At 40.0% G+C, this 144,179-nt stretch overlaps 2 protein-coding genes and 1 pseudogene across 10 annotated transcripts; 2 read left to right on the top strand and 1 right to left on the bottom strand.

Moving 5' to 3' along the window:
* The first annotated feature begins 24,711 nt into the window (after positions 1 to 24,711).
* On the top strand, positions 24,712 to 140,251 carry LOC140364662 (sickle tail protein). Of its 9 annotated transcripts, none has more exons than XM_072450927.1 (22): positions 24,712 to 25,294; positions 85,778 to 86,070; positions 113,012 to 113,092; positions 115,198 to 115,393; positions 119,733 to 119,931; positions 121,120 to 121,213; positions 124,373 to 125,382; positions 126,462 to 126,566; positions 126,973 to 127,022; positions 128,792 to 128,925; positions 129,062 to 129,237; positions 130,470 to 130,600; positions 130,692 to 130,839; positions 131,837 to 132,311; positions 132,384 to 132,567; positions 133,641 to 133,930; positions 134,009 to 134,173; positions 134,375 to 134,497; positions 135,580 to 135,657; positions 135,745 to 137,394; positions 137,902 to 138,027; positions 139,197 to 140,251. In XM_072450927.1, exons 1-22 carry the CDS (start codon positions 25,003 to 25,005, stop codon positions 139,416 to 139,418), a joined length of 6,222 nt encoding a protein of 2,073 aa, XP_072307028.1. In that variant the 5' UTR covers positions 24,712 to 25,002; the 3' UTR covers positions 139,419 to 140,251. The 9 variants fall into 9 exon arrangements, with proteins under 9 accessions (XP_072307028.1, XP_072307023.1, XP_072307025.1 ...); XM_072450922.1 differs by having other exon boundaries at positions 24,717 to 25,294; positions 138,882 to 140,251; XM_072450930.1 differs by having other exon boundaries at positions 24,722 to 25,294; positions 135,745 to 135,840; positions 138,882 to 140,251.
* On the bottom strand, positions 41,932 to 43,413 carry LOC140364663 (P2X purinoceptor 5-like). The gene has a single exon (XM_072450931.1). It carries the CDS (start codon positions 43,360 to 43,362, stop codon positions 42,118 to 42,120), a length of 1,245 nt encoding a protein of 414 aa, XP_072307032.1. The 5' UTR covers positions 43,363 to 43,413; the 3' UTR covers positions 41,932 to 42,117.
* Positions 140,252 to 141,216: 965 nt separating the features above from the next.
* LOC140364335 (uracil nucleotide/cysteinyl leukotriene receptor-like) lies at positions 141,217 to 142,082 on the top strand (annotated as a pseudogene).
* The last annotated feature ends 2,097 nt before the right edge of the window (positions 142,083 to 144,179 follow it).

Raw genomic sequence — 144,179 nt, 5'->3', positions numbered from 1 at the left:
CAGACAAATGTGAAATACCTGTAAAAGGAGAAAGTGCAGGAAGATCACCTTATACTTTTATTTGGAAGTTCACATAACATACGTTAGTTTATTCACCTTTTAGTTTTAATCAGCTCTTTTTGTAGCATTAAAAAAATAAATATATATATATATATATAAACAATATACTCATATTTGAATATGTCTGTAAAACAACATTCCCAATATTATCTACATTTTTGATGGATTATATTAAGATAGCCAAAATCGTTTATTTTTATCTATCAAGTCTGTAATTTTTCGGCCCCAAAAATGTATTTAATATGGAAAGACCTTTAAGAAAGCAGATGAAACGGGGGTCAAACTGTAAAAACTGTATCTGGTATTTCTTATCTTTTTCTGGGTTTTTGATCTAGTGTTCTCAGAGTATTTGAAGTGTAACACAAAAAGTGGTGGGCATGAGTTGTAATGGCATTGACTTGCTTGTAGTCTGACACTGCACTGAGCTTGTGTTGTTCTCAAACACTTTGAACAATCTGTGTTGGACCTGTTTGACAAATGACGTAAAGAGAAGTGCTGTCTGCTGCGCTCTCTATGAACTCTTATTTACGGTCACCATCTCTCACACAGGAGAGCTGGTAAGGAGCCGTACAGTACACGAATGTTGCTAGACTTTTAATATTTAATTATTAGTTTTTAATCTGTGAATCCTGTAGGTCTCCTGTAATTTAAAGACAAACAAACAGATTTCCAAACTGTAGTAATTAATTCATGAAACTTGTTGAAAATGGCTTAGGACAAGTAACTCGATTAATTGCAACTGAACTATTATTGAGATAATAATAATTGTTAACTGGATTATAACACAGACTTCAAAAACACACATGTGCAGAGCAAAGAGGTTTTATGGCTCGGACTGAGCAGATGAAGATAAGATGATGAAACAACATCATTTTATCTTCATCCGGGGCAAATGTAGTAAAAATCTTATATTTCCTGTTTGCAACAACTAATAATATACAAAGTAAAAGCACAACACTAATCCATTAGCAAAATAATGGCAAAAAAGGCTGCACTGTGGAAGGTCGCCATCTGCTTTTTTCTGGAATGTTCTTCAGTATTGCAGTAAACTAGTATGACAAAACTCGCTCTGGCCTCTGAAAGGCCCTACACTATAAACTCTGATGCTCGGAATGCGAGAGAAAGAAAGTCTCGGACAGATGCAAATAGTTTAACATGTTTAGATTGTAAAAACCAGATACACCACCTTAAATATCAAAGTATATTGTGTCTTCAAAAGCAAAACACAACATTTTTAATCATATACAAATCAGACTTGGCTGAATAATCCGTTAACAAGGTGTTAATTATATGTTAATATTCCTGGAAACTAACAGACATAAAAAAAGAAACGCCCATCTTTCAGATTTGTTGAGTTGGACCCATTGTAGACTTACATTTGTGCACATTTGTGAAAATGAATAGGTTTGTTTTTGCAAATGACAAAACTGGATCAGATCATCAGATTGACAGCTCAAGTTTGATGTAATGGATCTAATGATAGACAATTATGAATAATGCAAGTTGTCAGAAAAAACTGTATCGTTGATAATAAGTTCTCGTTTCAACTCAAAGATAAAAAATGTTGACATACGTTTGTGTGCATATTTCATCCATGCCTTTCAGATTAGTGTGTGAATGTTCAAGCTAACATGATCTGAAAGTGTCTGAGCGGAGCAGCTGCAGGATTATGAAGAGCTGACCCTGGTGCTGCTTCAAAGCCACAGACTCAAGACAAGGTGAACCTGAAGGAGACAGAGGCGAGGGCTTTGTTTTGTTTTGCTTAGGAGTTTTATACCAAGATACCTTATTTTCAAAGTCAATTTTAGCAGTTAATAGTTAAAAGTTAATAACAATGAGATTTGGATTATTAAATATTGAGAATCCAACAGAAATGTGCTGCAATGTGTTGTCAAAAATGTTTTAGTTGAGGTTTAAGTGTCACACATATGAAAGTGCCCACAAAAGTGCAGGAATATCACTTTATACTGTAAGCGATGTACAGATGACCTCCCAGGTTTCCATGGTGACAGGAACGCTGGACATTAGGCTTTCCGTTGCTAGAAAGCCCAATATCCCCTTTTTGTAGGTGCACATACCTTCAGGGTTTTATGATTCTGCCATAATCTTGTGCTTTGAAAGTTGGAATAAACCTTTCTTAAAATGACTGCTTTTATTTTGAAAACTAGATTAAAATGAGCCATTTCCTCTCCCAAGATGAAAGCTAAATAAATAGTGAAGTCTTTGTCCAGATGATAAACCTACTGTGTAAAATATACATATTCAATGCAGTCAATGTTCCCTGCATTGTCATTAGAATGTCTTGTGAATGTTTTTTGTACAATTTGGTAATATAGCTCTACATAATGAACAATGAATTACCCGCTTCCTTCTCAGGACATCTGATCAGTTCTCCTGACTCATCATGACATCTGATCAGTCCTGACTCAGCACTAGGATGTTTGCTGATTGGCTGAACATTGGCATCGAAATCCAGGGTAAAACACAGGCCCAGTCAAAACATCCAGTTCCATCCAGGTCTTCAAGGACTGAAGAGCAAGGACAGAGGGAGAGGGAGAAACACTGAGTGACCATGTGTTCAAGCTAAGATAGCTAAGCTAAGCTAAACATTCCAAAGAGGACGACACCCAACACAGCTAACTTTACTCTCTCCCATGATGTAATTCTCTGCCTGTCTTTGGACACGATTTTTGCTTTAAACTGTAACACGCAAACTCAAGCTCTTTGTATTTTCCAGCAAACAACTTTTACTCAGCCTTAATCAGTGATAACCGTGCGCCTTTAAGACCATCTCAAGAGAATCCAGCGCTTCTTCAGCTTGACACTGTTAGAACCAGAGCTTCAGACCGAGAGGTGCATGTCCTTCACAGCGTGGAGGCCTCAGCTCCACCAGCGCAGACCTACAGCTCCATCTGGATCACACGACTCCTGCAGAGCAGATAAACCTTAGTCTCAACTCTAGATCGCAGTCTAGGATACTTCTTTGCATATTCAATAATCAAATGCCATCTGTTTAAATGTTTGGTCAGTAAATCTTCATAAACCACAGTTGGTACAGTGTTCATTCATTTCCATAAAAGGGGGCTTGGGGCGCTGCAGGGTGTCTGCAGGGTGTCTGCAGGGTGTCTGCAGGGTGTTTGCAGGGTGTCTGCAGGGTGTCTGCAGGGTGTCTGCAGGGTGTCTGCTGGGTGTCTGCAGGGTGTCTGCAGGGTGTCTGCTGGGTGTCTGCAGGGTGTCTGCAGGGTGTCTGCAGGGTGTCTGCAGGGTGTCTGCAGGGTGTCTGCAGGGTGTCTGCAGGGTGTTTGCAGGGTGTCTGCAGGGTGTCTGCAGGGTGTCTGCAGGGTGTCTGCAGGGTGTCTGCTGGGTGTCTGCAGGGTGTCTGCAGGGTGTCTGCAGGGTGTCTGCAGGGTGTTTGCAGGGTGTCTGCAGGGTGTCTGCAGGGTGTCTGCAGGGTGTCTGCAGGGTGTCTGCAGGGTGTCTGCAGGGTGTCTGCAGGGTGTCTGCAGGGTGTCTGCTGGGTGTCTGCAGGGTGTCTGCAGGGTGTCCGAACCATCGAGGCAATAAGATAATAATCAACGCTTTTTGGTCATTGAGTTACTCGATTTACTCAAACTGGTAAAGTTTTCTTATTTCCTGTTAATGTCGGTTAATCTGCGTGTCTCATTGTTTGATTTTCTAACTTTTCTTAGTATTTTTGTAAAGCACCGCTTGGCGACTGCAGCTGTGATTTGGGCTTTAATAGAATAAATTGGTTTAAGTAATTTTGAGCTATAGAAACAATCATATTGAATAAAAAATCCTTTACATTATACCATACTGTGGAACACTTCCAGCAAAGCATCAGTGTAATTTTATTCACTATATTTCACTGTGAGCTGAACATAACCACCTTTCTTTCCATAGTAGGTTGGTTAAAACTCAATTTTGAATTTAGATCTCTGACCCAAGAGCCCAAAGTTTTCCTGATCTGAACTGTGCAGACTAAAACTTCTGTAGCGCAGCGGTGTCCAATCCGAGAGGTGATGAGCACTTGGTTCCAGCCGCTCCGTCATCTCCCTCAGAACTGCGTCTCTATAGGGCCTCGGACTCAAATATCCCGGGACTGTGGGTGCTCCTGACTGATACAACCCTCGCGGCTCTTTGAAGTTCTTTATACGTACTAATGAGGATCAGACTCCAGGGTTTTTGGACCAAAGAGCTCACCGTCCACCCCCACTCCCCCCCACTCCAACACCACCTCTCCTGACACACTCATGTTGAACTTTTCCCACAGAGGAGCGCTGGACTTGTATATAGAATTGGAAGAGTGCTTTTCACTCCACAGTCTTTCATGCGTTCTATATGTTTGCTGAAAAACACCTGTCTGCTCTCTGATTAGTCTCCTTGGCCTGTAAAGTGGCTCTCCACCCGTCACTATTAATATGTTCCATTTAGAAGCAGAAGGGATTTAAGGGACAGGTTTTTGCACTGTATATTCTGCAAGTATATTAGCATTTTACACACTCTTCCTGCCCATTTTGCACCATTGCAGCTCTTTAATGAGTTGAGCTGCACATTTGTTTTGTCTTATAGGATTTATGGATGTCACAGTTTAAGACATGACCAGAGGAATGATGACTATGTATATATCAAGCTCCAGATGTAGTAAAGTCACCGTAAATGTACATGCTAGCACTGTTATTTAAAATAAAGTGAAATTGAGAGATATGAAGAGTGTGCTTTATTGGTCACATGTTTAGCAGAGATTGCTTGTAGACACAGTGAGAGGAGGGCTCACTCTGCAACCAACATTCCTAAATACTATCAGACGGGTTTGATGTAAATCGCAGCTTGTCTTTGGTCGTACGACGGTTTGAAGTTTAATCTTTGTCTCTGTCTCGCTGTGAGACCTACGACCCACAATTTTGAGACTCAAAGTTTTGCCCACAATCATAAATCGTGTATCACAGAAGGCTGAAATTGTGCAGTGGACCTCTGGTGTTACACATTCATATTCATAATTATGACTAATAATTATTTTAGTAGTAATAATCTAATCAGCAATATTTTTTGTTTCATTTGTCAAACCTGTAGCACTTTATAATATCTTAATAACCTTAATAAAGCATGAATAAAGACTTAATTCATAATGAGCAAATAGTTGATTAAGAACCTGAATTAAGCCTCTTGGTAAACTATTAGTTCATCATGTTTTATTAAGGCTATTCATAGTATAGTTATTATAAAGTGTTGATCTAATTGAAGACCTCTTAAGTTGATCACAAAATCTCCAATCTCAATTTGAAGTCCAGTCCATAATAATAACATAAATTCATCATGGTTAATCTGAACATTGCAGCCGTATAATTTATTTACACATATTTGTAGATGGTTTATTTTGCCAGGCTTGGTATTGACACATATTTATTATTTATTTCAATGTCTTTGAGTATATTCTTCTCATCATAATTACTTAAGGCAGATGGAGGTCCTGCTCTTCATAGACCTCTCCACAAATGTTGTTTCATTCAAAGGGTCAGGAGGATGGATGTGGGCTGTGGCCTGGATGACCTTTGACCTCACCCCTGAAACTGAAGTCCAATCAAAACCATGTGCTTTTACTGGCGTGATAAGAAGACATATTGGATGAATAAGTCGTTCAGAGGGGCAGTACATTTTGATGGACAGCTCTAAAGTGAGTTCTTACAGTGATGTCAGTCAGTGGTTATGGAATACTTCACTTTCAAAGACTCAATTCATTTTCACATAAGAAGATGAGACAGATACACAGTCTTCAGTTGTGGGAAAATGCAAAAAAGAAAAAGTACAAGTGTGTAAGCTAAAGCAGTGTAAGGGTCGCGAGATGACTTCAAGACATGTTTTTAAAATGATGTCACTGTATTGAATCTCTCTTCTGATTGAAAACAGTCAGCTTTAGTGAAATTGGGTCAGAAAACACATTTAACTCATAAAATAAATACAATTAAACCTCATTTTAAATGGTTTGAACTTGAAATTATTGCAAAAATGTATTTAATTGTGTTGTGGGGGTCCCAAGTCGGTTTCATGGCAATTTTTTGAAAAGTTTAGGAACCCCTTAATTTACAGAGACTCCAAAATGAAGTAGATGAAAGTCACTCGAAATAAATGGCACAATATAATAATTTATATGATTACAATTATAGTATCCTATTTGAATGACTTTGAAAGACATTTGATGATTTTCAAGCTTGAGAGTTTATGTCTGAGGGGTTCGTACTGTGGGCCATTTCCTCCAATGACTCTCCTGGTTCTATTCCTGTGGGAGCGCAGGCTGTTGACTGCTTTTAGCTCTGATGCTGCCATAAAGGCCACAGCTCATTTTTATGGAGGACCATTTGTGCCGACGCTGGAAGAGTGAAGCCCCCTCAGGGTTTACCTGCTTCACCCGGCCAACTTGAAATAGTCTCACACAGAACTTAGATGCATTATTACACTTTTAGGGCTTTTCATGGACAACAACAAGGATGGTCAAATAATACAAAATTAATTTGAACAAATATTAATACAAATAAAAAGGTCATAATGGGAACTTGGTTAATCTAGCTATTTTACTTTTGATTGATGTATTAGTTGTTTAGATTGCTATTCACAATATTTGACCCAAATGAAGCTGAAGTGATGCCAGTATATTTATATATATTTATATTTTCGGACCTCTTCTCAGCTTGTTTTGAAGTCTGTGTATAGTTCAGATATTATTTATCAATTATTTGACAAAGAAAACATTAGTCAACCTTTTTTGGTGATTAATCAATTAACTAATCAAAATGTGTATCGAGTGTCGAGCTTTTGCCTTAGAATTAAAGCTGAAATTCAGATTTTTGTATCGTTGTCTTGTTGCTAAAAAAATAAGAATGTTTAATCTCCAGTACACAGAAATGTAGAGATAATAATATGACCTTTTCTGTCTGTCTGTTCTTTCAGCAATTATAATGTTACAGAGTCAGTGTTGGACTAAAAAACAAAACAAAAGTATATTTGATGAAGTACTGTAGATGGATGAACGCAAACAAAAGTGAGTTGACACTGCAGAGCGCCTCATTCTGAACTTCTGAGTCTTGTTGTGGAACTTGTTACTTTATTATGCAAATCTGTATTTCCCTAAACACTTTAGAACATCATGATTGATCACAGCATGCTTTAATAGTCACTTGTAAACTATGACTTTTTAAGCTCACCCCAACTTCTTTAGCAAATTCCTGTGTAATTTCCCATCTGAGTGGGTTGCCACAGTCGTTTGCAATGTGCTGAGGCAGAGACGAGATGCTCATCAGTGGGAAAATTCTCCTTTAATGAAGATCAGTGGAGATATGTGCACGCCCGGCTTGGCTAATCTATCTTCCCTTTACACACCCAGGTTATAAAGATGACGCGATTAAACGTTTAGCTGTGAAATTCATTATTGGATTTAATGGTCTGTGGAGCGGTGATGAAGTCATAATCTGAATAAAACTGTGGCTTGGGAATTTCCCGCCCGCTGTCCCTCATATTTAAATGTGAAAAACAACATGAGATGCACTTGAGATTGTCGGTTTGCTTTGGATATTTTGAAGTACATTTGTGACTTGTCAAGTAAGATTGTACTTTATAAGCGTGAACACTGACTGATAAATCTTCGGAGTTAGTTTGTACAAATGTTCTGTTCTAAAATGTCACAGCGGAAGGAACGGTTGTGGCTAATTCTGGTCAACTATAGCGTGTGTAGCGGGACAGGATTTGCTTATGGCTTCCTTCAGGTTGAAAAGTACCTGATTAGCTGTGAAAAGATGAAAAGATTTATGATTAGACCTGGGCGTTCAGTGAGCAGAAAGGGCAAGATTAGAAAAATAAATCATGGCAAAATCAAAAGAAGGGGAAAAAGAGGGGAAGAAAGAAAGAAAGATGACATAAATATGGGAACACTTTATTTTAGGATACACTTATTACAAACTGCAATTTAATTTTAATGTAATTACATGTAAGTGGTTAATTCAATGTTAGCTGGTATTTCTTCTGCTCTTAGTAATGTTTTATTCTGCATCGTTAGACATTTTCATATGAATAAACTCTTTATTACTACTGCTAATTAAAATGATGTTAGAGATATTTTTGTAGAGGCTTTTTTAAACAGGAAGTGAATGGGTCAGACAAATGTAGTTTTCACTTATTAACGCTTATTCATGTACAAAATTATCCTAATTTCATACTAATAAGCGGTAATAAGGAGTTTATTAATAAGGAAGTGTTATTAAATGTTACAGAATTACATTATCCAGATCAAGATAGAGATTAAGATTAATAAGGGTCAAATAAATTCTAATGAACAGTGAATTAATCACTTAAATAATTGCAAATTCGCAGCTAGTTATATGTTGATAAGTGTGCCCTAAAATAAAGATTATATTTCAATGGTTTATGATTTATGGATACCAGAAATGCTTCATATTGTATTTAATTTGAAGTTGTACCACATTATGTTTCATATTACAACCATTCATTTCTTGATTGTTCAGATGTAGAGCATTTACCCCTGAAAAAAAAAGAAAAAAAGATTGTTCTGAAACCATGTGCGCGCCCATCCAGATCACATGTGCATAAAATACAAGAATAGAATTTAAATTATGGGATTTTGCAAATCGCAAAGACTGCAATTATTGAAGTACTTTGGAAAAAAATAAAATAGCAGATCATATTTATTTATTTTGGAAAAAGGTGGAACAGTGTAAATGTAAAAAAAGAAAAGAAAAACAAAGTAAATGCCAGATTTAAACTTACATCTGCAGACGCTGTGGCAGTTTATGTCACAGAAAAATAAAAATACATATACATTATGCACAGATAAGGATAAACATTCAACAAAATGTTAAATAAGCCGGCGAAACACAAATATAATTTAGAACCCAATTCATACCCTAATATGTTTAAGATGCAACATAAAACAATGAATACTAAAATAATAATCATAATCATAATGTCTATAAAATCAAATAAGACATGCATGAATTAAGAATTGACTAGTAAAATAAAGTAAAAATAAGCTTGGTCTCAGCATGTACACGTGGTATTTAAACTGACTTCTTACCCCAAATTGCTGCTTAAGAGCTATTTATTCCTCCGCGTTTTCTTCTGTCTTCCCCACAGCCGAGCATTGAACTGAAAATCAATACGCCATGAAGAGAATGGAGAAACCTCTTATTCACAGCACTTTCAATGGGCCGTGTGGTTTGTCTATGGCCTATTTAAGTCCCTGCAACGCTACAGGGCAAGATAAAGAATGTAAACTCAGCGCAGAGAACAAGCATGGATTTGAATGCTTGTTTTTGAATGCACTCAGTGATTCCTAAGGCCACAGGGGGGCCCCAGAGACAGGCCCCAGAGACAGGCCCCAGAGACAGGCCCCAGAGACAGGCCCCAGAGACAGGCCCCAGAGACAGGCCCCAGAGACAGGCCCCAGAGACAGGCCTCAGGAGTGGAGCTGGCAAAAACAAAAGCTGCTGTTAAGTCCACAACCTCTTGTTCTTCGTGTTAAGTTGAATAAGATAAATATAGTTTGAGTTTCATTTCATTGGACTTAAATTTTATGATAAAGTTAGTGTTAAATGAATGGGAAGAAGGGAAACAAATGACATACCGGTAGTACTTTTTAAGATGTTATATAATGTAACAAAACTGCAGCAAGTAGTACTAAATTGGTATTGGTAGTACCGGTAATCAGTTACATTTACTTAAAAATGTTAGTTTTAAGACATCACACTTTTCTTCCTACTTATAATTTAGTTATATATTATACAGTGTACACTACTTTTACGTCTTTTACGAAAGTTTTGGTTCTTCTTCCAACAATAAGTACCGGTAAATCTGACAAAGATTTTATGTTGACAATATTAAATTATTTGAATATTTGTGTTTCCTCCATCGCTTCTTCAGATATGATTTTTATTTCTACAGTTTGTGGTTTATCCTTTGAAAATAGCAGATTTTGTGCATTATTTAAAGGTCTGTCAGAAGTTACTCCAGACATGTATTCTTACAATTACTTTTACTCCCCAAATACTTTTGTACTTCTGGAGTCATTTCTTGTACTTGTATTTGAGTAATATTATAATGAAGTAATGTTAATCATGTTTGGCTGCTCTACCCACCTCGGTTAATACACCACTGATATGCAAATTGTGAACCAGCAGTTGCTAATTGTTCTGGATATTCGTTATATTTTGAATTTGGGACACATTTCAATAACAAGTGGGAGGAATATTTAATATACCTCGGGAATTTTGAACTTTTTAGTCTCGAGTTTTGACAAGTTTGTAAATAGTGTTCAAATGTTAAGTCGAAAGTAAAAAAACAAAACACTTGGTCTATGTTCTCTATAATGCTCAAAGACCGCAGTGTAACACATCCCGACATGCTCATTCTGTAATGACAGTGCTGACAGTGGTGATGTTTGTTTTGGAGATGTGTAAGAATAATGACAGACACCGCGCTCCAGAATGCCACGCTGGGACCTGCTGAAAGACTGGCACACAGAAGCACCACAACACAACAGGACATTTAGGCCAGGCTACGTCTTAACACAGGCTCAAAGGCTTCAATTTTTATTATATTATATTTATATTGTTAAAATCACCTGTGCACGATACTCCTTCCGATACTGCGATTGAGAATGACTCTTGGATGGCAGTGGAAAGAGTCCAGATGACTACAAATGAATCTTTTTCTACAATGGAACACTCCTGGACGAATGAGGCATTACACCGACATTAGGTTATGATCAGCATTGAGACACAAACACTAACACAGACGTATCCTGCGGTGATTTGGTTACATGGTACGACAGACCATAGCACAGGGGTGTCCAAACTTTTTTCACAGAGGGCCGCATTTTTAAACTTAAACGGAGCAGAAGGCCACAAACAACCCGACAATATCCAATGTGTCGAATTAAGTGAATCATTTGAAATTTTGCATTTGACATTGTTTGGATGAGCCTCCACACCTTTAATAAGACTTGGAACATCAAATTAGGTTGGTAAAACATCATAATTCTTGATTTTTTCCAATGTTACATTATAAACTACTTTTTTTGGTGTTTGGACCAATTTAGCAGGAAGCCGGATGGTCAAAAAAAAATTGTCTGAGGGCCGCATTTGGCCCCTGGGCCGTAGTTTAGACATGTCTGCCTTAGCATGCTGTCTGTGATTGCCCCACACTTCTCTCAGTCACTTCTCTCAGTCTGATGTTGAACTATGATTAAGAAACTAGTGCCTGGGATACTCACAACAACATCTCTGATTGCCTAAAACCTTCTGTCCTTTGCAGTTTCTGGCCTTTTATCCACATCCTCCTAAAATGTATGAGCTATATAATCCAGTCTCATGCAAGCACCTTTAATCTGAGGAGATGTATTATGGTAAAGCAGTATAACGTGCATTTTGTTGATCGAATCAAGTAAGAGAAAAAAAAAGTCAGATGTATTTTCACAACGCTCCTAAAGATTCTCAGATGAAATATTAATCATTTGCGGGGCCCAGAGATTGTTATGCTGCATTTGACTGAAGCTTGTTCACTAATCCACTTGTTGATTAAAGAGACACAGTTGTGCATTAAAGCCGCTGTACCTGATTTTTAAAGTTTAAAAACCTGAAAAGCTGAACTACTTCCTTTTTTCAAATCTTTGCAGCAGTTCAAATGTGACCTTGTTTTATTTATTCTATTACATAAGTAAATTCAAAGAGCTAAACAGCCTGTGATTCGTCTTTCTCTTCTTCTCTCGTCCTTGGACCTGAGTCAGGGTCTGATATTGAGTCAACGCTACAGTCAGTGTGAGTCATGGCGCAGCTAGAGGCCACGCTGTCTGCATTGCTATGTTGCAAGAAACAACCAAGCCCTGGGGGAAAGAAAACAAACTCTTCTTAATCCTGAGCGGAGGAGAGGTACACAGGACGCCCCTCCCCCTACAGGACGTCCCAAATCCTCTCAGCCCTGCGCCAACTTGGCCTTTGTGTGACGACCGTGAGTCAGTGGTAAAGTCAGTCATTATTTGTAAAAGGGTGTCTGTGTCCATGAGTAGTAATGAGTGGCGTTGAAAGTAATACTGTACATTTAGTTTCAGTAATAAGAGCCACATTTACAGAACAAAGATCTGGCATTTTTACTCCAGATGCCCTAACTGTCACATACTTTTACTTTAGTGGGCAATGCTGGAAGACGTCTTTGTACTTTTCACCTTTCAGGCTTTGCTTTGTGAACCAAATGGCTTTCATTATATGCGTGAAGGAGGAATAAACCTATTGTTGTAATCCTAATCCTCATAAATAGATTTAAGATATAACTATATATTTAACAAGCAACAGGAAATGTGCCAAAACATGATGGTAAATGTCTTGGTTGAGGTTCAAATATTGCATAAAAATGTGAAGCAAACGGGCAGAAATATACCTTAATACCATTGTTTGGGAGATTGCACTAGATTTGTTTCTGAGTTAATTTTTTTAGTTTTATTTATAGATTATAAACTCAATATTTTAATTTGGCAAATCTATAAAACGTTGCAATATAATCCATTGTGGGCTTTAAATCATCTATTGTCAAGATTGTGTTCTTACAAATGTTTGAAAGAAATCATTGTTTGTGAATAAAACAATATAGTTTTGGTATGGTTTAAGTTAATATGTTTCATCTGATTTTAAAATTTAAACACTGGTGAATTCCTTACTTTAAATCATTATAAAATGTTGTATTGTGCACTTTCATCGTGTTGCTAGTGTCTCGCGCTGCTAAATTCAATTTATGATTTTTTTCTTCTGAATTTATTTATGATTAAAATATATGCATGGAATATTTAAAAGGGGAATTTTTTGGTTCTAAACTGAGAAAAACACAAGGAACACACTACAAAATTCATCGACTGAAATTCAAAATAGAAAACATTCAAGCATGTTTTTTCAGGATTAAACGTTTTTCGCCAGCATTTAAAATCTGATTAAACCAATTATCTTTCATAGCGGTTCCTCTGTTAAGATTCTATATAAAAAAATATATTACTAGATAATTTGCAATGGCCGAAGCCATTGCTAGAGTGTCTGCGTCTCTCCCTCTCTCTCTCTCCCTCCCTCCCTCTCCCTCTCCCTCTCTCTCTCTCTCTCTCCCTCCCTCCCTCTCTCCCTCTCCCTCTCCCTCTCTCCCTCTCCCTCTCTCTCTCTCCCTCCCTCCCTCTCTCTCTCCCTCTCTCTCTCCCTCTCCCTCTCTCCCTCTCCCTCTCTCCCTCTCTCTCTCTCTCTCTCCCTCCCTCCCTCTCTCCCTCTCCCTCTCCCTCTCCCTCTCCCTCTCTCCCTCTCCCTCTCTCTCTCTCCCTCCCTCCCTCTCTCTCTCCCTCTCTCCCTCTCTCTCTCCCTCTCCCTCTCTCCCTCTCCCTCTCCCTCTCTCCCTCTCTCTCTCTCTCTCTCTCTCTCTCTCTCCCCCTCTCTCTCTTCCTCTACCCCCCTCTCTCTCTCCCTCTCCCTCCCTCTCTCCCTCTCTCCCCCTTTCCTTCACACAGCGAGGGTGGATCAGTCTCTCACTGAAGCTGCTCTCCAGAGCGGAGAGAGTGTCCTGCAGGGGGTGACACTCATGGTCCAGCATAGATGTGAATCTAGCCAGGACCCTCCTGTCCCCCACCTCCTGCACCGAGTCCAGAGCACAGCCCAGGACGGAGCTGGACTTCTTGATGACTCTGTCCAGCCTCTTCCTCTCCCTCTCTGTGATGCTGCTGCTCCAGCAAAAACTGATGCTGCTGCTCCAGCAGCATCAAAGTACTAATACTTCTGAAAATTCTGCCAAAAGTACAAGTTGTTCAAATGTCAAAAGTAATAGCACACGTACTACTGTGAAAGCGATCGTAATGAGGTATAACATGTTGAAATCGATTGAAGCGTTAAGGAGTTGAAACGGTCTAAATGGAAAATCATGGCGAATACTCAATAATACAAGAACATATGTGACTGACCATGGCTAATCCAGTTACATGTCTACCCGGAGACATTTTGAGTTATTCACAGATTCTGAAAGTGTGAATTCAAAGCTTTCCAATGATGTCTCACTCATGTAGATCTGATCATATTTGAGTAAGTTGTGGTCATTTGAATGTATACAACTCTCAAACCCATTCACTGAGAAAACGGCTTCCAAAGTTTCTCACTGGAGTGAGCCCAGAGTCACAGGGGGGCTCATTTGCATCTCATTGAGATAAGCCCTCCCCCCTGTCACACTGACACCACCTTCCCCCTACAGCTGTCACTGAAGACTCAAGAGGAGTGTTGTTATTGATGGTAACTGGACTTGAATCAGAATTAGAAGTTACTATATTAAAATGGAAATACTTGGATTACAAAAGGCCCTGAATAGAATCAAAGAATCAGAATGAGAATAGGGTTCATTGCATTTGTCGATAAACATAATTCACAGGTGATTCAGTGCAACACAAACAACAAAAGATAAGATAAGATAAGATAGCCTTTAATGTTACAACGCAGTAGATACAGGGGGAAAGGACAGTAACTTATAGGAAGTTTAAAAAACACTCTTAATAGAAGAACTCTTATAAACAGATTCCAGGTATACGAACTGCAACGGGTCCATGGCTTTGAATATATGAGATAATAGATATGATATGTTGTCATGGAATTAGACATACACCCGATGCTATTCCTTAACACATAGAGAACACAATTCAACTTAGAATATGAAACGACACAGAAAGATCAGACATTTGTGTGGCATGCATGGGAGAAAACGCGGGGACTGTGTCAGCCAAGCCGTTGTAAGGAGCCTGGCTGACCCTCCTGCGTCTCACCCCCGCGTCTCACCCCGTTTTTTCCCATGCTGGTTGGTTTTATTAGATATTCTGGAATAGGCGGGTCACATTTCTCATTGGTCAGCCTCACATCAAGGCACTTGGTATTTTTCCGTAGAGATCAAGCCTTGGGTAAACATTACCCAGACTCGTCTGGGTTATCACCCCCCCCTAGGGTAAACATCCTTTGGCCATCTTTACGACCCCTTCACAAATCCAGTTTGTCACACACCCGTTCTTCTCTTAGACTAATGATGCAGATAAAATATCACTATAATGCAGATAAAATACATCACAGAAATATAATCATATATTCACATTTTATCACATTTCCCTCCTGTTTATCAAAGCATTAGTCTACTGTCTCATATGCCAAACATATCATTCTTTTCAGTTTTCAACATGTCTTTCATATTGGTGTTAAAATGACACTTTTACACTCAAAAAGTTTATGCACGGTTCTCAACATTGAACACATTTCTTTTCTCTCGGCCCACAACATGTCTACTGCATTACTGTCCTATATTTTTAGTCAGATTGGTCAATCTCTGTAATTTGACAAACAGACAGTTTATCTTGTCTATAATTTGGTGCGGTGTGATGGGAAATATAGAAGTACAAGCGGAAAGCCCTTAAACCCGCTGCTCTCTGGTCAGTCACTTTGACTCATCAGGGACCTCTCTGGACACCCCAATAACATCAAATACGTTGTATCAGGTGCTACTGGAACCAGACTGTCCACTAACCTCTCGACCTTGACCCTGCGGTATGGTTCTGGGTGATGCTGGTCACAAAAGAGACATAGGCACAACGTCCTAGTCCCTTTGTTTCCAAGCCCTCAGCACTGTGTCTCCACACCACCATACGTCCTCGCTTGGTTTCTTAAGAGACCTCCTCCCGCTGCTCGCTTCGATCACACCTATGACACATATGAACTGGTACATTTCCCATCTCAATTCATAATCTCATGAACATTACATGTAGTGATGTTGTAGCAGATAAAAAACTCTCAGTTAGTGCAAACAACAGTGGCTGTATAATATGCCATTGTGTTTCTTCAGCTACTGTCATGTCAATTATACATTGTACATTAAACATTTCACATTACACATTTCATAACCTTTCATGTTGATCACTTATTTTCTTCCCTCTATATTCCATTTCTGTGTATGTTGATCGATTGTCCCTCTTGTCCCGATTGTCCCAATTGTATAATACAGGTGTTCAGCACCCATATTACCGTCATCACTTGATGATGATAACTCGTTGATTCTTTTTCACAGAGTATGGTACTCTGCGCACCGTAGCCTCTGTCTCTCGTTCATCGTAGCAGAGATAGTACTTTGCGTACTGTAGAATCAGTTTGTTGTCTCTGCATACAAAAACGAAGAATACAAACAAAGTCCTGCGTCTGCGATGTTATGGCTCTGCCGCTGTGTTGTTCAGACATTTCTCTCACTTTCCCATGAGAGCACCCATGTTCTCGTCCCTCCAATGGTCGATGTGAGGACGACACGGTGTGGCTCCGTCCACTTGGCTCCGTCTCTGTAAACACCACATCGCCAACACGTTCTGCTGTGGTGATAAACAAAGTCTTTTCGACAGTATAATGTATTTCAAACAGTTTTCTTGTTTACAATTTTTTTTTTTTTTTGAAATTATTGATTCGGAATGTTTGTTTACACGTACATATCCCTCCTTTTTGAGATATGGCTTTGCCCATTTCTCAAACTTCTACATTTAACCAAAATTCAATAATCCAGATAGTTTACAACTTTCACTAATCCAGGATGTAATCAAGGAAGAGATGGAATTGCGTCTGTCACTCCAACTCCGCAATGTCACCTCTTGACCTTTCTCAGTTCAGTGGTCACATCCTTGGCTGAGCCCCTCCTTCCACGGCGCTGGGCCCCCACCCTGTGTGTCAATCAGTCTGTGTGTAATCTTACACTTCCCAAATATGTAACTTGTAAATCTGTTTTACCACCATTTGTTTCAAACTCTAAATGTTTCAATCCACGTGTGCGTGCGTATGTATGTATGTATGTATGTATGTATGTATGTATGTATGTATGTATGTATGTGTGTGTGTGGGTGTGTGTGGGTGTGTATGTATGTATTCAAATACATCAAACTATACTAATTATCCCAATAATTCCCCGTTGAGCTGGCCTCAAGGGTCAACTCACAACTTAGAATTCTTCACATAATTAACAATTTCACATCTCCTCTGTTGGTGTGGCCTGAATAAAGTCACACATCTAATGTAATATGTGCTAATCTTCTATATGTGCTTCAGGTGAGTTTCAAACTCAATCTCTCACACCTGCTCATGTGGTGCTTTACAAACATTGTGTATTAGTTTGTTCTAGCAAGTCTATATGTGTATAACAATCAAAATGATCCTAAACCTTCCCCTTGTACATAAGGCACATCATTTTATCAGTCTAACCATCTCTTGTCTCCGTCCTGAGTCCTATAATGTTTAAGTCCTGTTATCATTGGTTTTCATAACTTCTATAGCGTCTAAATTTAGATGATATTGTCTTATTTAAATCTATTCAATTCTTGATGAATCTCCACAATCCTTCAGGTATTTACTTTAGAATGTCAAATTCTTTCGCTGTTAATTTTAACTTTTCCCTATTACTCATCAATCAACCCCCCCTGAGGTGTAACCTCTTGGTGTCCCTGTGATCCGTAAAGTTAACGGACATCTGCTCCATCCTGAGTCCTCCAGATCCTTTGCCAGTCAATAGTCCCTTATCTCTGACTATCTTTTATGACTTGGTGTCGTTTGCCTTTAGTTAATGACCCATTCATGTCTTTCCAAGGAGGACATCGGACGTCACTATTTAACTTATTCCCTCACTTACGTCTACATCGCAATACGAGGTTTCCTCATGATAAAACAAATAAATAAGTTACTGATATACCTTTTACTATCACTTTACTTACTGCCCGTTCTACTCCTATGTCCAAAAACATCAGTAGTCACTAATTTACCCATATTATCACTTCCAGGCCTGTGCCTGTATTTGATCCTAAATTTAAAAACACTTCTGTCTTTTCGTCCTGTACTTTCATCTAGTCATGCATTAAGTCCAAAAAGATAATTTTCCGTCAAGTCCAATAATAAAACAAAACAAAACAAAACAAAACGTAGCTTTGTTCTGTGCACTCAAAAAACACGATACCATAAAAACACAACTTTTGTCTTCTATGTCGGGGACAGGAAGTGTCCTGTCTGTGATCATCACATTCCCCCAAAATATTGGCCATCTATAAAAATCTGAATTCATCTTCATCTCTTATCAAATTTAATGAAATCTTTATAATTGATTGTTGTCAATCAAACAAAACCCTTAAATTTGTTCTACAGAGCTCTCATTAACTAAAATTTAAAACCAGCTGAGTTTAGCTTTACTTATTTCATCAGTTCAGAGCGTCCTCTGAGCTGCTTTCCCCTCTCCTGCCTTGTTGACCCCCCTTATCTCCCCCTCTCTGCCACGTCATCTGAGCACGCTGGAAGTCTCCCTCCAAAATCCTCTTATGACTTTTCCTTTGTCCTTTTACAGTTTGGGGTGATAATTCTGGCATTATGTGGTCTCGGTCGTCTGAGAGAAATGCTACTTGCTTTACAGTCACGGTCAATGTCAAGCTTCTAGAGAAAATTCCATATTAGATTCCTCCGGACATAAACGTGGTGTTTAAGATTCACCCGTGACTGCAAATTTTAGATCTCTCAGAATAACGCCTTGTGACCCTTGTATGATTAATTGTGATTCACACTTGTTAGTTAATCACTTATTAATCCTCATTCACACATTCACACTTCTCTCTTACTTACTTCGCTCGTGCACAGCGCTTACATTCACATATATTTCCTCAGTAATACCTAATTGGGCATTTCCTCAGTAATACCTAACTGGGCATAAAAGCCTACGATATTTTTCCAGTAAATATCAAACTAATGCATAAAAACGTTTTATGGCTAACTCTTTTTCACACACAATGTTTTGTCTGACCTTCTTTGTCGCCTGTGTTCTCCTGCTGCTTCGAAACGACGCGCTCTCCTCGCGGAGACTGAGGTGCGATGGGCGGCCACGGGAAAAGTGGACTTCCTTTTAGCTGTGCACAGACTTCACCGATTCACCCGTCAATCTCCGCGAAGGGGCTGCTTGTCATCCGGCTCGAAGGACCAGAAGATGTCATGGAATTAGACATACACCCGATGCTATTCCTTAACACATTGAGAACACAATTCAACTTAGAATATTAAACGACACAGAAACATCAGACATTTGTGTGGCATGCATGGGAGAAAACGCGGGGACTGTGTCAGCCAGGCCGTTGTAAGGAGCCTGGCTGACCCTCCTGCGTCTCACCCCCGCGTCTCACCCCGTTTTTTCCCATGCTGGTTGGTTTTATTAGATATTCTGGAATAGGCGGGTCACATTTCTCATTGGTCAGCCTCACATCAAGGCACTTGGTATTTTTCCGTAGAGATCAAGCCTTGGGTAAACATTACCCAGACTCGTCTGGGTTATCACCCCCCCCTAGGGTAAACATCCTTTGGCCATCTTTACGACCCCTTCACAAATCCAGTTTGTCACACACCCGTTCTTCTCTTAGACTAATGATGCAGATAAAATATCACTATAATGCAGATAAAATACATCACAGAAATATAATCATATATTCACATTTTATCACATATGTACACCACCAGAGTGTAGATCAGATCAGAGATCACATCCTCATCCTCTTCTTCGTCTGTGCACTCTTCTGTGCTGTGACTCTCGGCTCTTGGCATCAAAGCTGTACACAAATAACAGGACATTTAAGAAATGGCTAACTATTTCACATAAAACACTCATTAACTATTTTTTTTTTTTTTAACACAATGTGAGAGTTTCAATATAAATACCTGAAGTGCTGATAACTCTTGATCTTTGGAAGCCGTCTGAAGAAGGGACTCAGATGCTTCTGCCAGTCCAAGTTCTTGACAAACACTTTGCCATCCGCCGTTCCAACAAGCTGTGGGATACTGAGGTGAGACTCAGGAGAGCTGTTTTCCACTACCTGATGACAAGGGCGACAATGTAAAAAAATGAGAACAGAAGAAACATATCTTAAGCAGAGAGCAGCACTGAAGTTTTGCCAGGCTAATGTTTACACATTACAGTAGTCAAATAATATAAACTAACCTCAGCGATGTCTTCCAAAGTGTCAACCCTGGTCTTCATGTATGCTCGCTTGATAAGTCCAAAGCCGCAATCAGGGGAGAATTTGGTGTGGCCAGCAATGAGGAAGTGGATGTCCATTGTGTAGTGAAGCTTGGCCCCGGCTGCAGAGGGTTGGACGGAAAGTGTATCTGTAGTAGACAGAGAGAGAAAAGGAGATTAGATTAATACATATGACATTTGATTAAGACGTATATGTCTCTATAATTGCTATCCTGCATTTGCACTATTATTAGTACCTGCTGTGCAAAGTCAAAGCTGTAAAGCATCCTGATGTCTTTGCTTGCTGGCGGTGAGGGTCCGAAAGACAGCACATTAGATTCTGTTGTAGAGATCTGTGCGTGGCCTGCAGCTTCTGATGTGTGGGAGAAGCTGTTTCCACAGTGATCTGAAGCTTGATGTACAAACTGCAGGCTCACCTGAAAAACAGATGTTGCTTATGGTTAATTATACTCTAATCATTAAAACATGAAAATCACCAAAATAATGTTTTACACTTACCACGCTCCTTAGCAGACTTCACGTAGAGACAGGTCATGTCAGTCAGGGTGTCTTTGCCAATTCTGAAAAGGGGAAAAAAAGGATTAGGGTTAACAGTAATATGGGAATAACACGCTTCACAGATAACAGTTCACATTGTGACGTTAACGGTGTATTTAAGATGCAAAACGCGGAGATATTGGGACATCTGCCCTCGGCTAGCGGGGCTAGCTAGCTCACTTGAGATAACACGGCTCGTAAAAGCAAAACACTTGCAGAACAGCACACCAAAACATAAACATACACTCGAGTTTAAAACCGGCGCACATTAAAGTGATTAAAAGCGGGTGTTTTAGTCGCAAAGCTTACCTGGTTCAGCCGTCCTGTTGTCTCTTCCAACACCGTGCACAGAGAGACACACAGGAAGCTGATAATGGCCAGGCAAGCGTGTGATTGGTTAGAGTGACGCAGTGCGTGCGTGACGTGCAACGAACGTAAGCCACGTGACCAGAAGTGGTATCGGGAGTTGTAGTTTTTTTCTCTTCCCACGCCGAAAAATAACCCGATAACATAGCAAAGTTTAGCTTACAACTTAGCTCCGAATAGCTGCGTTTAGCTCCAGGCTGTGGGGGTAACAGCCGGTTTAGCACCACAAAACACACACAAAGCACGACCCACACAACCCACGGGCCAACCCACGCCGAAAAATAACCCGATAACATGGTGATAACAGCAAGTAGTCACATTAAGCCCGTATTGCAGAGTGCACTGAAGCAACATGTTAGCTTAGCATTAGCTCCACCGGAGCAGACAAGTAAGATTCTGAAGTGATCACGAGACCGCCTTAAAACACAGCGTTAAAGCAATAATTTAGTAGTAAAGTAAAAGTGTACCTGAGTAAACAGTTCCGTTGCAATGTAGTCCAGGAAATGTAAGCTCTGAAGACTGTGCTCTGCAGACGGTCTGAGTAATGAGAGGAAAACACAGAGAGCACGCAGCTGTAGCCATGCGGATCACAGCTGATTGGTGGAAAATGTAAACAACACGTTGGCTAGAAAAAGGTGACGCCCCCCAGGAGAGCAGGAAAAAGACCCGAAAACTCCACATTTTTAACAGCTTTATGTATACGTTTAAGACAACCAATAGTGTTATCTGAAGCACACAGGGGCTTATTCATAACTTCAACTAGCACATTCTGCAAAAAAACGAAAATCACAAATTTGGGGGAAAAAAAGTAAAATGCTGTTTTTCTCAGTTTCACTGAGGCCGACATGGTCCGACAATTGCTGTGGCGAGTCACATATAGTGTCTGCGTGACGTCATAGCATTTACATTCCATTCTAATTGAAAACAACTTCCCTTCACTCCACTCTTAATCACCCTTGGCTTCAACATAATGCATTCTAAGTGAGTTGTTTATAACCTGTGCCCCAAGTGTAGGAACAACCCTGAGCCCAAAACGTCACTTCATTAGTGGAATACCAGAGAAGCACTCAGACAACCCTGACTGCCTCAACCCCTCCTCCACTCTAACACACACACACACACACACACACACGCACACGCACACGCACACACACACACACACACACACACACACACACACACTATATCACTATAGCGTCACGTTAACCACCCTCGCCATCGCTACCGACAAAACGCCCGCCCCTAAATTCACGTTCATGCTATCTATTACTCCGCCCGCTTCTATTAACCTCGCCGGCGTCTCCTCTTTGACGTGTTGTGGTGTATTGTTTCACAACCACAAGTTTTGAAGTGCAAATTAATTCCATGCCTCGCTCCTCTGCTGACAAGGGCCTCGCTACTCGATATGTATCTTCCTTATGATGCATCACGCGGCGTAATTAGGAAACTCAAATTATATCCGTCCCCTAAACGCTATGTTATTTCATGGCTTTGAAGCCGGTCGTTTCTGCTGGTCCCGTACAGTCGGGCAGCTTGCGGGAGCCTGCGAGGCATCTATTCCACAAGGCTTTCATTTGCTTCCAATACACATAAGCTAAAACCATAGACGGAATTACACTTAACGCTATGTATTCCACTGAGCTTCTTTTTTTTCTTTTTTCTTCTTTCTCTCTAGTGGTCAGTCCCTATTTTAGGCGTTGACGTAGTCTGCCACTTGTACTAACGGGTAAACACAGTAAAAGGCGATCAAAGCCGTGACGTAAAACTGTAATCTTACAACATAACAGCATTTCATCAGATGCTTTCCAGATTTTTCAGTGAACGCTTCATTGGAAAAATATTTAGGTCAGTCGGATTTTTGAAATGTGGAGATACAGTATGATTACATTTTCATATACAGTTTAGGGGATTTTGCCATGTTAAAAAGGCTTAGTGGTTTGAGCTGTTTGGAGGGTTGATTGATAACATGTATTTATTTGTATCTACTTGAACAATACATAATGGGATGGCAGTAAATAACATCCTTGAACTTTTGATATCTTCTTTGTGCAGAAACGCCCCATGTCGGCGCTCTAACCCTGATGAATTGTTGCACTTTTATAACGCGTCGCCCGGACACCGTTGAGCCTTTGCTTTTGCTGTAATCCATTTTCTAGTGTGAAGTCGGAGTAGGCATGCCATGGCATTCAGTTTAGTCACATGTTGGGTTGCCCATCATATCGTGCACGTGATGCGGCTGACCTGATGTGGGCCAGCGTGTCAAATGATCTGTCTGCAAAGTAAATCAATCCAAACCAGTTGAGCAGATTGAGCCTTAGTGAGTTGGTTGGTGTAGTATCAGCAGGAATGTACAAGGATAAATGCATTTCAACCTATACTGTTGGGATATTTTGTATTGTATAGTATGAATTGTATTATACTATACGTTCAAGGAGGGTTTTTGGACTTTACTAAGAGATCTGGGGGGAATGCAGAGATGTAATGGGTGTATTAGATGCTCCATGTCATCCAATGGCAACTGCTTTAAATACAGAGGATGTACAAATCTTTATCTGCCCCACACTAACTAGCATTTGCCTTATTCACAGTACAATAATGTCAGGAAGTATCATCTCACAAACAATGTTAAAGGTGTAACTTTTTGGGTGGAGGAGTCGGCACCTGCTTTTCCCCATTAATTTTTATTAACAAAATAAAAAGGTGCTGACAAGTGAAAAGCACATATGCAATGCTCCCTGTGCAGCTGGTGTTTGAGTTTGATTCCAGCTCTGATGATTTGCTGCATGTCCTCCCCTCTCTTGTCCACATTTCATGCTACATCCTCAAAAAAAAAACATCTATACCAAAGCAAACCTTAACAAATATGTCAGCGTTATATTTTGAGACCTACTAGTGGATTTAGAGCAGTCTCGTGCTACAGTAATCGCTATCCTTGTCATGCTTTTTGCGAGTAACAATAGTCGATCTGTTACGAAGGCAAAACTGTCAAACATGAACCAGAGTGATCACTTGTTTTAAGCCTCTCTGTTCCAATCCACAGTTGACGGCTTTGGCACAGCACATCCCCACAGCCCCACTTGTTCTGGCTGGAGCGCTCCCTCCTCTCTGCTCTTTAATTCTCTGTAAATTCCACCACACACTCCGGCTCTGGTGTGTGTGTGTGCTCTTTTGCGCCTGAACATCTCCACATGTGACCAGCAGTAAGCAAGCGAGAAGTGGATGGAGGGAAAACCAGGGGGGGAAAAGATATAGAGTTGAAGCCAGCGATTGCACTAGAGGTTTTACTGATGACGTAAGGGAGAAGAGCGCGCACATCTGGATCGCTTTGCACATCTGCACCTGAGGAAGACAAGCTTTCTCATGCACTTTCGTTGTTTTTTCCTTTTTTTTTTTTTTTTGTCCTTTTCGCTTTTGCCTTGCAGCCTGTAAATCTTTTCCTTTCTGCTCTCTTTCTGCTGGAATGATTACCCGCTGAGCATCAAGCGCGGAACAGCAAGCCGAAAAGGAGCAGAGTGCATGCGAGTGCTGGCAGCAAGATGGAATTGTTCGATCAGAGAAGTTGACAAGACGATTGAGACAGCGAACATACAAACGGTTGCGAGGATTGGAAGGATTGGAGTTACATTGTTGGATTCTGACAAGCGATGTGTTGACTGGAGAAGTTTTTAAGTCACTCCACAGGTCTGTCCTACTTGCTTCGCCACTTTCAAAACACACCTACTATTTGCCTTGGAGGATGAGCTTAAGAACTCAACCCGGGGGAGAAGAACACCTTTGAAGCAGCTATTAACCCCCTTGACTTCCCAAAAGAGCCCTCCCTCCTTCCTCTTCCAAGTCTTCCAGTCTACCTGCGCTAGTCACAACACGCTGTTAGCGGAGAGCACCCACCGCAAGCAGGCTGGAGCACCTTTGGGAGGCACGCGTCGGGTGATAGAGGGGCTTTAAAGCGTGTGATCAGGAATGTCTAAAGCTTCCAGGCTGGCTAGACCCTCTTCCAAGCTGCCGTCGCCGCGGAAGGAATGCCCCGGTACGGCGAGTCGATCGCGGGTGGGGGAGAAGCTGATGAGGGCAGGTAGCGACGGGACTGTGAGCAGGCAGAAGTCGCTGACCGGAGCCGCGGCGCTGGACAAGGGGCAAAGCAAACATGAGAACCAACTGGCCTGTCAAGAAGAGAGGAGAGAGAACATGGCACATCCAAAGAGCAAGATCAGTCCTCCAAAAGTGTCCAGTCAGCATGGAGGCACTGCAAACAGTAAGTAAAAGACTTTTTAAAGGTTTTCGGGATGACAAACTTGAGCAATGTTCTGTCATTATCAAGTTATTATGTTAGGTTTTATTGCATGGTTTTCATTGAAATCAATCACCATTTTGCATTATTTATAGACTTAGTCCTTTCGCTACAGAATATACTTTTCATTCAAAATAGTATGAACTGTATGGATTGTACGTTGGATGCTGTGTTGTAGCATCAAAAGACAGTAGCACTGACTGATATGTTGTGGAGTAGTAGTAACTTTATAAACAGACTGTGTGGGAGCGCCAATAGTTAATTTATATAAAGTGCACCTTTTGTTAAGTTTCACTGTTCAAATAATCAAAATTGCTGAAAGATTCTGGTATAATTATATGTTACAAAGTTTAGCCATTACATTGCATAAAGAAATAACACAAAAATCACCTGCATTTCAGATTTGATGTTAAAAATAAAAAAGTCTCCAGGGATGCATTTGCAATTCGATGATTTTGAAAGTACAAATTCTGATTCAAAGTCATCGAACCCTATAACGTGTATTGTCAACTCAGAGTCGTAGCACCTCGTATTTATTGAAATCCATCTGTCAACAAGCATCTTTGGCAGTTTCACGGTGTTGGCTTCAATATTGTGCAACCCGCTGTATACTTAGGCACTTGCAATACTTTTCTCACCTTGTTGAAAGCTTACAATTGTTTGCTAAGCATCAGTTGGCAAGTCGTTGCAGCGACACAGGTATTTGTCTGAATAATTCATCAAATGAGATTGACGTTTCTTAGTAGGTTGAGCTGAAAATGAGGGACATCCCACAGCCTCTATCTTGGTCGGGTGCAACCTGATTAAGACGTTTGTGAACAAGAGGTGGGGAAAAGAGTCTTATCAACCTCTTTTGTTCTTGTCACCAAATTCCACACTCAGTAGGGTGCAAACTTTCAAGCGACAGCCCAACGTTCAAGAAGATTTGATCATTGAGATAGCATGAATTATTGCTGGACTCTATGATAGATCAAACATTCTAGCGCTTAATTCACTTTCAAATCGAGTTTATGCGGTTGCAGGGGGTGAGTTAAGTGAAAGAGTGACAGAAGGAGGTCAGGAATGTGAGCGTTGCATGCTGGGAAATCAACAGGTCTGGGGTTGTGTCTGTGTGTGTAGCCCCCCCCCCTTCAGTAAAGACAGGTTAGGGGTTATGAGAGGGCAGGCTCTTACTGCAAACCAGATGTTGTCGTCTGTACATTTTCCAGTGTCCTTTGTATCAAAATAATGGCTTTTTTCTTTTGGCTCCGCTTCCCTTTCCCGGGTTAGGGTCAGTTCAAAGATAATACAAGCGGTTTTCATTAATTTATAAATTGTTCCCATGGTGTTTTTTTACGAGAAACAGGAAGTTATTTCTTTTTGAGGCCATAGGAAGTGACTCAGTGATATTTTTGCATGCATTTCTTGTCCTACTTCATGGTCTTTTGTTTTGCTTACGCCCAAACTCACCACCACCCCTACCATGTCTTTGTCTCAGCGTCTTTCTGCTCTTCATTTTTCTCCCTGTCATATTTTGACAGCGCTTGCCTCCGTTGTTGGGAGATGCTCTAGCATGCTAAAACAAAAACTCAAAGTGCCATCAAAAGGAATAATCCAAATGTGTCTTGTCTCTGCAGTTTATGGAGGTCCTCTGTGGCCACTGCCAGTCGTACTTTTGTCTTTTAGGACACTCAGAACTTTGTAAATGTCTCGTTATGGACTTATAACTACACAGAGATTGTCTAATTTCAATTGGTCTATTACAGCAGTATTCAAACCAAGATCATGACTAAATTTGGACTGAACTACTTGTTATTCAACCAGGACAAAACACGACATAACTGTTTAAAATAAAAGCTAGCTAAAATTGAATTCATGACTGGAACTGCAAAAGCCACTGAAGCCGGTCTAACTCAAGTGGTACTATACAGTTTAAAAAAATAATTGTTTAGATGGCCCAAAATGGTCAAATGTAAATGTTAGAAACTATTCAAATCCATCAGTAGCTTTTGAGGCATTTTGTAATCATGCAGATCCACCCTGTGATTGGCAACATATTTAACCTTTGAACTTTTGAAATTGATATGTGATATTTTTTCAGATTGTTGGGTAGGAGATATGCAAAATAAGAGTATCAAGTGTATAATTTTCACCTTTGAAAAGTGACCTCAAAAAGAGACAGAAGCGTTTGGTGTAATCCTCCAAACAAGGGTAAAACTGTAATATTTCTGCCCTTTCGTGGTTAATTTTACAAACTATTCATGTTTTTTGTTCCAGAATTGAACCTCAACCAAGACATTCACCGACATATTTTTGCAAATTCTTTATGTGCTGTTAAAAAAAAGCAAGACAACAAGATATACATTCAACATTGCCCACTCCTAAATATCATTAATATACTTTGGAGTTCAAGTCTCTCCATTTATGTAGCCTCAAATACCCTGTACATTTCTTAAACTCTTTCTAAGGTGACAGACATTTTCTTTTCCGAGAACACTCTTGTTACAGAAGTGGCCCTAGACGCCCTGTCATGCTCCCTGTCCTTTTAACTAGCAAACTGGTAGGTGTTCCAATTTGCCCTGCCCGTCGCCTCTCAGGCCAATGCTGTGCGCGGGGCATGGCGGTATCTAAAGCGCCGGCTCTACATGGTCGGGCAGAGCAGAGGAGGAGACAATAAGTGTATATGACAGCTGACATTTCCAGTGTGTGAAGCCTTCAGAGCTCAGCGCTACAGTATTTGCCAGAGGGTCCAATTTCAGTCGTCAAGTGGCAGCTTCCGGGGCGAGGGGAATCCATTTGACATTTTTCTGTCCATGGAGGATACATTACAGGTTCAGAAACAGCTTTGGCGTGAGACGGTATCAAACCTGTGCTGCAACCTTCTTCCTTGGGTCAAGTTGGAGAAGAAAATCGTTGCTGGAAATTCTTGTGTGAAATTCTGCTTTAACCAATTTATGCTGAAAATACATCCTGACGTCAGAGTTGCAATAACCCCAATCGACCAGACACTTTCTGCTCTCAAACCAAACAAGACTCACATCAAGTAAAATAAAACTACATTTAAACTGCATTCTTGAACAAAAGATATGTATGATTTCCTTAAACCTACCGTATTTTCTGGACTATAAGTCGCACCGGAGTATAAGCCGAAAGAAAAAAACATATATAAGTTGCACTGGAGTATGAAATAAGGTTGCAAGTGTGAAAATAACAAATAATATCACATTTAAGTCGCTCCGGAGTATAAGTATATAAGTATAAATATAAATATAAGTAGCACCCGGCCAAAACTATGGAAAAAAGTGCAATTTATAGTCCGGAAAATACGGTATATGTGTCTCCAGATTTGAAGTGGATTTTTAAAAGAGAAAATCTGTCAACCACAATGAAGTTTATTTATTGTTAAAACATTGAACATGATTGCGATGTTTATGTTTCAGGTTTTCAAGCAGATTAATAACAAAAAAGCAGAAAGCCCCTACATTTTGTCATTCAGTCAAATACATAATTGATGCCCTGCAGCTTTTGTGCATTTATATCCTGCCATTTAAGATCTTTGCCTTTGTTTTGTTGAAGTTTTGGAAATGACTTGGTGTTAAGATAATTATCATTGTGAGTTGACTAATACAAAATTTGACAAGACACCTATTAAAGCGATTAAAACACAATTTCATAATAAAGTACATCCACAAAAGAGACAAAAATAGGCATAATTCACAACAACACTGGACACAAACCATTACACAACCTTTCATGAACTTATGTTATGTTTCCAACAACTTTAACACTCAAACACCAACAAAACAATACTAACCTCCCATTGCTTTCTGCACGGAACAGTTTCATTAAGAGTATTTGTATCTCTTGTTTTATCTTAATTCGATGCACAAGTCTTCATTACGCTTCTGAACGAAAGCGTTGGTCTGGAATGACTTAACTATATAATGACCTCAGTCCTTGCAATTGAACCCACCCTTTTTCTATTTGCCTTGTTGGGCTCGCATAACTTCCCCAGGCCTTTGATCCAGACTACCATGCATCTTCCTGTTCACAGATAGATAAAATCTGCTTTGGTGTTTTGGCCGACCCAAGCGCTTGGTGAGTGAGGGATGCATGCGTCAGTACGAATGAGCTGCTAATTATATGAGGGGCTTGACAGTGTTCTCTGATCTGTAGCTTCTTGAATGCATTGTCATTTCACCATTGTTGCTTTAGCTTGTTTGTTAGACATGATTAAGACATTCCTGCGTTGTCCCGAGAATTTCCTTTTGAATCATTATTTTTCGAGTGAAATAATGATACAAAATCACTGCAAGGGACTTGACAAGACGCTGCATGCTCGTCTGGACATGCACAAGTGGTCTGCCTTTCCTTTATGAGCCTTGAGTAATGGAGAAGACTTTGGGTACGAAGACGTAATCGTGTATTTCTTTGACACTAAAGCCCAAAGTAGGGATTATATTAATTGCAGTTCCAGGTGGTGGTTTTAACTGCTAGTCTAATTTATTTTTCTCTGACAACTTGCGACACTTCAAGGAAAGAAATGGCCTTTTTGAACCCAACACAGATCAGTCAGGCATGTTACTAGTACCAATTTCTCAAAGGGAGCATACCATTTAAAACAAACTTTAATGAGCTTTTAACCTTTTTACAACTGTGTTTCATCATCATCAGTTTATTCAAAGTTGTATTTCCATTGATCCATACGTGTTTGATTTAATGCAGTCCTGCAACTGAGGCTCATGTGCGCAGAAAATTCCTGTTTTCTCCTACCCCCTATCCCCGCTGACATTGTTTAGTTGTGATTATTTGAAAGACTAAGACTCAGAATAGCCACTTTAAAAAATGTCACCATAAAGAGGCGGGGCTTATCAGTATTGCAGTTTTATACATGAAGTCAAGGAAGCTGGTTCTAGCACCGAGACATTTTAGATCAATAACATGTTTTACAAAGAAAAAAGTGTAAAATGCGGATCTACTTATGTTATATCTCAATACTAAGTACATCAAAAATTCTAATATGTCTCCTTTAAGCAATAGGTCATTTTGATTGAACAAAAGTTAAAGGGTATATATTGTGATGAGAATTAAGATTTAGCTTACTAACCCCACCCACAATGTGATCAGTAAAATTAGCCTTTTGATGTCAACGTCACTACACAACTTGACTCCTAACAATAAGTAAACCCATCTATATATACTATTTTAAAACAGGTAATCAGAGCTGCACTTTTCTGGTGGGTGTAGGCTACCCTGCTGGTTTCCATGGATATGTTATTGCTTTACCTGAAATGTTTCACAGTATGGCCTTAAACATCTTGCATTTATTATATTACGGGTATGTTTGTAACCTGCAACTTGGCCAGGTAGCACATCTTCCTCCAGAAAAGTTGCACATTTAACATTTTAATCATTTATAACATATGTAAAAGTAATAATTCATTGTGATTCGATGTACATACCGTTTTATTTTGTCATCACGTTGGTAACCATAAACGTGTTACCTCAGGCTATATCTGCTCCTGCTTTGCTTCATATCATTCTTACAGAATTGCAATAAAAAGTTACACAATTATTGCAAGCGCTCAAAAGAATGCCCTCAATGATCGAGTATACACAAGTCTAAGTACGTCACACTTTGTAGTCAGCTCCTGTTCCTTTTTGAGTTTTTTTAATGTCAAGGTTTTTTAGACTGTCTCTAATCTCTGAAATGTGAGTCTCTTTTGACTGTGACACAAAAGCCTCGAGCTGTGTGCAACAACTCAGCTTTGGGCTTTGTCATGTCAATAAGCACCGGGTGAATAATCCAGTGACTCAGGAAGAAGTGCAGGTGAACTAATGGCACGTTCGAGGACCGGGGGATTTTTGTGTTTTAAAAGTGACTCATCCCTCAAAAAGCAACAGACAGGAATTGGGCCACTGAGCAAGAAGAAAGAGCTTTGGTTTTTGGGACTGTGTGGAACAAATCCCTCCTGTTGACTTTGGTGTTTTGTTGCTGGCTGTAGCTGGGGGCACTTTTCCCTTATACTGCTGATGAGTTCTACAAAAAGGACTAATCTAAAGGGAAATTCAGTTTAAGATTAAAAGACAAAGTGAATCTCTCTCTGGGCACTCCTGACTTTTGGGGATGTGTCAAATGCAAGGGACAGATTTCACTACTAAAGTCAATCTTAAAGGTTCACTATGTAACTTTTCTGATTGAGAATCTTGCTTGTCGCCAAGAAAATTATATATCTCTACCAAGAATGTTCCAAAGTACTAATCTATCTCCATGGGAACAAGTAAGAGTGTTCATGTTAGCAATAAAATACCTGAAAAAAATGCTAAATACAGTAGTTCTCTCCTTTAGAAAAGTTACCCAGTGCCTCTTTAACCTACCTTCATCTGGCTTGATCACACATGACTTTACCATTGGAAAATAGAAGAATTTCAAACTTGATTTTGATCGGAAAAATCTCAATCTGATATTTTTAGACAGTATAATTTTTGTTATTTTGGTGAATTTTTGTGCAGCATCTGTGGCAGATGTGGTTGTCTTTTCCAACTTCATCCCCATTTCAAGCTACACTGTTTTTTCCAATACAGCCTAAAGACCAATAAATATATATAAGGACATTTATTTTATATATAAATGCAATTATGTAGTTTTACTTAATTTAATTGTACACAACTTGTTTAAATTAGTAGTTTTGATACTGGACAGCCGAACAGATAGGACCAGTTCTGGCCAGTACTCACATTCCTTCTCATCAGACTCCTCACTTGTCGAACCGTACTTCATTATTAGTGTTTTGTTGTTTAAATGCAGTTAATTTAGCCGACAGTGGCGGTGGTATGTTTGTGTGTTGGTCGGGTATAAGCGGATGGCAGGACTCCCTCAGGGTTTTCCTCTCCACTAGAGTCGACACACAAATCAATATGTCTCCACCTCCTCTTTTCTCTCCCTCTGGCTCTCAGGCACATGTGGTGTGCAGTGCTGTATGGATCTGTGTTTGGATATCTGTTTGTCTGCCTGTAATTGCGGCTAACACACAAACTATTGTCTCTGCAGACCCCAGCAGTCAAATCCAATCACATCACAACGACTTGTGAACAAAAGAGTCCAGACCTGGTAATATTTTAACAACTGAATAACAATAAGGCTCAAAGACTAATCATAACTGCAACAATTACATTCCAAAGGCTGCAATAATTAGGAGAAGTAAATAACCTGTCTTCATGCTGTGAATAGAAATATTCATACAGTATAAAAAAAAAATAGTAGTTTAGCTCTCCATAAAAACAGACTCTGAAATGCTTATGTTAGGGCCTTTTATAATGTTAATCTTCTCTCATGGATAACGCTTAACATAATTATGTGCACACTGTAAACTGAATATTTTGCTTATCCAATTGGAATTGAAATGTTTTGAAAAATTAAATTAAAACCTAAACCACAATGAAAAAATGATTCCATCCATATAAACTCAATGCATTTTACCTGTAAAGTTAGTCAAACAGTGTAGTTCTGAATATGCCAGTTCATTACCTCATTCATTTGACTTGCTTCACCAAATGTGTAAAATGTAAATCATCTATGGAAGCAATATATCTAACTGGATAAATCCAGTGAAACTGGAAACAGATTGTTCCTTGTTATGTTTAAGGAGGAATTGCAAGCTGGTCTGTTAATACCTTAAGTTTACACTGACTTACCGTTTGTATAAAAGTAATGTCACTAATGTTATCCTCGTTGTATTTAACAGCATTTTACAGAAGTTACAGAAACACAGTGAAAGCATATGTCCCACCACTCGAGCTCCCTGTGGTCCACCTGATGTGTGAGCGTGTGATGTAGATGCAGATAACAGGCCCATGTTATTTAGTAAAACGTATATTAAGAATCACTGCAGACCAGGGACACACTGTTAGTTAAGCTTTAGGTCTAAAGTACTTAGTGACCTATCAGCTATTTCTCAGTTGACACATTCTTGAGTGTTTTCGTTTGACTAAGCCTTCTGTAGCCGCGTAATCTTGTGTTAGAGTTCATGACCTTAATCTGGCACTGTTATTGTCAGATTCAACATTAAAACCGCCTGCCTGACGCTGGGGGCCTTAATGTCTCCATAAGCAGTAGCAAAGTGTCTTGCCCAAAGACAACAATGTCATTCATTCATTCATTTTCAGCTGCTTATTCCCGTTAGGGGTCGCGGGTGACTGGAGACTATCCCAGTGACTTTGGGCCTTAAGCGGGGTACACCCTGGACAGGGGCCAGCTCGTCACAGGGACAACAATGTTATTATAGCAATATACAGTACAAACTATAAAAGATGATACTGAAGATCTCTGCATGCTGCTGACAAAACACTACAGCAAAACAATTCTAGCAAACATTTCAAAATTGTAATCATAAGGACGGCCTATGGTGAAGTAATAATTCACATGGCATTATAACATCCTTAAAGGTGGCATATTATGTAAATACAACTTTAGTAATATAGTATTTAGCTTAATTTGCCATAATAAAGAATGAATGAACAAATACTTTGTTATTTTATGTTTTTTTGTTTTGTTTTTTAATTAACCTTTATTAACCAGGTAAGAATCCATTGAGATTGAGACCTCTTTTTCAAAGATGACCTGGGGCAAAGTAAAGACATAACAGCACACACATTTTAAAACATTACACAAGACATTTAAGAAAAGAAAACAAAATATTTTTTTTTTTTTTTAGATTTACTCTCTTTGTCTTTTAAAATCAAAAGAAAATCCTTAAATGAGACTTTTTCACGCAATCTCAACTCTGTAAGGAGTTCCAAGAGGAAAAAACTTACAGATAATTCAGACATATCACGTGACCCTCCGCTCTCCGCACCAGGACTCACAAGTAGGAAGGGGCACAAACATATAACACTAAAAGGATCCGATGTGTGAACCTCCTGGCACCTAAAGAAGGCCATCCAGCCTTGGCATGGAGTTCACAGTGGTGGGTGAGCCTGCCACAACCTGCAAAGTGACACACAGTATGAAGCATTTCAGACATTTTCTGATACATCTATGTATACAGCATCGCCACACCAGTCATCTTAATTGAGCGCTCAGAAAGTTTTAGTTTTCAACCGCCCACTGCTCTGTACTTGCAATTACTTAAAAATAAAAATGCAGACTCTGTGTTGTAAAGGCAGGGTAAAAAAATATCAGATAGCATTTTTTTTTTAACAATAAACACACAAAAATGAAAAACTGAATACAGAATACACTCCAATTCTTTATTCAGAGTTTGGTCACCGGCCCCTCAGTCGTGTTTCAAGCCAAACTCAAACAAAACCGTGCAATCAGATTTGTGTATTTCCTGATGCATGTGAAACAGAAGAGCTCATTGGTCGTCTGTCATTTAGAACAAAAACAAACTTGTCGCTTATTAGTTCTGCATAAATCTTTAGTGTGTTTCAGTCCCTTTGTGTTTTTTCCTTGTGAGCAGCCCCTTTATTTTGATGAGGAAGGACCATGCGTACCCTTGATTGGTTAATGCACCTGTCAATCACGCCCATCTGAACTCAGGGAGATGAAAATGGTGACCCGACTATTATTGATCTGTAAAAATACCAAGAGATATCATTATGGACTTAACTTCCAGGCAAGTGAAATTGTTTTTTTGCAGTTTTGAACAGAAAGTGAATGGTACAATTTATATTTTTAAGCCGTTTGAATAGATATTTCTGTTTCCAATGTTAATGTTTTCCATGTAAAATAATAATAATAATAATCTATGCATGGTTATGTTATAGCATAATAATAAATACCTCCAGAAAAAAAATATAGTATTGCTTTTTTAAATAAACACCACTAAATACCATCAAACAAAACTGATTTATATAGTCAGAGGCCTATTTAAACCTGCTCTACATCCAAACGCATAAACAAGCGGAGAATTGTCTTTAACTGCACACTCCATCAGGCCTCATCCCCCTGTGTCTAAGTCCAGACAGCTCCTCATAAAGTTTATTGACGACGTACACCGCCTGATACGTGCCCAAACAGGAAGGTGCAGCCTTAAATCTGACTGAAAATAAAATCTTACAGCTTTCTGCAGCTCCTGGAGCACTGAGAGCACTTTTAAATGTTATAAATGGAGTTTAGCCAGGCAGAGTATAGGGCTGGTTGGTTGATTTTGGCATGACAGTTCAACGTACTATTGTTTTTAAGATACTTCATGCATCGGCCTGTTCGTAGGAATGTGAGGGAACACCTGTGTGGCTGCTGAGTTTATAAGATGGATGCTAGTCAGGTTGGCACCATATGCAAATCATCAGCATCAGTGAGAATTTAATGCTGTGGGATTTTGTGATTAGATTTGTGATAGATGTTTAAAAAATAAGAAAGTGCACATTGTTAACAACTCCAGGAGCTTAAACATTTGAGAGAAGGCAGCAATATGAAGAATCACAGGAATTACAGCCAGTTTTTGTAATGATTGTTTCTCAGATGTCGAGGCAAGTTATGTTGAGCTCATATTCCATGGTTTCCACAAGGAAGACTCAGACTTATAGTTATAACTCAGACAAAAGAGGGTGGTGTTTGTGAGGAGATGGAGAGGCTGAGGAGGCTGATGGTTCTGTTGTTGAGATGAAGAAGGTGTGGAGGAGGTTTGGATAGCATAGAAAATGTAGCGTGATGAGAGGAAGAATCAGAATCAGATAGATAGATAGATATTATATAGATTTAAAAACATAGTTCTCACTTCGTAGTTTGAAAATCAGGGACCACAGCTTGAATTAAACATAAAACTAAAGTGTGTACATTTTCAGGTGAAGGGTCTGCCACCTGCTTGTCTCAGTGGAGATGCAATTGCTTTGCTTCACAATGTTTCAAAGTATGGTATTCAATTTGTACATCTCTGCCATGTTTTGCAAGGTATTTTTTGCAATAGACAATGCAATAACATTTGAAGACAAGAAGAAGAAGATGCTTGACCCTCCACCAGAAAAGTTAGTACATAAGTTTATGAACACATTTGGATCTTATTAAACCCAAAAGCAACTTATTTACCTTGATTTGACCTGATAAAGTGCTTCATGTGCCCCTAATTAAAACCCTAATATATAAAAAATGAACTAGACGGACCATTTATCTGGCCTCATATCAGCAAATATGAAGAGAGTACCTTCAAATCATATAAAAGGCCACATTATTGGTCCGTACTGGTTGTCCAAGAGCCAGGGTTAACCAGAATTAATTGAATCTCTCAAATGCAGAGATGGCAGAATGCTTGTGCTGTAATTGCATGTAGTGGACTGGCTCAGGGCCAATCACAGTTCACATAATGTCTGTCAGATCGGCCTGCTCTGCTGCCATTAAGACTACTGTGACCCGCCTGCTTCGAATAACACTTAGGGCTACTGTGAGCCACTGTCGATTTACGCAAATGCAAGTAGACACACACACACACACACACACGCACGCACGCACGCACAGACGCACACACACACACACGCACGCACGCACGCACACACAGACGCACACACACACACACGCACACACATACACACACACGCACGCACGCACACACACACACACACACACACACAGACACGCACAGACACACACACACACGCACACACACACACGCACAGACGCACACACACACACACGCACGCACGCACACACAGACGCACACACACACACACACGCACACACATACACACACACGCACGCACACACACACACACACACAGACACACACACACACGCACACACACACACGCACAGACACACACACGCACGCACGCACACACACACACACACACAGACGTACACACACACACACAGACGTACACACACACACACACGCACACACACACACACACGCACACACACACACACACACACTCACGCTCACACACACACACACACAGACGTACACATGCTCACACACACACACACAAACACACGCTCACACACACACAGACGTACACACACACGCACGCACACACACACACTCACATACACACACACACACACACACACACGCTCACACACACACACACAGACATACACACGCTCACACACACACACGCACGCACACACACACACACACACGCTCACACACACACACACACAGACGTACACACACACACACACACGCTCACACACACACACACAGACATACACACGCTCACACACACACACGCACGCACACACACACACACACACGCTCACACACACACACACACAGACGTACATACACACACACAGACGTACACACACACACACACACACACACACATATACACACACACACACACAGGCAGGTTGTTAGAGCTGTAATGGCAAAGTTAATTGCTATGGTGTTACATAAGGTGTTTCAGTAAATTAAGTAAAGCATGTGAACTTGAAGTAACACTATTACTTTGAAATATAACTTTGTACTTTTTTTACCTTTCCTGGAAGCAAGATAGATTTAATAATGTTCCACCTTTCCTGGTGTGAAAGTCAGGAATCACAGCTTTATATATATAATCATGAGAAGGTTTATACTTATAATTCCTAGCCCTTCTCTCGTTTCCTCTGCCATTACTTCAAAATATTAAACATAAATGGAAATAACAGTTGTGTACTTAGTTTAACATTTTCTGCACTTGCACATACTATTATTGCTACTACACCAGTATTTCTCCTCTACTATGACTACTACTACTAGCATGCATTTTATATAGCACTTTTACTGGACGTAACATCTGATTTCTGATTTTAAGATACGTTTCAAATAACACTTTTATGTACTGTTACTTCAATAGAAATATTACTCAAGTAAAAATATAGTGTCAGGAAGTTACTCCAAGAAGTACAATTTCTTGAAAAAGTTACACAAGTAAATGTACAAACTGAGTACCAACTACTACTACTAACTCCAAAAAGTATGCCACTCTGTTAAAAAGCATGTTAGTCAGTAAAGGTAAAAACGTGGTCCAGAAAACCAAGCTTTCCTCCCATCATCTGCGCTGGCTTCACATCTTTTCTCTGCCCTGTCTGATCCTGAGAAGGTTCAGCAGCTGCACTTCACATAATTACAATGGAGAACACTTAGGCCTTTGACATGAGTGAAAGTGCGGTAAGCCTCCTCCACTTTATTTGAATAGCTCTTTGCTCACAGCGCCCCCAGCTGTACACTTAGTACAATTAGATCCACTTTCACACCGAGAAGAAAGTCAACTCCAGGAAGTATAGGATGTTGCTGCTCTTCTGGCAAAGTTTGAACCTATACGCTTTTCCTGTATTGGTCAAGTGTAAAACTTATACGGAGCAGAGGGCAAAAAAAAAAAACACCCAACAATGTCGAATTTGTCGAATGCCAAAGTGAATAATTTGAAATTTTGCATTTGACATAGTTTGGATGAGCCTCAACACCTTTAATAAGACTTGGAACACTAATATTAGGTTGGTATAACATAAAAATGCTTGAATTTTTTCCCAATTTTAAAGTAAAAAGTAAAATTTTTTGTTGTTTTTGTTGGCCGCATTTGGACCCCGGGCCGTAGTTTGGACATGCCTGGTGTAGAGTGATTGTGCATGTTTTTCCATACTTATACTACATTAAAGAAGCCTTGGCTCCTTTTTTGATACTCGTAGTGTTCAGCAGTGTCGCAAATACACAATTTTGGGCCATGAACTGCAGCGGTCTAAGTCATTTAAAATCAACATTGTGATTTAAAATGTCCAAAATATAACATAATGATCACGTGAGTCATACAGCAGGCAAAAGCATAATGTGTCTTCTTTAAAAAGTAGTTTCCGACATTGGTTCCGTTGGAGTGGCGCTCTGACTTTTTGGAGATATGTGAAAACTAATATTTAAAAAGTGCAGCAGCTCCCTCGGCGGCTTTCAAATGCAGGGGATTTTTCAAAAGAGTCATACACTTGGCTGATGAAGTCATTGCATGCGCAGACTGATGCAGCGTTCTGGCTAGAGAGAGCGAGCGGAGCGGATTTGAGATGTATTCATATTAACAGCAGGAGATGTGATGCTGGACGGGAAAATGCCATGTACAAATCTGACACATGATTTAAGCAACTATTTATCAGCAGCGTCATTATAGAAATTGCATAATACGTACGTGATAGGCACTTCACAGAGATTAAAAGACATAATTTAGAAGCAGTTACTCAAGCTACGTTTGATAAGGCAGAACAACTTAAACATGATTGGCAAATTTTGGAATAAAAAAGGGTAAGTTAAAGGGGCTGTATGCGATATTTATTTTTGTCATGTAATAAAGTAAAATCTGTTTTACTAGTACAGATATATTGTAAACACATCTATTTGTGTCAAAATCAGTCCATTGTGCACTGTCTGCGTCTAATACTAGAGTGTTGCAGGAAGCAGGAAATGCGCTGTTAGCATGCTAGTTGTTGTTAGCATTTCCGTGACGGCGAGAGTTGTGAAAAGCACGTATAAACTCAGTGTGGTAAATATTTAGAATGCTTAGAATGCATTAGGTAAGTACAAAATACGTGTGGACTGCTGCAAAGAGTTTAAAATAAACTTACAACTCTATTAAAGCTACATGAAGTTACTTCCTTAAAAACATTTGTCTATTTAAAACATAATCAGAGTAAAATAGAAGAGATCAGTCCAACAGCTTTCTTGTGCTTATAAAATATATATATATAAACTTGTGACAAAAAGAAAATATATGTATACTTTCTAAAACTTGCCTCATAGTACAAAATAAGGGAAAAACGCTGAGGGTACTAAAGGCGAACCCAAGTCCCATTCACATTATTGTTTTAACAGTCTTAATTTTTTTTTTTTTTTTTTTTTTCCTGAATCAAATTATTTCCCGTGAACCATGTTGTAACTGTTATATATAGAATTTCTTTCCAGCTGCCATTATTTGTCAACTTCAGCCTTCAACGGCCATTTGTGAGATTGTGTCTCATCATAAGCAGTGAGTACTTTTGTAAATGGACAGTGAAGGCCGTCCAAAGCCACTACTTGAACACGCCCGCTTATGTAATGCTGTATTTTACTGTGAGTGACTGGGAAGACCGGAGAGGAAAAAACAGACAAAATGGCCCTTATGTTACACAAGAGGGAGCCAAACCAGGACAAACAGGATTCTTAAAACAGATCTGAAATGTGATCACACCAATCCATCTATAATCAGCACAAGATATGATTTTTCATCTTTGTTTCACAGCCTTCACAAAGATTTAAAAATGTACTTGTAGCTATAAACTTGTCAATGTTTTCCTTCATAATTTGCCTGTGAAACTTTTGAAATTCTCTGACAAGCAATCAACGGATCTGTTCGGCTTAATCTCAGTGTGTATTGACGTTAACACATTTCATAAAGAGGAAGCTTTATCAAATGTGATTCAACGATTATTCATCTGCATTCATTTCCTTTCAAGAATTCTGATGATGCATAATGTATAATGAATTTGTGTAGAAGCAATAGATTTTTCAAAAGAGAAGTCATATTTGTTCATTTGTACTCTAACAACCCATAAAAGATCAGATAAATATTTAATTTTCCAGTGGTATTTGAACGCTCAATATGAATAATTCTTGTAAATGCTGCAGAATGAGCTGAAGTGCACTTAAGGACCAATGACAATCAAGTTCGATGTATTTGTTATTCTGCATTGTGACCATTTGTGTGACAAGGGAGAGTAATGCTATGGAGTGCAAAGTTAACTATATTTATTTACTCATTTAGCAGCAAAACTTGGAGTGAGAGGTCTAGAGATACATATGACGTGAGATCTACCAACGATTTGTCACAATTATCGAGATCATGACCAGACAACACTGAAATCCCATGTCTATTCCAGTTTTTGACCAGGTTTATGACATGTAACTACAAATAAGTTAATGACAAAAAAGTACTTTACATTTGGAAGCAATTAAGAAGACTTAATTTTGCATCTAAAATTATATTGTGACCTGAATAATCACAATTATTGATTAACCGAATAATTCATTTGACATTCCGAATAAATTCTTCAATCTCTCTCCAGTATGTGCAGGAATATAGGTGAAAGTACAGGCTCTTGCCCCACAGTGTAAATCAAAACAGATCATAAAAACATAGTAGATACCAAGATACAATACTGTAGATAAACATTACCATCCACCACCTGTAGAACGTGATCATATCGTGTAAATTTGATATTGTGATAATAATTAGCATTTGTTCTACAACAGGGGTGTCCAAAACTTTTTTCACTGAGGGCCGCATTTTGAAACTTATACGGGGCAAAGGGCCACAAACAACCTGACAATATCGAATTTGTTGAATGACAAAGTGATTCATTCAAAATTTTGCATTTGACATAGTTTGGATGAGCCACCACACCTTTAATAAGACTTGGAACATTAGGTTGGTATAACATCAAAATGCTTAATCTTTCCAATTTTACTGTAAAAGCTACTGCTTCTTGTTGTTTGGATCAACTTAGCAGGAAGCAGGATGGCTAACAAAAATGTGTCTAAGGGCCGCATTTGGCCCCCGGGCCGTAGTTTGGACATGCCTGTTCTACAATCTATCAGTTATTTCAGCCTCCAAAACTCCCTGTCAGACTAAGCTGTGCCAGTCCGGTGCTGCTAGCCCGAAGACTCTTGGGCAGAGTGGATTTCTTTCTTTTATAAAGTGTGGCCGATATTCTTTGAAGATCAATGACCCAGAAATCCTAATCTAATCTACATTTGACAGACCCAGGTATGTGCATTAACCTTTTTCAAAATGGAGCCACTACAAAAGTCAGAATTCTGGTGAGAATGTGACATCTGCTTCTTCTTCAGACGACAACAAGGTGGAGTGTGTCAGTCCTGTGTTTCGATAGTGGACCGCTCTCCTTCTTTAGCCATTGAATTAATAAGCTCTTTCTCTGAAGTAGGTCTTCGCTCATATTGTGTCGCTTTGGAATCGTCACCATCCTTTTGAAAATCTTTCTTGACCATTTCAAACTTCTTCTCTCTGTAAAAAGAGCCAGTGTTCGTCATGTAGAGCAGAATCATGTCACAGGCGAAGGCCCCAGTGCCCAGAAGAGCGAACCCTGTGCCCAGTGCGATCACTGTCGGGATAATACTGAACCTACCCGCCTGCCCATTGACCATGATATCGAAGCGGATCCCATACACCTTGTACAAAGTGCGAAACGTTTTACCATTCTGGTCCTTAAAATACTTGGCATATCTGAAATTGTATCCTGATGTTGATGAGTCGTTCGTATTTATTCCCAGGCTTGTGAAACTGTATTGTGGCTTGCATTGGGAATGGTCTTTATCCAGGTCGCACTGCCATTCAATCACAATCCCGACAGAACCACCTTTGGAAGCCATTTCCTGGAAGTCATGGCCCGTCCAACTGACCAGATGTCCCAGACAAAAGATTGGACAGTAGGGATGGCGTTTGCTGTCGTAAGTGCAGTTCTTTAGGTAATTTGCGTCATTGACTTCTAGCACGTTTGACTTGGAGAACTCAAACATTGGAAAACGAATGACATTTTTGATGTAGACGGTAAAGTTTTCAGCTGCAGCCAGTAAGGGCTTTTGTGGTTTGGTGCTATTTTCAACTGGGCACCACGCTTGGATCTCACATGTTCCAGTTTTCTTCACACAAACTCCAGTCTTGATTCCATGACCAACTATGACGGGCTCTCCCTTCTCGCAGTCGCTGTCGCTCACACACCTCCCACTCGGCACGTTGTAGCTCTTCGGACACAACCCCTGCCTCTGATTCGGAGTCTCGATTAAATTAGTCACCACAAAGAAGACTTGCTCACCATTCGGAGGTATTACGTAGTCTTCTTCTCCCCAAATGTGAAGGCCCGTTTCTGTGCTGTTGGTCAAAGCGACACCCTTTAGTTTTGTGAAGACAGAGCTCTGGATGGCTTCCTCTCTTTCCTGGTATCCTTTCTTGATCACAAACACCCATCCGATAATATATGCCAGTACAGCAAGCTGATAAAGTCTGTATAAAATGCCAATCTTTCTTTTTTTGGTGACGACATATTTCTCAGTCTGGTAGTTGAAGAGAGAAAGGAAAAAGCTCCCCTGAGATGTCATTTCATCAGCACAGTCCAGCGAGTAATATGACGTTTATGAGGCTGTCTCTTATCAAGCTGCAAACACTGAACGCAGACGACCTTTGCTCTGTAAGGCTGCATTGGTCACATGTCTGGGTAGAATTAACTTGGCTGAACTTTCATTTTCTATCCTACTAGATTTTTACTGTTCCTGATTTTATACTACTTTTACACTTTCTTTTTTACTTTGGCTTTATCTGTCACAGTGTGAATAACACTTGTACAAAGATTGAAACTTTGTGCTTTAATGTATGGAAGGTAATTTGTTGATTACAATTTTAAGCACCATATATACTATTCCATGCATTGATTTTCAAGTCCCCAAATTCATGTGAGTATAAAATTTGCAATGGAATAATTTACAGCAAAAGTCGAAGATTAGATTCACTCACGTGGATCAGTTGCTAATACCAAATTTCCAAATTCACAATAAATTTTACAAGTAATATATACTCTTGAAGTTGAGAGCTTGAAAATGAATTTAAAAGGTGAATTTTTCATTTAAAATGTCTTAACTGGGAAAAAAAAACTTCACAAATACATTCTGCGTGCCACACATGCGATCCATGTGAGCACCTGCAGCATTGTTGAGTTCAAATCCAGCTCTCAATAAATTGATTGATTCATGATATAATAACCAGCAGTATAGCATTTTTGGCTATACGGACCCAAAAAATCCTTATAAAAACAGAAAAAGAAAATACTAAATCCAGCGACTGAAATTCCAAACAGAAAATATTCAAGCATATTTTTATGATGTTAAGTTAGAAATTAATTTTGCATTTAGAATAAAAAAAAAAGATTAAACAAATGATCTTATCTTTATTTATATATTTCTCACTCATTCCTTGTTCCTGTTACTATTCTATCTAGCTTCACACCAAATTATGACTACTACTATGTGTTCTATACTCTATGTATGCTTTATTCTGCATTAGCTTTAGTGTTCAGACCACATGTGGACTCTTACCTGTCCAGTATCCATGAATGACCATTGTAAGGGGTCTACATCCCAGAGATACACTACGCTCCCTCTGTGGTCACGTACCCTTGTACTAATCGCTTGAATATGCATTTTAAAAAGAGAAATTACAAGAGAAATTAAAGCCGCAAGCGGCATCTAACGGCCCTCGCGGGCCGCCGGCCTTCCGACTCTGCTCTCTGCATTTTACAGAGATGGCGCTTACGCAATTGTCTAAGAACTACGGCAGTGACACATTGTACATGTACAATGCTGCGCACAAATGTCGGTCAAATGTGCAGCTCCAGCGCACAGAGACCGTGACACTTGGAATAAAAATATGGATAACTTTTGATGCTCCACTTGTGTAGATTATTTTCCCAAAATATGAGCTTGATCGAGCTATTGCCCACAGAGGAGTTCATTAAAGTGTGAAGCATAAATGTGAACATTTCAAGGATTTGGCGTTTTTCCCATTTGTGACATCTATTTGCGGCTCTACCGCACGGAGACCCTAGTACTTAAAATCAAAATATGGATAACTTTTGATGCTCCGCTTGTGTAGATGATTCTCCCCAAATATGAACTTGATCGGGTAATCGCCCTAGGAGGAGTTTGTTAAAGTGTGAAGTGTAAAAATGTGGTCATTTTAGAGATTTAGCGGTTTCCCCATAGGGATAACATGGGATGTTTCTGTCATCGCTACGGCTACGCTTTACCAAATATGACTTTGGCTCCCATATTTTTAATTTGGGGATGGCAAATGAGAATTGTGTGCAAAATGTCATGTCATTTGGAAAAACTCTTGTTTATAGGCTACTCTGAAGGCCAAATAGTCCAAATTCTGCGAAAAGTTTGCGGCTCAGCTGCACAGAGACCGTAAATGTTATCCATAAAATTTGAATAACTTTAGATGCCCCACTTGTCTAGAGGAGGTACACCGATTTTGAGATCGGTGGGCCAAACGCACTAGGAGGAGTTTGTTAAAGTGTGAAGCGTAAATGTGAACGTTTCAAGGATTTGGCGTTTTTCCCATTTGTGACAGTATATTTGCAGCTCCACGGCACAGAGACCGTAGCACTTAAAATCAAAATATGGATAACTTTTGATGCCCCATTTGTGTAGATGATTTCCCCAAATATGAGCTTGATTGGGCAATCGCCCTGGGAGGAGTTCGTTAAAGTGTGAAGTGTAAAAATGTGGTCATTTTAGAGATTTCGCTGTTTTCCCATTTGTGACATATATTTGCGGGTCCGCCAAACAGAGACCGTAGCACTTAAAATCAAAATATGGATAACTTTTGATGCCCCGCTTGTGTAGATGATTTTCCCCAAATATGAGTTTGATTGGACAATCGCCCTAGGAGGAGTTTGTTAAAGTGTGAAGCGTAAAAATGTGGTGGTTTGAGGGATTTTGCGGTTTTCCCATAGGGATAACATGGGAGGTTTCTGTCATCGCTACGACTACGCCGTAAAAGTTTAGGCATTTTTGTGATTGGCTTTTGTGATCATAGCAGGATGCCAGGAGGGTTTTTGGAGGAATGCAGCGCTTCGCGCTGCTGTTGTCAACAATGAGTGAATGGGCTACGCCCATTCACTCATTGTTGACTATTTCTGTCATAGCAGGAGTAAGTATGCATGATCCATGCCTTCGGCATGGGCTAGTTCACTGTACTTGCCAGGGGCGACGGGGTACCAAACATGCGGGCTGCGCCTTCGGCAGCGTTGCGGGAGCAATAGTGAGCAATAGGGAGCAATAATATTTTTAGCAAAAACAATATAGCCGTTTCCACTATAACAACAAATTATACATCGTTTGAAAGCTCTAAGCCTTCCCCATGCCGCCATGGGGAGGAATCATCATTACGAGCGCTTACGCGCTCGTCACTCCCTATTCCGTCGGGATGCCCCGCCCACTCCCCATAGACTTCCATTGATTTGAGCAGATACAAGCATGGCCCATGCCTGCGGCATGGACTCTCGCGTTCAGGACGGTGCCAGGAGGGTTTTTGGAGGAATGCAGCGCTTCGCGCTGCTGTTGTCAACAATGAGTGAATGGGCTACGCCCATTCACTCATTGTCGACTATTTCTGTCATAGCAGGAGTAAGTATGCATGATCCATGCCTTCGACATGGGCTAGTTCACTGTACTTGCCAGGGGCGACGGGGTACCAAACATGCGGGCGCAGACAGTTGCAACGCTGCCTTCGGCTGCGTTGCGGGAGCAATAGGCCCTCCGCCCTGCTGGGGCTCGGGCCTAATTATCAATAGTTATGAAATCTTTCGCCTGAGTGTCACTGTCACTGACCTCTGTAGTTCCTCCATACTCCACATGTAATACCTGTAATACCATCAAAACGAGTGCGTGCCTTGGTTCCAGTTTGAAGTTGCGTAGAGGGTCATGCACCAGCTGACATTTGAACACACTGGTAGTTATGGAAGCTCAGCGTAGAGTTTAGACTGAGACATCCACTTGCAAGGCCTGTGCTAATGAGTGTGTGTGTGTGTGTGTGTGTGTGTGTGTGTGTGCGCGCGCGCGCTCGGGGTCAGCGACAGTTCAACGCATTCAAAAACATCATTACAAGCTCCGACAGAGGGAATAGCAGAGGGCGCTGAGGGTTAGTCTGTTTATCACTAGTTCATGACCTGCGCTTCTTACACGACTATAAATCTACTTATTTGCTGTCATTTTGCCTAAAGCTGTTTGATTCCGTTGAATTATTTAAACGTGCGTCTGCTGCAATGTTTGGTTCAGAGTCAGATTGTTGATTTGTGGTCTTATTGCTCGAGCCAGTGTGACTAATTTGTGTTTTTTAAAGATAAAAGATAAAAACGTAAGTAGAAAACATTAGTCAGAAGAAATGATTAAAACTGCACTGGCCTTAACAGCTTTGGGAAATACTCAATTAAATGTCAAATCAAGAACATTATATATTATTATTATGAATATTATTATTATCATTATTATATTAAAAAGATTATATTATATTTTTTGTTGGTGTTAATTTAATGGGATAATGAGTTTTTAAGCTTTACCTGAGTGGAAATATTTAAATCTCTTTGACTCTCACAAACCCTTGTATTTGTATGTACATTTTCAGACGAGTGCACGGCTTAAAAACTGCTTTTTCCGATGGCAAAATTAATCTGGGCTGCAGCCAATCAGAGTGCTGCTTTGCTTACTTCACTTACTTCCAGGTTGACACTTTATTATTAGCTGCGGACAGCACGCAGTGGTCTCATTTTGTCACAAAGTCCTGTTTTACAGTATACATCAGTGTAATCCTATTCTACACTAGTCCTGATTTCATATTTGTTTAATACATTTGAGTTGATGTCTAATTGCTTTGCTAAAATAAGTCACACACACAGACATCCTTAACTCACTGTTTTTTTTGCTTTTACAATTTCTCCATCAAGCTCCTGTCAGATATTTCTGTCCCACATTTATAGGGAATCTCTTCTCTAATACGACATAAAAGAGAGCAGAGTTATGTCCTTGGCTGGAGTCCATCTCGCTGCCCGCAGACCCCAGCTCTCTTTGACATAAACGCAGCCTACAATGATCCAAAGCCCTCGTGAGCTTCTGCCATTTCAAAGCACTTTCCTAATCTTCACTCAGAGACCAGAATTCAGCCAGTGGCATCAGTGACTGCACCAACTCAGCAAGACTCCAACAAACGCAAAAAGAATTAACTTTGCATGTAGATTGGCTTTTTAGGACAGGTTCGGTAAATATGTTAAGCACAAATGGACATGCAGGTTTCTCATCATTTATTAGTTTGTGGCAGAGACCAAAACAAAATTGTGTGATTTCAATTTTAAATGATTCAATTACAAACATTTGGGGGAAATAATGTATAGATTTAATTTTAAAATGTTCTTTTTTGACCGATTTTGGACCAAATGGGACTTTTGGAATTTTGCCTTGGATGTCTTGTGTTTGTGTTTTTTGGTCTCCTTCTGTGTCTTGTGCTGTGTTTGATGTGTTTAAAATTGAAAAAAAGAAAATTACAATCGCATCAATCATTCTCATTTTGACTCTCAAAACCCGGAGCAAAACCACTCATCTAATCTACAGTAACTTTGAAAACAAGAAAACATTGCTTATAAAAAGTTAAGGTTATTTTTAGTCAGTAATCCATCCATCCATCCATCTTCTGCCGCTTTATCCGGGGCCGGGTCGCGGGGGCAGCAGTCTGAGGAGGGACTCCCAGACTTCCTTCTCCCCAGACACTTCCTCTAACTCCTCCGGGGGGATCCCGAGGCGTTCCCAGGCCAGCCGAGAGACATAGTCTCTCCAGCGTGTCCTGGGTCTTCCCCGGGGCCTCTTCCCGGTGGGACATGCCTGAAACACCTCCCGAGGGAGGCGCCCAGGAGGCATCCGGAACAGATGCCCGAGCCACCTCAGCTGGCTCCTCTCGACGTGGAGGAGCAGTGGCTCTACTCCGAGCTCCCCCCGTGTGGCCGAGCTCCTCACCTTATCTCTAAGGGAGCGCCCAGCCACACGGCGGAGGAAACTCATTTCGACCGCTTGTATCCGCGATCTTGTTCTTTCGGTCACTACCCAAAGCTCATGACCATAGGTGAGGGTAGGAACGTAGACCGACCGGTAAATAGAGAGCTTTGCCTTTCGGCTCAGCTCCCTCTTCACCACAACGGTCCGATGCAGCGACTGCATCACTGCAGCCGCTGCACCGATCCGCCTGTCAATCTCACGCTCCATCCTTCCCTCACTCGTGAACAAGACCCCGAGATACTTGAACTCCTCCACTTGGGGCAAGGACACCCCACCCACCTGGAGAGGGCAAGCCACCTTTTTCCGGTCGAGAACCATGGCCTCGGATTTGGAGGTGCTGATTCTCATCCCAGTCGCTTCACACTCGGCTGCAGTAATTCTTTTTCAATTGTAAGTCTTAGATTTTTAAATTTATCAGACATTTTGAATAATTTTGTTTTCCTCTGTACTTTTGTGAGTCTGTTGTCCTACTACTGTATATCCCAATAAACAATATTATTTCATGGACAAACAAGCAGGATCCTGGTGTAAAGATGTTGGTTGGTGAAGCGTGCCATCGTGACAGAGAAGAACAATAGGACATAGCTCCACCCACAGGTCAATAAGGGTCGTCAGAGGTCACTTTACCACTGTGTTTAGCCTTTCCACTCCACTGTTGCTCTGCGGATGAACACACAGGATGAACATGCACACGCTCAGGTCAGATCAAGAACAAGAAGAGGTTATGAACTCTAAAGAATGTGGCGATATGAAAAGTACACTCGCGACCACTGGACCAAGGCAACAAGAGTCTGAAGACAGAACCGCGGAGCCAGGAAGGATACTTTCTGTAAACAAAGAACTCCACAAAGAATCGTTTTTAAAACAAATATTATAACACTCTGGATATGTTCCCACCACCCACTCAGCAGTTATTGAACTTGGGAATCTGAATTTCTCCGGTAAAGGAATCTCAAAATAAACCTTTTTGGTATCTGTCATCAATATAACTGTTATATTTTTAAATTAAAAATACTTTGGGAAGTATCATGCATAACAAAGTCGAATCAACTAGGGACCATAAATCCATATGCCAAAACAACACAAAATGTGGCCTTTTCTATTTGGGAAGCACTGTAAGGAATTTACTATATTTTATGAGGTGATACTGATATCCGATATTTGGCTTGCAGACTCCAGGTCAAACATGTAGGGTTCAAAATATTAACACAGCCATTTTTTTTTTATAATAGTGAAATGCCACTCTGGAGGGATTGGCATTTCTACATTTTTAAAAGTAAGTCAATGGATATTTTCTATTACTAAACTGCTTTTGATCAATATTCCAGTTTACAATGAAAAAAACATAAAACATCTCGGTTAAATACCCAGAAAAATGAAATAAAAATATATTTTTTAATGAGTGAAGGTCTACTAAACGCTTATTGAATTTGATTGCCAATTAGTGCCACTTTGGATTAATACACATTAGTTGTTGCATTTCAGATTTGTCTCTTTGTATATTGATGTATTTTAATTCAACCATAATTCTTTTTAACTTAATTTCTGCACCTGGCTTTCAGTTTCAATTTTACATTCGTATTATCACCATCACATGACACACCACCACATTGTCCTGACTTTAAATCCTGATTCACTGTTTGTCTGATGACTCACCACACTTTCCCAACACCCATTCAGAACATTTCCCTCCAAATTTTTCTTATTTCACCCTTGAATTGATTTGAATTGCTCTCTGCTGGAGTCATTTTGGATCAGCTCTTCCAGACACACAGGTGGCTCATTGACGGCTCCGTGCGCCTGCTTCCTGTACAGTCAATGCCAGAGTGTGATATGAATAACTGCAGGTGTAATCCTCACCTGCTCTCACTGCTCTCACTGTTACATCCCAAATGGCTTGACTGTTGTTTATTGCCTCTTTCATTTTTCTCCCACAAGCTGATTTTCCTTTGAAGGATTAGTCAAAATATGTCAAGGAAGCACCGCACGTCCACACAAATATGAGGTTATTTTTAGAATCTCTTATCTTCTTGTTATTTCATGAATTTACTTCATGAATTGTTTTGCAAATGCACAATCTGCCAAGGCAAGGGCAATGTTAGAATAAATGAATAGCAAATAAGTATAATGTTCTCTATGAACCTAACTCATGCCATTTTTTGTGTCAAACCGGCCCAACCTTCAAACCATTTTTTGTTGGCCCTCAGGCTTTCTGGTGAAAAGGATCATACTTTTTACTTCAAGTTTCCAAAAGCTTCACATTTGCGGGTATTTTCGAGCCGATATGTTGGGCTGATTTTGAATGGATTAGGCAGCTGTGTGGGCCAGTTTTGTGCAGTTCCCTCTTCACACTAAAAAAGCTTATAAATATAATAAATACAATAAAATAAAAATATATAACTGACATATATTGGTCAAACTCTAGTTCCAAGTCTGAATAAAGGTGTAGTGGTTCTGTCTTGTATTGTCGATGGCCCTACATGTTTAAATATGACACCCTTAGTTTAGACTATTCTCTACAAAAATGTTCTGAAATGCATGTAACTCTTTTAGCAGTTCTTATTTCAGGCTTACCCCTAAATATTAATGAATGCACACTCTAAACAGAATCCTATTCAAAGGCATAAATTGCAATGCTTGTCAGAAAAACTGCAATAAGTTGTATTTCAAAAGCGCTCAGCCTTAGTAGAAAAGGTGTGTGTTGACTGCCGCAGAGGAAGAGTGAAAAAGACCCACTGTAACAACACATGGTGCCCAGACTAAACACCAAGATGAATGTTTCCCCAACTCAACCTGGCAAAGAACAGCCACAATCTGCCCATGACACGAGAGAAAGAGAGAAAGACTCATGTGGAATGTCATTTCTCTGGATAAATTGAGTTTCAAGTCACTTCAAATTAATGCTGCATGATTTGCTGTTGCGATTAAATTTAGCAATATATGTTTCCATAATACGATTTTGTTCAAAGATCTCATTGTAGAGAGAAAGTGACAAATATGTCTGCCAAACTAGTAAAGGAATCACATTTATTTCAGCAGTTTTTATGCAGGATAAGAGTTCATTCAAAAACAACTATTCATACAGCAAAGTACGAGGAAACAGTGTATTTATATGTAAAAAGGACCATTCAGTTCATGATTCAGGCACAAATCATCAGTCAGCTCAATCCATACCTTCTTTCTGCTGTTGTCCCAGAGAAATAAAGATTGTAACCTAAATAATTAATCAGCTTTTCAAATTTTGGTAGACTAAAACATCATCGCCCGAAGGTGTCCAAACCTTTTATTAGTCGACTATTCTTTTGGGGGATTTTAAAGGATTTATACTCACAACAGCAGAACATAGAAAGCATGGAGTGAGATATCGTGAGATTTGGGAGTGAGTTGAGACTTTAATTTGTATTTTTAGTGGTTTTCTGTTTACATATTTGTAATTTTGTGATCTCCTATGACCTCGTAGTCTTGTCAGTGCACTTTAGGCTGATACATAGTCAAATCGCAGATATACTGTAGTTACTAATTGATGTACAGAGCATGTCTTTAGTCGGCCAAGCACTCCTTTAGTCGTCTACAACCCTAATTCCGATTTTGATTCAATTGTTTTTGCCACGCCTCAGCTCTTCACAGTTCAGCTCAAATACCAAGACAGTCTTTGTTTTATTCTTGTTATCCAAAGACAGGTGTATCTTCTCTAAACTGTTTTCGTCTTCCTGGCTCACGTCCAACCCTAACCACCCTAAATGAGGCGTCGCAGCTGCTGACAGTTAGTCCACACACGACTTTATAATCTTCCGGGCCTGTCTTCATTTACTCCTTCAAACCTTTGTTCCCTGAAAGCTTGACAAGTCACCCCAACTGCGATAATGGACCTGTTAGCAACCCCAACAAAAGAACAGTGTGCTCCTGTCAACCTGACCCCTCCCACACTTCACCTCTGACCTCTCACCTTTCACTTTACCATCACATCTCCTATGCACCACACCTACTCAATTCAGAGGCAGAGCGGGATGGAAACATAGCGCGCTTGTATGTCTTACTTCTCAAACAGGGGGCTGGATATGTGGCAGTGAATAGGTTGTGGCAGCAGACTGGATTGGCGCCTGGCGAAGCAGACAGTGGTCCGGGTTCAGGGGCCTCGTCTCGCTGTGGTTTGTAACGACAAGCTGCTGGGTTTGGAGAGAGAGTTCCAGACACATCCCCTCACTCTCTCTCTCTCTCTCAAAGCTCGTTTACAAAGAAAACCTGAGAAGAGTAAGCTCCATCCATAGGGGTTTTGTTATTCTAATCAGTAGTGTGTAACTTCACAGTCTGTTATTTTGATGGTCAGAACTTTAACAAACACACACAATATGGTCCGTCTGTATGTATGTGTGGAATTGTCACATTTATTGGTGGTCATCAGATTCTAGAATGAGGTGATGTCATACTCCCAGATCAGGCGCAAGAGCCAGTTTTCCCTATCGAGTACATTGTATTTGAATTAGAAATATCTAAAAGGTAAATTCTCAAATGTTGAACCTGACCCAGGACCTTGCTGTTTTGCAACAAAAAAAAATCAGCATTTCAACAATATGACGTTAGCGTCCCCCATCTGTACTAAATATTCTTGGTCAATAGTATGTTGTGATATCATCTGAAACCCAGTAATATTTCACATATACATAGCCCTTTAAGCCACTCAAAGTGCTTTACATCAAGGAACCATTTACACATAATTGAAGCCCAGCTCTGGGCTTCAATTGTTTTTGGGGATATTATATTGACTTACATAAGACCAAACCTAACCCCTAATCCTAACTTGATAGTTATACTTAACCTAAACACTAACTTTAACCTATTTATATTGGGTTGTATTAAGTTATATTCTTGATAAATAAAGGAATTAAGTCATGTGGACTTGATTTTTGTCATGAAGTGAGTGTATACATATTTTAGTGCACGAGATGTGATAAATACTTGCCCACACCAGTGTATGTAAACACTGTGACATTGTGTATTGAGTATGCAAATGAGGAAAAATAGCTGTCGCTGATGTATTATGTGTAATGGTAGCAGAAGGAGAAGTAATTATACTGTGTAAGTAGTAGTTGTGACAATAAAAGTGATCATAAGCATTGTGTCACACAATATGTCACAATAAACAATAATACTGTAATACAATAACCCAAATGCAGAATTAAGATCAGCAATGAAGAACTATGAAACATGTGAGGATTTAGTTGATTTCATTATGAGTTGTAGGTGTTAATTATTGACCCTACAGCGCAAATTTGATGAACTACAAAAAAGTTTCCTGTTGATGCAAAGAAAAGGTACAAATATTGATTCCCAAAATGTGTTGTTTCAGATTTACTCTTCTTCCTCGTCTCTCTCTTCTTTCTGCTGCTCCTGTCCATCACGAGTTGCAAGCTGCTTCAACTTCGCTATTTCTGCAGTGACATAGTCACATAGTAATAATAGTGACTGTAGTAAGAGAAAGGAGATTGTAGCCAGGAGCAGTAACAGTACTTTGACTCAAGTTACTGTTTTGCTTATGACTTATACTTATACTTGGCAATATAAACACCCTTAAATAACATCTCTAGTGCCTTCCATCCCCTCATGCCTCTCTCCTACACTCCCCAGTCTTCACCCAGATGCCGAATAGTGCCAAGAGGTTAGTAAATCTCAGCGGAGCGCAAAGACACACACACGAGTCCATGTGACAAGCCCATGACCACACAATGCTCTCTGTCTGACGGAGTGCAGTGGGCGGAGAGAGGAGAGCGGAGAGAGAGGGTCTTTCTTGGCCAGTCCGATTGGAACATAAACAGCAGCCCAGGAAGTATTGAAGAGAGAGAGAGATAGAGAGAGAAGGAGAGGGAGAGGGAGGGTGGGCGATTAAGGAGAGGTGGAGAAGAGAGAGAGAGAGAGAAATGTGCAGTAACGCCGGGACACGGCAAAAGCGAGAACTGAAAACTTTAGGGAGTGATCGTTTTTGATTTGTGTGGACTTAAAAAGTGAGCAACGAGATAAGGTAAGCTATTTTTTAACATCTCCTTATCTGACTTAAGGAGCTAGAAGAACATGCCAACCAATTTCCATTCCTCATATTGTCCTAATTGTACATTTTGTTGGCTGTTGGCTCGGTCAGCGCCTGTTTTGCATTGCAGTTGCTTTGCTTTTTGTGGTGGCTTGAACTGTGGCCAGCCATTCAGTGCATGAGGGAGAAAAGAGACATATTTAATGTGTGTGTGGCTGCGTCTAATTAAGTGGAGAGGGCCAGGGGAGGCTGAACTTGATAAAAAAAAACAGAAAAGCAATCACTTTCATTCAGTCGAGCTCAGAGAAAAACAAATCTCTGGTAGATTTGTTATCGTTCTAATTTGAGTTAGTTTCTCAGTGCAAATAGTCCTTGCATTTAGTCAGGAAAAGGAATATTGTTTTAATAGTTGTTGCCTTATATGGGGAGCTTCAGTGTTGATACATTCTTCCATACCCAAAGTGACCATCAGTGTCACTGGGCTGTGCTTCAAAGATGCACTCGGACCATTTGCTGCCAAACGTTAGAATGTTTGTCATTGTCATAGAGCATTCAAGCTATAGTGCCGTTTATGTCGTTCATCTTTATGGGTTTGGGACTGGCACCAATAAAATGTGGCCGCTGTGGCGTTTTAGCTGTTTGTCTTATAAAAATAGTGAAACATAGAAAACACGAACAGCAAAACAAAATGTAGATGATACAAATTGTCTTTAAAGTTAGTACTATCATGTGTGATTGATGCAACTTTATTTTGAAAAAAGAAATATTTTGTCTCCAGTTTTTAAATTACATTATAAAACGTTGAACATGTGATAATAGCCAAAAAGAAAGAAAAAAATTGGCATAAATTGTCTTGCGTTTATGTCCCATTTAGTCCCAATCCAATAAACACATTTTTCAACCATTAGAGTAGATTTTTACATTAGTAGTTCACGTACTGTACAGTTTAAATTGTAAAACTTACCATGACTTTTAGACAATCCTAAAACGATACAAGACATAGCATACTTTTGACATCGGGGAAAAAATTCATCACAAAAAAATGGACACAAACTGAACCCACAACCAAAGACTAGACTTGAATTACAACGGACATTCAAAAAATGGAAACAATTACGCTTGGACTTAATTTGAAAGTGGAATTACTCGACAGACTGTGGACATTTAAGTTGGTCTAGATGTTTGTTAGATTCAATGTGCTACTTGTTTCATATTTAGTTTTCTTTTTTGTGGTTGTGTTTCTGTTTTCTATGTGTTTAAAACTGTTGAAATAAAGAGTAAAAATAAAGTATAGAGTAAAACATCCGTCTTTATTGGAAACTCAACTGACGTGTAATGCCTGTCAAATGAATTCCCTGGACAGAATCGCTCTTATTGTTTGTTGAAGTTCTGCGTAAGCGTCCGGATGCTAGTCTTCGATGTGAATGATTTGTTGTGTCTGTCTCAGCTCCTTCAGTGGATCAGGCTGACTTTCCGACATCAGGAAGGAAGGCAAAAAGTGCACATCGCCAGAAAGACAAATGAGCAGGAATCTCAGCGCTCATTGTCTCTTACAAATGACCTGTTCTGACGACTGGCAAACCTTAGTGCAATGTATGTTTTTGTTACAAGTTACACTGTGGCCTATAGAGTTTGAATATGTATTTTATTTTTGATTACTTTATTAAAAAAATGTATACCAAGAAAATACCAAGAAAAATACAAAATAGTGTCAGCAGAAGATATATGAACTGGTATATATAAGACTTAGCCTACTATTGATCAATCCAATCGCCTCATTTTGCATAGTCTTTCTAAAATAGCAGAAATATAAAGCACATTCATGTATTTTTGAAATAAAACTGGGTTTAGCAACTTTTTTTTTCCATTTCTCTGCTTGTTTCTCTGTTGTGACACTTTTCCTAATGAGCATCAAGAATTTGTCTGAACATTCTGCCTTTTCCTTGCTTACAGTCTCGGATTGATAATGTGTAATTCAGTGCTACACATATATGGTTATAATACAAACACACATTAATACATTTCACCAATAATGTGGTTGAATTTCCACTGCGTTTACCACTGAATAAAGATACAGTACACATTCAATGGCCAGTACCAACATGTGCACAAGTAATTACACCTGTGCACTTTGGATGTTAGGACTTCTAACTTGACCTAGTTCATGTAATATCCAGCCAAATCCATGTAAAATCCTGGTGTGTGTTGAAGCGTGCGTTCTGAAAGTCGACAAATTGAAACTTGTGGTCTGACGGGGCCTTTGTGCAGTTGTGTGCGCTCATATGAGGTGCAGCGACTGTTCTATATTGTTTTTGCACATGGCAGAACACCATATGTCTCATGTGTATCTCTGAATGTGGGGACTTCTACTCTGACCAGTTGTTTAAAGCCTTACAAGACCTACCAGACATTATGATGTGTCGATCTGCAGAAGACATACTTGGGCCGCAGTCATTCTGATGGCTGCTGTGGGAATTGGAGCTCAGTGGAAACACACCTGCGCTGGTAAAATACAGCCCAGGAAGAGTCTGAGACGACAGGGGGAGGCGGAGGGGGGATTGAAGCTGGAGAAAGGTGCTTCTTGTCATCTCTCATTGAGCACTAAAGGAGCTCACGACTTGTTTCAATGAAGTGCAAGCTCAGATCCAGTGTGTCGTGTTGTGTTATGGATGATGTAGTATCTTTGCTCATGCTTAAAATAGCTGTAATTACAACGTACACGTGGTGTTGAACTATGTTTTTCAGCCCATTGAAGCAATTTTTGGTGATGGTGGAAGAGGAGAAGATGGAGAGGCTGAAGATGCTATTGATTCTGCTGAATGAGTGTTTTGGTAATCGACATTGATATAGAGCTCCTGCACCTACGTGACTACATGAGGCTGCCATATATGCAGGGGAGAAACAGCAGTAATGAACAGAAGCAAACCTGATGTTTTGCTTTGGGAGTTTAGCTTTGTCATTAAATTAGGCCATAAATGTATCTTAAAATCAAATTGGATAAAACATTAGTTCTTTTTATGAATTTAGATTGTATATAGATAGATAGTGTCCTAAATCTGCAATATTTGAACATCTGGTTCATTTTACACATTCCAATACCATCAAAAAGAGTTAAATATTTATTACATTTATTCATTAATATTATGTTTATTATAAAGCCCTACACCTATAAAGTTTACTGAAATTGACAAGATGATGAAGACATGATGTTTCAACTAATGTGATGCTTTAATATGATTTTTTTTTTTTTAAATGGTTGTAGTAAATAAAAAGCTGTATAGGAGATAATAACAATTGTTGGTTTGGGATCCTGATTCAGTGGATATTGTTATGTCTGAATTGTTGAGTTTTCATCTACATGAAGTTCAGGATGTTCAGAATGGGCCTATGTAAGTTGCTTCAGTCCAATATGTTTTTGGTTGCCACGAATACAGTAGGGAAATCTATTTTTTCCTGACTATCAACAACCAAAATAAACAATTTCATTTATACACTTCAATAATAACGGGCTGAAAATCATTGGTGTAACTTTAATTTGTGATATATATTTTTCAACATTTACACATTTTGCAAACAGTGTTTTTGAAAACCATTTGGCATCGTTCCTTCAAACTACTCTCACTTGCCAAATAAATAGACCAGTCGCCAATACACAACCTTCAATTGCAGGAATCTGCTTCTTCTGTCAGTCTGGAGCTTTTTAAATATAGTAAAAAGCTCCATCTTTCTGCTGCCCTTGATTATTTGTTCTTTCTGCTGCGCAAAATAATCCACAATCTCTCACAGTCCGATAAAGTGTGTTAATTACAGCCGTAGTTTCTATGTGAATTCACTATCACTTTTTTTGCTGTCTTCCTTTCATCTGACCAGTCCAAACCCAAGCCGTCTCTGGAGTGGACAGCTGCACTCTAATGGAGGAGGTGATGATGGCAGAACATAATCGTACATCTCTCACATATTAATTGTCTCCTACAGCAGCTAAATAATGTCAACTTAGGCCAAACTACTTTCCACCCAACAGATGAAGTCTGTGTGTGAACGCGCTGCCAAACAAGAACAATACGTAACACATTTTGGCACCGTCATATGCCAAAGATAAGCCTCTATCAGATAAACTGGCTCTTTGTGTTGACTTGGATGTGAATGAAACGTGGCTCTGGTTTAAAGTGATGTGATGTCGCCAAAATAATTAGGTTTTCTTTCTTTATTTGACACCAACTCTTTGATGAAGATTCTGGCTTTACGTACATATAAATCTCATATAGTTGTGTACTGTATATTTTAGATCATAAACATTTTTTTTTACTGAAGTTTACTTTTATAAGAAAACTGAAAAGTTATTGGATGATGATGTTTTTGTTCAGGGCATGCAAAAATGTGTTTCATCATGGTATTGCTAATTAGGGGTGTGTGATGTGTTTTCTTCACTATCCCGATAATGATAGTCAGATAATATTATATCAATGCCACAAAAATATGGACATATATTAAGCAAACTTGACTTTTTTGAGGTTTTAAACACCAAACACATACCTTGAGTTGTATATATCTTCATTTGCGTTATTCTGACTCCTGTTTAGAAAGTCCTCTCCCCTCCGAGTGTAAAAAACACTCCATTTTGCGTTTCCCCAATCTGTGATGTCGAGCTCCGAGTTCTTCTGTGCTGTCCATAAATCATCATCAGACTCGTTCTGAGCATTTCTGCCATCAAAACACGATCATTACAACTCTGTGGCTGCATTAGCATGCCGGAGGACATCTAGCGTTTATTTATTTCATCTATGTAGTTCCTTCTGCAGCCAGTAGATGGAGCCCAAAGTAAATTCCTGGCTTGGGAAATACACTAAATATATTAAACATGAGATGCCAAAATAAAGATACTGGTACTCAAGAGCAGGTTTAAAAGCTGACAGCAATACAAATCATTCATAATCTTTGTCCTTCCTTTAAAACATGTCTTAAACATATTAGTGGAGGTTTGATTATCAGAAAACACTTTTTATTTTGAATCAGCTCTTTTGTAGCATTTTTAACTATAAACAATAAACTTACTATTCAAATTTTGCCTGTCTTCAAAACAATATTCATGGTACGTCTACATTTTAATATTATATTGTGCACCTCTACTGCTAATGGAACTGTAATCTCCATTGTAGTAGTCAGCAAAAACTTTTTTTCTCGGCCTATTACTGTTGTTCTTAATCTCCTTTTAATTGGTGTGATTACATGCAGTCTCCGGTTGAAAATAAGCTAAACACCGTCAATCTGATAACTCCTTGGCTAAACTCCCTAAAGTATGCAGAAACTTCTACAGCTGGAGGCGTGTTTTGAAGCACATAATGAGCTCAAATACATTCTGACAGGGCATATTGCTTCTAACACAGTCTGGGGGCTACAGCGAGGACTAGCTCTGGTGTCTATTGTTTATTTACAGCACCAAATAATATTTACAAAGCCTCCACTGGTCTTTTTCACTTTTTACACTAGTTCTTTTTACAGTTTATTAAAGATGTCATTGACTAAAAAATTTGAAAAATTGTGAAAAACTTAATTACACTGTTAAAAAAAATCAACACTCCAGTTCTTTATGTGACCAGCTTTCTGTAAATCAGTTAATATGGAAAATGTAACTGTTTTTCCTCACAATTATCTGTAATATGGATTATCAGTAGATTTATCATTCCTAATCTTGATATCCCTAGTTTGAAGAATAAGTGCTCTCATTTGAGTATTATCCTTTACTTTTATTGTTTTTTCTTTCATCAAAATGTATAGATGATTTTTTAGTTGTACTTGAGTAACAGTTGCACCGATTTTCTTTTATCTCTACTCTGCTGGAAGAATCTCCTGCTGACTTCATTGCTACATAAAACTACTCCTCCTGTGCTGCCCATGCACTTCTCAGACGATCCAATTTAGTGTCTCCACATAGGCCCGCTTTCCCCACAGCAATTCATTAAGTAACTCCACACACATGTCAGGCGGTAATAGTCTGCAGTGTCCCCTTCCTCTTTAGACACATTTTTGTTCATTAAGAGAAGAGAATTTGTGCATTACAGCTGACCAACCCCAATACATATGGATGAGCTTTGCGTATAATTGCTGAGTCTGGGTTCTTGGTCAGTTTTTGCAAAATCTCTGTTAGTCAAATGGACTGCTTACTAATAGCTCATTATTGGGGCAGTTTATAATTACAGTATGACCTTCCAAACCCTCATTTAGTCACATTTATGCACACCACCTGTTTGTCAGCGCACTGTCATGCATTGCTCTAATTTATACAGTATATTTTATCTACAAAACTCCTTGCTTTCATTTTTACATGTTATACCTATAGATTGAAATGCATTATGGAGCAGAAATGCCACTTTTGTATGTTTACAGTCAGTTACTACACATATTGTACACTGCACATGACATTTAAAAAGGGCTTTTACATGTAGAAAAAGGGACGAGATAAATAAATAAATACAATTATTTCATGTCAGAAAAAAAGTGCTTTTTATCTGCCTGTTGCTTATGATTTTACTTTTGTAATAATCAGAAATTTGATGAAGGTCGTCACATACTGGAACATAATAGCAAACAACAATTCAATTAAATGAATGCTTTCACTGTTGTTTGGTCATAGCGTTCATAATCATTAATAATTGTGATGATAAAATATTGCCCCTATTCCATTTTGAAACTTTTATACAACCCCCTGTTTTTCAAACTTTCCAATACTTCCAACAGTGTATTTCTGTCGTTCACAGGATGTTATTCTTAGACTCTAGGCACGGCAGCCACCTGAGCGCTGGTGTTTGGAGATCTGTCTTGTGTCTTGACATGGCGGATTTAGAAGAGCCCCATTCTGTTCTGACTGATAAACAGACAGACTTCCATAGCCCAAAGACTCTCTGAAGACATGTAACTAACCATAACGTCTCAATGTACTGACAAGTTTAGTGTGCATATACTCACAGCCAATTCATGTGGGATTATGGACACTTTTAACATTAAGGACGTCTTAAGTGTCGAGCTGAGGATGGATTTGCGAGCGCACGCCACATATGGAGCCTGAGGTGTGGTGAAGACTGTTATATTTTTAGTATTTTTGGGGCTCAGTGACAGTGTCTTCTACTTTCAAGAAAACACAATCGAGGCCAATGACCAAAAGATGCTGAGAGCTGGTTGCATCAGTGTTGTTAAAATAAGCAAAAAGTATTCGTTTTGCTGTTGATGCCAGGGGTTTGGCTATTTTGCCTATGCATGTGTTTGCGTGAGTGAGGCCGCATGGAGCAAGATCAAATGTATCTTTCTGGGTCACGAGTGGGCCCTTCATGACTGTGGGCCCCAGGACGACCGCCCCCATGCCCTCATGCAATCTCCTCTACTCTAAACCTTTTTATGAGTCTGCCAGGTGACCAGCATCTATTAACATCGGCACAAACATAATTATGTCTCTTGGAAGATATACTAATACCCTTTCTTTTAGTACCATGGCTTTATTCAGCTCTACTTGGTATGACTTAGCCAACTGTTCCATTTGGTGCTAGCTCCACAGACCAGGTACTTTTTAGTACCCTCTTTCCCTTAGGGCCAAGTCCAGCCCAGCAGGACTAAACGAGATGTCCACAGACCTTCAGATGCTTATTGGGTAAAAGTCTAATGTTTCTCGTAGGCAACAGAACACTGCTGTGTATAAGATTTTAGAGACTTTAACATTCTAAACATGAGACAAAAAGTGCAGACCACAAACATGAGGAGAAACTTTACAACATAATTAATAACGTTTGCACACCTAGAATCAGCTATTTCCTGTCCAGAGTAAAGCGACTCACTTTGAGAGAACAAAAAACGATCAGAGCATTGCACTTCTAGATTATGTGCAAGTCAAAACGCTGTTATTATCATCTTTGAAATCTGGTGCAGTAGTGTTGATAAATGCTTTTAATGCACAGAAAGCTGGCGGGTACATGCGCTCAGAGCCGAGTAAAGTACAGCCAAGTACAGACTAATGGAAAAGGGGCATAAGTTGGCACACACACAACATTGGGACTAAACTAGGACTAAATCCGTCCTAAAAAAAATGTTGTACCATAACTTTACTGGGACTAGAACAGGACCAAACTGAGATCAAACCAGGACTAAACCAGGTGTGAACACAGCTTAAAAGTGAAAAAGGTTTTTTTCATTTGTGTGAAATATTTCAATGTTGTTTTCATTTTCCTGGGTGGTATTCTTCTCTGTTAATGAACATGGGCAGCGTTGTTTATTTTAGTTCAACCTGTGCACACTTAAGCTTGGCTGTAAAAACATTACTGACACCCTGAAACAGTCCACTCACACTTAGCTCTGACTGGCTTACCCGCCTCATGTGTGCCAGAATTATTTCTTTTTTCTTTTTCTTTTATGGCCAAGCTGAGCTTCTATACCTTGTTATTTCATCCCAAGACTCCAATACAAGGCGCATTGTAAATTTTATACATTCACTTTTTACTTATTATTTATTTCCTGCTCATTTTCCCAAAGGGTTCCATTATAGTTAAAAGTCTACATGCTTTAATTTACATCAAAGATGATTTACATCACACATTTTAAACCATGCAAATTTGTAATGCACATTTTGATATATTGAATAGACTAGTGTAGAATAAAATTAGAGAAGACAAATGCTTTTTGGTTGTATTCAATATTAAAGTAGATTTTAGATTTTAGAAGAGCATATATCTTCTTTTCTTCACAGATATAATGTTATTGCTTTGACATATCAATATATGACGATGCTCCTGGTTTACATGTTAAATGTGGTTTTATGTATGATTGGAAAGAGAATTTACCCCTGAACTTTGGCTTCAAAATAAACAACTGTAAAATGGTGCATACTTATTTGCTCTCCAAGTTTTGAATTTACTTTTTGACGAGTCCTTTGCGCAGCAGTACAGGGCTGTTGTGAGACCCTATCATTACATAGTTCATCAAATTAAGGGTTACTATGACTGGTAATTGATTTGAGCAGACTTTCCGTTCCCACCATCTATTCAGTAATATTCACCACTACGGAATGTTCCATGGCGTTTTGAGCATTTCCACGGCTTTTCACTTGGTGAAGATCTGGGCCCCTCAAGTCCCCGCTGCACTCTCAACATCCCCTTCCTCTGCGCCCTGCCACCTTTTCTTAGCACTTTGTTTCCAAGTTTCCTTCCGTTCACAAAAGTGTTTATTCTTTCCAACTGCAATGCAACAATGGGCCCACTTCATTCCGGCTTTCCAAGATCGTAGCAAAAAGCACGACCACTGGAGCCGCCTGGCCTGGAGACACATGTTAAAGCCATTAGCTGGTGGAGGAGGGTGGTTAGCCACACGTAATGAAGCTGGAGGAATGGAGGAGTTGCGTGGATAGATATTGCTTTGTGGAGGTCATGTGAGCAGCATAGACTCAACTTTAAGAAATGGGCTTTACATGAAAGGATAATTAAGACTGTAAAATTAAGTAGGCTTCCTGTTATTTTAATGCTTAAGGAGAAGTAAAAGTCCCAAAAAATATACAGAAATTTAATGGAGACACATGTTTTTTTTCTGGAACATAAAATTTAACCTACAACAAGCCAGAAATGCAGACAAACACACATGAAGTAATCAAAATACAACGTTGAGAAAGAAAACAACGAAGGAAAACCATGTGACCACTTAAAAAAACAAGAAAGTCCACTGCTACTACGGCTTCTACTACTTCTACTACATCTACTACTACTACTACTACTAATATACTGTCGAGGCCACTAGACTTTCAGATATAGAATCTAATGCCTCTTTATGGATTAAGATATATTAATCTAGTTACATTTCACTGCTACACCACTCATTACTTTTTGTTATTGCTACTACTGCTACTTCTACTACTCCAACAATTTTGATACTAAGCATATAACTAGTACCATCACAATCAATAAACGTCTCCAAATAGAAATACAAGTTTTCTTACTTATTAACTGCCATCTCCGGTCTTACTCGTTCTTTTATTGCCACGCTGCCCTGAGTGGGTCCGTCACTCTGGGGCCGTCTTTGTGACACACGAAGAGCACAGATCATATTATTGACTGATAATAGTGCTATAACTCTCTGCTCAGATGAAGAGGTCTCGTATTCTTGGGAGCAGACACATCCATCTGCAGCGGTCAGCTCGGACAGTGATGGAGGACTCTCTATGGAACAGGATCACTTAATTACCCGACTCCGACGTCTACGGATTTACTGCCAGTGCGTCCATAAAACACGCTCTCGACAGCAACAGCAGGCAATAATAGAGATCACCAGTGGTCGTAGAGGTCTAATGATGCGACGGGAAAATGGCATTGGAGAAGCATTTGTGCTGATATATTTGCCACAATAGCACTGATTAAGGCTAAAATATGGGCCAGAACTGGGGCTAAATGATCCAATAAGGTTAAGAGTGGTTGGGTAATGTTGCTGTGACGTAAAGTGATCATTGTAAAAGAGAGAAGCACATTATGGAGCGGGATGGTGCAAAACATCATAAGAACTGAAGACAAAGAACATAACACGTATATTAAAATACGGAAACATAACCGCAGGACTGTAAACCGGGACGAGGGGTCCTTTTTACTCTCACACACCTGGGAAACCGTCGGACTGCAAATGGCGCTGTCGTCCTGCCGCTACAGGTGAAGACAGCGCCAGAACATGTGTTAAGTGAGCAGATTAAACTGTCAGGTATGATACAAACAAACTGAAAAAGAACCTTCTAAATAAATGTGGAAAAATGTTATTATTGAATGTGGTGGCCTTGAAATACCAAACATTACATATTGATATTATTGGCTTTATTAATGAACTGCATGTCCCATACGGATCTATGCTCTTAAATGATGTATCTTTTGGGTTTATATGAATGTAGTGTTTTTATTTGTGTATTAAACATTAAAGTGATCAGTGGAGGCTACTGTGCTCTAAAAACTACACCTAAAATGTTAGCAGGGGAATATCCTCTCCCAACTCTCTGCCTCCCGTCCTCTCTCTAGGCTCTTCATCAGTTTGTATGGACCAGCTGCACTCTCCACATTCTCTCCTTTGAGGTTTTGAACACGCTCCCTCATTTCCAACACTGCAGCCAGCATTTCCCCCCTATCACTGCTACATAGAATATTCACAAATACACTTTTCCTACCTCATGTGCTGTCAGTGCGCAGTATCAGAAGTAGCTGTTGGTAAAAGCGGGGCTCAGTTGTACTTTGATCTGGCGCTCGCTAATCTGCCCGAGCTCTGGGTGTTAGCCAAGGACATGAGTGGATCCGTCACAAATGGTGATTAAAAAACAGATGTTTGGCCAAATAATGTGAAATTCTACACATTAGCTGACCAAAGAGAGATGTCAGTGGTTGTGGAACGGGGTGAAGAATGGGAAGAGATATTAAGCAAACACAGGGCATAAATTGAAAAGAGCATGTCTTTGGTCAACCAAGAAATCCTTTGGTCAATTACAGCCATAGTTTTTACAGTGCATAATTTTTACTTGTAGCAGCAGGCACGGAATGTGTGAACTGGACTGAAAAATAAAGTGCTTTTCATATTTTTTGAGGAGTTAGCATGTTCGTGGTGACACCCTGTAGAAGTGTTGTGAGTTCAAGCTTACTACTGTCGACCAAAGATAGTTTTATTATCATTGTCGTAAGTATCAAGCCTTTTCCATAGTATTGCATTTGCATTTGTGATTTCAGTATTGTGTATTTTTGGTTTGGATTCATTGTTTAGTTCTAGTTTGGGAATAATACCATCACTTTATCACTGTCATTTCACTTTTTGTTTATACCCTTTTAGGAAAATACACTGGCAAAGTACTTTACAGTAAACCACACTGTCCCAACACTTATAGCTGAGAAACTACTTTCAGTACTTTGCTCAGTCAAATACCAAACTTCATCCTTACCTGGATTAGCTCTCTCTTTTTCACACCTGGTGGGGAGTTAAACCAGCTTAATCCTTGATCCATATTTTAATTGCAGCCGTGGGACACATACGGATTAGGAATTGTAAAAGCCGTTCTTTTTCACTTGTCTTTGTTTTCGCCTAAGCCATTTAATGCAGTGAAATGCTGCAGGTTTAGCCTCTATTCTCCGTCTGCTCTGCCTTTACCAAACAGGTGGCTTTGTGTGGAGAGGCTGCAGTGAATTGATGAGGGCCGGTGGAAGGTGCAGACGGAGAGAGGGGTGCTACTTGAGGATTTGTCATGGCCCTCCCTGCATTACATCACCGAGATGCTTCAGCACTGATGACATGGGAGGAGGCGGGCCCCTGGGGGTGATGTCATCAATGACCAATCAGAGGATTAAGAGTCAGTCAGGTCTGCTGAGCTTCTGAGGCTGGAGTCGGTGGATTTCGTCATATGTCTTTTCCCGAGCTGACCACGCAGCCCTCCTCCCGTCTGAGCTGCCTGAGGGATGTTTTTCTTCTAAAAAGTCAAATCTGATCTGACCATTGGCCTTGAGGCTAAGATGAAATGACCTCATGTAATAGATGTACAGGGTTGGGAAGAATACTTTGAAAATGGATTTAGTTACAGAATAATGAATTAAAATGTATTTGTTTACATGGTTGAATCACAGAATATACACTGCCTGTCCAAAAAAAAGTGGCCACCTGGATTTAACTAAGCAAATGCAGTAGATAGCCTCCTACTGGATAACTGCGGCGCGATTGTATTTGAGCTGCAACACCCGACTGATGCTTCTCGGGGCGCACTGTGGCAAAGGCGGTTAGTGCTCTTGCCTCCCAAGAAGGAGATCATGGGTTCGATTCCCGGACCAGACCAACATCACATGATCTCTCTGGGTGGAGTGTCCTCCCTGTGTCACCGTGTTACCGTGGGTTCTCTCCAGGTTCTCCGGCTTCCTCCCACCATCCAAAGATATGCATGTGTTAGGTAAACATTGATAACTCTGGTAAGAATTAATGAATGTGAGCGTCAACTGTCTAATGACTATGTCTCTGTGTCAGCCGCGACCCCAAAAAGGGAACAAGCGATCCATCCATAGAAAACGGATGGATGGATGATGCTTCTTGTTTCTGAAACAACCATGTGGAAAGAAAAGTGTGTTTGAGAAGGGTCAAATCATTGGCATTGAGCAGAGAAAACATCTAAGGAGAAGCAGAGACTGATGTACTACAGATCTGAACCCCAGTGAGAGTGTTTGGCTGTGCGCAGTGGTCACCCTCCATCATCAACACAAGATCAACTGGTGAAAAATAATGACACACTGGATGGAAATAAATGGTTTTAATACTGCAGAAGCTCATTGAAACTATGCCACAGAAAATATGTGCTGTAATCAAAGCTGACATAGTGTGTGTGAGTGTGTGACCTTTTCTTTGTGGCAACTTTTGTTTTTGGGTGTATTTTCATTCTATTACTGTAAAAATAAGCAACATGGGATCGAAACAGCTTTATTTCTTTCTGCACTGCTTTTGCTTTTGTTTGTCACTAATAAGAGAAGGAAAAGTCACACATGCACTCACCAGAAGAGCAGTGCTATCTTCTTAACTCACCAAATACCATAATGTATTCCTCTAATTGGAGAATAGTAACTGTATTCTAAATACCACCAAATATACCAGAATACAGTTATTCAAAATGTGTATTCTGTATTTACTGTAGTTACTTCACTGTTGATATAGACACATATTAAAGCCCCAGTACATAATACTATGTACATAACTGCCATAAAAATAGACACATAGTCTGGAAAGGGCTTGGAAAACCCCATACCTGCTTGTTTCCATGGAAATGTTGTTATTTGACCTACATATCCCCAAAGAGAATGTTCTGAAGTATTTGAACCCCCCGACATTTACTTAACATATTGTTATGAAAATTATAGAAATGATCAAGTTCAACATGTGTTTTTGTCCTTTTGTATATTTCCTATGAAAACATCATGTAATCAATACCAAAAACTGTCTCTTGCCTCTCTCGGATTATTGACATATTCAAGAAAGTGAACGCCTCCAACAGAAGAATTGATCTTCCAGCACTAAAGTGAGTGGGCATTAATGAATCTGGACATTTCAAATTCTTGTCTAAATGGTGTATCCTGCATGACTTCAATAGCGTTATAAGAGCAATTTGAGATATAGTGCAGCCACTGTAGCGACATACAAGTTTCTTTGCTCTGACCAACATATTTAATGAAATAATATGTGTCATTAAATACTGTGCTCCCGACAGTGTCTGCAGAATGTATTATTTAGTTGTCGGCAGTGCACTAACACTAGGAGGCATAGTATTCCAGTTTATAGCCTGCTGCCTCCCCTCCCGTCCGCACTATAACCCACAGGCTGCCTCTGCTGTGGCCTAACCCGCTGTGGTTAAACTATTAAAGTTAGCAGCTCTTTCCTTCACTCTTTTTCTCTCGTGGGAATGCTGCAACATTTCTGAGCCGAGGCCAAATTGTAAAGCTTTTGTTCAGTTCAAGGTTTTGACTCGCCTTTTGTCACCTGTATTCTTACAAGTCCTCTTTAAAATCCGCATTTTCTGTCCTAAAAAGTTACAAGGTTCCATAATGACACACCGTCAGACAAAAAGAAGGATGAATATGTATTGAAATGCTTTTTTAACCTAGTCGAAGTAGAAAAGTTACATTTGTAAAGTTTTATTAAAGTCCAATTGTGAGCCTTTTTCTCAAACACATAGTTATTTCATTCAGATATTTTTCATTTATTTTCAATTGAATAGTTGTTTGGAAATATCATAATTAGCACATAATTTAAATATTCTTATTCATTGTGAGAAATCTGTTGGAAGTTGGAACCAGTTACATTTCTGTGACTGGACTGGAACATTTTTGAGACGTCTACAACAACCATATGATTCAACAAATACTTCAGATAAGGATAAGCTGAATAGTACTTAAGTAATTTGCTTATCTTTGTGTGTTTTGTATATTTGTTGTGCTTGAGTGTTGACAATACTTTAAGGCCAAATTTGCATTGACTAAAGGCACTTCCTGTTTGTGTTTCTGTTTTTTGTGTGTTGGTTTTGTCGGACACTTTGAAGGATAATCCGCTGTACAAATATTATTGACCTTTATTGTTTCCATTTTGGCACGACACGTTGTGCTATTTACCCTACACTATCGCGGCAAAAAAAGTTAGCAGCACACCTTTATGATCAAATAAAACAGACGTGCAGACTCACTCAACATCCATTGTCCAATATTATCTAACCTCTGTACTTTAACAAAATACTGTTCTGATCCACCAAACACATATAATGACTTGTGCTGATATGTTATTCCCCGATTTCTTTGCCTGTTCTTTCTTAAGCCGCCCGTTCGCTGCAAAACCCCAACTTTGCAGATGTGCCTGCCTCGCCTGCATAGAAAATGGGAAGCAGATTGATACACTGTGCAGTAATGAAGGACTGGCTGGTGCTGGTGAAGTCTATACCGTAAGCTGCTTATCACCGCCGAGCGAGTGAGCGGGACAGAAAGAGAGACACGGCGGTGCAGCAGCGCAATCACTTTTTAATAAAGTTGTGACAGAGAAAAAGAGAGACTCACCAAAGTGCATGCAAAGTTGTGTTGAGCTGACGATGTATTAGTTTAGAAAAGAGGTTCCAAAAGTCAGTCTGTTTATTCAATGATATAGTGTGTTTTAGTGTGGTGTCGGTTCTCCTTGAACCGACACCTTAACGTGGTGGAGGGGTTTGAGCGCCCGAATGATCCCGGGAGCTATGTTGTCTGGGGCTTCATGCCCCTGGTAGGGTCTCCCAAGGCAAACAGGTCCTAGGTGACGGGTCAGACAAAGATCGGTTCAGAAGCCCTCTATGATGACAACACAAACAAGGCAGTTTACGTCGCCCGGATCGGCGTCACCGGGGCCCCATCCTGGAGCTCCATGGCGAGCGTCTTACCCCACGGGGCCCGGCCGGGCACAGCCCGAAAGAGCGACGTGGGGCCGCCCTCCCGTGGGCCCACCATCCGCAGGAGGATCCATAAGGGGCCGGTGCAGAGAGATCTGGGCGGCAGTCGACGGCAGGGGCCGCGGCGACCAGATCTCCAGACACAGAGACTAACTCTGGGGACATGGAATGTCACCTCGCTGGGGGGGAAAGAGCCTGAGCTTGTGCGGGAGGTTGAGCGATACCGACTAGATATAGTCGGCCTCACCTCCACGCACAGTTTGGGCTCTGGAACCCATCTCCTCGAGAAGTGGGCTGGACGCTCCACTTCTCTGGTGTTGCCCGCGGGGAGAGGCGGCGGGCTGTTGTGGGCTTGCTGATAGCCCCTCAGCTCAGCCGCCACGTGTTGGAGTTTACCCCGGTGAACGAGAGGGTCGCGTCCCTCCGCCTTCGGGTGGGGGACAGGTCTCTCACTGTTGTGGCGGCCTACGGGCCGAACAGCAGTGCAGAGTACCCGGCCTTCTTGGAGTCCTTGGGAGGGGTACTGGACAGTGCACCGACCGGGGACTCCGTTGTTCTACTGGGGGACTTCAACGCCCACGTGGGCAATGACAGTAACACCTGGAGAGGGGTGATCGGGAAGAACGGCTTCCCCGATCTGAACCCGAGCGGTGTTCAGTTATTGGACTTCTGTGCTAGCCACGGATTGTCCATAATGAACACCATGTTCAAGCACAAGGGTGTCCATCAGTGCACATGGCACCAGGACACCCTAGGCCGGAGGTCAATGATCGACTTTGTTGTCGTGTCATCAGACTTCCGGCCGCGTGTCTTGGACACTCGGGTGAAGAGAGGGGCAGAGTTGTCAACCGATCACCACTTGGTGGTGAGTTGGATCCGATGGCGGAGGAGGAAGCCGGACAGACTTGGCAGACCCAAGCGCATTGTGAGGGTCTGTTGGGAACGTCTAGTGGAGCCCTCTGTCAGTAGGGTATTCAACTCGCACCTCCGGGAGAGCTTCTCCCATGTCCCGGGGGAGGTTGGGGACATTGAGTCCGAGTGGACCATGTTCTCCGCCTCCATTGTTGATGCGGCTGCTCGGAGTTGTGGTCGCAAGGTCTCCGGTGCCTGTCGTGGCGGCAACCCCCGAACCCGGTGGTGGACACCGGAAGTAAGGGATGCCGTCAGACTGAAGAAGGAGGCCTATCAGGCCACTCTGGCTTGTAGGTCTCCGGAGGTCATCGACGGGTATCGGCAGGCCAAGCGAGCCGCGGCTCGTGCTGTCGCAGAGGCAAAAACCCGGGCCTGGGAGGAGTTCGGGGAGGCCATGGAGGAGGACTATCGGTCGGCACCAAAGAAATTCTGGCAAACCGTCCGGCGCCTCAGGAGGGGGAAGCAGTGTCTCACCAACACCGTTTACGGTGCGGGTGGAGGCCTGCTGACCTCGACTGGGGATGTCGTCGGACGGTGGAAGGAATACTTTGAGGATCTCCTTAATCCCTCAGTCACGTCTTCCGAAGAGGAAGTAGAGACCGGGGACTCGGAGACTGGCTCATCCATCACCCAAGCTGAAGTCACTGAGGTTGTTCGCAAACTCCTCGGTTGCAGGGCTCCGGGGGTGGATGAGATCCGCCCTGAGTACCTAAAGTATCTGGATGTTGTAGGACTGTCTTGGTTGACACGTCTCTGCAACATTGCGTGGCGTTCGGGGACCGTGCCTCTGGACTGGCAGACCGGGGTGGTGGTCCCTCTGTTCAAGAAGGGGGACTGGAGGGTGTGTTCCAACTACAGAGGGATCACACTCCTCAGCCTCCCGAGTAAGGTCTATTCCAAGGTACTGGAGAGGAGAATCCGACCGATAGTCGAACCTCGGATTCAGGAGGAGCAGAGTGGTTTTCGTCCCGGTCGTGGAACACTGGACCAGCTCTATACTCTCCATCGGGTGCTCGAGGGTTCATGGGAGTCTGCCCAACCAGTCCACATGTGCTTTGTGGATCTGGAGAAGGCTTTCGACCGTGTCCCTCGGGGTGTCCTTTGGGGGGTGCTCCGGGAGTACGGGGTCCGGGGCCCTTTGCTCAGGGCTGTCCGGTCCCTGTATGACCGGAGCAGGAGCTGTGTTCGCATTGGCGGCAGTAAGTCAGACCTGTTCCCAGTGCATGTTGGACTCCGCCAGGGCTGCCCTTTGTCACCGGTTCTGTTCATAATTTTCATGGACAGAATTTCTAGGCGCAGTCAGGGGTCGGAGGGTGTCCGGTTTGGGGACCACAGGATCTCATCTCTGCTGTTTGCAGACGATGTTGTCCTGATGGCTCCATCAAACCCGGACCTGCAACATGCACTGGGACGGTTTGCAGCCGAGTGTGAAGCGGCTGGGATGAGAATCGGCACCTCCAAATCCGAGGCCATGGTTCTCGACCGGAAAAAGGTGTCTTGCCCTCTCCAGGTGGGTGGGGTGTCCTTGCCCCAAGTGGAGGAGTTCAAGTATCTCGGGGTCTTGTTCACGAGTGAGGGAAGGATGGAGCGTGAGATCGACAGGCGGATCGGTGCAGCGGCTGCAGTGATGCAGTCGCTGCATCGGACCGTTGTGGTGAAGAGGGAGCTGAGCCGAAAGGCAAAGCTCTCTATTTACCGGTCGGTCTACGTTCTGACCTCACCTATGGTCATGAGCTTTGGGTAGTGACCGAAAGAACAAGATCGCGGATACAAGCGGTCGAAATGAGTTTCCTCCACCGTGTGGCTGGGCGCTCCCTTAGAGATAAGGTGAGGAGCTCGGCCACACGGGGGGAGCTCGGAGTAGAGCCGCTGCTCCTCCACGTCGAGAGGAGCCAGCTGAGGTGGCTCGGGCATCTGTTCCGGATGCCTCCTGGGCGCCTCCCTCGGGAGGTGTTTCAGGCATGTCCCACCGGGAAGAGGCCCCGGGGAAGACCCAGGACACGCTGAAGAGACTATGTCTCTCGGCTGGCCTGGGAACGCCTCGGGATCCCCCCGGAGGAGTTAGAGGAAGTGTCTGGGGAGAAGGAAGTCTGGGAGTCCCTGCTCAGACTGCTGCCCCCGCGACCCGGCCCCGGATAAAGCGGCAAAAGATGGATGGATGGATGGATAGTGTGTTTTCAACTACATTTCCTCCATGTCATGATCTACTACAGCAATAGCTACGGATTGTACTGAGGCATTTTGATGTCTAACAGGCAATGATGTCAGGATAGGAAATGTTAGTGTTACGATTGTTCATGATTATTGAGACTGTGACCAAACAACAATGACATCTTTAATATCCGTTCATTAAAGTGGTTTAACATGTTACTGTTCCTCGAGTTTGTAACCGACTTTCTTAAAGACAAAATACAGTTAATTGTGACAGCCAAATCCAAATCATTCTCTACATTTAGGTCTTTTTGTTAAAATTGTCACAACTATTAATTTTTGGTTCTTACGATTACATTGTGACCTGAATAATCATGATTATTTATTAACCTAATAATCTTTACGTCCCTATACGTATGCTAATGGTCTTTAGTTGATTAAACGGTCAATGGTGTCTTACTGAACAAAAAATGTTTTCAGTTACTGATTATTTTACCAGGATTTTGAGGATTTGATAGAGAATTGTAGACCAAGAATCCTTTAGGTATAATTATTTGTTCATAAATACGTAACAGGGACATAAATATTCATTTAATTATGTGTTATGGCCATGTTAATCCTGTTAAGTCCATTCATCTGACAGTCTTTGTAGTCCAATAATGGCATTTTCTGAAGCTATTGTTCAAAATAAGTTTGTGTTGTTTATTGAAGTAAGTGAATTCTTTGCAATGTTTTGTTTCATGTGTTCAGGCCCCGTAATAACACAGATATCATCCATAAACCTGCATTTTGACAGTTAAACTGCCAATTTTGACTAACCGTGTACACCAGCATTAAACTATGAGTCATTTAGAATGTTGTGATGTTACATAACCCAACCCAGATCCCAAGACACATGAAAAGTCAATATATATCGTCAGCTCTTTTATGGGTACATTATGCAAAAACAGCTGTTTGTTGCTACGCCTCAGCTGTTGAACAGAAAACTCCTTCCTCACACTAGGGTCTGGGTGTGATCAAATTAACTGCTCGGCACTTTTCCCCCGGTGCACTTTCCTCATTAATCCAAACAGATCCTCCTCGCTGACTCCCTGGAGGTCAGAGTTTTCAGCGGAGGCAAATTCTTCCTCTCCATCTCTCCAATGGACATTCTAGTCACAGCTGCACAACACCCCCCCACCCTCACTGTCCCGGAGATGGTTGTCATGGGCGACGAGCAGACATCCGAGCCGGTGGCTACAGGTCGCCTTACACCTACTCTGGCCCAGAGTTAATGAAGTGTACGGAGGAGACTGGCCTGCTGGCTCACACATGTGCTGTGCTGCTGACACTACTCTAGGGCTGCACGGTTCATCGCAATCCAATCCAAATCGCAGCAAATAGTAAATACCAAAAGCTGTAATTTTGTCAAAGTGTCATATTTTCCTCCACAAACGACAAACTCTTCTGTCCTTGTAGATCTGTGTGAACATTTTCTAAAAAACTTGTGATTCTTTTATTAGTTGGGCAGTTCATTGGCCAGTTTCAGCATTTTGTCATTTCTCTTGGATGTGTTTAAAATGTGAACAGAATCTTATTTTTTTAAACATAAATCGCAAATGTAATCGTAATCTCAATACTTTTCAACATAATCACATTTAGACATTTTCCCCAAATTGTGCCGTCCTACACTACACACACTCATAATTGCACTGAGACGCTAACAAAAGACGGGGGTCATTAGCTAGTACTTAGCGTGGCAGTTAATAAATGACAGGAATGTTTATTTTCAAAGAATACATAACCGATTTATCCACTTCCATTAACCTAGCAGTAACTTCTCTGGAGGATTGTCCAGGATTGGGACAATCCTCCAATCATTCTCTTGCTTTTGTTGGAATGTACCACAATATGGAGACAAGTACATGGTAAACCCGCCAGCAAAGAAGTCACATAGTGCATTATAAGTCTATTTATTTTATTAGTTAAGCTTAATGCCCCAGTATAGAATGTTTTGGCCAAAGCATAGACTGTAATGAATGGAATGTAATGTAATATATGTTTTTATTGGATTAAGAATCCTTACTGTGATACGAGCTTGCATCTCCACAAACCTGACTCATACCTCCTCCTGCTTTTTTCATGGAAATGTTGTTCCTTTGGCTATATCATATTTCACATTATGGCTTAACACATATGTATCTCTGTGGAAAACTATTCTGATTCTGAATACGTTTTTTTTTGTTTTTTTTTAATTAAAAACCTGTTTCGTTCATTATTACATTGGCCTAATCAAAATAATATTCTATAATTATTCTCTTGTTATTTTTCCAGTGTGTCAAACAGCACCTTCTACTGTAGTTAAAGAGCATGGCACCCCTTTAACAGCTTTGGATCAATGCGAGTTTGTGCTTACGAGACGAAGAAGACAATAAACACAGCTGTTCCTTTGACTTGTCCTCTGCCTGCGTTAAAATGAAACGTCTCTCCCCCATCGGCTTGTTTTGTTTGCTGCATAATGTCAGGGGGGAATAAGGAAAGGTTCAGAGAGGATTTGACTATGGACTTTTACGACCACAGCCTCCGCTTTCTCTCTTTCCCCCTGAACAGCGAGTTAAACTTTATAGGAGTTATAGTGGGCCCAATAGGAAGAATATTAACTTTGCATTTAAGTTAAAGATCTACAAGGCACGCCCACTCACAATAAACAGCAGTCCCACCAGGTAAAGCAGTGGTGAAATCTGATCTGCCATGTTTCACAGAGCAATGTCTAAAGATATTAAATTATATAGTCATTTAGATGTACAAATGAAGCTTTTGTGAAAGTAAAAAGACAAACACTTCACCCAATTTACCTATGTTTGAATGCAGGATGCAGGGTGTGAATGTGTTATCGGTGATGGCCAGAGGCAGCCACAGTTATGTCAGTCAGCCTCAGGGCATGTGTGGTAACAGTAGTCATTTGGGGAGTGAATGCATAATCAATGTAAATTAAATGCATTATTATTAAAGGAGACATATTTCAAATGTATCATTAGTCATAGAAGTTACTTATTTGACACTCTACAGCTCAAATTTTATTATACAGCAAAACGTTCTCCACTATTGCAAAAATAATTAAACATGGGATGCAAAAAATATTGTACCAGCTTTTGTTTATTGAATGATAAGTCGATATAGTGTTTATCGTGACAGGCCTTTTAAGTCAGTGATCAGATTTGTTCTTCCATCCAGTGATCTACAGGTGCACTATGTTTTCTACCACTTGTTGCCTCCATGGAGATGTTGTTCTGTGGTAAGGTGAACCAGCTCACAGTCAGAATATAGAAATAACATCTCCATGAAGGAAAGTAGGTACCAGACCCTCCACCAGAAAAGAGCAACTTCTGCAGTTTTGTAGCATGTTTGTTTGTGCATCACAATATAAAGATTATGCATTACATCATAAGCAGGCCACCAACAGCAACAGCTTTTCATGCCTTTATTTAATGCCTGCTCACAAACATATAGGGTTAGACATACAATTATCTCATGTACATCTGCATTAAAACACACACACACAGCACACGTATAGCAGTGCCGCAGTGTTGTGAGTTCGGACAATTTACTGCATGTCCTCCCTTCTCTCTCATCCCTCATTTCACACTGTCCTTTCCTGTCTAATAAAGTCTACGGGCCACACAATCTTAATAAAAAAATAATAAAAAGACAAAAATACAAAAAAATAATGCATATCCATGATCCATGAACAAACTTGCCTTGCTGTATCCTGTGTATATACACCCATACGTCTGGGCTTACAGTAAATACACTCATTTACAGCTAGTAAATACATTCGACTGCATGCGCACATGCATGTACATACCCACACCCATATACATACACATATATGCCCATACACTTTCCATTTTTAACCTATAGTAGCTTTGTCCATCAGGAAAAATATGGATGATACAAACTGAACCAACAATCAAGGACTGATATGAAAAACTGACATTTGGACTTGATTTGAAATGTCTTTTGTTCTCTCTCTGTCGTGCTTTTTTTTACTGTAATAATAATAATAATAATAATATGATTACATTCAGTAGTGCGGTTGCGGAATAACTGCTCCGGTCTCTGGTGTCCTCTCTCAGTTTTAATATCAACTATCTCCACAACATTTACTGCTTCTATTCCCAGCTGAGCCTGTAGACCACACGTCTGTAAGTCATATCGTGTTGGCAGCGCTGTCTGGACTTGCCATTCACACACATGCGCTCTAATTGGAGACTAAATTGTAAGTATCACACACATACCAAAGATTTCAGAGCACCCACAGGTCAGAGAAAGCCAGAAATGTAGTGTGAAACTAGGGTCATTAGCCACAGGGAGGGAAGCTTATTAGTTGGAGATGTTGAAATGGAAACTTTGCAGAAGAGGCCAGTGACAAGAAGAGACGTGCTACATGTTTAATCTTCATCAGCCTTATGTATGATTCATGTGTAGTGTTTGCTTGGTCCTAAAGCTGTGGACAGTTGTTTTAATGAGCAGACAGCTGGAGCACACAGTGGAGATTTTAACAGTGCCAGGAGGGGCTTGGCATGGACTTTTTAATGTTGTGATTTTGAGCTGAAATTATTTGTGTAAACCCACATTTTTCTCTTGAGTACCCTTTAAGCTTTGTTTCCAAACACTCCCTAACTCTGGGGAAAATAAATCTGCTTAATTAACTAACGTAATTTTGTGTTTCAATGATGTTGATGTCTAAAATCCTCCAAATTATTTAATGAAGTAAAATGTACTTACACAATGACCTCGATGTAATACTGTCTCATGATACTCAACTCCTTTTCAATTTATTCCCACAAGTGTCAAAAGGATGCACAACTTCCCATGGCGTCCTACATGCTGTCGTGTGTTAGCCGTCAGAATGTGGCCGGGCTGCATTGTGCTGGCATTCCTCCCGTATCAGATTTCACGTCGGAAATGGCTTATCTTTTGTCCGATCAGTGAGATGAGTGTGACTTTTTTTCCAGGTCACCTCCAGAGACAGAGACAGTCCTGCAGCTGAGCAGCAGCACTGTGGTTTGGCAGGGTCAGAGTGTTGTGTGCCCTGGGCAACCAACAGTATCATAAGTGACACTGACAAGGACGTGAAATGCACTGGGGACAGGAACAGACAATGATAGGTCGACTCGAGATTTAAGAAACTGCTCTAAACATTTGGAGAAAATGGAGAACCTTCTCCAGGCCAATTCAACTGAAGGCCTGCGGGCCAGATCAGGCCCTCAGGCCTGTGGCCATGATCTAATCAATGATTACATCTCACACTTTACAAAAATAAATCTATGACTATAAGCAGTGAGTTTTACCATTAATATCTTCTTTGCAACAAACATGATTTTAATAAGCTAACCATCATTTTCATCTCACATGCATAAGATAAAACAGTCAACAATCTACAACGCCCTCTAACTTTCACTGCCATTCTCTCCACTGTGTCTCATTATTCATGTCTTGCGGGTCTCGATGTGAACCCTGCTTTTATTGCACACACAACAGTGCTTTGTATGGGCCGACATACTTACTGGACAGTAATAGTGTTGCAGAGTGGGAGTGCACTATGGAGACATTCCTCCATATAAATAAGTATGAATTACTGTGAACAGCAGGGGGGACCATGCTGGTTGTCTTTCAGCCCATCATCGACGATGACATTCTTGGCGTCTCAGAGCGAGACAGAGTTTACCTCTCTGGCGCCCCCCGGGGACATCTGGACAATCAAGGGTCAGTTGTGGAACGTGGAGCGCTGACAGAAAGTGAAGAGAGGCAGGTTGTAGGGAGCAAAGCATGTAATTGCTGGTTAGAGTTAATTATAGATTCAGGACGGCAGGAGGTGACCCAGTGGTTAGACGTGATGATGGATGCAGTGCTCTCAGGGTGGAAGAATTTGAAATGTGCACCTATAGTCAGCTGTTTGGTAAAGTTGTAAGTTTTCTTGTCATGGCAATGTTTTTTTTTCTGAAAAGTGCGGCACTGTCAAATTACAGCCAACCATCTGCTCATCACTTCTGTGGAACAATTCAAACTTCTTTTCAGATTTAAAATGTTCTTTGCAGCTTGACTTGCATTCCCTGTGTCTTTGTACATTGATATTTGGTGTATTCCTTTTTTGTTTGCTTTCAAAAGCTAAATGCTAATATAATAATAAGGGGCAGGGATGCTTTTGACCAAATTTGCCCAAAAAATTTACAAAGGTGGAAAAAGTACAGGTGCTCAACTTGGACTCGGGCAAAGTAACTTGAAGAGAGTTAAAACGACTTGCAAATTTAAAAAAAGCATGTGGAATAGAGCAAAATGCCAGTACAGAAAGTCCGGAGCATTCCGTTACCTTAAAGATAGTATATTATATAAGTATTCTATTTTGACATGGACATTAACAAAAACATTGTATTCAAATTTTCACACAATGATAATAACTGTAGCCTAAAACTTTTAAAATATTGTAACTCCATCCATCCATCCATCCATTTTCTACCGCTTGTTCCCTTTCGGGGTCGCGGGTGACTGGAGCCTATCCCAGTGACTTCGGGCCTTAGGCGATATTGTAACTCCATCTTCAAAAACAACCAGGATGAACAGAGTGCTACAATATTAGAACACATGAAATAAAGCGATTCAAAACAGTTTAAAACAGTAAAACAATTCAAATCTGAAATAATGTTAACAACTCAAACTGTGTCAAGTGCGTTTTTAAGAACTGACTTACAAACAGGTACAGAGGAGGCTAATGTCTAATGTGCAAAGGCAGCTCCATCCAAAATATGACAGAAAATACTTAACTTTTAATAATCAGAAGAACATCTTGACATGAAACTATACTTTTTTTTTTTTTTTTTTTACAAATAAAAGTAGCCTCACAATTTTTGATATAAATTGCTATTAAAAATATACTAATACAACTAGAAATGGGCAATATATCAACATTTAGATGCTATTGGAAATGTTGTTTTGAAAAAATAATAATATTGTTGTTCAAATAAGGATATAAAGTGATATTTTGACACTTTTGTGATTCATTTTAAAGACATTTCACATTTGTCTGATAATGAAACCTCAACTAATAAGTTTAAAGACGGTTTTATGACATTGACATAATAAAATATTGAGATATTCACTCTTGTCACCCATAAATACAACCCAAAACAGAATAATTGAATCTAAAGCCAGAAATACTCTCTTCAGTTGTGGTTGGACATGTTTGCTGATTGCCTTGTGTGAGCATCTTGTCTCCATATGCTGGACATTATCTGTCAGCTGCTGCATTGTGGGTGTCCATGCACTCCCACCACAGCCTCCAATTACATGGCCCACAAACATCGACCCTCTCCCGTTTGTTTTCCAGTCAAGGTGCATCTAGTTCTGCGATTATATTTTTACGCTCCCTAATATCTGCGGCTGCGAAACATCAGCAGACGGCGGACGTGTTTGCAGACGTTTATGAAGATGGAGTTGTTTGTGCGTGTTCTTAATCCAAAAGGACAGCGGTGCTTTTCATATAGAGATATAGAGCACAATGGCTGCAGTGTCTCCGGATCGGATCCTAATTGGAAACAAGAGTGTGCCTGCAGGACGGCTCTTGTCGTGCTCCGCCGCGTTGTTGATCAGATAACGGGGATTGCACATCAGCAGAGGTGGGAGGAAATCTATGCTCAGCTGATAGCGATCTTACGCATGTTGCATAGTAGAGGGATTAGTTATGTATAGAGGTTACGCACATGACGTCACAGCAGTCTGAGTTTTAGCAGTGAGTGGCAAAAAACGTGTGAGAGTCAATGGTGAGTAATGACATTTTGTCCTGTAAGAGCTCAAAACACAGCTAAAATGTGAAAGCGCTATTTCAGTTAGTTAAGATATATAAGTCTACAACTCTATTAAGTATGTAGTAAGTATGTAGTTTGTACCTGACATAAAAAATGTAAATAAAGCCAGGTAAACAACAGGAACACTGCAGGTGCACTCACATTTATCATTGATACAGAATTTGAGATCACACACATTATCAGATTTTTTTTTGGGGTCAATTTGTTGCAGAAATGTGTTGTGAGGCGAGATGAAGTATCCTTTATCTCCCCTGGCTGGCCCCTACTGTTAGCAAACAAGCTAGTTAAGCTCTGCACAGTCAACAGCAACAACAGAAAAACTATTTTCAGTTTCCATTTTATGTACAAAATTAATTCGAGGAAGAAAATAGCTCCACCAACACAAAAAGAGCCCAACAAAAGCAAAGAAACACATTTTAGAAGTTGTTTTGCTCATCATTCTGCCAGAATGTTATTATTATGTCGGCTCTATTAATGAATGCGTGTTGAAGTTATACTTGCAGTAAACCCATGAATAATTATTTTTGTGACTTAAAAGACACGTACGACTACAAGAATCCTAAACTTATTAAAACGTGAAGACCTAATGAACCTAACAAACTAGTAAACTCTCAAGTCGAAAGTAGCGTTTTGGTTTTAACACTATTTCTTCCAATTCTTGACTTTTACTTTCTCTCATTCAAATAGATCACAATTCCTTCCTAAATGTGACAAACACAGAAATATAAAAAAGTACTTTACATTTAGATAAATTATCTTGAACTAAAAATTGAATTAAAAACACTTAATATCACTCCTAAAATAGTCACATTATAATGTTTGAGTTCTTATCATTGTGTTGTGTCCTGAATAATCTTCTTTCTTATTTTATTTTATTTTACCACAGAGAGTAACAGAGCTTTAAAACAAGTGCATAGTCTGTTTTGTGACTTCCACCTGCACATTCTTTTTTTTTTACAAGTCGGACATGCTCTTAGCAGTATCTTTTCGCACACTTCTTTTTCACCGGGGGCCAGTATCCCGTAGCCAGAGGGTGAGGGGCCAGTCCTGACTCTACGTCCTGGAATGCAGTTGAATTTCTAAATCCCCAGCAGCAGCAGTCTGTCCTGAGGCAGCGGGGCAGGGCCTATCTCTAACCCCCTCTTTTTTTCCGACGCGAGCCCCGTCTGGAATCTGTAAGCGAGCAGTTAGCCGACCCAGACCCTCTACTCCTGTCCCAGACCCTCTACTCCTGTCACTCCCTCCAGTCGCCCGCCCAGCACCTACGCAATGGGGGAAGAAATGACAGATGAGTTGAAGACAGGTAAACAGTCGCATTTTTTCTTTTTTCTCTCCCTGACTTGCAAACCGTGAATAATTTCGTATGTCCCGGTGTTGTCAGTTGTGTCTAATTCGGTTGGTCGTGGTTTGGGAGTTAAAAATAGACTTGGACGTACATGTGAAGCCGAGGGATTGTGAATTTGAGTGGAGTGGTGGGGGTTTGCGGTGCACGGTGCCAGTGACAGGGCAGAGTAGTGACACAACACTCAGAATTAATACAATTATCTTCAAATGTTTGTTGACAACCTGTGACTTCATCTGCAGACTAAAAATGTACTGAGAGTAAGTAGTTACGCTTGATGTCTACGGTTAGGCAGTAAACTTGACTTCCTTAACTGGCAACTTGTATGTAATTATTGTCAAAGTTGAATGCAAGTTATAATTGTATTGTATAGTAGTTGCATTGATGATGTTTGATGAATGGATCGCAACATGCTCTAATTAAAGCATCAAAACAAATTCCATCACCATATCTTTCATTTAAACTGCAGATGGCGGCATTCTGAATATATAATGAACATATTCCAGTTCTATACAGATGTTGGATATAGTGACAGAATATAGATAAGCAATGACATGTTCAAAAAAACATGTTGTTGATCAAATTGCTTCCTTATGGCAAGTCACTACAGGCAAAACTATTTATTTTTTGTTTCCTTCTTTGGGGGCGGGGGGTCAGGTTGTTCTGAGCTTTCATGTGGAAACAGCAACTGTCCAATCTGCACCTAAAATATGGTTCATTATTTAATTTAATCCACTTACATCCATAGATCTGCATGGGACATTGTAACTTCAAAGCCTGTTTTTGTGTAAGTGTAAAAAATCAACCCTTAAAGTACAAAAGACAAACTTATCTTGTATTTAACAATTTTTGATGGATCGTGATGAAGGGTTTGTTAATATTTGAATCTGAGCCTGATTTATAAATGTTTTAACAAAACAGAAAGGCAAAATTTGCAGTATGATCTAGTTTACGCAAAAACTAAATAATTATATTTATTTATTTTTTACATTTATGTGTAAACTACAGAAGCTTTTTTATATTTAAGATTTTTCCTATCCACCTGCAGCGTCTCAGCATAAGTGGTATTTTGGTGTTTCTATAAGACTTTAGATTATAGGTTGTTTATGTGGAAAGTGGCTTTTGCTCCTGGTTTTTCGCATGAGATGACAAGCTTCTTTTTTGGGGACCGTCCTTCACCATTATCACTTTCCAAAGACATGCCATTGTTGAATGAAATAGTATCCACATTTGAAGTATCTAAGGCCCATAGTTGTCGTTTGCAGCAGCGCTTCATTTATGAAAAGGCAGTGGAAGATGAATAAAATACAGTGTTGTAATATTTCCCCTGGATATCTTATTATCTTGTTATCTTTTTATCACACTTGTGCTATGCGGAGCCTCAGTCCTGTCATACATTTCATACAAAAATTATGTGTTTTTGTATTTACCTCACAGCCTGCTTTTAAGCTTTCAAAACACAAAATGAAAAGTCCTGTTATATTTATACACACAACCACATCAAATCCCTTGTTTGCATGGTGAGGGATTGACGTCCATTATTTTTGCACCATTACACGGTGAAAGGTACACATTATGGCTTTGTCGTTCGTGGAGAAAACGATTAAGCTTTATTGCTTGGTTCCCACTGGTCCAGCTCAGGTCTTTGCCCTCAGACATATTCTCAACTTGATTTCCTGCTTTCTCTTTCGAAGTTTCCGAAAGAACAGCTGTTTTACATCTCTATTGTCATCGACTCTTGTGCCTGTCATGTTAAATTGAATGCTGAAATATAAAAAAGCATTAACATGTCGTATAGTGGGCTGACATATTCAAGCAGCTTTTTCCGTTGGCTTCTGGGAATTGTGTCTGTATACATGTGTCACCCACTGCTCTTGCTGTGCAAATGGGTTTGTCTGTGCAGACGTTTTTGTACTTTTAACTGTCGACGAGAATGTATTTCACCTTTCAATTTCTATTTCTTCATCTGTAACTCGGATTAGGAAATAGGATTTTACAATAATGTGCAAAATCACAATTTCTTTTCCGATATTGACCAATCACCATTTTCGATAAAAACATTACCCCCGTCTTATTATAAACAACTAAAATAACTTTCAAAGTTAAATTCCTGAACATGATAATAATAATATGGACTATTACATAATTACTATTTGACACAAAAAATGGCAATTTTTTTCCTGCAAAGTCTGAATTCTGCTCCAAATCTTATGCTTTTATTGACAGTTGATTGACTGTAAACCTCTTGATTTCAACCCCCCAAAATATAATTAGACAATTAGACAATTATTTACTGTAATCTCAATCACTTACCCAGCAATAATCAGAATCTGAATCACTGACTTTAAAGTTGTTTTTCATGTATATGTTATAATGTGTAAATGCATATATTTTGTACTTACTAATTATAAGCTAGAATACTGTTTAAGTAAAGTGTTGTTAGAGTGATTCCTGGGTTGAAATATTGTTCAATGTGAGGAAAACAGGGTTTTGAGCATTTGGCTGCATTAATAGTGAAGCGAAAAATAGCAAAATAGTAGAAAAATAGCAGATAGTGACAGGAATTAGACTTTATTATTCCATTGTCCAGCCTAGTCTACATTAATGGAAGGGTGTTTCTATGTGTTCTCTTCAAGATTGATAACCCACATGCACACAGCTGAAGTTATGCCAAAACATTTACAGGGTTCAAAATGTCCTGACCTTTTGTCCCTTTTTTCCCTCAGAGCAAAGTAAAAGCAACCTGAAGGTAACCTCTCCGGACGACAGCGAGCAGGTGAGCCGCAGGCAGCCCTCCCCGAACAGGACAAACCCCTCCACCAGAGACAGAGATGCCAAGAACAGCAGGACTGTCCCGCGCAGACACACGCTAGGAGGGGCCCGGGGGTCCAAGGAGATCCTGGCCATGCAGCCGTCCGACATGGACAAGAAGAGGGAGGCCTTCCTAGAGCACCTCAAGCACAAGTACCCCCACCACGCATCCGCCATCATGGGGCACCAGGAGAGGCTGCGCGACCATGTTAGTTTTCACTTTTATTCTTGTCCACTACAGCGTTTTTACTTCAGTACATACTTTATACAATTATCCACACATATACAGATCTGTAATATAAAAGTCCTTTTACTAATACTAAGTTATAGCTGTATTTGCGGGATGGATTAGCTGCACAGAGAGCCCTTTTTCTACATTGGAAACAGTTTTTTGTAGGATCTGACAGCCCAAACTGAGACCTTTATTCTGCTTTCTGATTGTGAACATAAACAAAACATTTTGCCACAAACTTTTTAAATATTAATAGAAATAAATAATTTGGAAGAAATCAACAAACGTCAGAAAAATCAATATTTTATTTGAACACTTTAGTCCATTTATACACAGATCTGACACAGATAACAACGAAGAGGCCCTATACACTATGCCCTTGATTTTCAACCAGTGTTCCGGAGAACAATAGAGTGCCCAGAGTCCTATTTGGATTCACTCATGGATATAATTGAATAGTTTACCATTTTAGCGTGCCCTGGACATATTTCTGTACCGAATCAAAGCACACAAAAAACACAAATGCCTAATTTAAACAACCAGACAGTGTCACCAACATTATGCGCTACATTACACACAACATTTTTAAAACAACAAGGTCTGATTTGGTAATGCTCAAGTGGGTGGTGTGCCATGGTTTCTTTTCAACCAAAAAAGTGTGCCGCAACTCAAAACTATACTACCTTCAACTTAGATTTAAACCTTTCTTTATGTTTAGTACAAAAAATACAGGATGTAGGTTTGGTTCACACTTCGTACGTTCAAATTCAACAAAGAACTGATACATTTTAAAAAGTTGAATACAATGGACTAATTTTAAAACTGCATATTCTCGTGGACTATGGGAGAGTCATTTGTTAAAGGACCTGATGCTCAGAACTGAAAAGCTGTGGCTTGTGCTGATTAAATCATTTGAGCAATCAGCTGATGTGTGCTGCAGACCGCTGGAGGACCACACTGCGATTCAAGTGCACTTTGTAAGATTAAACACACACAGCTCTGAATATCCTAACTGTCTCCTTTTACATGGGAAAAACTGTAAAAATGTAATTCACCTATCATGTTTATAATCCTATACACTCATAAAACTCTGCATTGGATTCACAAATTGTAATAACTTCTTTTGAGGCCGCAATATTGAACAATGTAATGAATAAAATGTTATCTTCGAAGCTGCAAAAACTCAAATTTGGAAAGCTTTTATGACTGCTATTTCTGGAATGTGACAAGTGACTTGGGTCTGGACCAATCACAGTTCACTGCAAAAAAAAAAAGAAGTGCACATTGTGATTGACAGCCAAAATGAAAGCGCTAATGAGATTCACGTCAGACTAGTCCTCGCTCAGAGCTCACGCTTGCACTTTGAACGACGTGGACTTTGGACGTGGTTTTAAGTGATTTCTTGGAGCTTTGCCGCGACTGTGCCAGATGCCCTCCCGTAACATGTATGGAGCGTGTTTGGGGAAACGGGAAGGCAGCTGCACAAGTGGGGTGTGTATTCTAGAGTTCTCTTATATCGTCATGGCTTTGGATTTCAATACAAATGCTGTTGCGTCTGTTCATTACTTCACTAATTTTAATCAAATTTGTCTGCATTTAGTGTTTCAATGTTTCTTTTTTAGATGATCTTCTTTTGTTTTGGTTAAGGCAACCACAAAACTATTTCCTTCTTTTTTTGCTGCAGGTTAAAATCGTGGCCCTACCTATAAATCTGCTTGTCACATTCCCTCCCACAGTTTGCCTTAAGATGGAGGAGGTGCTTCTGCGCTTTCTCTTGAATTTGGCTTTCATAGAAACTACTGTCAAATAGTGCGTAATATTCCCTGTGCATTTTGTGAGTTATGTCAGCGTGTTGATGACAGTAAATGGTTAGTTTATTCGGAGGAAGCGTTGCGGCTCACCTTGCTCGCATAGGTCAGGGAAGGGACTGAGGAAGGGACAAGCAGGGCCTTTGTACCCAAAACAATTGAAGGTAATGGCGAGGCTGGCAGCTTGGCGCAGGGGAGCTCCGTGCAGGGAAACAGGCATTGTGCAAAACAGTTTGTGTGAGCAGCTTCCAGCATGCAAATGTACCCTTTTGCCACGTTGAGCTTTGGGCAGTGCCTGGTCAGAATTACCGGTATGGATGTCACGATATCGGATTTTAGATTTATGATTATTGAGAGAAAAAACATCACAATATAACAGTTATTCATGATTATTGATGCATAACAAAGCAAAATCCTTATAATTTCTGAAAGCAAAAATAAAAATTACTCCGATATATACCAATAGCCATTCATTGCACTGCACAATTTTGCAGTATTTTGACCAACTGCAAATTGTGTATAGATTTTTTTTGGTAAATTCAATATTTTATGCATGCAACCTTTTTTTTAAATAGATTTTGTTAATTTTTCAGTCAAGTTCCTTGTTTGTGAATTCAAGTTAGTTCAGTTTATTCAAGACTGTAAAAAGTGACCCTGAAAGAGAAAAAAAAAAAAACTTGTATATCTGGCTTTTTACTTGATCATTCAGAAAGTTTGATTTTATAAAGCTGACTCACAGACAAGAAGAATTAAACAACTTGAATGAGAGAAAATGCAGTATTTTACTGTTATTTGGTTTTGGTGTCAATATTTGTGAATAATCATTAAATCATGACGTTGCTCCTCACAATAATCGTGATACTAAAATTTGATATCGTGACATCCCTACATGTGACCTGAAGATGTTGACACCCTTATAGTCAGAATGTATCACGTTGAATCACTTATCTGCTTTAGATTTATAATTTTTTTCATAATTAAATGCAACTGTGCCCAGTCAGCCCAGTGTGCCAGCTCTGTTAACCCATACACTTTTAAAAATAAGCAAAAGCTGGTTGTGAAATCGAGGTTGTCAGACAGGTAAGTTGGGCCTCGGAGCGAGAAGGGGGTGGAGCCAGAGTTTCCATAGTGACCCGTGATGTCAGCGCCCGAGGGAAAGGGCGGAGGAGGTAACGTGTAGGTGCCCGCAGACTGTGGGGGAGCGCCGCGCGTGTGTGTGCGTGAGAGAGAGGGACGGAGGCGAGGCAGAGGGAGACGGCGATGGATCAGGAAGAAAAAACTCACCATGAGTCGCCGTGCGTAAAACCAGCACGGGAATACAAATAAACTTTTCCAAGCAAACGGGAGTAACTTCTTACCCGTGCGCAGCGCTTTTTCTGCACTCCACAGAGGTAAGCTCGCTTCTTCTCACACGATCGTTGTTTATGTCACAAGAACGCCGGATTATTCGCCCGCGTTGGTTGCGCTCGTGCCACTTTGACGCGCGGCTGTAAAGTTGCACGCGGAGTTTCTTCTTTAGCGCTGCACTTGTCGCGATGTCAGGTGCCTTTAACTTTGCAGAGCTGTAATGCAAAACGTGGCATCCGGGCGCATTGTTAAAGAAACTGTCGATAGGATCTTGTTGCGCGCCTGTTGTTTACGCAGGTGTTGTCACGTAAATCATTCTGTTCTATCTGCTGCGGGTTTCCTCCGTTAATGAGGCGATAATCACGTCAAACAAACCGTAACATGTATATTTATTTTAATAGTGCAGTTTCTTGCCAATGCATAGTTATTTCGCTTTCAAACAGATGTAAATACGTTTTCATTTTAATGGGAAACATGCATTATTTCCTCTCTAATTGTTGTCAACATGTTTGGTGTGACACTTTTATTCTTATTGTGTGTTTTCTTGTTGCTCATTTGTCATAGAGTTTGCCTAAATAAAGTTGTCACACGTTCTGAGCAATCATTTGTGGCACTGATTATGTTTGATTCTTGACTGCAGGCTGAATTTGCACTAGAATGTCAAGATAAATGATCATTTTTGATATTTGGAGTTCAGCAGCAGCAGCAGCAGCAAAAAGCGTTTCTCATCCAGTCGGCTATAGAGGTGTAATTATTCTGCCTGGGAGAGAAACAGCAGGGGAGCAGCTCACTATTGCTCGCTTTAATGTAGCTTTGAGATTGGTGGGAGAGAAAGTATACAGAACAGGAAAAAGCGTGTGTGGTGTACTGGAAAGGCAACATGAGCGCTAACAGAGCATGAACAGAGGTGAGAAGAAAATGTCCCCAGAGGTTTGGGTTACAAAGAGGAGATTTATCAAGGTCAGACGGAGGTTGGGAAGATGATCCCACTTTGGTCAAGTGGATGACCTGCTCCACCCAGCATGACAAAGCTAAGGTGCATGACAGAGAGGAATAGTATTGTGTTTTATTCACCTTTATTTAACCAGGAGAAGCCATTGAGATCGAGACCTCTTGTAACCTTAGGGTAGGCCTAATGAGGAATTGTAAAGTTGTTATAAAGGAGTAAATGTTGTGGAAAAAATGTACATAAGTTATTAGAAGTTATTTCTGTGGTTAATTCTGTGGTTAACCTAGAATTGTACAGCGGTTTATCAATAAGGCTGTTTCAATAAAGTTCTGTCTACATGTTTTCCTGTAACACATTTTACTTTACACGTTTTTTAAAACTACATAAAGTCAGCTGACTGAAGGAACTTGGGATTCTTGGATTAAAAAAGAAAAGAGAATCCCTATGTGGTGGTTTATGGTAATACTGTGATTTAATTAAACTCCTCACACATTTTTATTTTTCATTTAGGGACATATCCATTTCTACTTTCAAAACCAATCTTCTTCTTTTTTCCATCTCATCTTTAAGTTTGTTACTGTAAAGAGTGCTGCACATTTAGTCTGAAACTAAAGATAAACACTGGCACACAATGCTTTTGAGGTATGTTGACCCTCTAAGGCGACTAGTCTGAGAGGGAGGCCTGTTTACAAAACAAACAGTACTCCTCGACTAGTTTCCCCATTACCCTTTTTGAAGCCACAACAAAGCAGCGAGCAGTTTAATTTCCTCCCGTCCTCTTCAGGCCCTGCAAAATCCTGGATCCAGCCCAAAGGGAGCTGAGATAACATCCGAGTGTCCCTCTCACCACCCATCCTCTCCCCGGGGCTGTGATGGCCTCGCACTGGGACGCTTGAACGATCACACGACACGTCCCCTCTGTGTGTGTCAGTGTGTGGGGTGATGTGTGACCGGGGGCGGGCGGACGGGCGGGCTGGGGCACTACGGTGGCCTTGTTGGGACAGCTGTCTGCAGTGGTGGACAGACAGAGTAGGTCTGGAGTGCCCCAAACTGAGATAATCCTTTGTGCGATGAGAGGACAGATTGTAAACAGTGGCCAGGGGGTCAGGGGGTCCACTGGTCTACCAAGATGTACTTTAATTAGTGCGTTTTACAAAGTTTGGACTATTACCACAGATTCAGGACAAACTGAACTAAGTCTAGACTTACTTAAGACTAGGGGTGCTTTCACATTTGCACGTTCACCTCATCAAAATGACTAGACAAGGACTAAAGTCGAAGCTAAACTTGGCCTAGATTAGGACAAAACAATGGCTAGAACTGGACCAAAACAAGTCCACACATAGGACTCAAATGGGCTTAATTTTGGCACTCAATTTAGGACCAAATAACAAAGTATGACTGCACCCTAAAGCGAGACTAAAGCAGAACGACCAGAACAAAACTCTTCAAATTCAGACTAATTTGGAAAATAAATATCTGACTAAATTGTTCACGCTCTAAAATGACAGAATAACAGAGCTTTAAATCAAAATGTGTGCTAAGTATCTGGCTTTAGAAAACTTTATTTGGATACCACAACACTATTACTCTTGAATGCCATACACAACATTTATAAAGTACATCTTATGTGAAATCAGAACAATATATAGCACATTACAAACTCGTCTTTTAATCAAATATGTGTTTATAAATGTTTAAATAATGCAAGAGTTATTTTAGTAGTTCTTTATCATTGTCTTGACACTGTAAAAAGCAAGACAAGGCATTTACTGGCAGCTTCACAGTTCATGCCTTTAAGGGAAAAAATAAACATAACTGGTTCATCTTTTTGATTTAATGACTCGGAAATGTGTGATTCATCATTCATAATAGCTGCTGTAGCCAATATATTAATGTAATCTATTAGTTATAAGCACTTATTATTTTGCCGTTAGTTGTCATACTGTAGCTATTTTGATATTATGTCTTATTTATGTTGATTTATTACTTCCTTTCTTACTTTACACCAAATGACAGATTCTGCTGCTTTCTTTGCTTTGCTCGAGTCAAAAAGTAGTCTGCAGAACAAAGTTTGTCGGGAAGCACAAGGCAAGAAGACACTTTTGAACTGATGTTATCACAGATCCTCTGAAGCCACTCGATGGGGCGGGGATGGCCTTTAGCGGCAAATGTCACCCAACTTTTTAGCAAGTTTCGGAATGATTTTTTGGGGTAACTTCCTGCATTACAAACACATCCACTTAGAGAAAGGGAAAACAACAAATGAACACTGTTGTCTACTAAAATATGCGGACAGAAAATATATTGTGGTCAAGTGAGAAGTTCGAGCAGAAATGGTGGCATATATTTAAGTATTAAAGGAGACATATTGTGCTTTTTATCAGGTACTTAGTGTTGAACTATAACATATGTATATCATCATTTTACATTTTGTTCATTGTATCTCTTATATCCACAATATTGCTCTAAAATAGCTTAGTAATTAACAAGTTACTTAACAAGTCCACTGCCTTCCTGTTAATAGTAACAAAAAGTTTAAGTAATTTTAAAGTTATGGGACATTTCTCTGTCTTTTCCAGCCTGTCGAATGTAACAGTAGCAATGTGTTCTTTTTGCCCTGTTGCATTTGTGCTCCAAGGTCAGTCTGATTGGCCCATCAACTCCTCCGTGAAATCTGACTGTGATCACTGAGAGGAGGAGGAAGGAGGAGAGGTCATCATGGTTCCTGTTTTGGAATCGCATCACTGGTGGTCTGAGGGGATAGTGACCTCAAGTAAAAGCTGAAAGCTGAAACCATGGCTATGTGAAAGAAACAGATTATAGTGTTTGCAAAATAGAACAAGAATGAATAATAATTGAATAAGTTAATACCAAAACACATTACCTGTCAAATAAATATGCACATTTCTTAACACTTAGATTGTTGGGCTATGTTTTTATACTTTTAATGCTGTTAAGAAATTTGTATTTTTGTGGCCATTTGGGAACTTGAATAATATAATCATCTATATTTTTCTACTATTTATTTAGTGTTTTTGCTAAAATTGTTCATAACTTTGACCAAAACAAAGTTTGTTTAGTTGTTTATTGTTTAAGAGGAAAGCATTTTTTGAGCATTGTTATTTTCTATAAAGTTTTATTTTTCATGACTTTCTTAGAATCTACAGACAGCGATGGCCGATAAGCCATATGTGGGGCCGTTTGACCATGTTCCCCAAACAATTTCAGATGTACTACAAACTCACCCACATCCCTGTTCAACCACAAACTTAAAGTATAAAAAAGTGTAGTGTAGTCCCGTTTTGTAGTGTAAAAATACGCTAAATACGCTAAAAAGTGCAACTATCAGACTTCCTACTGTAGCTCTGCACATGTTACCCATCACTGTTGCCCTCTGACCTACAGGAGCTGGTGCCATTTACCGGCATGTGCCACATCTGCGCTCGCCTCCATGCAAACACAAACATTAGGCTAACGACGAACACACGCTAACCTTTATGCGACGGGGGGCTGGGTAGGAAGGAGAGAAAGCGTGCCGTGGACAGTGTGGAGTGGCGCCAAGGCCGTGGCTAATCCCCCCGGCTGATAACGAGTAAAGCCAGACAGAATTTAACACAGTGTCTCCAATCACAGTAGCGGTGTTACAAATCAGGCGGGCTAATCAGGTCTGAGCTCTTCATCCCACTGTTCTGGAGCATCTCGCTGTGGTTTAACCGGGCTTAAGGAGTAGCCCGTAGTCTTACCTGCGAGCGTATTGTTCTTCATTGCCGTTACCGCGGTCTGCTTTTGTTTTGAGAATACTTCACATTCTTGTTGGATCTGCAAAGAATAGAAGAAATGGCTAGTTTGAAGTCTGCACCTGTGTAATCCGCTGGGTGTGATAAAAGGGTTTGTAAAAAACAGGTCTTGAACTGGCCGAGGCTTACGTTTCTCATACCAAGAGTCAATCGGTTTAGTATTACTTCAGTATAGCAATGAAAATAAGCACCATTCAAAATTAAAGTGATTTATTATTAAACTGATGTACTGTATGACAAGCTGTGTACATTTTTGTAATTGCATTTTATTTGTGCGCTTGTTGATCACAGACTTTATTTCATTGCAATTAATCTAAAGTCAGTTTTACTACAAATTTCAAAGTGGATATGACAGGTTAGACTACACATTTCACTCAAATCTAGTAGTGAACATGATTATATTTCAGATTTGACTAAACATTTTGCCTAGTTATCCCCAGTTTGACTATTTTTGTATAGGCTAAAGGTAAGGTTTTTTTTTATTTTTGTATAGGCTAAAGGTAAGGTTAAGCTGGACAGAGTCATCAAGAAGTCCAGCTCCGTCCTGGGCTGTGCTCTGGACTCGGTGCAGGAGGTGGGGGACAGGAGGGTCCTGGCTAGGTTCACATCTATGCTGGACCATGAGTGCCACCCCCTGCAGGACACTCTCTCCGCTCTGGAGAGCAGCTTCAGTGAGAGACTGATCCACCCTCGATGTGCGAAGGAAAGGTTTCGTAGGTCTTTCCTTCCTGCTGCTGTCAGACTTTATAACAAAAACTGTTAGTACTGAACACTCGCAATACTGACCTAACCATGTGCAATTCTGTCATATGTGCAATTGCTGTTGGAATTCATGTGCAATTCATGTGCAACCTATGTGCTGTCGTGACACATATTCATGTGCAATTACTGTCGTGATCACATGCAATGGTATTTATGTATTTATTTATTTATTTGTCTATGTGAGTTTTTATTTATTTATAGGAGATCTTCTACTGAAAGTGTTTTTCAGACTTCCTATAAGTGATCTGTTCTTCTGTATCTATCTCTGTATCTACCGCGTTGCACCAATGAAATTTCCCCATGTGGGACAATAAAGGAATATCTTATCTTATCTTATAATGTTATAAGTAGAGGTAATTCTACTCTGTTCTAGCAACCATATCAGAAACAAGGGCCAAAATCCATATAAATTACCATAACAATTATGATTTTCCAGTACATATGATATAATAACACCTTCATTTTGTTGAATGATCATTTAAACTTTCCCAGCTCTGAAAATAAGTTTTCAAAATGTTGGATCAAACTTTAAGCGAAAAACAGATGCAAAACTAAGATAAATCTTGACCACAGGTTCTATACTACCAAACCAAGTCATAATTAGAAAAACAAGAAAACCACTGTCATAAGCACTTTAAGTTGACTATATAGCCTGACTAGACATTAAACATTTAGTGACATAAATAATAAAATTGGAACGTCAGAATGACTATAATCTAGTTACAATTGAAGGGATGTTAACCCTCGGGAGCTGCTGTCCAATCTGTCCATAAGGTTTCACTGCAAAGAAAATGATGCCCGTTTAATTTTATGCCAAAAGAAGTTGAACATCTCTGACTGTAGACTGCCACTGTAAAATGACAAGCTAATTGCCCGTTTTGCTTGGTAATTTATGTGTGGTTGGCATGTGAACGACCCACTTTAACTTAACTGGCAGCCATCCAACAGGCACGCATTAGATTGTTTAGATACGGCACGGCCCAGACAGTAGACAGCTTCCAGGGCCCGCTGTATTTCGATGACTGACTGATTAGTGGGTTGCTGAGGTTACAAAGCACTGTGGAAAGAGGTGTGTTTGATTTGTGTTACTGTACATGCCCAACTCTCATTTTACGGCATTAAATGTTATAATTATGGTGACTTTTATAACTGGCACTAGTATGGTTTGAACCCCAACTTGACATAGTAGTGTGCATTGGTTTTAGAGATTTTTAAATGGCTTTGAATGGAGAAGAGTGATAATTAACATAAATAACAAGCCAGTGCAGAACAGAGTGGAGAATAGAAAATACTAGGTTTCACAATTCACCGTAATGTATGAAAAAAATAACAAAAAATAGCCTAATATGATAAAATAAGGCAAAAGAGAGAGAAAAAAACCCATTATGGAATACAAAAAGGTGCCAGAAATGTTTCAGTCTACAGTTTTTCAAGACGATGGAGGTTTTTATTGCTTTAGAATGATTTGAGTTAGAGACGGATTGTTAAAAATGGCAAAACCTATGTGTGTGGCTGCATTTCTTCTGACACGTTGCCCAATTAATGGATGGGTCAAATGCAGAGTACTGTTATTACTACTGGTTTCGATAAAGTACACCTTAATCTTTCCAATTTTGCCTCCAACTCCAATGGGGCGCAAAATCACATCCAACTTTCCTAATGAATGAAACTATTTTAAATGTCGCAACATTGGAATTAACACAAATAGTTATGTTGCGCTGCAGTATGGGAATTGAGCGAGTTCTCTTTCTGGTGCAAGCCTCCACATGCAGACAGACATCTGGTTTGCACCTCGGGCCAAAAGGTATGAATCTGACATCAAAAGACCAGGCTGAGATTGGGCCAGGATGGCTTCTCTGCTGACAGGACGAGTTTCAGGCATTTGGACGTATACTACTTATTATTCCCATCTCGCCAGCGCTTGTTTACAGTAAAACACACATAAACGTCAATTTAACTACAATCAAGGAAAATGTTAATATGTTCAAATAATTCATACACATACTTTATTATGTCTGTGAAGTTCAGTGTTATTCCTTGTATTTTTTCAAAACGATGAACCCTCCAAATAGGTCTACTTCAGTTAAATTAGGTTTCGTTTTTACGGACTGTTAAGCAGAACTATGAGTAACTACATTTCTGTGGCATGATGCTAATGTGGGCCGGGTGGCGGGAATAAACTTGAATCAAGAACTTGGCCCAAATCCAGGCCCTTTTTTAATAGTCTCGAACACATTTCCAAATAACGTGATTCATTATATTTACAAGATGACAGGCGTGATGAGACGTACCTGGAATTTGCAAAACATTAGCAAAACATGTTCTACAGGCAGCGGCGTAATGTGCTGTAGTACATTTGACATTTTGATAGAAGAAAAGCAGTTTATCACACTTCTCTGTTTTAAAATCTTTCGCTGCTGTAATGTTTTTCAAATGCTAAATGTTCTGCGCTACCTGGAAACCGACTAAACAAGAAAAACGCAGATTTAGCCGAGGCTAGCTAGCGTCAGTGGGCGCAGTTGTTTGTTGACAGTGGCTAACCTATCACATATGTGCCGGCTGAGTCATTTGAAGCTAGTCTGTGAATATTGAGGACATGTGGGAGAAATATTTCCTGTTTTGGTTTTCCGGAAGGTCACACAGGGGTCACGCATGTTTCAAGTTGTTAAGATGAGGATACAGCATACCACAAAGTCTGGGGCTGAGACTAAACAATAGACAAAGCTACATAACTTCATGTTGTCGACAGTAAATCTGGTTGACATGACAGCTATATTTAGCGTAAAGGCAAGAGGCCCATTGAATTTGGTAGAGTCAGGTCCTATTCACCAACAGAACATTTTAATAAGGGCGTGGCAAATTTAATGTCTATATTATTGTCAAATTCTAGATAACTAAGTAGGCAATGTCATGATTATTAGGAAATTAGTGATTAGTCAGAAATTAGTGATTAGTCAGGTAATCAGGTTATAACATATAATCGTAAGAACCAAAAAATAATGTTAGAAAAATGTAATATTTATTGTTCAATATATAGACCAATATCATGTTAGACCACGAGACTGAAAGAAAATGAAAGATTTCCCTGTTTGATCACAGTCTCAATAACCAATTCTTAAATTGTGATGTTTTATCTCACCATAATCTCAACACAAAAATGTTATATCGTGACATCACTACAAACAAGCTGTGGTTCCGTTGTCCAAGTTGTCGTCTTAAAACCATTTAGAGGTTTTATCCCAGCTCTAACCAGTAGTGCTGCTGTGGGTTGGGCGATGTTGGCAAAACTTAATTACTCAGTATTTGTTTGGAACATCTCGATAACAATATTCAGATTATATCTTGGAATCAATCAGGATTGTGCTAAAACGTGCCTGTTAATGTCCTTGTTGGGGTTAAAGTATCACATGAAACACCAATGGACTGTAACATTAACCAAAAAAGTGCAGAAATAACACATTTTGCTCTTATTTTCAAAATGATATGCTATGTCATTCATTTTGTATACTTAAGGTTCTTCTTTTGCAGCTATTGATATAGTTTTTTTGTTTTTAATGATATACTTGATATTCTACATTTTCTTCTAAACAACAATTGGGATATTATAGATTTTCCTATATAGGATTCTGTTCAAACTTCACATTTCTAAATTCATATAAACTACAGGGTTGCAGTTTGCTAATCGCTAATTGCCTCCATTCCAACCGTGATTTAGATTCACGCGCAAATTGGATATTTTGTGTACAACAATGGCTAGTTCATCTCCAAAACTGCTCGATGTCTTTACTCTGCAGTATCCATCATTTGTCTAAAGAAGTGACATGACATCTACAAAGAATTGGCTGGTGGTCATAATGTTTTACCTGATCATTGTAACCTTATCATATCATCATGATCATCATACTCTGTCTCCATGCTTCACAGTGCAAGTCTCCTCTGGGAGGCTTGGTATAATAAATCTCAAAGACACAGAGGAGGAGTGTCTATGTCTCTTGGTGCCTTTTTAATTAGCCATGAAAAGCAATGCCATTATCAGCCTGGTGTCAAGAGGCTAAAAGGAAACATGCCACATTGTGAAATTCATTGCCATGATCAAAACATCCAAATTAGTGAATAATACATTTGTGTCTCGTACAGTTTTAATATTTCACAAGGCCACGCATAATTGTCTCTGCACTACACAGGCCCGTATTGTCTTATGTGCACAACTTCACAAGCTCAAATTAGATCTGAGCTGTCTAATAGTTCAGTCTGGGGTTCATATATGTGAAGACAGACAGGATTTAAATGAAGATGTGTGGAATGAATGGGTTTTAAAGACAGTAAAAGAGGAACAATACTGGGTATTCATAACACATAGATGTTTCAAAGACTTCATTTGAAACGTATTCTTGGATTCTTTACCATTACAATCAGAATTTAAATTTGCAGTATTATCCAGATTTATTCAGGGTTGAGCAGGATATTTCCAAGACCAAGTCAAGACAATTATGTATACCGGTCAACTTTCAAGAGCCTTCCACCAGATAAATTCCATTCCATAACTGTTACCTTGCAATCATATTGGAAAAAAAAAGTGTGTAAATTGTCTCTTTTGATGACTTATTGATGACATCACAGAGGGATTTATTTTGTACTATTCAACTTTTCTATGTCAGTTTTTCTTCACAAAGTACAACCTGACTGATGTAAAACTATGATGAATATTTATTACAGGTTCTATCTCACAAATAAAATAATAATAACAAAAAAGTAAAAACACAAGAACCTGTCATATGCACTTTAACTCCGTTCTCAGGCCCTGTTAGTGGCTGCAAGCAGCTGTATAAATGCGTCTTGTGTTGTTAATGAAGTGATATTAAAAGAGCAAGTCTGGGCACATAATAGCTCTCCAGCCCTGTCAGCACATAGTTTGCATGTATTTGTTTGGTGAGAAAGGGGGAGGAAGAGTGAGCGCTAGAGAAAGGGGGCTGGGTTAGGAGGATTTAACGTGCACAAGCAAAGGTGTGTTGGTGATTGCATGCGAGACTGGTAAATGATCTGCTTGTCTAGGTGTAGGTTTGGACCAACAGTGTTACGTAACCTGGTAACCACACAAACCATAACAATGGATAGAGTCCATAAAACATCAGAAACATATTACCCAAGCTTTATTTAAATTAGTCTGTCTTTATTACCTCCACAAAAACATTGCATTATCTTTAGTATCACGTGCGAAAAGGAGATTATGTTTCTGGTTGGTATTAAATGCATTCAACAAAGTAATGATTGTCTAGGATTTTTAGAAAAGCTTAAGGGATAAACGAAGAAAAGACGCAGGTAACCATTTTGTTTGGTGCCAAATTAAGCATTTGACGTTTTCTGTTTGGACTGAGGGCATTGTGCTCGTGTTCAGCATTGCAAGATGAAACCAAATTGGATTTGGTTTCCGTGATATATGACTTCTAGACAAAACAAAACGTAGATTAAATGTTTTCTTTTTTTTTTTCTAGCAGTTTTGCAGGTTTTTTTGCTTAGATGTCATTACTTTCCCCGTAATATTCCACAGTATTACATTAAACTTGTCAATCTTCATGGTGACAAGCAGGTGATGCCAAGAAGATGAGTTACAAGTTAGATCTGTGGAAAGGCGAGACGGTTCATGGTAAATATGGTTGTTTTTTTCCAAGTAATGCAATTATTAATGATGACTACAAAAAGATAATTATTAACAGACTCTAAAACAACAAAATGTCAAATAATAATAATCTGATTTTCATCCAAAATACACTTTATTTGTAAATATTCTCTGTCTCGAGGCCTTCAGTAACTATGTTCAACCTTTTTTTGGTTATAATGTGTTTACCCATATTTTGCGGACTATAAATCGTATCGAGTATAAGTTGCACCAGCCAAAAAATGCATAATAGAGAAGAAAAAAACATAATAAGTCGCACTGGAGTATGAAATGCGGTTGTAAGTGTGAAAATAACAAATAATATCACATATAAGCCAAGTAACATATAAGTATATAAGTATAAAAATACGTATAAGTCGCACCCCGGCCAAAACGATGAAAAAAGGTGCCACTTATAGTCCGGAAAATACGGGTAAATACATTATGACCAAAAAAAGGTTGAAAATAGTTACTGAAGGCTATTTATTTCACTGAACAATATAAACAATTATTTGCCTAGTCAACTATTAAAAATAATCATTAGTTGCAGCCCTAATTCAAAGATAGTCTATTAATAGTAAAACACCTGTAATACACCAATTCCAAGATAGCTATGTTGAATGCCAGGCCAAACAATAACATCTCCATGGAGACAAGCGATTAGCAGACCCTCCTCCAGAAAAGTCACAAAGTGCACCTTTAATCTCCTTACATTTAGCTTTTTTGAGCCGCTCTACCCGGACAGGGCTGAACTGGAGTAACGAGTAACGAGCCAGGCCGACTGCTGTGGTTTGATATCTCTGAGGGTCCCACAGCTGCCGTCTGCAGCCTGCGCCTCGGGCTGGACAGATACTGAATCAAATTGGACATGGGGATTAGCCCGTTAGATAAGATAACACGCACCTTTTAGCAGCAGATTGAATTCTTACAGATTTCATAACCACAATTTGGCATTTGAAGGTATTTGAGCATTGAGATTCCTCCCGATGGCTGACTCCGTCTAACTTTCCCTTCTGGTCGCCCGATTGTGTTTGAGTGTGTGTTGGAGAGCGGGGTATATGTGTGTTGGCTGTTGTGGTGGTGGGGGCATCCGCTGGGAGGTAGGGTAGCCTGCAAGGGAAGCGTGCCGGACACAGCTTAAACTGAGCAAGGGTGAGAAGTACTGAAATAACAGCAGAGGGAAAGACATTGTTGCCTTTCGAGCAGGGAGTTTCCAGTGTCTAAACCCAAGGACTTCAGCTGCAGCTCCAACATGGTAACTACTGAACTTTTTAAATGTCTGTGAAGTAAGTGGGCGATATACTTTCGACAGTTGATATAAAAAGGAACAGAATGTGCATGTAATCTTCAGGGAGATATTGCAGTGAAAATAAATAGTGATCTGATCTACTGTTATGATGAAATCGTTAAACCGTTTTGTTTCTGTTCAACCTAAACACTGCTCCTATTCATGAGTTTCAGGCAAATGATTCCTTCCTGGTTTGAAGGATTTTGGGAGGACCTTCCCCCGTTCAAAAGATATAATATTTTGATTTGAATTGCACTTTTTTGAACAATATAAGACCTGTTGCCTTGTCAAATCAGGAAGGAATCCGTATGCTTGAAATCCATGAATTGGTCAGGTTCTGTGATGCTCTAAATTATTGACAGGTGAATCATAGTGAAGTGTGAACTCTCAAGAGCAGTAAATGACTTAAGTTACTTCTAAATAAAGTACATAAATATAGGAACTGCTTGAATCGGGATCTTGGCTGCATAAAACCATTTTGGCATATCGCCTGCCCCTAGTTTAATTACTGCATTTTTGTGTTTTTTTTTTTTACAGTTTTCTTTTAATATTTCAACCCTTTAACACATTTAGGATTACAAAAATATGATTGTCATTATCAGTAGAATCCACAAAAATATCACAAAGTTAATTTTGACCATCCCTGCATTTGAGATTGACATTTATGTTAATAGTGTTGCGTCTGCTAGTGATATATCTGCATATGCATCAGTGGATCATGTGGTCAGAGAGTCTGGCGCTGTTGAAATGTCAAAGTGGCGGAATAGATAGCCATCTTGCCTCTTCGCTGTGCAGGGTCAACAGTCTGTATTATTATTGTTTTCGATGGTGATTTCACACACTTCATTTGCTGCTTAAATCACAAATATGGCTGGTTGTTGGAACTTGTTGGAAGTCAAATGTGATATTCATAGTTTGAAGCTGAATATGAAGAGTTAGGGATGTCAAGGTTATTTGTTCAAGTCACAATCTAATCGTAAGATTAGAAGAAGAGCAAAATTAAGAAATTCAATCTGTACCCTAAATAGTCCACCTAAATGTGTCGTGCATAGCTTTACTTTTGCATTCAGAAAGTTTATTTTATAAAAGCTGGTTGCATACTATTGGAACAGTATATATTACAGTCTATATAATAATAATAATAATAATAATAATAAATATAGCCGCAAGCGGCAATGATCGGCCCTCGCCACGCCGCCGCCACGCCGCCGCCACACCGCCGCCACGCCGCAAGAGGAGGGGGCGCTAACGCGCCCCAATTGTCCTTTTATTACGCCTACTGCTGAATCTGTGACGCTGTCACATCTTCTCCCCTTTGTTTTACCATCAAAAAGCAATTTTATTTTGAATTCTTGGCAAAATGTGCGGCTTTGCCGCACAGACACCGTGACTCTTTGAATGAAAATGTGGATAACTTTTGATGGTCTTGAAGATGAGTCTCACCAAATTTCAGGTTAATAGGGCTGACGCCCTGGGAGGAGTTTGTGAAAGTCTAAAGTGTAAACATGTTCTGGCGATTTCCCCATTGGAATAACATGAAAGGTTTCGGTCATCGTTACGGCAACGCCATAACAATTATGACATGAGTCATTGACTTTTTTGATGGGGATGCTAAAATTGAGTTGTGTGTCAAATTTCATATAATTTCGCAAAACTAAACATTTAACCTCCATATAAAATCTGTAGGGGGCGCTGTGGCGCCAAATGAATTTATTTCACTTCAAGTAGGTTTAGGGCAAAGAGTTTAACAACTGATTCTAATTTGACGCAATTCGGACTTTATCTGCGCAAACGGCAGAAATTTTAAATATGGGAGATTTCTGAAATTCTAGCTACAGTTTGCGGCTTCGCCGCACAGAGACCGTGAGAGGTATCAATGTAATTTGGATAACTTTTGATGTCCCACTCCTCAGTAGCATTTTCACCAAATTTCAGCTTTTTAGGGCCAACGCCCTGGGAGGAGTTCGTAAAAGTACGACGTTTGGAAAAACTCCGAAGTCATGTTTAGCCATTTTTGAAGCAATATGGCCGACATTTGGTTGGGCGGACGGCGTTGCCGTAATAATATTTTTTACTTCTCTTGTCACCATCTACCTCTGCGCCAAATTTCATGATTCTACGATCAGATTTTTTTTGGGTCATTTCCCATCTCTCAATGCATTTTTGGTACATTTGGGGGCGCTGACGCGCCAATTTTTTTAATTTTAGAAAAGGGAAATAGCCAGAATGTAGAGAGGCACGATTTTTAGAGGCGTGCAAATTTTTGTGACTTTTCGTCAATGTTCACTGGGTGAAAAATAGGGGGGTTGGTCCCGAGAAGAAGAAGAAAGAAAGAAAGAAAGAATAATATTCCGATGCGAAAACAATGTTTCCCATTTTTCAAATATCATAAACTATACATTTTCGGAAAGCGCTCGCGCTTTCCTACCTCATGGTGTGGGTCCCTGGTCACTGACGGGTACTTTCGATAATTTTGAGTGGGCTCCGCCCACTTTGTGTTTTTGGCCCTCTATACAGTAATAATGTTCAATTTTTGCCTTACATGCTTATATGCACGGAACATGCAAGAGATGGGGAACGTATTCGTGAGCTACTTAGCGCAAATGAGTGCTTTATATGGGGATGACGACCGCGAAGTCGTCATCCCAATGTAAAGTGCTCGTTTAGTGCGAACTTTTGCACGGGCTTCGCCCGTTTACAACGGTAATGTTCCATTTTCCTACAACTAATTAGTATGCACGGGGCGTGCATGAGTGGAGGAGTGCGTTAGTGAGTGTTTGGAAGTGGGCGAGCGCTTCGCGCTCGATTTTGTGCGCACTACGTGCGCACTTTCGCAGCCGTGCTTCGCACGGCCTTACGAGATTAATAGGCCTCTCGCCAGCTTGTGGCGCTCGGGCCTAATAATAATAATAATAATAATAATAATAATAATCATTTGTAATTTGTGATGTTTCTTCTCACAGTAATTGTAACACTAAAATAATATTGTGACAGCCTTATGAACGGCATGTCAAAATTGGCAAATGCAATTATTTATTCTCAAGAGAGAGAGAAAAACAAAACAGAAATAAATGTGCGACAAAGAGTTTCACATTTTTAAGACGGTAAAAATCAGGTTAGTCAAGGTACAGCTCCGTTAACCACAAAAGAACAGAATACACTTTGTTTTGGTGATTACATTAGACGTTTCTTTCTCTTTTTGAGGTCACTTTAACAACAGTTGCAATATTATACATTTTTCAACACATATAACACGCTATGCTCATATTGTAACGTTATGGGCCTCAGTTGTTGTTGCAGAGTCATCTTCGTTTTACACACCAATTAACACAGTGGGCCATCCCCCCAAAGGTCATCTGGGGATTTGGATGGCAGGATTACAGGAGGAATGCGTTGTCGGAGGGAGGGAGCGAGGGATGAGAGAGCAATGAATGGGAATGGATGACAAGGGGATTTTGCTATAATGTCATTACGGCCCGAGGAGACAAAGGCTGGTGGTGTGTGGACAGACAGCATACGGATGAGCACGGGCCCTTTGATTGACAGGGCTTTAATATTGTGCTGAAGTGCAGAGTGGACTGTAACAGGTGTTTTGGATGAAAAATGTACAAGGAGAAGCTGTTAAAACACATGTGCTGTCCAGGAAGGTGAAAGCATGTGTTCTGGGTAGTAGACAGAACAGACACGGCAGGAATATTATGATATTAATGGTAAATTGTAGTGTACTTTCCATGCAGTAGTTTTGTGGACATTGTATCTCTTTTTGTGCCTGTTGATAACCAGAACAAGAGCTTTGTTGTTGGAAATGATTGCAATTTTGTGTGTTTTTGACTTTGTGTTCATCAAGGTCCAAAGTTAGTCAGTGTTCTGTATGAAACTGTAAAACTGGTAAAACATGTAAGAAATAAAGATACAGTTTACTCCTAATTTCATGAACATACTATAAACAAGACCAACTTTTATCCAGTGCCATTTAGTAAAAAAAAAAAAGGCAAACTATTCCTCCAAAGTCTGAACTCTGCTCCAAGCTGAGCCTTTTACTGAAACTCCAAGCTAGCCCAGCCTATTTTGTGTGTGTTTTATTGATAGTTTATAGGGTTGTCAAAAGTTTCAAAGATCACATACTCATCGATACTAAAACAACAGAAGCAAATACTAATACTGAAGAAATCACCTTAACAGGGCAAAATTGGATCTTTGAGAATGATCTGGAGCATTATCAGTGAAAGAGCACATGGTTACGTAAAGAAAGAACATTTTAGTCTGTTTTTGATTATTGTGGTAAAGCACCTGCTGAATGACATGAAGTGTGAAGCACTGACTTCTTAATTAAGATTATTGTGGTATCAAAATTGTGGCTCAAAGAATCTTCTCTGCTGTTTTTAAGTCCAAACATCATTGGCAGACTCGTTCCGTTAATTCCTCCCGTCTAATCAGGATCAGTATGATTGCGGGTTTCTTTGCATTTCCATGAGAACTTTCCAGTTGAATTTTAATGAGACTGTTGTAATTCCCTCTGCAGCTTGTAGAAACTAAGTTAGTCCTGTAGGAAACAGCAGCGATCCAAATGTAATTTTTTCTTAAACATGAGATGTCAAACTAAAGGTAATGCAAGATAAGATAAGATAAGATAAGATATTCCTTTATTGTCCCACATGGGGAAATTTCATTGGTGCATCGCAGATAGATACAGAGGTAGATACAGAAGAACAGATCACTTATAGGAAGTCTGAAAAACACTTTCAGTAGAAGATCTCCTATAAATAAATAAAAACTCCCATAGACAAATAAATAAATACCATTGCATGTGATCACGACAGTAATTGCACATGAATATGTGTCACGACAGCACATAGATTGCACATGAATTTCACAGTAATTGCACATGATTTGCACATGAATTCCAACAGCAATTGCACATATGACAGAATTGCACATCAGTATTAGGTTAGGTCAGTATTGCGAGTGTTCAGTACTAACAGTTTTTGTTATAAAGTCTGACAGCAGCAGGAAGGAAAGACCTACGGAACCTTTCCTTCGCACATCGAGGGTGGATCAGTCTCTCACTGAAGCTGCTCTCCAGAGCGGAGAGAGTGTCCTGCAGGGGGTGACACTCATGGTCCAGCATAGATGTGAATCTAGCCAGGACCCTCCTGTCCCCCACCTCCTGCACCGAGTCCAGAGCACAGCCCAGGACGGAGCTGGACTTCTTGATGACTCTGTCCAGCCTCTTCCTCTCCCTCTCTGTGATGCTGCTGCTCCAGCAGGCCACACCGTAAAGGTTAATAACAATAAAACAATTTCTTAATATTTGTCCTTTAATATTGAAATTGAGTTTGAAATAAACAAAAGTTTCCTTTGCCTTTCAAATTTTAATTTACCTTATAGTTTTTTGTTTTTTTTTAAAAGAAAGGACATAAACAATGCAATTTACTAACAACTTGATACGTTCCTCACCAACGTGTGGTCCTGTTCAGGCTCTTCTGGCTTTTGGACAACACAACTTTCCATGAGTTTAAACAATGTTGTAAAAAATGCCCCTACACTTTCCAGCTTTATTTGAAACATTCATCAGCCTTGGCAGTGACTTTAAGGGTTAACGCGCCCTTTAGCGTTCTCCTCGTATACTGTATATGTGTGCTTTTTCCATCCAGCTACAGGCAGGTAATTTCAGTGAGCTCTATACTTTCTCTCCCCAGGGCCCGGCTGACCAAATTAGCATCTTAAGTGGAAAGCTGTGCTCACACATTAGTAAGAAGTTTGCGTCCAACATAGACCTCCACTCCCTTCACTAAAATGTTTACATTCTTAAACGTCTGGGTTTGACAATACAGGGGAACGGGTTTTTCTGGTCAACTCAGGCCTTCACTCAAAATGTGTACAAAACAAGGTATTATCATTGTTTTTCAGTGACTGTGGATAATGAGAGTGTAAGTAAATGGTGATGCATTATGACAAATTAATGTTTAAGTTAAAGGGCGGTGTGTCATATTTGTCTGTGTCTTGCATTTAGATAGTTACAAAGGAGGGGAAACATGGAAGAATGATGCCGAGGATGCAGAGGATTATTGTTACATGACTGCCCTAAAATTAAATGACAGAAAAGTGGCTGCGCATCTATGCCAACAGCCTCCAATCACCATTAGTCCTGCATTCACATAACAAATTTGGTTTGTGGGCGAAGACTAACCAGCCTCACCCAGGTTTTCCCATAAATAACCAGCAGAGGGCAAGAAACAAGCAAATCACATACAGACCAAATGACGGACAAAACACCAGACCGAAGCCTCTAAGCATATCGATATTGGACGTAGAGCATAAATGAGCCTTAAAGTGTGTATGACGGGTTTTTATTGACTAATGTTGTGTTTATTTGCTGCATTAATACCTGCGGTAAATATAAATGTTGCCGTTTACGGAGAAAAGTTGAAAAATGTGATGTGACTCTAGTCCACCCTAGTCTCAACCCCTCCTTCACTACATAATCCTACACTGTTTAGCGTTCTCTTTAGTGCACTCATTCACAGAGCAATTCGGACGCTCTTGTCAAATCCGTCAGACACTTATGAACTCATAATCACCATACAAGTTTTATTTAACACACACACGTCACGTTAAACAACAAATGGTTTATTCAGAGATCAAAAGAGATTCAGAGTCATTCCATCCAAAGGTTATGCATAAATGACACAAAAGAAACCATTTTTTTTACACTTTCAACATTAATTCTAGGTTTCTCGATAATTCCTGGTGTGATGTCATCATTTACGACCAGGAAATACTTTTATAAACTGTGATATATATTTTTATTCATTCAAATATACTTATGTTAACTGCATTTGAGTTAATTGAATAGTCCAACCTCTCATAAGCACTTTAAGAGAGACTCTGGCTTTGATGCCCGTGCTGCTGGACACTGTGGAGTCTTTTGTCCTGAGGGCGGTTCCTCTCCTCCTGCCTGACACACAATCTATCTATCATATTGTGAAACGTATTGTTGGTACCTTTTTTCTGATACTTTTCTGATACATAATTTTGCATCACGTAAGCCTTTTTGATAGCTGAAAAATAGGGGGCTTTTAAGGTCAACCCAGACCGTGTAATGTCACGATTATACTGATTACATAATAGGTACAGTAGGCCTTAATCAGTGTTCCTTGTGTGGGCAGGTAGCAGGTGTGGTAACTGCTTTCAATGGGGCTATACGTCTTTACATTGAGTGTCCGTGAGTGACACAGCGGGCTTCTGATGGGAGAGTCATTATTCTTAACAATGGTAATTTGGTTTAATCGGCCCATCTTGGCTCGGCACGTCAGGCTGCCAGTCAAGACAGCGCCACGTAAGGCCGGCCTGATGTAACAATGATTCCTGCGCCGTCAAATCAGGCAGCAGTCTCACTTTGTATGGAAATAGCTGTTTAATATTCCAAGTTATATAAGCCAAGACATAATGTAACCGCTTCCAAACAATATGAATGTTATGCATGAGATATTGCAAGTAAATGTTGATATGTTTTGCAGCGTAGCATACATAGTTCTGACATTTGAGGCCATTGTGTGAGATTGGCCATTAGGTAAGATAGTTTTGTAGATGTGCAGTATGCTTGTAGGTCAGTTTAGTGTGGAGATGTTGTGTACATTTTTTACACCTTCTGCAGTAGAACGTAAAGGAATACTATGTAGATTTTCACCTGATTGTCTCCATGGAGATGTTATTGCTTCACCTGCATGTTCCATTCTAAGAAATACTTGAGAGCACTTGCTTCTCTTTTTAGTGCCATCATGTATTGCAAAAAGATAATATAGAACTGAAAAGTCTCATGTAGAGGTAAAACATTTTCAGTCTATTTTTCTTTTTGTAACTTTTTTGCAGAAATACAATAAATCTGCCAAAGTACAGTATATGCCATTTTTATGACAAGCATTGTGATTACATTTGGATTTGCAATGTCATGTTTTAATTGTAGAATTCTGTTCAAAGGTCACATTTTAAACACTAATACAAGAACCGCATGAATTTCAGAACATGTTTTGTCGAGGTCTAAACTGCAGCGTTTGTAGCTTTTATTCGTTAGTGAGACTGCTGTTTGCAGATGGAAATTATGTTACCTAAATACAGTAACTGCAGTTTTTCAAATTGCAGCTGCTCCCATTCATTACAATTTTGATTCGATTGTGATGTATCTTGCGGCTCTTTTCTGCATCTTTCTCTCTCTCTGCACAGTTACAAGAAAGAAAGCCAATAGTAATATTACACAATACCTAAAGTTAAATGCAAGAGGTAAAACTTTTGGAACTCAGATGCTATTTATAAACTTCTTCGGTGCTGTGTTGTTGTAGCACTGACTGTTTTCAGGATGTCCTGAGTTCAAGCTAAGATTTGCTGGAACAATAGTGTGACTCACCCAAGCACGCAACCCGTCTCTCTTTATGTGCAGTGTCTTTCAAAACACGCCTCACCAGCACACACATTTCACTATTAATTCTTCTCAGACTTTGTAAGATATTATGTCAAGGTATCTATTATTATAAAAGATCTGATTTTATGTCACCGTGTATTTCCGTGGCACTTTGAAAATTGCTCTTTTGGTGCATAACTTGTCATAAATTAGCATATAAGCGAGTGGTGGTCTCTGGGTAGCACATCTATCATAGCTGTCAGAGTAAACGGTACAAACGCAGACAGGCGCTGAATGGCAGATCATCTTATTTGACTGAAGTGAGAGAAATACTGTAGCTGAGGAGGAACTCGGTTTGACTTGGTGCACCGGCCTGCGGTTACAGACCTGCCGCCCGCACCAGGAAGTGGTTGGTTAGTGACATGAAGTAGTGGCTCACTGTGGCTGTAATGGGGGAACCCGATATAAGACATAATTCAGTGTTTAACCACAAATGGATGAATGAATAAGAGGAAGTAGTGAAGAGTTGACCTATTTCTACAGCTGCGACCTTTTGGGCAGCACCATAGTGTCAAATGTGAAATAGTGAAGTGGTAAAAAAAGTGGTAAAAGTTAATGACGCTTTTTACAACAGGTGCTTAAAGGGAGTATTGGTATTTTATCTGCAACTATATCATTTAACATGCAATCTTTTACCAAAATATTTGTGTTTTACAATGATTTTATGTTTTAGTCAATTAAATGTTAGGCAGGGTTTACGTTACTGTCATTTTGTATATTTTTGTTAGTAATTTCAGTTGTAGTTTTAAATGTGCTCTTGTACTTGGAATTGAGTATAATGCTCCTTTTTAAACCTACAAACATCCATGACGTTGCTGCATCGCCTGCTCTGATTGGCCAGAACTAAGAATATGCAAATTTAATATGAAAATGTAAACTTAATTCTGTTTATTCAATCAGGTTTGCATAAAAGAATTATCCAAAATTATACTGAAAACATGTTAAAAAGGTAGTAACTAGTACAGATTTGGCAGCCATAATCTTTAGTCATGTAACTGTACTTTTACTTGAGTACAAATATTCAGTACGCTTTCCGCCACTGATTTAAATAAATAAGTACATTTAAGATTGTGAGTTATAAATTGCAATTGTAAACACATATTTCGGCAAGCCTTTTTAATACCTACAAAATTAAATTGTTTTGGAGATGTTTTCATTCTCAAAACTTGTTGATAAAATTATTTATTTTTTTGAATCAATGGAACCTACAAATCTGATGTGACATTCACTCAGCCCTTTAGCCATTTAGAAAATCACCACAAATCTGTTAATGTGGATGACGCACAGACAATTTATAATATATACTGTTCAAACATATATTTTAGACGATATACTGTCGAAAAGTATAATATAAGGACAATAACAATTTAGAACATTGTGCGTCCTAAGAAAGCAAAAGACTCAATTTGGCATTTTGTGAAACAATGATTGACTGTTGAAGAATAACCCTTTGTTTATCGCACCTTTCTTGTTTGAACGTGTTGACACAGCTTTGGGCCTCAGCCGTCTTTCTTTTGTTACTGTCACTATTGTCTTACAAACACCTTTTGGACACGAGCGGCTCTTTCTTAGAAGAAGTCCATTTGATTAACACACTGCACCTTCTGTTGTGTCTTCGGACCCCGTTTAACCGACTTATAAATCATTCACTTGGGGCTCAGTTTTCCAATGTACCCAAAGGTTTCAGATGACATGCCAACTCCAGGTGACCTACAAGAAGGACGATTATCAAGTGCAATTTATTCATGTTTTTTTAATCCTTTGATACTGCAACCTAAGTGTATTTTAATGTGGAATTACGCTTACCTCTGCGTTTTGGGATGCTGTGTCAGGCATTGAGGGGCTTTTCTTCCCTGAGTCAACTAATATTAATTTGGTTAGAAAAAACACAAGAAATGATTCAATATGGAAATATTAGTTGTTTATCGTTGTTCGTTAAACTTGTGTTACGTAGGTGGAACGTTATTTGTTCTAAATTGAGCCCATTGTATTTCTTATGTGGATTTGGTTTGATTTGATTCTAATCCTGACCTAGTCCAGGTTTAATTTTGGATTCACTTCTGGTTAAGTCCTAATTTTGATGTGGTGAATGTGCATGAAAAGTGTGAATGCACAAAGGGATGGGAAATATTGACAGGTGACAAGTTGACAAGTTTTTTGAGTATCCCGATAACAAAAGTCAGACTATATTACCACTATATTACCAAATAAATGTGTTAAAACATGTCTTTGAACATATTTATTGAGGTTTAACAAACATGAGTTCAGAAGAATCACAATTTGTTCCGCTCTTTTTGTAGCATTTAAAAAAAAACTATAAACAATATACTTTTTATCAAAATGTATCTTCAACAAATTCATAAAAAATGTTTAACAACATTTGAGGTGTTTAACATAACACAAACACACCCATACTGAACATATAGTATTTTAAGAAGTAAGTATTAGGTATCAATAACATGACTTGACATGTAATAGACTGAATAATAATTGTCATTAAAATCATGGCAAAACATCACACTAGTTTCTATTGAGTTTATTCTTTTTACAGCCCAAAAACACAACACAACAGCAGTCGCTTCAAAGACTATTTGAGTCACAGTATTTTGTGAAAACTATGAGTATAAATCACTCTCTTTGGGCTCCCAATCCGAAGGCACACATGTTAACCACCTGGCCATCCTCGCACTTCTCCTCTTTCTCCATAATGTTTGTCTTGCTGTACACCTGTTGCCGTGGTTACTCTGTTTAGCTTCATGTCCATTTCCCTTTCCACGCTGCCCCCCTGCTGGCCATCCTCAGACATTTCTCTTTTCTTTTCTCCTCTGCTCTGTTCCTTCCTTCTTCAGTGTTGGCAGCAGATGCTCAAAGCTCTGCACTCTGAACTTGACATTCAGAGTTACCTGATGAGAATCCAAGTGCCTCACAAAGTTAGTCGCTGTTTTCGTTATTTTATTTGATCTTGTCTGCATCATGCATCTCTGGTGTTGCTCTGGTGTTTTGTTTTGTTTTGTTTTTCTAACTTTTGTCCTTGTTTGACCCGATTCTATATTTATCTGCCACTTACAACAAGAGAAAATGTCCATTACTTAATATGCCAATGTTTGTTTGTTTATTACACCTATTGCTCATATAACATTAAAGATATCATGGGAAATAGCACAAAGCAGCAATGCTCATGTGCAAAGAGCAACATGTTTAACGTAGAATATTATGTCCATCCAACAGAAATGTGTTAAAACATATATTGAAATGTATTTGTTCCGGTTCAAATATCAGACAAATATGAAAAATCCTTTAACATTAATCACAAAAGTGCAGAAATGTCACTTAATACCTCGTTTTATTTTTAATCTGTTTTTTCGTAGCATATTTTGCTATAAACAATATATATTCAAATTTTGCATATCTTCCAAATAGGGCTGCACAATATTGGAAATGATTACTATGTGGCTGTTATTTGCTACAATATCAATATTACTGCGATGTTGCTTTTCAATTTATTTTAAAAACAACAATATTGAAATATCAATATATATTTGCGATATATTGTGCAGCCCTTTTTCAAAACTTTGACAATATTATCTACATTTTGATATATTGCCCATCTTTAGCTTAGAGCAGCAGCATGTTTGGTTCTTAAAAAGTATATAATGGATCATATTTTATTTCTTCATACATTTAGCATTGCATTCCCAGTTTTACTTTGACATACACAGCAGCAGGATGTTTACCACAGCCCTCTTGGTGATCTGTATTCAACCCTGTCGGCCTGAACCTGTGAATCAGTCTCCATTTAAGGCGCTGCACTTGTTCAAAGGAGTCGTTTCATAATAGGCCCAGTGTTGGCTGACCCTGACTGAGGCTGTCCCACTTTGTCCCCCGGTCCGGATCACCTTACAGCTGCGCCATAAGACTCCACTGGGCCGTAGCCATTGTGTCCGCGCAGTTAGAGAGTCCATAGAGTGGATCTGATTACCGGACATGAGCCTTATCCTCAACTCGGGATGACACAGTTGGCGGTTTCTAATCAGCGCTTTAGGTTTTGTGTTGAATCTGCTCTGTAAGTTTGGCGTAGTGTGTCCTTATCTTAAGTTTTGGGCAGGTAATGTCACTTAACTCCGAAGCATGCGAGGGCTGAAATAGCAACTCGGGTTTTGCATTTCAGTGAGCGCATGAGAGCGGTGTGGTTTGTTGTGGTGCTAAATGCAACTGTGTATCGTGCTGTTTTCTCAGGCATGAACAAAATGTGTGACTCGGAGCATTTTCTGACACTTTAACTGTAACTTTTAACATATTTAATCATACGGTGAGCGACAAATATGTCATATTCTTACAGAAGTTCAGTTCAGTCTATTTAGAACAAACAGTTAATGTTTTGGTGTGATTTGATGATGAATTATTATTATTTTTGCACAAACTACATCTAGCGGTCCATTTAACAGTCATCACAAGACAGAAGAGAAATATATCTATACGTATCGGTACAGGAAATGTATCTAATTTATTTCATACAATATTTCATATTGTCAATGAAATGCTTGGTTTATTTAATTGAGCTCTCAAAAAGTCAGTAAGTCAGGAAAAGCATGTGCTTTGGAACTGAAATATAATTTGTTTGTGTGTTAAATGTAGGGGTGGGCAATATTAACACAAATGAATATGTCTCTACTTATATGGAGTATACAGATTATGATTTTCAGATGATATTACATCAATTCATCAGAAAATGTGTCTTTAAATGTAGTAGATGATACAATATTTACATTTAGTATATATTCCAACAGAAATATTGCCCACCTCTAGTTAAATGTCACTGATTAAAAGTCAGCCTTGTTTAAGTTCATACATTTAAAACCAAATATAGTTGTTTAAGGTAAAAACTAACATCTAGTTGAAATCAGCCAATATAATAAAAAAAAAAATGAGGTCTGATTTGTCTGCTCACCCTAACGTTTGTAATAACTATCATACCATCGTGTGTCTGTGATGTTCTGTTTGGTCTGACCTTTTCCTGTCCCTTTTCCTCCTCCAGAGCAGAAGCCCGAAGCACGGCCCCAGCCCTCAGCCTGGCGCAGGGGACCAGGTGGACCACATCTCCCTGGCCTCGCTCGACTCACTGGAGGCCATGTCCGAGGGGGACTCGCCCACCGCCTTCACCCGGGGCAGTCGGGTTAGGGCCAGCCTGCCCGTGGTGCGCTCCACCAACCAGACCAAGGACCGCTCACTAGGTATGAGCAGATACAGGTTCAAACTGCACTCGGAGCATCTGCTTTCTCCAACCGCCGTACAATGTAGTGTGGTAGTAAAAAAGCTTTGAAAAAATGCACAAAATGATATGTAATTTACTCATGGTTATAAATATGCCATGGACAATAATAATAATAATAATACATGAAAGTACATATTATTCTGTGCACATATTTATATTATTGGTGGTGATGTTAAAAAATTAACCATACTGACTAAACTGATAAAGGTAAAACTTTGTCAACTCAAAACTTGACTATTTTGAAATTAAACTGCGCTATTATTAGATTCATTATGCCCTGGAACTATGATATTTTCAGTTTTAACGCAAGCACTGTACTTTGATAAACAGATGTGAGCTTGTTTTTCATCATCACTGGAAATCACAAGATCAAGTTGGTTAAAAAATTAGATTTTCTGCTTTTCTCTCATGCCATGTCTGTCTTTTGTCCAATCATCTTGCACTAAAGAGTTCCAGGGGGCAAAGTGAGCCATCACCCTCAGGGAGCTACTCACAGCCCCCTTTGGACCCTTAGTCAGACCAGTACGGTTCAATTGTCTCCAAAGTGAGCCAATAGAAAGTGCCTTTTGTAATATTTGATGCCTTAAAGAGGCGCTGTGTGAATTCTCCATGGAGATTTATTGCATTGTCTGGAATGTTCCACAGTATTGCATTAGACTTATCTAACTAGCATCTATTCAGTTACAGGTGTTTTATTCTCACTGCTCGCCTCACCAAAGATCTGATCTGTAACTGGACCTGGTGGCATCATCTGCTCGTCTCCATGGAGATAAATAACATCATGCCATATCATGTAACGTCCCAGGCAAAAACATCTCTATGGAAACAAGCCACCAGAAAAGTTTCATAGTGCAACTTAGGCTAAAAATCTATCTACAAGACAAACCCTGCTTATGTAACTTTTAAGAAGTCAAAAGTCTTCAAAAAGTCTTCAAAAAGATGTTTGACCGTCAAGCAATGGTTCAAAAAAATCCTTGTTTCATAATCCAAAATTGCAAGTATTATCTTTAACAGCTTCACCTTGACACAGCAAATCTTCTTCTTTCTCTCCCATTTTCCACCTCAACACACAGCCAAGAGTTTTAATTTGAGTTCTCTTAGATTAAAGAATGCCCAATTTGTCCTCACCATCATCCTGTCAGAAAATCTATATGTTGAAGACAGAGTTTATTGTGAAAGGTTTTCAAATCTGTGAAATGTCTCGTAATAATAACCAAGGCTTTTTGAGTGGCAGGCCTTTTGACCTGAGAGAAATTACAGAGAGCCTTTTTCCACTTCTATACCCAGTATCTGAAACTTCAAAAGGCACAGAGCAAAGTCATTGAAAAGGAATTAATCTATTTGAATATCGTAATATGAATAATCTGCTGAATTAAAAAATGAAATATAATGTCATATGTTCACCTGGTTCACCTAAAATGTGGAAAAACCAAACCTAATGTTGGATCTCAGATTTTATTCAATATATTGAAATTTAGATGATATCATTAATGTTGTTTTGATGATGCAACATTTTAATATTGAGTATATCTTTTGTTGTAAAAATGCCACAAAATGAGCAGCTTTTCGAGTATTAGGTGATATTTTTGCACTTTTGTGATCTATTTTACAGATGTTTCACATTTGTCTGATAATTAAACCTCAGCTAATATGTTTAAACACAGGTTTTTATCACATTCTTGTAGTATTGACATGATACAGTCTATTGTGTTATCGGGATTCTCAAAAATATGAGCTACATTGGTAAAAACAATATATACTAGACAAGAGATTAGTACCGGTAAGTAAAATGAAATTTGAAGAAAATCTGCTTACCAAACGAACAAAATACAATATTTGTGAAGTTTTACAATTGTTAACTTTCTGGCATTCCACCTCAGATTAAAAAAAAAGAAAAGAAAAGAAAATGTACACAACAGCTTTTCAATTCTTTTCAAAACATGAGTACAATTGCCATGACAGTGGGGGTCCTGGGGGGCGATGGAGGGAGGATCAAAAATGGGGCCACCACATAGTTATACCCCGCCCACTGCCACACACTCACACTGGAAAACATTCTCCTGTAAACTCCAATTTGAAGCTGCAATTCTCGGTCATAGTTGAATTGAAAACAAAATATCTCTGGCTTTCCTAAGTAAGTACATCTGCAATTACATATACTGCATGGAAATACCTGTATAATTCTACTTTTTAATGCTTTTTACTGATATACTTTATGTACAGGAGTGTTTTGATGATCACTGATATATCCAACTTTTTAACTTGGAAAGAGATCAGACCAGCCGCTCAGACAGTCTGTTATTTTCTTGCCATTTGGTCCGGAAACCCATTGACCATTTGCTTCCAATTCACAGTGAAACCAAGCTCTGAGGAATGCAACAAGACTCCTCGTTAGACCCGGGCTTTTCACTCTTTTTTTTTTCATTATTGTTGAATGGAAGCAAAGGTGAAGAATTCAAATCCAGCAGAATGCTCCGTCAATGGCACGCTTTGTCATGGCACTCATTAGCTCTGTAGTTGTTAACATCTGGCTGGAGAAACTCGCAGACTGTTAACATAACTGCTCTCGAGGGGGAGATAAAGTTTGGCTTAAAAAATGGGCACTTTGTTAAGCTGCCGAGACGGGGCATAAAGAACAACGTTAGCGGTTTCGATTTCCTGGATTCGCTCCCATCTCTCTCGTTGTCTCGTCGTCCAGCATGTAGGATCTTGTGTAATATTTCGACTACATCTGGTACATTTTTTTACTACCTTTTAAGGCACGACGCTAAAGCCATTTCTCTTAAACCTGCTATTTTCGGCTCACTTTGCAAAGGTAGCGCTGCAGTGATTTACGCCTGGCAGAAGTAACGCTTTATTGTGGAAAGTTTCTATAAAAATTTCAAACAAATCAATGGAACGACTAGAGTATTGTTCTATTGTATTTGAAACTGCAGAGGAAATCAGTGCTGCAGAGAATGGACTTGCATTTTAATTTCCAAGTCATTGTTTATACAAGTGCAGAGTGGGCGTGTCTATAAATATTGTGGGAGAGAGAGAAAGACATCTGTTTCGCTGAAGTGCTGCACAAAAGCCACACCCATAGTTCAGAGGTTCAGGCCGCGGTGCGTTTGATGCCCGACTTTTACTGTTCCACCCTGGGCACGCGGCCTGCTCGGCTCCAACTACTTTCTACTACTTCAGTTTACAAATTTCGCTCCTAATTGTGAGAAGTGTGTGGTCGGGCTCCACGGTGTTAAATATGTTTTTTGTGGTGCTATTTTGGTATTAGCGTTGATCGTGTCGTGTGAAACGAAATCACAAAACACACCCTCCACATTAATCGTGCACCAAAACTGGATTAGAGATCAGGTTCTTTTTTGTGACTCATGTTGAATGACTTGAATTGTTACATACTGTTAAGACATCACACATACCGGTACATTTAATAAAGTAAAACACTAAAAGTCATTAAATAGAACAGATAAAGTAAAGATTGCAGCTATTTCAAGTACCACAATTACTGGGGTTTTAGTTTTTTTTTTAGATTTTAAGTCGATTAATTGGGTGATTGGATTTATTAGTATTTTATTAAGATTAAGGAGAATGCATGAGTTATCTGAAGTTTTGGGAAGGACAGTTTCAGCTTCTTTTTCACTCATAAAGATGCTGATTACTAGTGCTTCTCTTTGTACATAATTGTTTTGGCAATATTCTATTCATTTTGTGGGATTTTGCCAAGTGTCACAGCCCCTTTTGTCGACTAATCGTTGCTCAGGGCATGCCTTTATTCTACCAAGAATGTATTTTGTCTACAGACCTTACAAATGACTGGAATTGTTTTTGCAAAGTTGAAAAAAGCTGTGTAAAACAACATTGTAAGAGTCAGTGAAGACAAAATTAGTGGCAAGATACAAATAAACTTAACTTGATAATACAAAATCATATAGTCAGGCAGTTTCAGAATACATTTTAATCAAATGGAAGTGTGTAGAATGTTTTAGAAAGCGGAATGAGTTTAGAAAAAAAGAATTGCAATTCTTTGGACAAGCATTTCGATTGTGATTAGCTTTTGTTTTAATGGTAGGATTATTTTCTAACATGTCCAAGAGCTTTAACTTTTGAGAGAAGACTGAAAAATAAATGTATAAACAAGACTCACCTGCATTTCAGAATATGGTCCTAGAAGTCTACACTACAGTTATAATTGTATATGTTTGTTATTCTACAACAATTTGCTAATTGTGACCTTAATTGTGTTACATTACTATCAGTACTGCTCCTCATCCTGTCTTTTTGTGTGTTCTGTGCGCGTATAGGCGTGCTGTACCTGCAGTACGGCGACGAGACCAAGCAGATCCGCATGCCCAACGAGGTGACCAGCATCGACACAGTGCGCGCTCTGTTCGTCAGTGCCTTCTCTCAGCAGCTCAACATGAAGATGCTGGAGTCGCCCAGCGTCGCTGTCTACGTGAAAGATGACATGAGGAACGTCTACTACGAGCTTTCAGACGTCAGGTAAAACAAGATCCTTTTACTGCGGTGGGATTTACGTAAACGTTCTGAATTATGAGCGGGTCGTATTGATTCTCCTAATAGTGGATGATATTTCTGTAATCTATCAGAAATATGCAAAAACAACCCTGTAAATGTTTTGGCTGAAGTTCTTCTATTTCATGAATGGAAATAGGCCCTTTTTCATTTGACCTTTTTTAAACAATTTATCACAATTTGCATATAAAAACAACTATTTCTCCTCTGTTATTATTAGTTCGTAATTCAGGTGGTAAATTCAAAATAACAGTAATATTTTAAACATACATTATACATACTTAAAACAGATGAGGTAGACTTACCGTATTTTCCGCACTGAATTGTAAGGCGTCATGTTTTGAGAAAATTATAGTATTTTAAGTGCGCCTTATTGTGCGAAAAATACGGTACTATTATTACCAGATAGATACGAAAAGACTTTTAATATTACACTGTCACATCTGGTAAAAATTGCAAGTTTACCTCTTCTGTTTTACTTTGTGTACACATGTATGCCAATTGTTCGTCTCTCTTTTATTTCTTTATTTTTTGACGGTAAATGCTACGATTTGCTATATTTTCAACCACAACAAATGTCAGGAGCAGATTTGTATCATTAAAATGCAGTTGGTAAAACAGCTTTTGGACACATTTCAGCAACTCGATTATTTAACTGTCAGCTTCTTATATGGTCTACTATAGGATTTAGACCCTGCTTCGAAAACTCCTTCTTTGCCATGTTTGTACTTTAGACGCCCTGGATTAGCATTCACCACCGTGACTTATCAATAATGCAGCATGCAGACTGGCAGTAGACTGAAACACTAGTATTATTGCAGAGGAAAAAAATACTATGCGACTTTGCCCTTTTCTGCGGTTCCCATTCATTGTGTACTTTATGACTAACCCTTTATCTGGGCTGTAAAACATTGTCTTGTGAGTCTGTAGTGCTGGCACCGCATATACCACATTCAGTCAACACCATGATAAGCGAGAGGATTGGACATTTTTGAATCTTATTTTTGAATATTGACTCAAAATGTCACATAAGAGGCCTATGTCTGCATATTTCCCGGTGGAACGCTGGTGGATGAGGACTAGACAGGATCGGCCGTGGTCTGATGGCGATGCATGGGCTGCTTTCTTACCCTCGGCTGCTTCTCCTGATTACAGAAACATCACGGACCACTCCTGTTTGAAAGTCTACCACAAGGACCCGGCCCAAGCGTTCAGCCATGGATCAAGGCCGACCAACGGGGACACCAGGGTAAGGCAGTACGAAAACTTCAGGGTTGTAGATCTTTTCACGTCAAATAACTTAACTACTCTCATGATTGCTTGTATCAAGGCCAAAGCTGGGCTGAACCAGGAAATAAATATGCCAGAACAAAAGCGTTAAAAATAGGACAATTTTCCAGTGGCGGATGGGGATGGTCCAAAAGCGTGTCCACTGCCATAAGTGAACCATACTGGTTTGTTAAAGGGGTTCGAAAGAGGTCCTGAGTAGCTCCAAGAGGGCAGATATAAATTGTTATAATAAAGTTGAATAATTTCTGACAAAACACTGACTTGATCTTGATAAACCGTGATAAACCGCCACATTTCCGGTGATGATAACTTTATTGAACTGACAAACAAAACAAAGCTAGCACACAATAGCATCAGCTGCTTCCTGTTTATCGACGCACGACACTCCAGGCCAAAAATATTATTATTATATGATTATTTCGAGACGTGCAAACGCGGCATAACGACGCTGATTAAATAAATGCAGATAAACCTGGCGATAAACTGGAAGCTGTTTCTTGTGTATGCTAGGTTTAGCTTTACAAAACATATAGTACAGGTAGGATTTTGATTTTATTTATCAAGAAAACATTAGTTAAATTTGCCCTCAGCACAGAAACGCAGATCGCCATTTGCATTTCAAGACTCTCCAAAGTGAATCCAAAAAACTGGACAAGGGACTGAATCAGGCCTAAACCAAATCTAAAACAGATCTAAAACCGAACCAAGATAGGAATTTAACAGCCTAAAATGTTAAATATTTTTGATGGATTTAAAATCAACGACTCACCAATATGTTCGTGTCAGTTGCACGACACTTTGAGAACAAGTCATAGAGCTAGCACCTCTGACTTGTTTGCAGTTAAGGGAAAGAATGTCCCCCTGCTTCCTTTAATCTGCCATTGGGGGGTCTCATATTGTCCAGGCGCTCATGCTTGACTGCAGCGTGCTTAAGCTACAATTCAACGCCACCATACGCTTCCTCTCGTTGTACCGGCTCTAATCTCTCTCCCGTCCTGATTTGTGAACTGTTTGCTTCCTGCTGATGAAACAAAAGCCTCTCAAAAGATCTTTTCCTCAAAATGTCCCATCCTTAGAATCTGCTGGTAATTCGTCTGACCCTTCTATCTCATGTTACAGATAGCATTGTCAGTAAGTCCCTAAATGTAGCTGTCAAGTCAAAAGTTTTACCTTGGAAAATTGAAAACATTGTGACACAATATGACCTCACTATTGAGGCTCCATGCATGCACTGTTACTGTTTAACCAGGATGCACTTAACACTTGAAGTATTTGTGGAGTGCAAAGATAGCTTCACGGGGCCATGGGGGCTAGATTTAAAACTCTAGTTTTGTAACTCGACCAGAACAAACATGTTTAAAATATAGGACAATACCTTGCTCTTGGTGCCTTTCATTGTGTCAAATACTATGATTAATGAGTTTGTAAGTGAACAAATGACTTGAAGTGAAGTACTGTTATTTCTCATTACCTCTCATGTATATATGCATTATTGTAATATGCTTTTTATAAGATAGACAACACCCTCTAGATTTGAATCTCCCAGGTCAGTGCAAATATATGAGATGCCTTCCTAAGCCACAGTTTCTTCTTTTTTTTAAATAATTGCACACAGCCTATTATTTTATATTGGCTCTATAAAACTCGACTCATTGTACCAAACCTTTCACAGAGACAAATTGAACAAAACAGTCTCTTGATTTATGATTGATGCAACAAGTCAGAGCAACTCTCCACACTCTTGTTGTTCAAGTCTCTGCAGAAGTCAATCAGTAGACAAAGATTGCGCTCTCCCACAAAGGGGCGTGGCCAAGGATGTGTAACTCGTGCAGTGATTGGCAATTGAATTGTTGTTGATTTTTAATTCTTAGTGCCTCCTGCCTTACACGGTGGGTTGAATGGGAAGAGGTTTAAAACAAAACTAGTGCACTTTATAGTTTAATGCTGTAAATATACTTTGTTTGCATGTTTGACTTGGCAACCGATGCTGAATTAGAAACCTGGGCACGCAAAGTAACTGCAAGTTTGTAATGAGTTCCTGCTCAAAGTCAAAGTATTGCTCAGTTTTTGTTTTGATATTCTATGCAGATTTTTCTGGCCTATAAAACCTAAATAAAACATCTTCTCTAGTTAATGATTTAAGATGCACAGTAAAATGTCGAATGTGCTTAAAATAGACGATATTCCTGACGGATACATCATACATGCATAATGTGCAGTGTTATGCACACAAAGGAAAACAAAATGTTTCCCGGCTACAAACACTTGACAGTCAGAGCTTATATTTGTTTTACTCACATTCATAATTGTGATGCATCAACTGTTTGTTGACATCTAAAGCAGAGGAATTTTTTCAGTCTACAAATCAAAACAGCACCAAATATTGCATTCAACAACAAACATATTATTGTGCTTTGCCTTTTGCCTTTATGTAGTATCAACAAATCTTGTGATCCTCAGTATTTAGCTTGGCCTTGGTCAGAATACTCCGTGGCTTGCTTGGTAAAATGAATTATAAACCAACTAAGTTATTCATCTTCAAATAAGCCGGGGATAAACCTGGAAGCCTGTAATTTACTTTTGACTAATATGAGTCATACCTTCAAGGGACAATAGAAACATTGTTTAACTGGAAAAGACATGTTGACAGAAATATGCACACAATTCACATCAAATTTGACAACAAAACGTTTCTAAATTTTGAAATTTTGAAATCATGTATGCAAATGGTCTTTATTACAATTATGCAGTTTTCAATAATCACTTGCTTTCTTCAATAATAACCTGATGGTGCACATGAAAATAATTGTAATAACTGTCCGTCAACTCCTTGGTATTTTTAGATTTCGTGGCCAAAATGTGTCTCAAAATAGTATTATACAGAATTTCTACGCAAACCGTCAAAGAAAGAGCATTACTTTCGTGTATTGTTGAAGCCTGTGGTTGAAGCAGGACATTCCATAGAAAGGCGCTGGTTTGGGTTTCACTGTTCTGCACGCGGATATTTTTTCTCTGTGAAAACTGCTGACCTTGTGTATTTCCTTGAGCAAAATGGATGGTTTTGTTTCAGGTTTGTATGACACAGAATTCTAATTGTTGAAATAAAATGTGTTTTTAGATGCATGGTGACATGGTTCATCCTGGCCCTCATCCGCTAAGGCAGCCACCCATAGGACCACCACCACACCACCCAATGCAGGGAGCTGTGCCCCCCAACCCTCACTCCATGCCACCGTCCCCCTCCAGGATCCCCTTTGGCCCGCGACAAAGCTCCCTCCCCAGCAGCGCCACTATGCCCAGGGACAGACTGTCTAATGCCAGCGCCCCGGTCCGCTCCATCTCGCCCTGTCCCAGTGCCATCCTGGAGAGGCGGGACGTGAAGCCAGATGAGGACATGCCCAATAAAAGCCACAGTCTATCCCGGGGCAATGAGGGAATATACGCAGACCCTTACATGCTAGCAAATGCCCATGGACCACACCCCAGTCCTGGTCTGGATGTTCCCGAACATGGTATGGGGGGATTCCACCGTGCTTCTATTCGCTCCACAGGCTCTTACAGTAGCTCCACCCCCACAGACACCATGGACCACCCCTCTCTGTACAGACAGAAGTCCAGAAACAGCCAGCTGCCTACTTTGGGCTCCAAGACGCCTCCCCCGTCCCCTCACCGCATGGCTGAAGTACGGATGATTGACATCCATGGACCTCCACATGGAATACTGCCACACGGGGTTCCGCCACACGGGATTCCACCACACGGGATTCCACCTCACGGGATTCCACCACACGGGATTCCGCCACACGGGGTTCCGTCACACGGGATTCCGGCACACGGGGTTCCGTCACACGGGTTACCGCCGCACGGGGTACCGCCGCACGGGGTACCGCCACACGGGGTACCACCACACGGGGTTCCACCTCATGGAGTTCCACCTCATGGAGTCCCACCTCATGGAGTTCCTCCTCATGGGGTCATCATAGAGAGGGGCTCACCTGTGCGACAGTCTTTTAGGAAGGATGATGGAACAGGCCCCAAGGCCCGGGCCAACATGGGGTCACCAGTGATCACAGAGGTCCCAGGTCACCCTCAGGGACCCCTCCCTGCGGGTAACGAGAAACAGACACGGTACGAATGGGTCCCAAGCCTATGTTTTAAAGGGAAAGGGAACAATAGTTTTAGTGAGTGTATTGCATGGGGCATGGACTAACTCTGCATCCTAGTGTCACCTTAACCTCCATCTCTAATAATCTAACTGATCTAAACTCCACTTCATTGTCCATGAACACTACCAGTTGAGGTCCACGGTCACATCATCCACAGTATGCCCACACTACATGACTGCACCAGTTTGCATTGTACTGTTTACTCAACACTCAGCGTATCTGACCACTGTTTTCACAGGCTCAACCCAAACAGCAGAGCTGAAGATTATTATTTTGACGATTAAGACGTTATGAGTGTAAAGCTGTAGACAGAACGACCACTGCTGAAACTCAATACTACGTGTAGGGCTGTTTGTCGACAGTATATTTCTGTTAGCCTGGCAGAAATCACAGCTCTACTGCAGGGTCTATTCAAACGGGTTAATCCAGTAGATCTGCAGTTGTTATGCTCGCTCTGACTTCTGAGTGAAAGCACATAATAAACACTGAGGAGGGTAAAAGGGCAAAAGGACTATTTCACTAGAAACGCCAATGAGTTTACCTAGATAATATTTACCAAGTTGAAATGGTATCTCAAATCAAGTTAGACCACCTGGAGGGTCTAAGCCAGAGTGGGCAATTATTATTTTTTCCCTGAGACTCTAATTCCTTTTAGAAATACCCTGAGAATCATGAAAAAGATTGAAGGTATTATACAAAACACTTTCAATGTTTTGCTTTCTAAAAATATCAGTGTTAATAAAGATCGAGGTTTGATGGACAGATTAGTAACACAGTCCTCAGATGGCCCGTTACTCAAAGCCAACATAAATCTACAGTTACCAACCCTGGGGCCACAAGAGACACAGCTGCCGTCTGCGTCTTTTATTCATAATATGGTATTTTTACATGTTAGATTCGTCTTCACTTGTAAGTCAAAGTCACAGTGTATTTACAATGGCATTAAACATTGAATTTACTCTAAGTTTTCAATCTCATTTATCAAATATCCCGATGACCCATAGGCCTCTGTGTTGAGTAGGTGTTTTGATGTTTCAACAGAGAGCGAATGAAGGCTATGGAGCAACAGATTGCCAGCTTGACTGGTCTTGTTCAGCATGCACTTTTAAAGGGCCCAGATACTAGTGGCACCACGGAGTCTATAAGGTAAGCAATTACAGTTCAGGACAGAATGGGGCTTCACCAGGATAAAAAGAGAAAAACATGACCTAACAGAGCAAACATCAAAGTATAGCCCTGATTATGAACATTTTAGTGTCATTTGGGTTGGGTTGACCTAACTGTGTGGGATCATTTGAAGAATCACTGTGAATGAATCGTCTGGTTGTGGTTCGGCCTGTTGCATTTTGTTGTATTAATGTTTCCTGGACCATCTAATATGTTTTGAAAGCAACATGTGTGCGTTCGGTGCTAGCGGATCACATTAACATCATCTTAACCTCTAGTTGTCTTTCTCCTCATACTTTGTTCACTACTAAAACTAAACCACAAACGAGGGTATTTTCAGTTTTGTTATCATTAATGTTCACAAGTGCTTTTCTTCTGACTGCAGCGAGAGACCACCAAATACATCCTCCCCTGCCCACAGCGCTCACAGCTCCGGTAAGTTTTACTGGTGTGCGTGCTTTTTGCAGGTCAATTTGGAGTTTTAGTACGGTAAATTCATGTGCAGACAAGCCCCTACTTTAATGTCAGTCAACAGTGTGCTATGAGCTCCAGTGCTGGGAGGGAAAACAGAGTTAGGCTTTCTGCTTAGCTGGTTCAGGTTTCATCCCAATCCTAGGTACATACTGTTTAATAGATGTTAGGAGACTAAAATCCAGCAACTCGAGCAACTCAAAACATTGAGCTATTACGGCTATCGAAGATGCCAAAAAGATTCTCTGATTTAATCTGCGCTTGTGGGAAGTCTGTTGGCAGATTTGTTTGAAAAAAGAACTCAAACTTTATGGGTGGTTTAGGAGAATGTGTATCACAAAGATTTAATCAAATGTTGGTTTAAGATGTGAGCCAAAGATAAAGCAAAGCAGTTAAGCAAAATTACTGTGCAAAAGATGAGTCGTTAGCATAAGGTAAGGTGTTTAAATTGTCCATTGCAAAAAGTACTCAAGAATCGATTATCCACTGCAAAGAAATTGGCCGTTTCTTGGTTTAAAATGGCTGTTTCTTGCCATTTTAAACCAACTTGGGCAATTGACAATAAGAGTAAGTTCTGCATGATTATTTAATTTGTACTAAAACACATTGGGATTCAAAAGTTATTTAATTTGATTAGTTTTGTCAGTTACAGTATTTAAAGCATGAAACACTGTAATAAGTAAATTAATCTTAGTTCGCCAACTGAATGTTCCCACACCTCACTGGACTGTATTTTCAGCTCCGAAACCTTTCAAAACAGCAGAGTTGTTATTGCATGTTAATACACTGCTTTCCCCAAGCCCAAAACAGAAGCTGTACTTCAAGTTGAGGCAGCTGTCACACTTTGGACTGGAGTGAATGGGCCAGTGGAAAACTAAAGTCTCCTGTGTAGAAAATAGCAAAGGGCGAGGGAGCTTTGTTTTTCACTTCAAACAGGCACGTCGTATTGTGAGAAATGGGCTGGGTCGCTTAATAGACTCATACGTCCACATTATAGCTATAAATGTGACCATGAAGAAAGCGCCAAATATTACAACTGTTCTCAACTCTCTAAGGTTTAAGGCAGACCAGTGTTTAGAACATTATGAAACAAATTATGGCTGCAGTATTAAATTGAATTGGATTGTTAAATTAGATCATAGTTTGCATATTTTGATTATAATCATTATAGTTATTTGAACTGTACAGACTTCAAAACATATGACAAAAGACGTTTTATAACAAAAACAGCGGCAATATAGATTTAAAAAAAAACATATTTCAACCTTTATTAGGGTGAAAAATCAAAATGTGCAATAGAAATAATCGTTTAACTATACTAACTATACTATGCTAACTAAGGTATAATAATTGTTGGTTGCGGCTCTAAAACAAATATTGAACCTGACAGTTGTGTAACTTGCTAGGAGAAAAATGGGATTGATAGAAAGGACTTGTAAGATCATCTCAGCAGTAATTAGTAGACCAGAGGAGTCTACTAATTACCAGGAGGAGAAGAATTATTAGTGCTGCAAAATTATAATAATGTTATATGTATTCAGAGGTGCTGTTTATTCTCATTGCATAACAGTTTTAATAGTATGAACACAGTAGTAGCAATGTTTCGTTAGTATAAATAGTAGTATTGTCCAAACATTAACTACTGTAACTACTGTATATAATGAAGTTTTTTAACGATTTTTTATTATACTGTGTATTTGTAATTAACCAAGCTTGAACATGTCTGCACACAGGTGGCTCTCCAGTGTTGGCCCCTAAGACACCCACGGCCCCTACGGAAAAGGCCCCAATAAAAGTCAGCCTCCTGCAGTTCAGGAAGAATGTCTCTGACCTTAGGATGCAACTCCACCAAATGAGACAGCTCCAGGCAAGGCTTTTTTATCTTCTCCAGTCCTCACCACTTTGCATTATCCAATACAAGATAATATGATTATACTTTATTATAATACTAAGCTGGCAGTTTCATTGCTCACCCTGCTCTGTTTATGCCTTCATGTCTTTAGCTCCAGAACCAAGAAGCGTTACGGCTGCAGCTGAAAAAGGCCGAACAGGAGATCAGCGTAAAACTAGCCGAGGCCATGCAGCGAGCGGACGACCCCGTGCAGAAGCAAAGAACTATTGTGGAAGAAGATCGCCACAAGTATCTAACGCTAGAGGAGCGCGTTCTCACACAACTCAGGTGAATTCAGGTCACTGCATTCTGTGTGTAATGTAAGCTGGATTTTTAGTACTCAAACACACAAACACAGAGGCAATACACACCCTAAAGTTCCTGACAGAGTGCTTCCTTATTTAGAACATGTCCCAAAGGCATTACCTGGCCTCTTCATTCAAACTTTAACAATCCATCAAACTCTAAATGACAGCCAACAAGTTTACTCTGACAAGCCTCCGACAACCACTTAAAATAATATACTTTTAATTATTGATTGACCGGCGCTCTCTGGCCAACTTGAAGCAGTTATTGAATCCTTTTTATTTCGATTTTTTAAGGGCAAGGTCAAAAAGTGTTGTCCTACTATTGTGTTCCAATAAACCACAATGGTTGAAGCTTAGAGGGGCTGGGAATGAGCAGGCCCAGAAGTCAGTGGATTAAACTCGCATTTAATGTTAGTATCCAGCCAGTTTGGGGTCAGCAAATACATCTGCTGCCATTTTAAATAGGGTTTGGTAATGGGTTTAGGGGCAGTGAGGAAAACTGTGAAAGGTGTAAAAGGCGCAGCTGAATAGGAGCCTAAACATAACATAAGATACATTTTTGGTGGTCATGTTCCAATCTTATTATTATAATATATCTAATAACATAATGTTCAATAAAATACCATATATAGTTGAGATATTTCGGTTTTGTCTATGGCTTTAAAAAAAGGGTAGTAAAATTTCCTTCTCAGCTTGAAGTCTCCATCATAATTTCCAATACCAACAGTGCTTGATATAACAGGGCATTTAACATGCTGTTTTGTTCTTGTCTTCTCTGGGGGAGGCACTATGATTTGTACAGCCTCTAGTGCCATGATACAGTCAGCACAATAGAGCCACGCTCAGGACATACTTGAAAGAAAATGAAGTTTGTACATAAATGTTATTACATACTATTGCATAAATACAGCTCTTTCTTCATTTGGTACAAACTAGGAAATTGTGAGAGTTTAGTTACTGTTCACACTTTTCTATATGGTGGTTCTCTGCCCCCTACTGTTTAAAGTTGGTAACTACAATTATGATGTGTCTTAAGTGGTATATACAGTTGAGCAAAGTAACTGATACATTTTACTATTTTAAAGAGTACACCGACTAGTTTTACTTAGCATGCTCTTGAAGAAATAATAATCCACAATAGAAATGTAAAAATTCAAAAAACTATAGAGTCTCCTTAATTAACTTTAGAAATCGTTATCACTTTGTGTGCAGTGAGCTGGAGCAGTACGTGGGCTCATTGCAGATGGACAACAGCGGGACCCAGCGAACAGTGACCCTGAAAGATGTGGAGGAGGGAGCCGTCACTCTGAGGAAAGTGGGCGAGTCGCTGGCTGGCCTCAAAGGTCAGGTCTTGTAGTAATTTCTAGTGATAGGAAAAATGTAAACTAATAAATTCACATTATTATCTAAACACCACTTGTGCTTTTACCCCAGGGGAGTTCCCAGCTCTGCAGACCAGGATGCGAGCTGTGCTACGAGTGGAAGTGGATGCTGTGAAGTTTCTGAAGGAAGAGCCTCATAAACTAGACAGCATGCTGAAGAGGGTCAAGATGCTCACAGATATACTCAGCGGACTCAGGAAGTAAGCAAAGTAAAAAGGCACCAAAATAAATGAAAATCTGCAGAGAGAGGAAAAGAGGGAGCTAAAGGTTGGAAAACAAAAAGCAATTCTTCGAGCCACTCACAAGATCGGTTTTGTGGGAGATTGTGCGCCCTGATTACTCTGGAAGGCCGACTTCATCCCATCAAAGAGGTCATTTTGTGTGGACAGAGGAGTGTGACGTCCGACTTGATTTACTTCCATTGCCGTCAGTGAAGCGATAAGTGAATTAATTCGGTGAACACTGCAGCTCCTCATTTCCATTTTAATATGTCACAGATACAAAAGTCACTTGTGACTTCTCTCTCATTCTGACTTCAAACAGGCTATGTTATCGAACCATGAAAATCATATTATAGAGCCAATTGAATATATTAATATAGTTATAGTAGATTTCTTTGACCCTATTAGATAGTGGTAGGCATAGAGTTATAGTTGTAGTTTTAACAATTTTGTTATCACTTTGTTATTTATATTGAATGGTGAATGACAATAACTAAGTCAGTTAATATTTTGGTTGTTAATTATTACAGTGATGTAGTTTTAGTCGAGTACTTGGACCCTAGTAGTGGAAGGTGTATTTGTAATGGGTGTGGTATTACTAGTAGCAGTAGTAACAGTACTAGTTTTTGTTACAAAATGCTCTTATTGTTATAACTAGTGAATTGAAATAGCTTTAGATATAAGCTGGTGTATGATTTATGCAAGCTTGGATGTGTTAATATAGTTTTAGTGCTTTTGACTCTACTTGTGGAATTAGTATTTTTAATAGTGAGTTGTATTATCAGTAGTAGTATTAACAGTGCCACTTTTATTTACAAAAATGCAATTACTGTTAGCTAGTGAATGACATTATGTTTCTGAATGTAAGTTTAACCACTTTTCTCATCTATGGTCATCAGTTGCTGAATATTTGAAGTGACAATTGCTTTACTACAATAGTAACTATAGTAAATCGATGTCTTTGTCCTCTCTACAGAAGTGCTTCTGAAATCCCCCAGAAGACGCCTGTTGCTGCTAACAATCCAGCAGACAGTAGCCCTCTTCCAGCTGAGACTATGACTCACTCCCTCCCTGTATCAGCCCCCACCAGCTCCACGCCCGCCCCGTCCGAGCCCCAAAACCCGACCATTAGATCCGAACTCATGCCCTCCTCCCCGGTTGTAATCCACAAAGTGCAGAGCTCCATGGTCCTCGTGCAGCAGTCCCAACAGTCGGGAGCACTGGCCACTCAGCCTGGCCCACCTCTCACGCCTAGCCCCACAAACTCCCCCAGTCCCACCCAAAGCAAGCTTCAAGGCCGGGAGTCACCCAAGGGCATCTCCGTTGACCCACCTGCCCACAAGAAAACCAACGGGAATCCAGCAAGTAACGGCAACAGCACTTTTCACAAGGGCATGATCATAGAGGAGCTGCAGAAAAACCCGGAAAAAAATAGAGCAATGTCAATAAAGGTATTATTTGTCTTTCAATATCAATATACTGTAATTACATACGCACAGCTACAATGTCTATTTGTCTCACAGGCTGCAGAGAAGGAATGGGAGGAGAGGAGGCAGAACATGGGCCTCTATGATGGAAAAGAGTTTGAGAAGATACTTCAGGAGGCTGAGGCAAATATGATGAAAGGAATTCCTAATCTTGAAGTGGAAGAGAAGGCTGCCCTCATGGAACAACCTATCACTCCTGAGACTGTGGAATCCCCAACAGGTACAAACAAAAAAAGCTATTTCCAGTGTTCAAAAAAGTGTCATATAAAACAGGTGTATATTTAGGCTTGATATATGTAACTCTTCTGCTGGAGGGTGCGCCGTCTGCTTGTCTCCATGGAGATGCTATTGCTTGGCCAAGAATGTTCTATAATATGGCATTGTTTACTTGGCAGGACTAGAAAAAGCATGCATTATTGCTCAGATCTGACCTATAACTTGGCCTTGTGCTTGTCTCCACGGTGATAAAAATGTTTAAAGGAGCTGTACCTGATTTTTTTTTTTCATGTAACAAAGTAAAATCAGCTTTGTCCCTTTTTTGCCCCTGTTCAGATACGTCTATGGTAAAAGCAGCTCACAGGGTAAAAAAAACTCAGCGAAACAGGAAGTGCACTGTTAGCATGCTTGTTGTTGTCAAATTGTAAAAACATTGAGCAGTGGATTACATTTCATGTAGAGTGCTACAATAAGCCAAAAATGTGGATTCAATTAAATTAATTTAGTATAGTTATTACATTTGCAGTTTATAATGTCTGAGAGGGAATTTTTGCTTTTGTTGATGTTAGCTCCGTATTGACGTTAGCAATATTAGCATCACAGAGCATTTAAAACTCAAACGCTTATCAGATGTTAAACTTTATCAAAACTCAGGGCTCAGCCATGTTGGACTCGGATAAACTCAGGGTTCTGAAATGTTGCCCAAGTTTCCAAGAAGGGATTTCGAGGTTTGAGGGTGTTCCAGCGTGAATTTACAAGCCGTGGCTCAAAAAATCTGACTTTCGAGGACAACTTGAACGCAGCATTAGCTTAACTGTGACGGCAAAACTCGCTCTTGTTCAAGCGCACAACAGTGAACATTTAGGATCATCAAAATGCATTGAATACGTGCGCGATTCATGTGGATTGCTGCAAAGAGTTTAAAATGAACTAGTTCTGTTTTTCATGTTTTTAAGAATCAGGCACAGTATCTTTAATACCAATCCAAGCAAAGCCATTACATCTCCTTGGAGACCAGCAAATGACAGACGCTCCACAATGCAAATACTTTCAACTAAGTCTTTGGTGTTTTTGCAGAAGAGTTGAAACCTGAAAGCAACACGGAAAAATCTGTCAAAAAAGCACCGGAAAAACTTCCCAAGCCTTCCAAGCCGACTCTGGAAAGATCGCCCAGGGTGAACAGCGACCAGCCTCTTGTAACGAGACAATCATCCAAAGACAACGGCACCAAGACAGGATCTGAGAAGGCCAACAAGTCTCCTCCACCTCCCCCTCCAAGGAAAACCTTCTCCAGTCCCACCTCAGGCATGACCACCACCCGGTCCGGAGAGGTGGTCTTCACACGCAAGGAGTCCACATCAACTCCGGTTTGTCACTATAGCTTCTTGATTTTTCAAGAATGTGATCAAATTAATAAAAACCTCTTTTTCTTGCTTGTAAATTAGGAAGTTGAAGAGGAGCATCCACCTCCATCTCCCCAACCCAGGTCACCCAAAGTTCCTCCGGAGACCAAACCCAAGCCAAGCACACCTCCCATTGCGACTCGCCCTGCCACTCCCCCGGCCCCGAAAGAGGAGGACGAGGGGGAGAAGATCATGGCAGAGCTCCAGGTCAGATTCACCACGCACGATTCACGCCACGCAAACACACGGTCACGATGTCACGGGCCGTCTTTTTCTGTATTTGGGTGTGTTCGGTGTCTGTCCTTTTTTCTCTCGTCATGTTTGATTTTGTGGTGGGCTGTCAAATTCCTCCTCCTTCGGGGTTTGACATCAAATCCATTTCCCCCCCTTTTCTACACTTGTTTTTAGGTTTTCCAGAAGTGCTCAAACAAAGAAGTAGAGGTGAAAAGTTTGATTGAGCCCACACCTCGCATTGAGCCACAAATCAGAGAGCTAAGAGCGGGGACGATTTTGCCCCTAAAAGACAAAAAGGTAAACTCTGCGCCAATGCACCGCAGCCCAGCTAACTGCCTGCCTCTCCCAACTGTCTGACACTGCCGACGGCTTAAAACTTCTACAACATCTGCACCCTTTACTTTCACTCCAGAGAACTATAACTGCTGCCTTCACAAGTTCCTTATCCTCGCTGCCACGTTTTCCTCCCTCACTTTGATCCCTTTTGGATTATACCGAAACTTCAAACTTTCTGGACTATGTCTGCAGAAAAAAAATGTTTGATTACTCCCAACTGCTGTGTGCAAGTATATTTTATGTCTTGTCATTGAAATAGCACATTTTTCTTATAATAAATAAATGAGTAAAAAGCAGTGCCCTCTGTCTTTCTTTGAGGACCTACCAAACACAGGTTATTTTTGCAGACTTGGTTCACTAGAGGTCAGTCTGGCCTGTTTCGCATGCCTCTGTCCTTCACCTGATCTGATTCAAGACTTTGCTATTCCTCCGCTGTTTACCCTCAGTTTGCCTTTTCCGCTTTACAAGTATGTCTGCCACCGTTAATGTCTCAAATTCCCAACCACAGCTGTTTTCTTTCATCAGATTGTATTTGTTGTGTGTCCTGAACTTGCCTAATCTTAATTGGATGACGCAGAAGTAAATAAGTCACTCTAAATGCAGATGTGTATCTAAGGTTGTAAAAGCTGCTGCTTCTACTCCAAGGTGCACTGTGTAACTTCTCTGGTGGAGGGTTTACTACCTGCTTATCTCTTAATGTTCTACAATACGGCGCTAAACACATACATTTAAGATAATAAGTACAATTACACATGTTTTATTGCTCAAAAACACCTTGGAAAACATACATTCTTACTAAGAGTTAGGTTATGATCTGTACCTAGACTTGAGACGGCAGGTGAAAGTTACATAGTGCTTTATTTTTTAAGTACAAAAACCAAATAAACAACATCAATTCAGTATTTTATTTTTTTAAATATGTTAAAAAAGATTGAACACTGAAATATATTCTAAGCCTTTGCATAATTAGTAAGGCTACTGCTCGGGTCATCCGTAATTTCCACACAGACACACAGTTAAATGGTAATATAATTTCCTACCAGAACACAGAGCCCAAACGGGAGGAGAAAGATCCAGAAACGGATGAAAATGGGAATACTACACTTCGACAAAGCCAAGGGGTGTGTATAAAAATGACTTTTATGGAAAATGCCGTCGTAATTTTTTCTTTATACAAAAGTATCTTAATTCATTGGCTCTCCTTACAGGTTATTTACTACGTCACTGGACAGATTCCCAAAGAAAATCCACTGCCCACACCTGGACAAGAGGACGCCCCTGAACCTGTCCCGCCTCCATCACAGGTCTCAAATGTCAATGTTAATCCTTCAGAGCAACAGCAGCAGCAACAACAACAACAACAACAACAACAACAACAACAACAACAACAGCAACAACAGCAGCATCAGCAGCAGCAACAACAGCAGCAGCAGCAGCAGCAAACAAAGCAACCCAAGTCACCTACATCACCTCCACCGATTTCTCCAAAACCCGTCGGACTGAACGGATTCAAGCTTCCTCGGAAACACATGAGACGTTCCGAGTCTTTGAAGACAAGTACGGAAATGGAGAAGGGAAATTTGCGCAACAAAATAAACAATGAAAAGAAAAAGGAAAAATTTGTGCAAGAACATAAGCCTGTCATAAGCGAGTCTCTGACAGTCGTGAAGAGCAATAAAGAGATAACGGCAAAGGTTGTTCATGTAGACAGGGCGCCCCCTAAAGGTAAAACTGTGGAGGCAAACGAAGAGGCAAGTCTTAGCCCGGATTTGCCAGGGGAAGAAGCCCCTCCACCACCTGACAACATCGCCTTTAAGATCACTAACTCAAGAGTTCAGGCCTTATCCAATGGGGAATATCAGGAATTGGTGAATGTAAAAAACTTACAAACTGTAACTGTAGGTAACGCAAGCAGCAAACCCAGCTCGCCCGTGGATTCACCGGATCACAGTTTCAACAAGAAACCGGTCATTATAATATTCGATGAGCCTATGGACATCCGGTCAGCTTATAAAAGACTGTCCACCGTCTTCGAGTGTGATGAGGAGTTGGAGAGGATGCTTTCAGAGGAGACGATTGACGAGGAGTGCGAGGAGTCGGACAGTGAAAGGAGTGGCGGGCAGCAGGCAACAGCTGGGGACGCGGTTGACGGCAAAAAGTCCAAATCTGGCACGGATCACAGCCCGTCTTCCTCGTCTTCATCCTCCATCAACGAAATATCAGACAGCACGGGGAATGGGGACGGCAAGGACGGCAAGAAGAAATTCAAGTTCAAGTTCCCCAAGAAGCAACTGGCAGCTTTGACTCAGGCGATCCGCACGGGGACAAAGTCCGGGAAGAAGACGTTACAGGTGGTTGTGTATGAAGATGAGGAGGAATCGGATGGTACGGTCAAACAGCACAAGGAGGCCAAGCGCTTTGAGATTTCGCGTTCCAAATCGTTAGCGGGGAGGCCGTCGGACGTGCCGCCGCCGCTCAAGAAGCAAAACTCTGATTCGCAGTGCCGCACGGACGAGATCCGCAAGAACACGTACAAGACACTGGACAGTCTGGAGCAGACCATCAAGCAGCTGGAGACGACCATTAGTGAGATGGGTCCCCTTTCGCCCGACGATACTGTTAACGCTGAGGAGGTTCATGGTAACAGCAAGAAATCTGATGCAAGTTTGAAAAGATCTACTTCACTTCCTTCCTCTAGAGGCTCTGGCCCAAAGGCACCTCTGAAAAGCGCACTGAAGAAACCCAAAATCCTTCCCCGCCCTGTAGTCGCCCCAACTACCACCACCGCCAGTACTACAACTACTACTACTGCATCATCTGACCCCAATGCTCCCAGTGCCCCCTGCTCCATACAACAGGTCTCAATCTAGCTCTTATCACCTCCGGGAAGCCTTTGGGTTCTTCTTTTGTTTTTGTTTTTTCCTTCAAATCTACCTTCACTTTAACCACTAAACAATGACAGTTATTTTCACTCCATTGGTGCTGGGAAGTGTTGAAAAAAGCCCCCGTGGCTCTCTCTGTCTCTCCCACGTTGTGAAATCATGGGGACATCATGATTGGGTGGCATTTTTAATACAATATTTCTGACTTCCATCTGTGTATTTCCTTGAAGTCATTGCTTAAAACGGTGTGTCAGTCTCCTCATCAAAGATACACTCACGATGGATCTTTGTTGACCTCTTTGCATGTTTAAATGTATAATGTCTAAAGGGGTGCATGCTCTATGACTGTTTCACAATATTGAGGTGTTCATGTACAACTTCTCCTTACCAGAAATTTTCACACTTCCTGAATGGTGTGTGTTTTTTCCCCCCTTTCTTTTATTTCATATCTCTCTTTGTTTTTCCGTTTGGATCCCCTTGCAGAATGCCAGTGTCGCTTCCCCAACTAGTCGGATGCCCGTCCCTTTGTCCGCGAAGTCCAGGCAGTCGTCCACAGAAAAAGCAGGAAAACAGCAAAAACTGCAGGACGCTCAGAGGCAGTTCCGACAGGTAGTTTTACTTTAGGGCCTGCAAAATATATATAAGGCATCAGAACTTGAGGCATGTACCATAATGGAGAAAAGACTACCAAAGCTTGAGCTATGATGTGTTTAAAAAAAAAAAAAAGAAAATAAATCTTACAAACGCCAAGGCTGGCAACTGTGGATCTGTTAACGTTTCTCTCAAGAAGGCATGTTTTTGACTCTTGACTGTTATTACCCCCCAATAACATCACTGTACTGTATGCTTCTGCATGTCCACACTGCTCATGGTTTTGGCTGTGTTGGTGACTTAAAAGAAAAAAAAAAACTGGATAAATGGCAACAGGAAATGGACTCTTAACCATGTCGTCATCCAAGTTGTCATCCCATCCTCCAGTTTCCATCACAGCTGAGTTCCTAAACAGTGTTGCCACATTCCCACTCCCAAGATGCTTCTGTCAAAAAACAAACAAACGACAAGCTAAAATGACTTTTATTCCACCTTCTCGCACAACTGCACAGCTTCTTAACTCATGGTGATGTACATATTTCCTCCCCTTTAAAAGACTCCTCCCACTCTTTGCACCGTCACACTGGAATGACAGCTCTCTCTCTGTCGCTCTCACCCTTTCTAACCCCATAACACCTCCGCCCTAAAATACACCGCCTTCCTATGCAACGTCACGATTTTAACCCACAATTGTCTGCCTTTTTTTTTTTCTTCTCTCAAACAAACTTTAACAGCTTTTAGTCATTAGTCAGAGTGATGTCAATGTTTAGTCTTGTATGTCAATAACTTGTAGTTCTTTTTTGTTTAACATCGTCTTGCATTTTGTACCATTTGATTTGACAACCAGTATCTGTTTTGGCATCTGTTTGCAGGCTAACGGAAGTGCTAAAAGAGTGGGAGGGGATCATAAAACCACTTCCCAGTCTGTACCCGTGTCTAAAATCCCCGCTTTTTATCCTAGCTCTACTAAATGCGGCTCCCAGCCTGCGCCGGACCATGCCACTAACAACATTAACTCGTTTTCCTCCTCCTCTTCCTCCTCTGTAACCATAACCAAGTCCTCCATGTTGCCTGCCCGCTCCGGCTCGCTCCCCCTCCCCACCTCGCACATCCCCTCTCTGTCTAACGGATCCCTCAAACTGCCCTCCTCGCAGCACACAGGTAAAGCTCTCTCGTTCTCCACGCAGAATGGGCGAGTGCACCCCTCTTCCTCCTCCTCCTCCTCCTCCTCTTCCTCACCCGCCTCCACCCCCTCCCCTCTTTCGCCCACCCCTCTGGGCCCGGGCGGTAAGAGCATCCGCACCATACACACACCGAGCTTCAACAGCTTCAGGGCCCACAACGGCAGCAGCAGCAGCAGCAGCAGTGGGAAGTCCTGCATCCCAACCGCGGCTAAGGACACTGCCTAGACCACAGCACCCATGTTTCATATATTTTGGGTTTATTTTTGTTGATGCACTTCCTGTATTATGACACTTTTCACTTTTTCATCCGCCGCTTGCAAGATATTTTGGTAATAGAATCTTTTAGCCACTATAAAAGGATGTTAAAAATCTATTTTTCTTGATGTAGCTAAATGACTAGGAACTTGATGTACAATCATGTGTAAAATGAGTTTTATTTTTCAAAACAGAGGCTAGATAATCATAGTTTATTTAATCTTATATTTCTAATTTTGCTTTAAAACAACCCTTGTAAATGCCTTTTTTATGAATGTATACACGCAAATAGTATACAGTCTTATTAATCTTTTTTTGTGTAGTATTTTTCATCTTTGTCACCCATTGGAACTGCCAACTTCTAAACATATAGTACTGGTTTAATGAGTAGTACAAGTTTTCATTTGTGTGCCTATTGCCAAAACATGTACAATTACTCTCCAGTCATGAGATTTGGGAGAATTTAAAGCTCTCAAAAGTGTACCAGAGCATACACGCTGCCGGTCGAAGTGAAAGTGTTGTCAATGTAAACTGTACTAAACAAAGTGAAACATATATCAGCTCTGCCATTTGTACATAGATGCTTGTACTAAAAGATGAGTAGTTTTGTTAACATACCAAAGTTTATTTGTATGCATGCCTTTCAAATACTTTTAGGAGAGTGGTGTAAAAGAATAATGATGTTTGCACAAATAGATTTTGTAAATATTTGGTCTTTTTTGTAAAGCTTTAAGAATCATACCTTAAAAGAAACATGGTTAAGACAAAACCGGAGTAGCAAAAATAAAGACATGTGCATGCAACAGGCTTCTGTTTTCATTTTGAGTATAAGATAAAGAAATGGACCTCAGATGACACTAAGTTTAGTTTATTTTGTTTGTCAGAGAACGTGTACAAATTAATTAATCTTGCAAAAGAAATAAGTAATCTTTACAGATTTAGCTACTGCTGATCTGCTGACCCCGGGTCGGGGGAGTTACACATTAGTACTTCTAAAAAAAAAATATAACAATAATATTAACAATAATAATTAGTACAACAACTGTTACTGTGAAAGCAAGTAACTAAGCTCGGCCACATTACTTAGGGATTACCTTTTTGTAATATTGTAAAATAAATATGGGTTATTGTGTGTTTTACATTAAACAGAGGTAAACAACAAACTACTTTTTAAACAGGCTCAAATGACATATCATCAATAATAGAAATAGAGAACATCATTACAATGTTACAAGCTGCTTATGTCTGACTGGGACATGACCTGCCACCAGAAGTCATATCTGTGGGTTTTCTACTTTCCTTGTTTCGGTTCCTGTCTCTTCCTAAACATTGTTGTTGGTGTAACACCCAACACTAGTCCCTGTGCAGGTGGACACAGCAATACAAATACACAATTTAAACATTCTAGGTTAAAACTAAATTTTAAAAAAGATGTAGATTTTGTGTTTTCAAGCAAGATCATATATTCTCCCCAGTGACGTTTGAAGCCTAAATTTCATGATCAAATACCTCTGATTTTAGAAAAGTAATTAATGAAAAGTAACCATGAAAAGAAAGAGTAACTGTAGTAGAATACAGTTACTCACAATCAGTATTCTGAATATGTATGTTGTATGTGTTCTGTTACTTCCCAACAATGCTTACTCATACTCATACATGATTTACACATTTCGTCACTGACCTGCCATACACTTATAGAATCACATAGACAATAGGGAAATGTGTGTTGATCTTCTCTCTCAGTCGACTGTCTTGACACACACCAGCCATGAACATCTCCGAGCAGCAGAGGGAGCCGGGCTGGCATTTCAGAGGCTCTCACAGAGAGAACATCGCCTTGGCCACGTTCTACATCCTTATCTTAATGTTTGCTGTTCCTGGAAATGCATTGGCACTGTGGGCGTTCTACAACCAGAAGAGGACCTCTCCATCAAAGGTGTTTCTGTGTCACCTGGCAGTAGCAGTAGCAGATATCTCTTACATTCTCCTTCTCCCCATGCGTGTAGTGCATCACATCAACAACAGTCTGGACTTTGGGGCAGGTGCTCTGTAAACTGTACCTCAACATGTACTGCAGCCTCTACCTGATGAGACTGTTCAGCCAGGATAGATTTCTGTCTGTGGTCTTACCAGTCAAATCAAAGGTTGAGGAAAGGCCAAGTATCCAAAGATTATTGTCGGTACACTTTGGTTTTTAGGGACTGTAGCAACTTGTCCAATGCTTTTCTCACAAAAAGACATCCCTCATAACAAGACTCACTATTGCATCAAACACACCCACGTCTCTTGTTTCAACTGTTGTGGCATTTCTTATTCCTCTAACGTGTATAGTTCTCTCATACTACTGAGAATAAGAGGCCAAAAACAACAAAACAATTCGAGACCTGTAAAGTTATCATTATCATCAAATTATCATCCTTATTATTATGAACTCATTGCATTCATGCCCTACCACGTGAGCCGCGTCATTCACAGTCTCGGGGCAGTGCCACTCAGGAGGCACTGGGCAGAGTCAACTGGGTCACCTCTGCTCTGACCGGTGTGAGCGGGATGCTGAACCCAGTCATGTACTTCTTCCTCAGCACTGCCTTCAGGAGTAAAGTGTGCCAGATTTTGAAGCCTAGGAAAACATAGGGCATACAAAATAGCACAATGTATTTCAGTGCAGGAAAAACAAAACCTTGCTCTTGCTGTATTATAATTTGCTTTCCTACATCTTCCCCCCATATTTCTTTTTGGCATAACACTAAGAGTCATTACATAATTAAATGCACATTGTCCAGAGATGCTGTTGTGTGATCATCATCCAACCAAAGGTGTTATTTTATCCCACCCAATGTATTAGGCCTTTATTAAAGTTGCCTAATGTAACTTTTCTGGTGGAGGGTCTGCTGACTGCTTGTCTCTCCATTGATGTCATCGCTTTGCCTGAAATCTTCCACAGTATGGCATTAAAAGTGTCTCCTTGGAGACTTGCAGGTGGCACCTCTAAGCCAAGTTACAGGTCAGATCGGTGGAGAGGTGACCCCGCTGCTCACGGTAAGAAAGTGTTTTTAAAGTTATTTTGGAGTAAGTTGAATAAAGGCAAGATAAATACATTGAATGCCATACTGTGGAACATCGCAGGCAATTCAGTAACATCTCCACGGAGACAAGCAGGTGGCAGAGCTTCCACTAGAAAAAATACAGATGACCAAGTGTCCCTCTTGGTTGTCAATCAAATCCTGTACCTCTTTGGCCCACTTTTTAACTGCTGCCTCATGAATTGAAGGGGGATTTACATAGAAAACCTGGTCACAAAAGTTAGGTCTGGGACGATACTCTTTTGTCACAAGACGATACAATCACGATACGGCTCGATACAATATGTATCGCAATGTTAATATATTGCAATACACAACAAATTGCAATGCAACATGATTAAGAATTGTGATACTGTACTTACAATTAATGAAAAAGAGAAGATTTGTATCACTATGTATTGTGGTTCAATATTATTAGGAACTGTAGTACATTCCCTGAAATCATTTAAATAATGCACGTTAATGGCTGGGGTTACACTGGGGTTTCATCCCTCATATAAACAATACTAATGTGAACACCAGCTTTCCTTGTAACTTTAGCAAACATATACAGTACAGACCAAAAGTTTGGACAAACACCGCAAGTGCTAAGCATCTCTGGGACCTCCTTCAAGACTGTTGGAAGACCATTTCAGGTGACCACCTCTTGAAGCTCATCAAGAGAAGAGTGTGCGAAGCAAAAATCAAAGCTAAAGGTGGCTACTTTGAAGAACCTAGAATATAAGACATATTTTCAGTTGTTTCACACTTTTTTTTTAAGCATATAATTCCACATATGTTAATTCATAGTTTTGATGCATTCAGTGTGAATCTACAATTTTCATAGTCATGAAAATAAAGAAAACTCTTTGAATGAGAAGGTGTGTCCAAACTTTTGGTCTGTACATGTAATCACATGAAAGTCAATTTCACTAGTAATTTTACCAGTAATTTTACTAGTATTTGATCATGTCATAGCATTTGCCAGATGAAGTAGTAGTTTGTCTTGTTCTGCAGAATTCATTTAAAGCGAAAGCAGTGAATCTGCTTTATTATAAACATGATACATGAGGTCCAATGTAATTCTATACAATACTACAAAATCATGTGACAATATATTGCAAAACAATATATTGTCCCAGCCCAAAACAAAATGTGTTTTTGCATAAAATAATTTAAAATAAATAAAAAAATGTTTGGATGTGTTGACCTTCTGGATGATAGTAATACGTCTCGCTCTTTCTCTGCATTGTGAATAGTAAAAACTGAAACTCATACGCTGTTATTGCAGTTATAATCTAAAAGTTAAATTTGTCCATTCCGTCCTTTCATGTCCCTCAACACTGGACAAATTGTCCCACTTTAGTGCCCCTTTAAATTGATTGTCATTTGTGTAAGAAAATACAAAAATGAGTTAAAAATGAGTTATACTTTATGCTGGTTGTATCACAGTAACTACAACCAACACAAAGTAACTATTAACTAATAAAACAACAATCCAGAAAGTTTCAGATTTTTTTATTTTTTTTTTTAAACTTTTTTGTCCGACATGAGCCTCCGTACTTTGCCTTGTTACCAGGGCAGCAGGAAGAAGCTGTGAAGAAAACTGAGGGAGACGCCTTTAAGTTTGGATGACACTTTTTAAAACCACTCCGGTGTAGTTTTATTT

Source organism: Eucyclogobius newberryi, unplaced genomic scaffold (genome assembly GCF_026437365.1).
Source record: "Eucyclogobius newberryi isolate DKJ021-1_F unplaced genomic scaffold, fEucNew1.0.hap1 SCAF_18, whole genome shotgun sequence".
In the NCBI taxonomy this organism is placed as follows: domain Eukaryota; kingdom Metazoa; phylum Chordata; class Actinopteri; order Gobiiformes; family Gobiidae; genus Eucyclogobius; species Eucyclogobius newberryi.
Note: the sequence above shows the minus strand (reverse complement) of the source record. Positions and strands in the feature narration are given on the sequence as shown.

What these genes read in the sequence shown, in the direction of transcription:
- LOC140364662 (XM_072450922.1), top strand. Translation starts at nt 25,003, where the DNA reads ATGTCTAAAGCTTCCAGGCTGGCTAGACCCTCTTCCAAGCTGCCGTCG. An exon ending in GACCAAGGACCGCTCACTAG is followed by an intron (nt 115,394 to 119,732) that starts GTATGAGCAGAT and finishes GTGCGCGTATAG; the next exon opens with GCGTGCTGTACCTGCAGTAC. An exon ending in CCCCCTGCTCCATACAACAG is followed by an intron (nt 137,395 to 137,901) that starts GTCTCAATCTAG and finishes ATCCCCTTGCAG; the next exon opens with AATGCCAGTGTCGCTTCCCC.
- LOC140364663 (XM_072450931.1), bottom strand. Translation starts at nt 43,362, where the DNA reads ATGACATCTCAGGGGAGCTTTTTCCTTTCTCTCTTCAACTACCAGACT.